General features: G+C 58.5%; 6 protein-coding genes across 10 annotated transcripts; 5 read left to right on the top strand and 1 right to left on the bottom strand.

Moving 5' to 3' along the window:
- Positions 1–5,410: 5,410 nt before the first annotated feature.
- Positions 5,411–12,716, bottom strand: SHROOM4 (shroom family member 4). 4 transcript variants are annotated; one of them, XM_082488147.1, is made up of 9 exons: positions 12,696–12,716; positions 11,412–11,543; positions 8,913–10,902; positions 8,650–8,711; positions 7,640–8,239; positions 6,959–7,381; positions 6,690–6,876; positions 5,844–6,116; positions 5,411–5,765 (listed from the first exon to the last, which is right to left on the bottom strand). In XM_082488147.1, the coding sequence occupies exons 1-9, from the start codon at positions 12,707–12,709 to the stop codon at positions 5,496–5,498; spliced, it is 3,951 nt and encodes a 1,316-aa protein (XP_082344273.1). In that variant the 5' UTR covers positions 12,710–12,716; the 3' UTR covers positions 5,411–5,495. The 4 variants fall into 4 exon arrangements, with proteins under 4 accessions (XP_082344273.1, XP_082344274.1, XP_082344275.1 ...); XM_082488148.1 differs by having other exon boundaries at positions 5,844–6,110; XM_082488149.1 differs by having other exon boundaries at positions 8,913–10,860.
- A 6,800-nt stretch (positions 12,717–19,516) lies between these two features.
- Positions 19,517–21,624, top strand: BMP15 (bone morphogenetic protein 15). Its single transcript, XM_082488366.1, has 2 exons — positions 19,517–20,048; positions 20,509–21,624. Exons 1-2 carry the CDS (start codon positions 19,730–19,732, stop codon positions 21,282–21,284), a joined length of 1,095 nt encoding a protein of 364 aa, XP_082344492.1. The 5' UTR covers positions 19,517–19,729; the 3' UTR covers positions 21,285–21,624.
- A 4,776-nt stretch (positions 21,625–26,400) lies between these two features.
- Positions 26,401–45,522, top strand: PHKA1 (phosphorylase kinase regulatory subunit alpha 1). Of its 2 annotated transcripts, none has more exons than XM_082488069.1 (33): positions 26,401–26,511; positions 26,685–26,843; positions 27,343–27,390; positions 27,944–28,112; positions 28,487–28,569; positions 28,778–28,858; positions 29,290–29,388; positions 29,503–29,649; positions 29,963–30,016; positions 31,609–31,731; positions 31,848–31,943; positions 32,602–32,709; positions 32,913–32,991; positions 33,444–33,578; positions 34,645–34,754; positions 35,421–35,565; positions 36,478–36,556; positions 36,974–37,053; positions 39,102–39,278; positions 39,684–39,778; positions 39,983–40,122; positions 40,270–40,426; positions 40,571–40,650; positions 40,848–40,926; positions 41,012–41,141; positions 41,513–41,614; positions 41,991–42,106; positions 42,458–42,496; positions 43,605–43,649; positions 43,896–44,066; positions 44,612–44,665; positions 44,799–44,999; positions 45,266–45,522. In XM_082488069.1, exons 1-33 carry the CDS (start codon positions 26,434–26,436, stop codon positions 45,437–45,439), a joined length of 3,633 nt encoding a protein of 1,210 aa, XP_082344195.1. In that variant the 5' UTR covers positions 26,401–26,433; the 3' UTR covers positions 45,440–45,522. The 2 variants fall into 2 exon arrangements, with proteins under 2 accessions (XP_082344195.1, XP_082344196.1); XM_082488070.1 differs by having other exon boundaries at positions 36,974–37,149.
- Positions 45,523–50,454: 4,932 nt separating this feature from the next.
- Positions 50,455–89,425, top strand: HDAC8 (histone deacetylase 8). Its single transcript, XM_082488071.1, has 11 exons — positions 50,455–50,560; positions 51,101–51,153; positions 52,556–52,686; positions 54,860–55,001; positions 57,989–58,101; positions 59,125–59,202; positions 59,627–59,735; positions 69,265–69,437; positions 71,049–71,143; positions 83,882–83,987; positions 88,866–89,425. The coding sequence occupies exons 1-11, from the start codon at positions 50,474–50,476 to the stop codon at positions 88,886–88,888; spliced, it is 1,110 nt and encodes a 369-aa protein (XP_082344197.1). The 5' UTR covers positions 50,455–50,473; the 3' UTR covers positions 88,889–89,425.
- A 1,285-nt stretch (positions 89,426–90,710) lies between these two features.
- On the top strand, positions 90,711–91,475 carry CITED1 (Cbp/p300 interacting transactivator with Glu/Asp rich carboxy-terminal domain 1). The gene is made up of 2 exons (XM_082488128.1): positions 90,711–90,742; positions 90,874–91,475. Exon 2 carries the CDS (start codon positions 90,886–90,888, stop codon positions 91,336–91,338), a length of 453 nt encoding a protein of 150 aa, XP_082344254.1. The 5' UTR covers positions 90,711–90,742; positions 90,874–90,885; the 3' UTR covers positions 91,339–91,475.
- A 1,136-nt stretch (positions 91,476–92,611) lies between these two features.
- Positions 92,612–96,141, top strand: RPS4X (ribosomal protein S4 X-linked). The gene is made up of 7 exons (XM_082488079.1): positions 92,612–92,635; positions 92,865–92,942; positions 93,501–93,681; positions 94,012–94,109; positions 94,599–94,770; positions 95,265–95,422; positions 95,979–96,141. The coding sequence occupies exons 1-7, from the start codon at positions 92,633–92,635 to the stop codon at positions 96,078–96,080; spliced, it is 792 nt and encodes a 263-aa protein (XP_082344205.1). The 5' UTR covers positions 92,612–92,632; the 3' UTR covers positions 96,081–96,141.
- The last annotated feature ends 23,429 nt before the right edge of the window (positions 96,142–119,570 follow it).

The following is a 119,570-nucleotide window of genomic DNA, read 5'->3' as shown; positions in this document are numbered from 1 at the left end:
GGTCGCCAGTCCCAAGCAGGTGGTTGCGGGTGGGGTGGGATGGAGGGGGGGCCGCGGGCTGCCCGCACGCGGGGGGAGCCATCTCCCCACGGCATCGCTGCCCGCCCCGGGGGCTGCGGGTGGGCGGGGGGAGGGGGGGAGAGGGGGGCACCTACCTGGGCGAGCGAGCCTGGCCGGCTGCGGGGCTGCCGTGCCCGGGCCGGGGACGGCGGGGGGGGGCACCCCACGGCCCCACGCGGCTCCCACGGGCCGGCTCCGCCGCCCCCCTTCCACCCCCCCGCGGCTGCCGGCAAACGTGGTGCCGTCTCCCCGCGCAGCAACAAGCGTTTCGGGGAGGGGGAAGGGGGGGGGGGGGGGCGGGGGAGGGGGACGAGGGCACCGCAGCGCTGCCGTCCCCCTCCTCCCGAGCGCAACCCCCCCCACCCCCCCACTACGGGCCCGGCCCGCCCGCTCCAGCCCCGGGGCTGCCGGGTGCCGGGTCTCCGCCGAGCATCCCGCGGCACGGCCGGGAGGGGGGAGGCGGAGCGGTGTCCCCCGTCGTCCCCCCCCCCGCGCACACACCTTGCACACCCCGAGCCGCCGCCGCCGCCGCTTGTGCAAGGTCGCTCCTCCCGCAGCCCCCCCCCGGCCCCGCCGGGATGTGCCTCTGCAGGCGGCCCCGGCCCTGCCCCTGCGCCGCAAGCCCCGGCCTGCTCCGGCGCGGCGGGCGCTGCGGCGGCACCGGCGGCCCACGCACGGCCCCGAGCACGCGGGCACGGACGGGCACCCGCACCGCCGCCGCGCACGGGCGTGTGCAGCGCCCACGCGGGCACGGGCGCGGGCACGGGCAGGGGAGGGCACCCGCGTCGCGGCCGCCGCCGCCGCGCACACACGCGTGCACGTGCCCACGCGCCCACGGGCAGGGGCGAGCGCACGCACCGCTGCCCTGCACGGCCGCGTGCATACGGCCACGCACGCACGGGCGGGCACATGCACCACCGCCGTGCGCATACATGTGCATCGCCCGCGGGGGCAAGGGCACGCACATGGGCGGCAGGGGCGAGCACGCACGCTGTGGCCAAGCACATATGTGTGCACACGCCCGTGCGCGCATCGGCACGCACAGCTCAGGTGCGGCGAACACATGCACCACCTCCGTGCATATGTGCATATGGCCACACATGCATGGGCACGCACAGGCACGGGTGAGCACACACACTGGTGCCTCCACACACTTGTACACACACTCACACGTGCACACACGCTATAGGAGTCGACAACATGCCGGCAGCCCAGAAACCAACCATGTCCTGGGCTGCATCCCCAGCATCCAGCAGCGTGGCCAGCAGGGCGAGGGAGGGGATTGTGCCCCTCTGCTCTGCGCGGGGGAGACGCCCCCGCAGTGCTGCCTCCAGCTCGGGGGGTCCCCACAGCAGAAGGACACGGAGCTGTTGGAGCGGGGTCAGAGGAGGCCGCGGAGATGCTGGGAGGGCTGGAGCCCCTCTGCTGGGAGGATGGGCTGGGAGAGGTGGGGGGGGATCAGCCTGGAGAAGAGAAGGCTCTAAGGAGAACTTATAATGGCATTTCTATATATAAAGGGGGCTTAAGGAAAAAATGGTTTTTGATGAGGGCAGTGAGCCCCTGGCGCAGGGTGCCCCGAGGAGCTGTGGCTGCCCCATCCCTGGAGGTGTTCAAGGCCGGGTTGGACGGGGCTGGGAGCAACCTGGGCTGGGGGGGGGTGGCCCTGCCCAGGGCAGGGGGGTGGACTCGATGGTCTTCAAAGGTCCCTCCCAACCCAAACCCGTCTGTGATTCTGTGGTGCACATGCATGCAAACGCCCCCCAAAGGCGTATTTGTACAGGAACACGCTCTGGTGTGTGCATACGGAGCTCACACACACGTGCTCACATGGGATGTGCCCCCAGACACAGCACTTGGAAGGAGAGAGGGTCTGTCCCGCTGTCCACCCTGTGGTGTGCTCAGGTCCCCAGCCCCGCAGTGTGGGGTGCCGTGGTCCCTGGTGCCCACCCCTCACCTGCTGCTGCCCTGGAACCCCCATGCCGGCAGCCAGCCAGGCCCAGACCCCCAAACTGCTGCCCACCCCCCCGGATGGCCCATGCCCAGGGCCAGCGGGCCTGGGGCTCCCGTGTCCCCACCTTGTGTGTGTCTTTGCCCTTTGGGCTGTAATAAGCAGGCGGGGGGGGGGGGCTGTGCTGTCTGGACCGCCACATTTTAGGAGTCCTCATTTCCCATGTGGGGCGGGGGGGCTTGGCTCACACTGAAGCATCGCTATGCACCATGTCTTCATCCTCCCCCAGCTCCTGGTCCCTCAGGATCGGTTGTGCGGGATACGAGGGGATGGACTGGGGATCTGTAAAATCGAGAGATTATAGTGATGGGGAGATAGACAGCAGGGCCAGGGGCCACCCCAGCGTGTTTGGGTCCTGTCCGCACCTCTGGGAGACCCAGGGGCCCTGCATGCCACAACGAGCCCGCTGGCCCGCAGCTCCCCAGGGGTCCCACACAGGGATCCCCAGGACCCCCCACTCCATGGCCATATCCAGCGCAGGCACTGAGGGCCGTGGTGCCCAGCAGCTCGGATGTGCCCCCCGTGCCCTGGCTCCATGGTCCTGCCTGGCAGCAGTGGGGCACATGACTCTCGAACGGGCCGTGGGGCACAGACACGCACCTGCGTGCGTCCCCCTCCCCGTGTGCCTGCAGCTATTGGTACGCATGGGCTTGCACAAGTGGCCTGCCCACACACAAGTACACACACTCACACATGAGCACGCATTCACCCGTGTGCACTTACCTCCCTGTGCATTTGCTCACCTGCGTGTGCACACATTTGTGTGTACATTCACATGTGCATGTCACACATACGTGGACACGTTCACCCATGTGTGTGTTCACCTGCATGTGCAGTCACTCGCCGCTGGTGCTTGTGCTCCCCGGCATGGGGCTCTGCTCCTCCCTCCGCACACGTGCTCACGCACACGGCGTGTACTCACCTGTGTTTGCACGTGTGCTCACACACGTGCATGCATTCACCTGTGTGTATGTTGATCCCTGTGCACTCACACATGTACACGTGTATTCACCTGTCTGTGTGTACTGACACGTGTGTGCGTGCATTCACATCTGTGTGTGCGTTCACCTGTGCGCACTGACACGCGTGTGCCTCTATTCCCCCGTGCAGCCCGGTGCTTTCAGCCATTCATCTACACGCTCCCACGTGCGTGCATGCATTTACCCCCGTGTGCACTCGCGTGCGTTCACACCCGCCCACCCCTGTGCATGTGTGCTCACCCGCACACGCGTGGGCTCACGCGCCAGCATCCTCCCGTGTTTCCATGCCGACCTGCGTGTGCATACGCTCCAGCACAGGTGTCCACCCACTCGCGTGTGTGCTCACACCCCCCTGCACTGGTGCGCCCACAGCTGTGCGCGTGTGCTCACACGCGTGTGCGGGGGCCACCCAGCGGCCGGCGCCGCCCTTGCACCGCGGCTCCCCCCGCCCTGCCCACGGCCGGGGGGCTGCCGGGCGCGGGCCGGGCACGGGGAGGGGGTGCCGGGACTCCCTCCGTGGTGCCCGGCTGGCACGCAGAGGCCCTCGGGAAGGGCATGTGACCAGCAAGGGGACAGTGGCCGTGCCCACCCGCGCCACCTGGGGTGAACCGGGGCAACCCCGAGCCAGCTCAGCACCGCGCCGCCCCCCGGGCACTGCCACCCCCGCTGGGCCGACCCCTCCCCGGTGCCACCCCAAACGTCCCGTCAGCGATGCCGCGGCTGTGAGCGCCAGGTACAACGCCACAACGGTCACCCAAGCGCTGTGCCCCCCCGATGTGCCCCTGGGGAGGGGCCCAGGCACTGCCCCCTGCCCAGACCCAGCTTGGTGGCATTGGGTGCAGAGGACCTCCTGCCCACAGCTGCACCCTGGGTGCCTGAGGTGCCAGGGGGACATTTGGGTCCCAAGAGCTCGCCAGGGCTTGGCTCACCCCAGCTGGAGCACCCCCCCCACAGCAGGCACCCACTAGCCGCAGTGCCACTGGCTGAGGACACAGGGACAAACCACACGCGACACGACGCAGGCAGTTGTGCAGCTGCTGCTGCTCCTTTAGTGTGAGAGAGGCACAACGGCACAAGGCAAGGCATAGGCACCAGCGCTGGCGCGCTCCCGCAGAGCTAGGGAGGGCTGCCAGTCGTCGTCGTGTTGTGTCCCCCCCCCCCCCCGAGAGCATCATGTCCCCCAGCCCCCAGCGGATGCAGTCTTTGGTCCTAACAGTGTCCCTGGGCAGGGACAGGGGGCAGCTGAGATGGGGGGCATGCGGGTGACCCCGCTCCTGCCACGCATTGTCCCAGTGTAGGGCCAGGGAGTTGTGGGGTGTAGTGTTCAAGAGGCTGGGGGGCCACAGGGGGAGCAGCCAGGCAGGGGGGCTGCTGCGGTGCCGAGGGGGCAGGCATGGGTGCTGCCTGCAGCCAGGCTGCCTGGCAGTGCCCTCCCCCCCCAAAGGGGCTGGGGCCCACCCTGCATCCCCAAAAATGCTTCCTCGCCCCAAGCTGCTGCCGGTTGCATGAAACCCCTGTGCAAAAGCAGCATCGAAGCACCTGCCCATCCCATTGGGACAGACAGACAGCGGGGGGGCCGCAGCATGACCCAGGGTGAGGTCTAAGTGCAATTTGGGGCTGCTGTGGCACAGAGGAGGGGGACAGGTGCCCCATTCATTCCGTCCTTAGCATGGCTTTTCCCCTGTTAATCCCCCGCAGTGCTGGGGCAGAGGCTGGAGGAGGCTGGGTGGTCCCCGTGCCCACAGCACTGGTGGCAGAGGGTGCCTGCAGTCCCCAGTCTACTGCTGCCAGCACCCCATCCCCCGCAAGGCACCACCCCAGCGTCCCCCCTGAGAGGGGCGCACAGCACCCACCAGCACCCACCTCGGCCCCCCACGGTGGCTCAGGGCAGAGGGGAAGGGGTTAAGGACCCACGGGCCAAGGCCATTGTTTTGGACACAATGGAGAGGAAGAGGATGCCGGGGGCAGAAATTCCTCCAGCTCCCACCGGACAGATGGACAGAGCTGGACAAACAGACATGATGGAGGATGAGGATGGTTTAACCCTTCCAGGCGCTGTGTGGGGATGTGCCAGGGCAGATGGGGGAATGTTTAAGGCACATGGTGCAGCACAAGCTGCAGGACAGGCACTGGTGTCCAGGACAAGGTGGAGGGACCCTTGCGGGCACAGAAAGACGTGATGGGGGGTGGCAGGATCCATCCATCAGGTCCCGCTGGGCCACAGGGTGCTGGGCAGCTGCAGAGCCCAGGGCAGTTCCGTGCATAACCCCCCCCCCGCCAGCGCCTGGACTGGCACCCCCTCCCCTGCTCAGTAAACCAGAAAAAATAAATAAAAGGCAGGGGCTGGACAGACGGACGGATGCAAGGAGAGCCCCCAAGGGGCTGGATCCACTTTGGCAGCAAGCTGGGGCCACGGCCGGGGTCTCGGGGGGAGGCTGGGCAGGGGGCTAGCAGCCCTTAGGGGCCTGGCCAAGGCTCTCACGCAGGCAGCGGAGCTGCTCCTGGCCCAGCTTGATCTTCTCCTCCAGCTCCCGCTGCTCAGCGATGAGGGCTGACTTCATCTTGACGAAATGCTGGTAGTCCTGAAGGTGCTCGGCGGGCAGATACCGCGCCACCATGGCGCCCACCGCCTCCTCCCGCCGCCCCACGTGCTCCTTCAGCTCCTTGGCGTCCTCCAGCTGCGCCGCCAGCAGCCGCTGCTTCTCCCGCAGGGCCACCTGCGGGCGAGACGGGTGGCATTGGTGGGGGGGTCTCACATCCCGACGCCCCGCAGGTGCCCCCCGGCCTGTGCTCACCTTGTCCTCAGCGGGGGCGTGCGGCCCCAGGCTGTCCAGGGCGGTCTCCACCCGGGCCAGGCGCCCCGAGAGAGAGAGCAGGAGGTTGACCACCTTGTCCAGGTCACCCACGAAGAGGCGGTACTTGTCAAACTCCCCCGGGGTGCAGAGGGCTTGCAGGCGGGCAGCCACGTCCTCGCCCAGTGCCCCGTTGGCACTGATGTCCTCCTGCAGCCCCCGCTGCGCCTCCCGCAGCACCGCCAGCTTGCGGCTCAGGCTCTCGATCAGCTGCAGCTGCCGGAGGGAAGGGGTCAGGGGCGTCTGGGGCCACCCCCCGGTGGGACTGGAAGACTGGCACACGGGTGCAGGCGTGCCACACTGCACTGGGCCCCACAGACCACAAGCATCTGGAGATGCCCCTGGTTCCCATGAGCTACCAGCAATCCTCCCCGCCCCCCCAAGCATCTGGCAATGTCTCAGACCCTGTGAGCACCCAGCGATGCCCCGGGTCCCCACGATCAACCAGCAATGCCCCAGTCCCTGCAAGCATCCGGCAATGCCCCTGGTTCCCGCAAACACCTGGTGATGCCCCCGGTCCCCATGAGCATCTGGTGACACTCCAGGCCCCACAAGCATCTGACAGTGCCCCAGGTCCTCACAGGCATCTGGCAATGTCCCAGTAGCCCCTGTGAGCATGCAGCAATGCCCTTGGTCCCTGTGAGCACTCAGCAATGTCCCTGGTCTCCATGAGCATCTGGCGATGTCCCTAGTTCCCACGAGCAACCAATGATGCCCCAGTCCCCGCAAGCACCCGGTGATAGCAGCGGGGAACCCCAAGGGCATCTTCCTCAGCAGTGCCCGCTTTACCTTCTTCTCCACCAGCTCGCGGTCCACCTCCTCCTCCTCATCCTCCGAGCTCCCCTCCACCACCTCCGGCAGCTCCTTCACCTTGCCGAGCGGCTCGGCTTTGCCCACTGCCACGCCGTAGTACGCCGGGTAGGAGGTGGAACTGGCCGTGCTCCCGGGGGGTGGCGAGATGGGCTCGAAGCCCTGCCTGCGGGGACAGGGGCTCAGCGCCGGGGCCAGGGGGGTGCAGCCTGTCCTCAGCACGGTGCCCGATGCTTTGCCAGCCCTACCTGTCCTGCGCCAGGGCCTCCAGGCGCCAGTCCTGCTGGAAACGCTCCCGCCAAGCCTGCTGCTCCCCTGCCACCAGCAGCTCGCCCATCACCTCGGTGGTGGTGCCGAGGGGGGCCGAGGGGGCCAGGATGCCGGCCAGGGAGTGGTCCCTGCCTGCCACGTCCCACAGCAGCTCCTCAGAGTCCATGCGGCGGGGCTGGGGTTGCCCCCCCTGGCAGCTCACCTCCTCCGCTGCTCCAGGGATGGGCTTGGGTGCCTCCGGGGTGGCGGGGCCGGGGCTGCCACGCAGGGGCAGGGAGCACTCGCCCACCCCGCGGGGGCCAGCCCAGACCCGCTCCTGGTTCCGGCCGAGCCTTTGGGGCTGCTCCTCCATCTCCCAGGGGTGCTTTGCCTTCAGCCGCTCCTCCCTGGCCCCTGCCGCCCTGTTGACACCCGCCCAGAGGCACCCATGTCAGCTCCCCTGCCCACCCGTGGAGGACAGGGACACTCCGCACCATGCCCGCCCCAGGGAAAGAGGTCAGGGACACCCCTCACCCCGAGAAAACCCCACAGCCCGTCACAAGGGGTGGATTAGGATGCTCGGACACAGGGTTCAAAGGGCCACATGGTGCCAAAAGCCACCTGGTGCCCGGGCTGCGCCCACATCCCCACTCCCACCCCCACAACACAGCGGCACTTGCCTGCAAATCTCAGCGCTGCCGGCATCGGGCTCGGGCATCCTGCGGAGCGATCTGGGGGGCTCAGGTCGGGGCCAGGCACCCGGCGGGGCAGGGGGGCGAGCGGCATGCCCCCGGGACCGGCCCCCCTGCTCCCCCGTGAGGCTCTGCGACCGCTCACGCACGGCCTCAGCGATGCTGCGGGTCGGCACAGGGGTGGCGGTGAAGGCAGAGCCGTGCCCAGATCCATCTGACAAGCGCTGGGACGTCCGACGCTGCCTGTACTTCTCCCAGTTGGGGGGAGGTGGCCGGGGAGGAGGGGGGCCCTTCTTTTTCGGGACACCAGGGGGGTCCAGCTTGGCACGGAGCAGGTCCCTCCGGTCGCGGCCCCTGGGGCTGGCAGGCTCCAGGTTGAGGTGGCTCTCAGAGAAGGCTCTGCCCCGTAGCGGGCGGTGCAAGGGGTCCGGGGGGCTCTCGGGGGAGCGGGCCAGGCGGTCGCCATCCCACGAGAGGTCATGTGTGGACGTGGCCCGGTAGCAGGGCGGCCACTCCGTCTCTGCACTCTCAAAGCAGGGGCGGAAGGGGCCGAGCCTCGGGAAGCCCAGTGGGTAGCGGGAGAGCTCGCTGCGGAGAGAAGGGGGCACCCATCCCCCCCAGACAGTCACCCCCCCAGCATTTCATGCACACCCCTGGAGTCACAGCATTTCCCCACTTGGAGTCACCCAGCCCCGCTGGTGGGGGAAGCCCAGGCTCTCCCAGTGGCCCCGTGCTGGGCACAGCCCTCCAGAGATGCCCCCAGCCCCCTGGGGATGGGTAAGGGGGGACCCACCCCCACCGTGGGCACCTCCTCGCACTCCCGAGCCCTACTTGCCCAAGGTGTCACATGCCCCCACTTCGCGGGGCACAATGCGGCTGAGCCCAGGACATTAAGGGAGGCACTTTGTACATCACCAAAGCGACAGCGGTCCCCACACCTCACTGGCAGAGGTCCTTGCCGAGTGGCAGGCACAGCCCGGCACCCGGCGTGGGCTCACCTGATGGACTGGCTGGCCTTCCTGGTTATCGCCGGTGGTTCCCACTCGTCCAGAGGAAATTCCTGCGCCAGGTAGGAGAGAGTGAAAGCGGGGTCAGCATCCCCCTCCCCAGCACCCCCTGACCCATCCCCATCCAGGCACAGGGGCATGCAGAGGGTCTGCAGGGCCCCCTGTGGGCACAGGACCCCCCATCCCCACCCAGGGTCATGCTCTGGGGGTGCAGGGTGCTGCCTCCCAGCACAGTGCCGGGAAGGCTCACTCACCGGAGTGAAAGCTCTCCGAGGGGGCCAGGCGTCGCTCTCCTCCCGCCCGGGGCGGGGGGCCGGGCAGCAGCAGTCAGGGCAGCGCGCCCAGGGCTGGGGGTGGCAGCGGCAGGCATGGCTGCGGGGCAGCGGCGGGGGGCACATGTCCCCCCCGCAGTAGCGGCAGGGCTCGAGGCGCAGGGGACCCCCGTAGGGGTAGGAGAAGCCCCGCAGATACTCCAGCTCCCCAGGCCTCCCCAGCAGCTTGTAGCAGGAGGGCTGCTCCCGGCAGCACTCAGCGTAGGGGCTGGCGGGGCCAGGGCGGCCGGGTGAGGGGGAGCTGTATGGCTGGTCCACGGAGAGGCGACGGGCATCGCGGCGCTCGGGGCCGGGGGGCTGGAAGGCACCAGGATCACCCGCCGGGGGCTTGCTGTGCTGGGGTGGCACTGGCCGGCTGCTCTCCTCGAAGAACCGGCGGCGGTCAGCGAAGGGCAGGAGGACGGCCTCGTCACCGCTCCGTGCCGGGGAGCTGGGGGCCACTGTCCCCTGGCTGTAGCCCTCCAGCTCACCGGGGCTGGGCGAGCGCTGCCGCTGCAGCTTGCGCTCTGGGGACCAGCGCCAGCGGCCCCGGCCCGTCAGCACTGCCCGCTCGGGTGATGGGGGTCCTTTGGGGACTGGCAGCGGGTCAGGGGTGGGGATGCCCCGGTCCCCTGAGCAGCCGGGGTTCCTGCCATCCTCGCTCGGCGCAGGGCTGAGACGCTCGGCCGAGGCGCGGGGTCCCTCCGCCGGCACGCTGCCTTCAGGGGGCTCATCCGCCTCCTCCACCGGCTCCTCACTAGGCGGTGGGGCCCCAGGACCCCGGCTCTTCTGCAGCTGGGCCTTGCGCCGCTGGATCTCGTTGCGCAGGCTGGTGGCAAAGCGGTCGCTGCGGCGGCGCATCTGAGCGGAGCGGTGGGGAGGACCCCCAGCCCGCCGGCCCCCTGCCCGGCTCTCCTCCTCCGCCGGCCCCTCGGTGCTGCGTGCCGGGCTGGCCCCTGGCCCATCCTGCCCACAGGCTCGCTGCGGCTCGGGGCAGCAGCGGCAGGGTGGCAGGCGGCGGCACGGCTCCGGGCAGAGAGGGGGGTCCTGGGCAGCCCCCACGGCCCCTGGCCGGCTGCCCTCAGGGTGCAGCGGGGAAAGGGTCCAGCGGTGCCCGTCGGGGGCCGGCGAGGCTCGCCCGCTGCCGGTGCCCACCTGGAGGGAGCGGAGCTGGGAGGCCAGCAGCTGCTCGGGAGCACTGTGCCGGTGCGGCGTGTGGCTCTTCAGTGGGGAGAGCAGTAGGTTGTCACCCGCTGCGGTGGCATCCGGCACTCGGTGCACACTGCCGTCTGGGTAGAGCCGGTCACCAGGCTCTGCGCTCTCCCCCAGGAGCGGCTCGCCTGGGCACTGGTCTGGGTGGGAGCTCAGCATGTAATACTGGTCGGCAGAGAGTCGGTCCTTTGTGGGGTACGGTGCCGGCGTCCTCCCGCCTGCTGCCTCCGCCTCCCCGTCCCGCTGGCAGAGGAAGGTGTCAGAGATCCACCGGCCCTTGGCGTGCAGCATGTCTGCCGACACCGATGCCCGGCGCCTGTCCCCTCCACCGGATGGGGCTGCCCGCAGGCTGTCCCTCCTGACGGGAGGCTGCGGGGGCACGGGCACCCGCCAGGCCTCGGGGTGCCGGTTGGTGGGCGGCTCAGCCCCCGTGGTCAGGTAGCGCCCGTCGGGGGGCTTGCAGGGGCCTTGGAGGCTGGAGTCGACGGAGGTGGCCTCCTCGGGGCGGAGGGAGAGGGCGCAGTCGGAGGCGATGGAGCTGGCGGAGAAGGAGCTGTAGGCCGAGTCCCGCTTGCTGTGGTACATGACCTGGTCAACGGGCGAGGGGTCCCCTTCATAGTAGGCCTGGCCGGGCTGGTCCAGGCTCTCCATGCTCCCGATGGAGCTGCTCCGGTCGGTGCTGCAGTGCCGGGACAGCGGGTTCCACTGCAGGGACAGCTCGCTGCCGGCCGGCCCCACACCGGCGTTAGGGGCGCCTGCCACCCCCACCCAGCTCCCCGCCAGCCCCTCCAATGGGCACGAGATCCCGGGCAGCCAAAACCCCCACACACATACACACACACCTCCAGAGAGGGGGGCACAGCCCCAACCCGCCCTTCACCCCTGGGTTTGGGGACAGCACCAAGGCTGCCCCAGCGATGGCAGGGGGAACGGGCACGGGGGACGCAGGGCGTGCATGTCTCCAGCCACTTGGGACCTGCTGGATCTGGCGGGGGGGGCCCTGGGACTCGGCAGCTCCCGGCCGGCTCGGTGGAGCCACCGCCTCTTCCTGCTGGGAGCCGGCAAGTAAACAGCCAGGGGAAAGGGCAGTGCGGCGGCAGGACGCGGGGGGATGCCCAACAGCGGCGTGGGGCAAGCGAGCGAGCACCCACCCTGCACCCCCCTGCCCCGACCCAAGAGGGTGTCCCGTCCGACCTTGCACGGTCCCCGAGGTGGGTCTGGGGGTCTCACCTGACATCACAGCCCGAGGGCCAGGAGAGGCTGAAGGCGTCCGCAGGGCAGTGCATGGCGGGGGCGTCGGGGCGGCTTTCGGCAAGCTTGGCCACGTGCCAGGAATGGGGCCGGAGGACGGGCACGCTCCTCCTGCCAAGAGCAACAGCGGGAGAGGACAAGAATGGGGAGGAAGCCGGGCCGAGGAACCGGGGCTGAAGTCACTTCCTACGGGGCTTCCTGTCCCCCCCAGGCCAGCGCCCGCCCGAGGGGGACGGCGGCGAGGAGGGTCCAGCCCTGCCCGGCCCCGGGCAGGGGGATCCCACCGTTCCCCCCTGTGCCGGGTCTCCCCTGCCGGCTGCGTCCCCACTGCCAGCATCGACAGGGGACCGAGGACACGGCCCCAGCGCAGCCCATGGGCAATGCCCCGGCAGGGCGAGGGTCCCTGCCAGGAATGGACTGGCTCCGCAAGCACCCCAAGGGACCCTGGGGCCACAGCTGTGTCCCTACCGCAAGCCTGACCTTCCCCCCTCGTTCCTTAGTCCCTCGGCATCTGCAGCAAGCACCAGCCGCATCACGTCCCCGGGGAGGGGTCCTGTGCCAGGCCGTGTCCCACCCCCTGTGCTGGGCAGCTGTGAGGGTCTCCAGTCCCCTCAGTGCACGCCGAAAGCAATGTCCAGTGCCACCACACAGATATGTAGACAGATGCCACCTCCTGCACCCCCTAAGTGCCTGACCCTGCCTCGACCTCCACCGGTTGGGAGGGTGGCAGAGACGAGCTGCAGGGTCAGCACAGGGGTTCCTCCCCCCCAGAGCCCCCAGACTCACCATGGGTGATGCTGAGCCCCGGCACAGCCCCACGGCAGCCCCTGCCCCCTGGGCAGTGCCCCGTGCCGCCCCAGCCCCTCGGTGCCGCCGGTCAGTCGGGATGCAGCCGGGGAGTGGATGTGGGTCCGGGGGAAGGGGGGGCGGACTGCAGGGCCTGGCCCTGCCTCCCCTTCCTCTCCCAGGCAGGCAGCAGGCAGGCAGGAAGGGAGAGGAGCGGCCACGCTCCAGGATACCACCCAGCAAGGGGGTGGCGAGCCCTCCACACTGCCCGGCTCTGCTGGCGGCACACTGGGCTGGGGAACCCCCCCGCCCCCACCATGGGCTGCTGGTAGCCACTGTGGGGCTGCCCCCCACCCCGTCCCAGCACAGGACACCTCCAGGATGGAGACAGGGGCACCACCAGACTCCCGACAGTCCCCCAGGCAGGTGATGCTTCCCCGGCCTTGGCACCCCCCCTGCTCCCCCCCTGCTGCCAACCTGCGGACGATCATCTTCAGGGTGCGGTACGAGCCCTTGATGAGGATCAGGGCTTCCTGGCGGGACCCATACAGCGGCGTCCCGCTGATGTTCACCAGCTCATCACCCGGCTGCAGCTGGCGGGACAGCGCGGCCTTGCCTCCGTCCTCCACCTGGGCGACAGAGCGGGGTGTCAGGGGGGGGCACAGCCCCCCAGAACACCCCGGGGGTGTGCCGCTGCTGGGGAGAAAGAGGCTTTGGAAAGGGGGTGCCTGCACCCTGGGCACCGTGGAGTGATCTGCGGCACTGGGCTCCCCCTCTGCCCCGGTCACATGAATTTCTGAGCAAGGAAAGGGCATTGGGGGGGGGAGAAGAAAAATGTCCCGTCCCAGCAGATTCCCCCGCGGGCGCGGGCAGCACAAGGGCCCTTTGTGCGGCACGGATGCCAGCCCCCCACCGCTGCTCCCACCCCATGTCAGCCCCGCCCAGGCACCCGCGGTTACTTCGATGCCCGAAGGATGCCATCACCCCGTGTGCACCCAGGGGAGCCAGTGGCAGGGGGAGCACCCAGCTGTGCCCGGCCCTGGCACGCGCCTACCCCATCCTGGCACGCACAGCCAAAACAAGCCTGGTACCCGTACTGCTGCGGCTTGGAGGACACAGAGCCACGGTGCTGCCGGCACGGAGGGGCCCCGTCCCATCCCCTGTGCCCCAGCAGGTAGGTGCAGCGCAGGCAGCCCTGAGATGGGCAGTGCCCACCCGGGGCAGGCAGAGTGCCCGGTGCTGGCGCTCATTTCTGCACATCCTGCTGCTCCCGACGGCTGGGGATCGCCATGCCCAGCCCCTCACACCGCAGGGCTGGCAAGCGAGCCCAGCTGCCGGGCTGCGTGGTGGCAGTGGCACGGGGCATGCAGGCATATGGGGCAGGACCTGGGGTGCCCTGTGTCCCCGTGCTCAGCATGGATGTGGACTCTGACCCAGGCAGACCCTACAGCTGCCCACAGGGTGACGGGCAGAGCTGGCCTGGCCAGCTCCTGTGCCCACCCTGCCCATGGGCTCCTCATCCTGCCCTGCCACTCCCGGCCTGGCAGAAAAATGAGCTCTGCCCGCAGCACCGTCTCCGAAGCCCAGCCTGGGCGGCAGCCAGGCCCCGATGCCGGGGGGCACCTGCGGCTCCCCAGCCAGCTGGCCACCGCGCATGTGCCCCCGGGCACCCCTTCCCAGCCCTGCTGCCGGGCAGGGCTCAGGGGGCATCTCCCTGCCTGCAGGCAACATGGCACCTGTGGAGCCAGGCAGGGGCAGCCAGGCCTCCTGCCCGGCCCGGCACTGCCCCACGGCTCTGCCTGGCATGGCACTGCCCAGCGCCCCACAGCTCTCCCGTTTTTTGAGGGACCTGGAGATTGCAATGCCACGATGCGCCTGCCTCTGCAGGCAGGCTGCCCTCCCACCGGGGAGTCAGCCATAAAAGGGGGGGCTGCCCTCCTGGCAGGGGGTCCCAGATGCCCACAAGGGCTCCCAGTCCCACGGTGCACTCTTGCACTCGCTGGAGCACCCAGGTTTAACCCCTGCCACGCTGCTGCCCACCACTGGGCAGCTCTGGCAGAGTGGGTAGGCTGCATCTTCACACCCATGTGCCCACCCCGTCCTGTCTGCCACAGCCACGGGGCTGAGTCAGTGACGGGTGTCTGTCCTGTCCAGCCCCGAGGCTGCACCCGCGTCTGGGCCACCCCATGCGCCGGGACGGACACTGCTCAGTCCTGGCATCGCTCACCAGGAGCTAAATCTGGCACAAGCAGCCCCTTGTTCTGCCTTCGCCACCAGTGAACTCAGCGCTGGCAGCCAAACCCCAGCGCCTGCTGCCCTGCCTGGCCAGGCCGGCCCCAGGCACTTCCCTGACACCACCCCTGGTGTTCACTCTGGGCCCTAATGGTGGGCGCCAGCTGGCTCACAGGAATATCTATCTGCCTGCCCCAGGGCAGGCTTGTCTTAGAAGAAGTCACAGCCACGGCAGTGCCCGAGCTGTGCCCACCCTGCCCCATATGCAGACCGCCCTCCCTGCCCCCGACATGCTGGGGGGAGGCTGGGGGACACTCAGCAGCCCCACGGAGCCCACAGCAGCCCCACTGCAAGACTCTGCCACAGGAGTGGATCCCGCCCGGAGCGGGCTCAGAGGCCAAACCGTCTCACCGAGCAGAGCGACGGGACCCCCTTCCCCTTTCCGGCGCAGGGCCCGGGGCCCCCCGTGCCGCAGGCGGGGGCTGCCCCCTCCCCGCACACACCTCGGCCGGCCGCGGCGGCGGAGCGGACGCCCCGGGGGACCCTCCCCTGAATGCACAGAGCGCCGAACAAGCCCCCTTTGTCTGCAGAGCACACGCGGCGGCGGCGGCCCGGCCGGGGGAGCGCGGGGGACGGCACCCCCCGGCCCGGGAGGACTTCCCCCTTCGTTCTCAGCCGCGACGGGGAACGTCCCCTGCCGCCCCCATCGCCCCCTCCGGACCCACCGCCCGACGCCCGGCAGCGAGTCGGGGGGCGGGCAGCGGACCCCCCGGCAGGGCGCCGGCTCTCGCCCGCCGGCGGTGCCGCCCCGGGGCGCAGGGCAGGGAGCGGAGCCGCTTTTCCAGCTCCCCCAGCCAGACCACGCTGCCCGCGTCCCGGCGCGGGGCGTGGAGGGCCCCGGGGGGGCGGCCAGCCCGGCTCGGGGCAGGGAGGCAGCCCCGGGGGGACGGCCAGCCCGGCCCGCCAGCACCGGGCCCCCGGCAGGACGGTGGCACCGGGCGCGCCGGCAGCCGGACCGCCCGGTGACAGGGGCTCGGCCGGGCTCCGCCGGGGGTGCGGGGGGACGGGGCACCCCCGGGTGCTGCCCGGCTCCCAGCGGGTTTCCCAGGAGGGCGAAGCCCCGGCGGGGCGGCGGGAAGCGGTGACCCCCTGCGCGGCGGGACGTCGCGGCCGTGGGGCCCCCACCCGCGCTCTCCCCGCTGCCGGCGGCGGGAGGGACCCGGGCGGACGGTCCCCGCGCCCCGACACCAGAGCCCTGTCCCGGGCACGGCCCTGCCCACGCGTGTCGGGGGTGCCGGGACGGGGCGCGCTCCGGTTCCCCCCACCGTGGCCCCACAACGGCCCCGCAGAGCCCGATCCCGGGGGTGCCCGCGGGGCCCACGGGTGGGCACACCAGGGGGTGCGGCCCTCCCCCACCCCGGCTACGCTCCGCGGGACGGGACCGGGCGTGGGGGGGCCGCCCCCGCCGCCAGCCCAACGGATGTGCCGGAGGAATTTCTTCCTGCCGCCGGGCCTGGGCTGTCCCCCCGCCCCCTCGGCCCCACGGCCCCCGCTCTGCCCCGCGGCTCGGGGCGGCGGGTCGCGGGGGGACGTGGGTGCGGGAGACCGCCACGGCCTGTGCCGGCCCCGCCGCCCCGGGACGCGCGACCCCACGGCCGGGGCTCCCCGCGCCGCCGCCGCGCTCCGGCCGTCCCGTCCCGTTCCCCGCAGCCCGCCACGGGTGGGGGGCCCCCGGCGGGGGGATGCCGCGGAGCCCACGCGGGACCGCGCCCGGCGGCGCCTACCTTGGAGACGATGAGGGGCTCGCCGTGCTCCAGCCCGCCGCGCAGCGTGAAGCCCCAGGGCGCGCCCCCCTGCAGCTGCACATGCACGTACTGGGGGGGGGCGCCGGGCCGGCCCTCGGCCCGCTCCATGGCCGCTACCGCCCCATCCCGCCCGGCCCGGCGCGGCCCCGCACCGCCGAGGAAATGACACCCCCGCCCGCCCGGGCGGAGCGGCGCGGGGCTGAGCGGCGGGGCGGGGCCGGGACGGCACCGGGGCTGCTCCGCCGCCGCCAATGGGGCGCGGGGGGGCGGCGGCGAGCGGATCGGATCGGCACGGACCGGACCGGGTCGGTACGGCACTGCACGGGTTGGCACGGCACAGCCTGGCATGGCACAGTACAGCCTGGCATGGCACGGCACTGCTTGGCATGGCACTGCTCGGCATGGCATAGCCTGGCATGGCTCAGCTTGGTTTGACTGGGCACAGCACGGCTCGGCTCAGCACAGCACAGCACAGCATGGCACAGCCTGGCTGTGGCACAGCTTGGCTCGGCACGATTCAGCTCAGCTCATGGCACAGCTCCACACACAATGGCGCAGCATTGCTCTGCGCTACTCAGCTCGGCTTGGCTTGGCACGGCATAGCTCAGCTCGGCCCAGGGACCTGCACTGAGCTGCTTGGCTCGGCTTGGCACGGCCAAGCCAGCACGGTTCCACTCAGTCCGGCTCAGCCCAGCATGGCATGACATGGGGGGCTGGCACAGTTCAGCACAGCATGGCACAGCACAGCTCAGCCCTGCACAATTTGGGATGGCCCTTGGGTTGGCTGGCCCAGCACAGCTCAGCCCGGCATGGTTCAGTGCAACTCAGCCAGGCTGGCACTGGCTTGGCTTGGCTCAGCTCAGCATGGTACGACATGGGGCTGGCATGGTTCAGTTTGGTACAGCATGGCACGGGCAGGGGCCTGACCTGGTTTGGCTCCACTTGGCTGAGTGCAGTTCAGCTCAGGTTGACACGGACAGGCAGAGCTGGCAAGGTTTGGCTTGGCACAGCATGGCCTGGCCTGGCACGGTTCAGTACAGCACGACCCGGTTTGGCCCAGCACAGTATGGTGCCACCAGGGACCAGCACCATTAGGGCCAGCTCGGCACAGCTCAGCCTGGCATGGCTCGGCTCGGCTTGCCACAGCTCGGCCCAGCATGGCGATGCGCTGTGGCTGGCAGTTTGGCAGCGCTCACATGGGTGCAAGGGGGTGCCTGCTCCGGTGGCAGTGGGGTGATGCAGCAGAAGGCTCCCCGCGGCACCCCACCCCGGCAATCACTCTGGCGCCCTGATCCCCGCTGCCTGCGGGCGAGCACGCGCTGCCGGCTCCTGTCTGGCCTGCCCGTTCCGGCCCCCACCCTGTCCTGCCGAGCACCCTGGGGCGTGCATAGCAGTATGGTTGTGCTTCCCCTCTGCCTTTCCCTCACCAGGCCCAGGAGGGGCTGCTGTGCCCCTTTCGGGAAACTGAGGCAGGGGACGGAGGCAGCGGGCGGCAGCTGGGGGCGGTGGGAGTAGATGGGCGCGGGTTCCCAGGGGAGCCCCGGTGTCCCGCTCCTCCCCTTCCCGCCCGGGGCCCCGGCTCTTACTCATCTCCTTCCCAGACGGCGCAGCCAGCCCGGAAAGCTCTGCCCTGCCAGCAACGCCCGCGGCCCCGGCTGCCTGCAGGCTGGGCGGGCGCAGCGCTGCGGCCAGGAGGGTGGGCTTGCTGTGCCGGGCTGGTGAGCGACTCCCAGCCTTGCTCAGCCCCGGTGCAGGAAGGGTCCCTCAAGTTTTCCTCTGCGCCCCCCCCTCCACCGGTGCCTGCCCCAAACCCTGCCTGTGCCCTGCGCAGCCCGGCTGCAGGCAGCCCAGGACATGTGCCCTGTCCTTGTGCTGGGGGGTCCCGGGCATGGGGACGGGGCAGTCCCCCCTGGGCTGTTTGTGGTGCTGGAGCCTACCCAGCAGCGATGCACAGCCCCCCTCGCACAGCCTCCACATGTCCACGCCTGGACCAACTCTCCTGCTCTCCCCTGTGGCCTTGCTGCCCCCCTTGCTGTGCCCCCCCACTCATGGCCGGCTCCTGCCATGCCCGGACTTTTCCCATCCTCCACCAGGCTCGGCTGCCCCCATGCCCTTTCCCAAATGAGTAACCAGGGCTGCCCGGCCAGGCGTGAGGGCTCTGCTCCCTGGCTCGTCACGTGGCCCCACACCCCATTAAACACCGCATCCCCCCCTGCCCTGGCATCCCCCCAAATGGCCCTCCCAGCCCTCACCACTGTGCCCTGCCGGCACCGGGAAGGGTGGGCAGCGCCCAGGGCAAGGCAGGCACCCACACCCCCCCCAGCTCCTCCCAATGTTCCTGTGCCTGCACCAGTGGTTCCCAAACAGAGTGTGTGTCCCTCCCAGCCCCGTCCATCCCAGCAGGACAGCAGCAGCGTCCCATGGGGCTGGGCACCGCACCATGCGCTCTGCTGGGGACATGGGCTGCCCGCACCCCGCTCTGCGGTGCACCCACGGGGACTGCCTCGGGCAAGTACGGCTGAGCCACAGCGCGGCACCGGGGCCAGAGGGCAATGTCCCCTGTAAGGGCAATGCCTCAAATGACCTGTGCCAGCGAGAGGGTGGGCATCACCCTCATAACCCCTCGGCCTCGGGCAGGTGCTGGCAGAAAGACCTCAGAGCTGGGGTGCCCAAGCCCGGTGAAGCTGCGGGCATGGTGATGCCTGCGGCATGAGTACCACCGGCTGAGCCGGCTGCCCTCAGCGCCGCTGGGCTCCGGGTGGGTCTGCCCACCCATGTGGCTCAGTGCCGCGGCGCCGGGGCTCGGTGCCCACCTCTCAGCTGGGCGAAGCGAGGCACTGGGCAGCCTGGCAGTGGGCGCAGACCCCCGGGCTCTTGCAGCAACGGGCACGAAGGTGCCGAGCCCGCCGCCGGAGGGGGCGGGGGGGGATGCTGGAGGGGCTCCCACCGCAGCGGAGCCCCCCGCCGGGCTCCAGCCCCCCTGCCCCGGCACCCGGGAGCTGCTGGCCCTTTAAACCCTGATTGGGGCCATGCCTTTAAAAGGGCGCCGGGGCCGGTGCTTCCCGCCCTGCAGGAGGAGGCTGCCCGGGAGCAGGTGGGCTGAGCGAGCTCGTCCTCCCCACCCACCCCCTTCACCCCTTCCAGCCCACTCCCTCGCCCCGGCACTTTTACAGGCCCCGTAGCCAGGCTCCTGGCCGGCTGGCTTTGCCCCTGCTCCGGGTTTTAGTCTGGAATTTGCACCCCTTTTTGCGTACAGAGCCCCCCTCCTCCACCTTTCTGTTCCTGTGCCAAGCTGAAGCAGCCGGCATGGCTGTCCTGGCTTGACAGCAGCTGGCAGCACCCTGGGGTCTCCTTTTGCTGGTGCCCGGGACCAGCTCTGACTCTCCGCGGGGAGAGAAGCATGACCGTAGGCTCCCCCTAACCCTGCTGCCGGCCAGCCCCACCTCGCCCCGCTCACCCACCCACACACCCGTCATGGCTTTGCTCCATTCCTTCACCAGCCTCCTCCTCCTCCTCGCAGTGCCCCTTTCCCGGGCTGCAAACCAGTCCCTGCTGCCACCCGTCTCCCTGCCCGCTGTCCCCCCCCTGCCCCTCCTGCAGGCCCTGCAACTGCGGGCACCCGGCAGCCGGGGCTGGCCAGCGGGACCAGCGAGCAGGCAGCCCCTGCGCTACATGCTGAACCTGTACCGGCGTGCTGCTGACCACGAAGGGCGACCCCGCCATGGTCGCAGCCTGGGCACCAACACCATCCGCCTGGTCCGGGCCAGTTCCCACGGGGGTCAGCCCTGGGCAGGTAAGGAGCAGGGGGGCACCAAGGGCAGTGCGGGGGCTTAGTGGAGGCGGCGGGGTGGGCTTGAGCCCTGGGAGGGGTCTGCCTGCTTCCTTCCCCTTCTTTACAGTGTCCTGGCCGGGGCTGCCCTTGGCCATGGGGTCCCTCTTGGCAGGGGGTCCAGGCTCTTCTGGCCACAGGGATAAGGTGGGCAAGGGCATTGCTGGCCCCATGTGCCCCTCTCCCCTTTCCATCCTGCCTGAACCTGTGCCGGGCCAGTGGTGTTGGTGCAGGGGATGGGAATTGTCCCAGCCGCTCTTTGCCCTTCACCCTGCCAGCACCTGGCTGTTATGGGCTTTGAGGGTGGTGATGCCACAGGCTCCACCGCGCCGTGCGGGGCCGTGGCAGCACCCTGGGAGAAGGCTGTGCTGGTGTGATGCCCGCTGTGCCATACCAGGGGGCACTGACTGCTGCTTCTCTGCAGGTCGCTGGTACATGCAGCCCCTCACCTACCGCCTGGAGGGTCAGCCCGAGGCCGAGCACCTCCTCCGAGCCACCATGGTCTACCTGCCCAGCCTGCCACTGGCCCACGGCCGCCTCCTCTGCGCCCTGGAGCTGGTGGCCACCAGCGAGGCACCTGGGGCGCTGCTCAGCCCTGCTGCCCACCCCCGCCACGGCTGGGCCGAAGTGGATGTCACCTCTTACGTGGTGCCAGGGAACAGCAGTGTGGGGAGCCTGGCGCTGCGACACATCTGTGTGCGTGCTGGCCGGGCAGGGGGCAACGATTCCCCAGTGGCCCCCAGCCACCCCTTCCTCCTCCTCTACCTCAATGACACCCAGGCTGGGCTGGCACCTCCGGCAGCAGAGCCCCGCCGGCACCGGCGTGACGCAGGGATGCTGGCCCACGACCTGCCTGGCTACCTGCGGGAGCAGGGAGGGGAGAAAAGCGACTGCTCCCTGCGCCCCTTCCCGGTCAGCTTTGCCCAGCTGGGCTGGGACCACTGGATCATCGCTCCCCACCGATACAACCCGCGCTACTGCAAGGGCGCCTGTCCCCGCCTGCTCCGCTACGACTACCATGCGCCCAACCACGCCGTGGTGCAGAGTTTTGTCCATCAGCTGGTGGATGCCAACGTGCCCCGGCCCTCCTGCGTCCCCTACCGCTACAGCCCCATCAGCGTCCTCATGATCGAGCGTGACGGCGGCATCCTCTACAAAGAGTACGAGAACATGATCGCAGAGTCCTGCACCTGCCGGTAATGCCCGCTGCCCCGGCACGTCACCCCCAGGCTCTGCCTGTCCCTGCTGGACCCGGACTTTAGGGTTTGTCTTGCTCTGCCTGGGGTGGGTTCATCCCCCCCTCCTCGCACGGCACTGCTCTGCGGGAAGGTTTTACAATGGCAGTTTTATGTAAATTGTAGGTTTTTAAAGGCAGGAGCCTGTGCTGGGGCAGTTGCCCCGTGGCATCTGTCCTTCCTGCAGCCCCACAGCTGCTGCCTGTTTTTGGGGGGCGGGGGGGCTCGCCCTTATGCTCCCAGGGAAGAGCTGGGTCCCTGGACTGGAGCACAAAGCTCTTAGGGGGTAGCTGGGGGTCTCCTGGTGGAGCCAGGGCAGGGACGGCGAGCAGTCCAGGTGTCCCCGTGCGTGGCGCCAAGCTGGTGCCATCAGCATCTGGCGCAGCCCTGCCCATGGGACTCCTTCCCAGCTCACATGCACCCCATCCCGTCTAGTCCCAGCTGCGGTGGCATCTCACCGGGCTGGGAATTGGGCTTGGGGGGGGGAGGGGGGGAAGCCCCTCTCCTCCCCTGCAGTTCTGTTCTGGGGGGCTGTGAAAACCGGAGGGACCTGAGCTGCCAGCTCTGCTCCCAGTGCCGGGGGCCAGGCAGCTGCCTGCGCTGGGCTCTGCCCACTGCTTCCTCTGCCACCCCTGTCCTTCACCTCCTTGGTTTGCCCTCTAGCAGGGCTCGGGTCTCGCCCTATCCCAGGGGTTGGACCCCTGTTGTGGTGTCCCTCTGCCTTCTCGCACCCTTGCTGTCCCACGGGGCTCGGGCTCTGCTGGACTCCCGGCCTGTCCCCGTTCCTGGAGCGGTCGGTCCCTCTCCCAGCACCCCTGCCGCCTGGCTTTTCTCTATTTATTGCTGACTGTGTAAGTAAATAAATTGATGGATTTTGCTAAAGACCATCTTAGCCTGTTCTTGCTCTGGCCCTGGGGTGCAGAGGGTGTGCCCCCCCTCCCCCCGACAGGCTGGCATAGACTTTGTCACCGTGCAGCCACCCTTGTGCTGGCACTGGAGAGGGTGGGTGCCGCTCCTGCTGCGTGCAGGGGGTAAATCCTGGCTGGTTCAAGCAGGAACTAGGAGAAGAGGCTCCCCCAGAGCACAGATCCTCCCTGGGGCAGGGGGGACCATGTGTGGCTGCAGGTAGCTGCCTTGGTGGGGCTGGTGACAAGAGATGCCCCACATCCCCAGGGGACCACGGTGGGGCAATGGGCTTGGTTGCCCTGGGCTGTCTGTCACGGTGGCCAAAGCATTTATTTGGCTGCCAGGGCTATTTTGGGAAGGTGTCTGCAGGCAAACCTGCCTGTTCCTGGGTGCGATGCCCTGCGTTTGCAAGGCTGGAGCAAAGTTCCCCTTCTCTGAGCAGCGAGGCATGGGCTGGCAGCTGTAATCCTTGTCCCCAGTGCTCGGTGGCACTGCCAGCTGCGTACTGCCTCTGCATCCTCGGCTCACGGGTCTTGCGTCTCGCTTGGCCTTCAGCCCCATCTGTTCTTGCTGGCCCAAGCTCCGTGGGGATGTTTCAGCACTTCTTTCCTGCTGTGGGCGTTTGCTGTGGGGTGGGGTGCTGCCAGTCCCCATCCCTTCCCCTACCCTCCAGCCCCAAAGTTTCTCCGCCATCCTGGCAGAGTGAGAAGCTGCACAGCTCCTCTCCTGCCCCTCGCCCCCTTTTGGCCACACCTTGGCCACATCCTGGCCACCTCCAGCTGGGAGGCTGTGGGGAGGGGAACGTCTCCTGCTTTTTTCGAAGCTCAGGGACTTGACCCCAGGGGGAAGATTTTCCCTTGTCAATCATTAAGCGTGTGGTGTTGACTCACCCGGGGAAGTGATGATGAAAGGCATGGGAGCTGGGCACGCACCCAGCCCTGGGCGCTGCTGGATGCCAGTGCTGCCCCTGGCAGGGACCCGCACCTCAGCCCGCTGTGGGCACCCCTCGGCCCTGCTGGGTGCCTGGAGATGGGTGGGCACTGGGGTTTGTCTGTCCCAGCCCTGTGTCCTCGTGTGCACTGTGCCGGTGGGCTTTTGTGCCTGGTGGGCTGGACCCCTTCCTGGGGTAGCCCCAGGCGCCGAGGGGCTGCCCCAGCAGCGTGATCTCCTCTGCACTGGTGACGGGGCAGGTCCTGCCAAAGCGACAGAGGAGCAGCAGTTCAGGGAAAGAGCTGCTGTCCCCGGCTGACCCCGGCACTGTGCCTGCGTCAGCGCCGGGGCTGCCAGGGCAGAGCTGGCTGGAGGGTGTAGGGCCCCCAGCCACTTCAGGGGTGGCTCTTCCTGCGGGTCCCACAACTGTGTGAACCCCTCGGGCACTGCCTGGCACCCCTTCAGCGCCTGCCCTGTGGGGACCACCAGGAGCCCCAACTTTGGGGACATGCCCCCACCCTGCGCTCTGGCAGGGGTCTTGCCTGTGGGGCTGCTGCCTGAGCTGGGGGCTGCACCGCTCCCCCGCTCTCCCCCAAGCCAGACAGCGCATCCTTGCCCCCTCGTGCCCTGCTCCCAGCCCCTTCTCCTGCCCCAAACCCCGCTCTGGGGCTTTGGTCTCTCTACACCGGTCCCCATTCCTGCCCCTCCTGTTGCCCATCCCAAGCGGGCGCTGCCACCTCTCATGTCCCATCCTCTGGGGTGACACCAGGCAGGGAGGGGATGACCTGCCTCACATGCCCCAGCAGCGTCGGGGTAAATTGGGGGCAGGCACGGCACGGGGGCACCGGGTGTGGAGCTCACCCAGCTGTGGGGCACAGCTGCCCCCCGGGCACCCTGCCAGGGGCTGTAGCTGGAGGCAGACGGTGATGCCCTGGCGCCGGGTGCCTTGTGGATGCCCCGTGGATGCCCTGCAGAGGCGCTGGCAGCCCCCAGCCAGGGTGTGTGGGGGTGACATGGGGCTGTCCCGCTGCCTGGGGCCACTCAAATATTTGTGCAGGGCTATGACCGGGGAGGAGCAGTGCCCAGCAGAGGCACCGGACGGCTGGAGTCGGCAGCACCATGGCAGCCTCAGCCCCTGTCGCGCCGGGTACCAGCCGAGCTGGCAGGGCCAGCGGGGTCCTCCCTGCCCCCCCTGGCACTGCCACCAGCCTGGCGCTGTTCCTCTCCCTCCTCTTGCTTCTCCCCAGCTCCCTCCAGGTGGGTCCGGGCACGGGGGACAGGCGCCGGGGGCTGGGGGGCTCGGGAACCCCCTCCCTGCCCCGTCCGCCCCTCTGGGTGCTGCAGGAACCCCGGGGGGCGGGGGGGCAGGCGGCCCCCCGGCTGCCCCGCATGACACCCTTCTGGAGGATGGTGGGCAGCAGACCCCCGGGTGCCCACTGCCGGCACAGCCTCGAGTGCATCACCAGGGCCTGCAGGTGAGCGGGGAACCCTGCCCGTCTCCCGCAGCACCCCCTGCCCAGCCCAGCCTGCGTCCCTGGAACCCCACGCCTATCTCCATCCCCACAGTGTCTCCAGCCCTGGGACCCCCCCCAGTGTACCCCAGTGTCCCCAGCCACGGGGCCCTACAAGCACCCCAAGCCCACCAGCCTCCTCGGCTTTGGGAGTGTTCCACCCTGGGACCCCCCACCTCTACACCACTCCCCACTGCCCTCAGCCCCGGGGTCTCCTGGGCACCCCAGTCCTGCTGTCCCCCAGCCCCAGTGCCCCCAGCCTAGGCACCCCCCCGTGGCCTGGCCCCAGCAGATCCCAGCTTTGCCCCCCGCCCCGGGTGCCCCCAGCCCGGGGATGCCCCCCCCGCCCCAGGGACCCTCGCCCAGTGCTCATGGCTGCTCTGCCCCGCAGGGCCGGGCGCTGTGCCCCACCGCCGTATGAGTGCTGACAGCCACACGCCACCCCAGGAAAGCCCACCCTGCGCTGGGACCACTGGAGCCGGGGCTGTGCCCTGCGCTCACTGCCACGATTGGACTCCTCAGGGAAGGACTGTGTCCCCGAGACCCCTGGGGCAACACTGTGCTCAGCTGCTCTGTGCAGGCAATAAACCTGCTGCCCCCTGCCTGCGTCCAGCAGCTCCCTGCCCCTGGGCGAGGACAGGGCACACGGATGCCAGGGCCACCCGCACTCTCGTCCCACGGGTGCTGAGTCCCCCACGGCACCCGCTTGGCCCAAACAGGTCCCCAGGGTGAGGGGGTCCCTGGGAGCCCACTGCACCTGCGCACTGCCGGGGAGGGGGTTGTGTGTGCAAGCGTTTGTGCACATGCACATGTCTGCCTGCGTCTATGCATGTGGGTATATGTGTATATATGTGCCTATGCATGTGCGCACGTGTGCGTGAATATGGTAATGTATGTGCATGGGAAGTGTATGTGCGTGCGTGTGTGTGTGTCTGTGCACGTATGGGTGCGCAGGTGAGTGTAGGTGTGGGTATCTATATGTGTGTACTCGTGTGAATGTACATATGTGTGCACATGCATGTATTCCGGTCTCTGTATGTCTATACTCTGTAGGTACATGTGTCTGTGTGTCTGTCTGTAGGTGCACACTGGTACACGTGTTTGTCCCTACACCTACACGTATGTCTGTGTGTCCGTCCATAGGTGCAAATCCGGTATGCGTGTCTGTGTGTCTGACTGTAGGTGCACACCAGTACGCGTGTCTGTCATTACACCCGCATGCCAGTCCATGTGTCCGTCCATAGGTGCACACTGGCACACATGTCCGTCCCTGCACTTGCACGCGTGTCCGTGTATCTGCCCGCACGTGCACTTCGGTATGCGTGTCCATCCTTGCACCCACACGCGTGTCCGTGTGTCTGCCCACAGATGCACATCGGTACGCGTGTCCGTCCCTGCATCCGCACGCGCGTCCGTGTGTCCGCCCGCAGCGCTGCGCGGCCGCCACCCGCCAGGGGGCGTTGCCCGCCGCCCCTCCCCCGCCCGTGGCCGCCATGGCGGCGGGTCCTGGCCGCTTGGTAGTGAGCGCCCCGCGGGCCGCCGCCGCCGCCGCGGTCGGAGATCGCGGGGCAGCGTGGACAGGGAGGCCGCTCCGGAGGTATCGCGGTGCTCGAGGCAGCGCTGCGGGCGGCGGCGAGCGGGCGGCGCCGCGGGGGGGGGAGGGGCTGGGGCCCTGGCAGGACCCGGGGCGGGGCGGTCCCCTCCCCTCCCCTCCCCTCCGTGCCGGCGCCCGCCGTGTCGGTGCCGGTGTTGTTCTCTGCCGCCGCCATGCGCAGCCGGAGCAATTCGGGTGTGCGGCTGGACGGCTACGGGCGGCTGGTGCAGCAGACCATCCTCCGGCACCAGGTGCGGGGCCTGCCCGCGGGGCTGGGGGGGGTCGGGATCCGCTTCACGGCGGGCCCCGGTGCGCCCCGCCGGGCCCTGGGCCTGGGGAGCCGCCGGGCGGCCCTGCGCGCCGCGTCAGGCGGAGTTAACGGGGGAAGGGGGCCGCGGCCCCTCGGTGTGTCCCCCCTGCGCAGGACGCGGTGACGGGGCTGCTCCCCGCCAGCGACGACCACCGGGATGCCTGGGTCCGGGACAACGTCTACAGCATCCTGGCCGTCTGGGGGCTCGGCCTGGCCTACCGCAAGAACGCCGACCGCGACGAGGACAAGGCCAAGGCCTACGAGCTGGAGCAGGTAGGAGGCAGCGGGCGGGAGGGAGGGCCTGCGCCTGTCCGGTGGTACCGGGGAGCCGGCCGTCGCCTCCCGGGTGGTTTGCTTTTGGCACGGCCCAGCTGCGGGGCCGAAAGGCGATGGGAGGCTGTGCAGCGAGGACGGGGACAGGGCTGTCCCCAGGCGCGGGGGGCAATAGGAAGGGATGTCGGAGCCTTCTCTTCCCAGAGCCCAGGCGGAGGGTGATGTGGGGACGCAGCCCTTCTCCCGGGGGCTGGGGAGCTGCATGCTGCAGCCGTGCCCTCCCTCCCCTTGCACAGCACAGCAGCTTGGCCTTGCTGGCAGGCCAAGAAATCTCCTTCCCTCTGCTGTCACCTAGGGAGTAGGGGCCATGGAAATGTGAGCAGGGGCTCCGGTTACAGATGCCGGAGCCCTGCAAAGGTCAGTGGCCAGCTGATATCCTGAGTCAGGGCTTCTCCTGGCTGCTTGGGGATTAACAAGGCTGTTTTCCTTGTTCCTGCAGAGTGTGGTGAAGCTGATGCGGGGACTGCTTCAGTGCATGATGAGACAGGTAGGGTCTGGGGAGTGCCTCTGAGAATCGAGTGATCTCCTCAAAGCCCAGCTCTGCCACAAAGACTGTCGGTCCCAGTTGTGCCAGCTCTCCCCAGCCTTCCCTGAAGAGCAGAGCGAAGGCCCCCTTCCACTGAGTCTTGAAATAAGCTCTGACTTGGCATCTGTCCCTGGTGTCATGGAAGTCCCACTGCTGCGGGCTCGTGGCCAGTGGAGCCTTTGCCAGCTGCTCCCTGTCTTGTGGTCTGGCTGACACTGGGACTCCACAGCTCTTTTCCCTGAGGGTATTTGTGTTGACCCTTTTCTCTCCGCACAGTTCAACTGTGGCTGTGGGCCCTACACAGCTGCAGCTTTGCGGTAGGGTGGCACGTGAGCCTGCGCTCACTGCCTTGCTGCATGGAGAGGCTCAGCCAGGGGGCTGTAGGTTTTTTGCCCTGCCAGGCACGGCTCCATGTGCTGGGCTAAAAGCATGGGGCAGCCCTTGGCTCTGGGGCTGCCAGACCTCTCTGGAGACAGGGTTTGATGAACTCCTGCATCTCCTTGTCCTTCTCAAGGTGGACAAAGTGGAGGCATTCAAGTACAGCCAGAGCACCAGGGACTGCCTGCATGCCAAGTACAACACCCGCACCTGTGCCACCGTGGTGGGGGACCATGAGTGGGGTCACCTACAGATGGATGCCACCTCCCTCTACCTGCTCATGCTGGCACAAATGACAGCCTCAGGTGACGCTGTTGGGGAATGCCATTTCAGCTTTGAGTGTGCTGATCTCCAGGGCTCTCTACGTTTTCAGTTTGGGTCCAGCTTCCTGGGTGCCAGGCTGCTGCGATGGCCTCCCTCACCTCTCTGTTTTTTATGCTCACGGCACCCAAAGTGGATTTGCACCCCTTGATGTCTGTCTCTCTAAGGGCACCCGTTTGCCTGAAGCCCCAGAGCTGCCGTAGGGGGATGGGATTGGGGATGGGAGCCAGCCAGGACACGGCTCCCGTGGGGCAGGCGTGCAGTGAGGAGGAGGGGTCTGGGCTGGGTTACTGCAGCCCCTTCCTAGGGCTGCCTGTGGGCTTGGAGCGACTAATGTGAATTCCTCCCCCTGCTGCAGGCCTCCACATAATTCACAGCCTGGATGAAGTCAACTTTATCCAGAACCTAGTGTTCTACATTGAAGCAGCCTACAAAACCGCGGTGGGTAGCCCGTGCTAGGGAAGGGGAGAGTGCCCTGGGGGTGCAGGTGGTGGGCTGGTGTCTAGGGGCAGCTGTGGGCCTCTCCTGAGTGCTGGTGGGCAGAGCCCCATGCCAGCTGCTGGAAGCACCACCAATGGGTGGGATTTGAAGGCTTTATGGGTGTGCTATGAACCACTCCCAGCTCCAACGTGCCGCTGCCTCTGTGCAGGACTTCGGGATATGGGAACGTGGGGACAAGACGAACCAGGGCATCACCGAGTTGAATGCTAGCTCTGTCGGCATGGCCAAGGTGAGCTGGGAAGAGGTGCTGGGCAGGTGCTGGGGAGCACCAGTGGCCCGTGCTGCTTTTTTACAGGGGTGGCTGGGCATGTTGAACTACTGAGACTCGGTGCCCCATGCAGTGATAGGTTCCTGGGGAGGAAGACCTTTCTCCTTGTGTGCTGGGATAAAATTGTGCCCCTCTTGCCTGAGTTTTGCCTGAACTGGGAGAGAGAAATTAATTGGGGCATGTGGCAGAAATGTCTAGGGCCCTGTTGATGTCTGGCTACCTGTGGCTTTGGAAATATGGTCACATCCTGACCGGGGTGCTCTGCAGCCACAGTTTAAATTTATTTAAATTCGGGCAACGTGTTACACAGACGGACTGGCACAGGGTGAGAGCTCTTAGAGATGAGCAGTGTGGTGGAGGACTTGCTGCTTTGGGTCTCGCCCTGCTTGCAGGCTGCCCTGGAGGCACTGGATGAGTTGGATCTCTTTGGAGCAAAGGGAGGCCCGCAGTCGGTGATACGGGTGTTGTCGGATGAGGTGCAGCACTGCCAGGTGAGACCCCCACGGGTTTTGCACCATTGCAGGATGAACTGTGATCTGCTGGGGTTGCAGTGTGAATGATGCCCAGCCTGGCAACCTAACCACCCCTCCTTCCACTTCGCACAGTCCATCCTCCACTCGATGCTGCCCAGGGCCTCCACATCCAAGGAGGTGGATGCCAGTGTGCTCTCTGTCATCTCCTACCCAGCGTTTGCTGTGGAGGACAGTGAGCTGGTGGAAATCACCAAGCAAGAGATCATCACAAAGCTGCAGGTGAGCGGCTCTGCCCTTGTCTCGCCCTTCCCGGGAGACAGCTGCAGTCCAAACTGTTGTAGCCCTTTTCTCCCCAAAAACTTATTCGGGGACGGGGTGCTGGGGCATGCCCTCCAGTCTCTGCGACCTGTGGCAGGGGTGTACAAAGAAACAGTCCTCTGTGCTGCGGCCTTAGGCTGTGATCATGGTGCCTGAGCAGGTGAGCAAGTGAGAGGGTATTTGGCTGGAGGAGACACCCCCCTATGCTTCTGCATTGAAGGTATAAAGTATCTCACACTGACTCCTGCTCAGCACCTCTTTCCCTCCCTTCCAGGGGCGCTACGGCTGCTGCCGCTTCCTCCGGGATGGATACAGGACCCCCAAAGAGGTAAGTGTCCCCAGCTCAGCCACCTGCCAGAACTTGAGTGCCAAGTGGCAGCTGCCCTGGGTTGCATTTGCAGCTTCCCAGGTGCAGTGCAAAGGCTGAGGTGGGGAGCACTGGGAAGATGAGAGCCCTGAGTAGCCCCAGGCATTGTCACGGGTCTGGGCAAGGCTTCCAAAGATGCCAGAGCCTATTGCAGAGGTGGTATGTCCCACCCATGCCCATAGCAGATGGACAGAGGCTGGCTCTGCCTGCATCTTGGGACCTGGTAGTGGTGTGTATCTCTTACGCTGGGGGAAGATGGTACCGCTGCCCCATGTGGGAGCCCTGCCAAGGTGGGCACTTTTACTGGCTTACTGGCCTGAGTGAGGGCTGGAGGCCTGTGGAGGTGACTGTGCGGTGCTTCTCCCTGACAGCCTCGGCTCTGCAGCAACACTGGAAGTCACAAAGCTGCTTCTGCCTCTCGCAGGAGAGCAGGCAGCTTGTGTACTACCACACTTTGCTCTCAGTGGAGCAAGGGGAGACTTTCCTCTGCTGCTTTGGGGAGGGAAAACAGGAAAATTTTATAAGCAGTAGTCACATTTGATCAGCACAGAACCAGGAAATAGTACTTGGAGGCTCTTAAATCGTGGGGCTGTTGGGCCCATAACTTGGTGGGGCTCCTTTGGGCATGATTGCCTCTAAATGCTTCTCCTCTGCTGTGCCTCTTCAGACCTGACCATAATAGGCAGAGTGTGTGGCTGCCTCTCTCCAGAGCCAGAGAAGAGCAGCAGCATCTTCAGTCTGACTTTCCCAGTGCTCATGAGTTTTGCCAGCGTGCAAAGCCAGGGATTACTTCTGAGGAGCTGCAAGGCATGGGAAGGGCAGTGTTGCCTGCAGAGGCACTGCAGCTGGCTGCAGTCAAATGGGAGTTTGGGAGCTTGTGGCTGGTGTACAGGCACTGTAGAAAACATCTGCTCCCTGCTGTCCTCTCTGCCTGAGAGTCTGCTAAGGCCAGCTCTCTCCCTTCTCTGTAGCAAACAGAGTTAAAGCAGTTAGCAGGGAGGGTCGAGCATAGGTCCCTTGGGGCACTAGACCATGTACATCTGGGATGGGAGGATTCAGCGAAGGCAGCTCTCCATCCTGGCCACATCCCTCGTGTCAGGCTCGCAGTTGCACCAAATGGCAGGAGGGACCCTGCTCTCTGGCCCTGTGGCCCAAGCCCTTGCACTCAGCTGGGCCAGCCTGGCGATGCTTGAGGAGGCAGGCGCTGAGGGGCTGGGGCAGAGCAGGCAAGGTGATGGGGACGCAGGTGTCCCCAGTGCAGCAAGGGGGACTTGTACAAGGCTCTGGGGTGCTCTCCTGGGGACTGGGTAGACTCCTTTTGCACAGAAAGGGTGAATCCCTTCAGCTTCAGTGCAGGGGGCTTGGGAGGGGATGTCTGATGGAAAGGACACAGACTGGAAGTGAAACTGCTTTTTGGCTCTGTCTCAGCCACCATCTGCAGAGGAGGACTGGGAGGGGATTTGAGGCTGGGGTCTTGGGGGGAGGAGGAGCCCTGTCAGTTTGAGGGGATCCTGCCACCCACCACCTGCCTTGCTGTCACACCCTCCCTGCAGGACCCCAACCGCCTCTACTACGAACCTGCTGAGCTGAAGCTGTTTGAGAACATCGAGTGCGAGTGGCCACTCTTCTGGGCATACTTGATCATTGATGGGATTTTCAGCGGAAACATGGAGCAGGTAAGGGAGGCAGGACCTGCCAGGCTGGTGGAAAGGAGTCCCTGGCAAGGGAGGTGTCGGGGGGAAGGATGCAGGGAGCCATGACCAGGGTCACATCCTGTCTCATCTCTTCTCAGGTGCAGGAGTACCGGGAAGCTCTTGAGGGGGTTCTCATCAAGGGGAAGAATGGGGTGCACCTGGTGCCAGAGCTGTACAGCGTCCCGCCGGATAAGGTGAGTGGTCCCGGGCTATGGTGGGAGTGGGAATGTCTCATTACCAGATGTTTTAACTGCTCATTAACCCAAATCGTTAATAAAGCAGCATATGTAGTGCATGGAAACCCTGTTTAGAAAAAAAAAAAGCGTGGATTGGAGCTGTTATAAAACCACGTTGGGTAAATAAACTGCTTTTTTTACCCAAAGCATTTCCTGCCCCCATACACAAGGGTGCTTTGCTGACAGTCTGCTGGCCTGGAGTTAGAATCCTCTGAGAGCTCAGGACACGTGGACCTGGGCTGAGGAGGTTGTGCTGAGCTCCCATTCAGTGGTCAGGGTGTTTGTGTGGGCCTGGGCTGAGAGCAATGACTCCTGGTGCCCAGGTGGTACAGGAGAGATGCTCTCCCCACCAGCATCCAAGAGCATCTCCCCTGTGCTCCTGGGGCATGTCAGTCGTTCCTGTGGGACAGCCTATGTTGGGAGCACAAACACGGTCTGAGCAGCTGATCTATTGTCTAAGGAGGAATGTAGCCAGGATGTTTTGGACACTGTGGCAAATGCTTTTGTAGCTCTTGTTTTAAGCCTTAAACTGCTGGACTTCAAAATGCAATGATGATGCTTCCTTTAGCATCTTGTGTCTGTGCATCCCTCCCTGACCTCCTGGCTTGTATTCCAGGTGGATGAGGAATACAGGAACCCCCACACTGTGGACAGGATACCCATGGGCAAGCTGCCGCTCATGTGGGGGCAGTCCCTCTACATCCTGGGCTGCCTGATGGCTGAGGTATGGTCACCCCTGGTGATGGGGAGGGTTGTGGGGCCAGGCTCTGAGCTCTGAAAGAGCAAATGCTGCCACCCTGCGCCACCTACCATGGGGAAGTTGTTACCTCCATCCCCCAGGACCTCTTAAAGGGGCGTTGTTCATAGGCATCACCCATTCTACCCTGCCCATGAAACATTCATCTCCTCATACCTCTTTTTCCTCAGGGGTTTCTAGCTCCTGGTGAAATAGATCCCCTCAACCGCCGGTTTGCGACCGTCCCCAAGCCTGATGTGGTGGTCCAAGGTGAGGGAGAGGGACCAGTCTCAAACACTTGTGCCTGGCAGGTCTGAGGACTCTGCCCATGTGGAATTCATGGGGGTGGCTCGGGGGTGGCTCTGCTTGCTGGTTGACTGCTGGTGCAGCCAGATCTCAGCCCTGGCAAAGTGGGTATAAGATGGGGTGCAAGTCCTTCCACTCCACCCTGTGTTACCCCAGAGGAATATCATCTGCTACAGCCTTCTCCACAGAGAGCTTGAAAACTGTCCTGTCCTCCTGCTGCTCAGCAGGGAAGACTTGGGTGTAGACAGTGTTTGAAGGAGCAAGGCAGACCTTTGTAGTGGGAACTGGTTCCCAGAGGGACCCCAGACAGCTGCCTCTGCATGATGTGGCACCTTGTATGTGTCCACAAAGGCCAGGGGCGGTGCTGTTACACCCTTGTGTCCCTGTGTACTGAGCCTGCCCTCCTCTCTCCACAGTGTGCATCCTAGCAGAGACAGAAGGGATCAAGGCTGTCCTGAAGAAGGAGGACATCGATGTGGAGACTGTAGCAGAGGTCTACCCCATCAGAGTGCAGCCTGCTCGCATCCTCAGCCACATCTATGCCCGGCTGGGTGAGCTGGGTTCCATGCTTCTGCAGCAAAGGGGATGCAGAAGGGTGTGTCCTGTCTCCTGGCAATCCTCCTCAGAGATGCTGATGTCCTGCCCCACTACTGTCTGCCTGGCTGATGAGGGCTCTGCCACCCATTCCTGGGCCTGGTAAAGCTACTCCTGCACAAGGGGAACTGAGGTGGCAGGCAGTGCTCTTCAGGGTGATTCTGAAAAGGATAAAGCTTTGGCACTGCAGTTTCACAGTCGCCCTAGGGACAGGCAGAGGCTCTGATCCATATAGCGCGGACCTGGTGTGGGCAGGAGCCAGCTTTTATTCCTGTACCCAGATTTCAGTGGGGGAGGCAACCCAGACCCCAGTCTGGCACTCCCTGGCTGAGAGAGCCTGTAGCTCAGGTGGGGTGGCTGTTGTTGGAAGGTTGGCAGGGCTGAGTGTGAGGGGAGGGCGTGCTCCAGAGCTCTGCACACTCTTTCTCTGACGCTGCAACCCCTTGGGCATGGGGCTTGTTGTGCAGGAGCTGGAGACCCAGCCCGGGCCAAAGGAGAAACCTGATCCACCGTAGGCTGCACGCGCTGGCTAATTTAAGCCACCAAAAGGCCAAGTGCGATATGGGCAAAGGGAGCAGGGGAGTAGCCTGGCAGCTACCAGGGCTGACATGACCAAGGGACAATGCTGCTTCTGCTGCACCATCCTGGGCTCTGGGAGTAATCCAGGAGCAATGGGAGCGCTGATAAGGCTGTCATCTTTGGGGGGCCAGCCCTGTGCAGGGGTGAGTCACTGGCCCTGCCCCATCCCTAGAGACCTGGAGGTGTGGCATACTGCAGAGGTCAGGACAGGCTGTATGTCCCTGTTTCAGCAAGAGTCCCTGGGGACAGCCTGGGTGTCCCTAGCCCCCTGGGCAGGGCTGGGGGACAGATTATCACTGGGTACAGACACAGGGTTCTGGGGTACCCCGACCATAAACCAGCCTTTCCCTGCTGCCTGGTAGCACAGGGGCCTGTCTCTGTCTGTTGCTGCATCCCTTTCTGTAAGAAGGCTTGCACTAAAACCTCCTCTTCCTGCCCCTGTAGGCCGCAACAAGCAGATGTGCCTGACAGGTCGGCCCTACCGGCACATGGGCGTCCTTGGGACATCCAAGCTCTACAAAATCAGGAAGAACATCTTTACCTTTACCCCACAGGTAAGTGGCATTGCATGGGCCCATTCCCAGCTGTCATACAATCTGGAACCGGGCAGGACGTTTCTCCACTGGCTGAATGCTCAAGTTATTCTTAGGGGTGGCTCAAGACCCTCTGAACAGCCTGGGAGGGCAGGGCAGCCCCAGCTCCGTGGCATGAAGCAGCAAAGTTGGTGGTCCTGGCTGTGTGTGTGCTGGGAGGAGATAGTTTCAGCCTTCTGATGATCAGTGTTGGGTGAAGATGTCTTTGCTTACCATGACAAAGACACCAGGAGGAGGCTGATGGCAGGACAGGGATCCCTCTGTCCAGCATGGCGCAGGGACGAGCAGGGTTGTGAGCCTGGCACTGTGGGAAGTGGGGAAGTGCGTGTTTTCTTGGAATAGGCACAGCATGGACCAGCTGTGCGGGTCCTGAGTGGTGCTGCTGCTGTAGTGTTATCTCCTTGTAGTTGTTGGTGGCTGGTACCTGCCCTGGGGGCTGAGGGTCCCTTGCTAGACTGTACTGGTGCATACCAGGTGAGATGGGATGAGCTGTCGGTGGAAAGGAGCGTCTCCCCTTGGCGCACCGTGTGGCTGGCCTCACTGAGCGCCTGTGGGAAGATGTGGGTGGCACCAAAGGGACCTGGTGGTTGTGGGAAGGGCCACTCAAGTCTCCTGCTGTCCTCACAGTTCATAGACCAGCAGCAGTTCTACCTGGCTCTCGACAACAAGATGATTGTGGAGATGCTGAGGACGGACCTCTCGTACCTCTGCAGCCGCTGGAGGATGACTGGGCGGCCAACTATCACCTTCCCTGTCTCCCACACCATGCTTGGTATGGATCCTCCGGCCTCACAAGGCATTTGGCTAGAGCAGCCCTGGAAAGCAGCCTCTGAGGGAGGAAGGGGGTGGGCAGATGTGGAACTGTACTGTTAATGGGGACATGGCGGGGCTGGAACAGCCAGTACCGTCCTGTAAAGACCTTACCACTCAAAGGAGCCGCACTGAGTTGGCGGCTAGTGGGGCTGCCTGCCAAGCACTAGTGCTTGCAGCTCAAGGGATGTTTGCTGGCATGGAGGTGGTTCAGTCTCCAGGCAGCTAGGCTTGTTGGGAGGCCTTTTGGGAGCAGGACTGAAAGAAAAATCCCCCTGTAAAAGTGTTCCTGGGGCTCTTTCTGCATCTTGACTCTTCACAAAGACTACCCACCTGCTAAAGGATTTCCTAGACAACAGAGAGGGAAGAACAGCAAACCAGAAGGAGCAGAGAGCTGTGCAATGCACAGAGCAAAACCAGCTTCTCTGGAGCTGCACAGAGTTTCCCTATGAGCCTGGTGCAGGGAAGGGACTCTGTTGCTTTCAGGCCTGTTTGGGTCTCCTTGTGCACTTGAAAACCCCTTAGTGTCTTAAGTGTGCCCTTTGCTGTGGTGTCTTCTGCCCCTGACAGCAGCACTGCTCCACTGCCTCGCGTGAAAGCCAAGGACAGAGCAGGGAGCTGTTTGGGTCCTGCTGTCTGGTACTGTCAGCTTCAGCCCAAGGTGAAATCCCGGGAGCCTGGGGTGCATCTTGGCCTAGCTTTAATGGAATTCAGCCTGCACAGTCCTGAATTTCCTTTTTAGGGTGGTGGTTTTGGTGCCACAGCCTGGCTGTGCACCCCAAAGCAGGGGTCTGGCTGACGCCATAGTGCTTTACCTTTTGGGAGTCTGTTTGAGCAGGAGAGCCTGACTGCCTGTGTCTCTGTTCCCCACCAGATGAAACTGGCAGCAGTGTGCACCCCACGGTGCTGGCAACGCTGCGGAAGCTGCAGGATGGATATTTTGGTGGCGCAAGGTGAGTGCAGCTTCCTGGGGTGTAGGAGGAGAGAGGGCTGGTGGCCTCTGAGAGCCTGGTTGTGAGGGTACCTGCTGGTCCTGAGCATCAGCTGTTGGGGAACAAGCTGTGGAGGATACATTGGGGTGTGCTAGGCTGTAAGCACACCCTGGGGCTACAGTCCCAACAGAGGAGATGCAAGAGAGGCTATATCTCTTCATGCCATTAAACTTATGGCTGCAGGATCCCTCTAATAGCTTTTGGACAGCCCTTCCACGCCCACCTGTGGCTGGAGGAGCTGCAGGCAGCTAAAGCAGGCACTGGGGCATGTGTACACTCCTTGGCGAGTGCGTCTCAGCCTGCCTTGGATCCAGGAGGCAAAGCCAACTGTATTGCCTCCCCCTTCCTCTCTGTGTGACCTCCCCTCCTCTCGCCCAGGATCCAGACGGGTAAGTTGTCGGAGTTCCTGACAACGTCGTGCCGAACGCACCTCAGCTTTATGGACCCTGGGCCAGAGGGTAAGGTCTTTACCAAGAGTTACGAGCTCAGCATTGACAGCTTTGAGGAGCTAGACGCCGAGGAGTGGCTGCATGGCTTGCAGATAGCAGAGGATGGTAAGGGGGAACAGGCCAGTTGCTTCTGTGGCGTGGCAAATGCCAAACTCACCCATAAACCTGTAACATCCAACCTCCCTGCCAGTGTCCGCCACTGGGTTCTTCACACACTTGGGTTTTCACCATGTTTCTGTTCCCATCTGACCCTCCATCAATTAACCTTGTCTGGGTGACACTCATGGTGACATCAGTGGGGTGGGACAGGGGCAAATGATGCAGCTGTTGTAACCTCCTCGCAGGAGGGGTTTCCCCGCCAGACAGGGCTGAGGCCGGTGGACATGGCCATGGAGAGCACGGAGGACGCTCTGGAATGAGCTGCTCTGACCTTCGTAGGCTGTTGTGTGGGGAAGAGACAAAGGCTCGGCAACCTGCTTCCACTTGGGAGATTTGGCTGAGGATCTTTGGTGCACAAGTGTTGGTGCAGAGAGTGATGGTACAGTGCCTGAGATGGTGGGGAAGAGCTACCATGTCCCCAAGCAATCTCCAAGTGTTGTTTTCGTGAAGTCTTTCACCGTCCCTGGGCAAAGCTGCTCCAGTGGGTGCCAAATTGAGACCTTCCTGCTGTGGATAGGGTGCCTGAGAGGGCCTTGGCCCATAACAGCGTGACAGACCCACCTTGTCCTGAGACCATGGTGGGGTGCAAGTTTTGCTGCTCCCCTTGCAAGAAGGTCTGGGTATGTTTTCCTTCAGCATGACCTAGTGTTGGTCATCTTCCCAGCCTTCCCATCGGTCTGCTCTGCCTCTGCTGCTGTAGCCAATGTTTGCACTACTGTGACTCTGAATACTTATTTCTCTTGCCCTCCTCTTGCTTTGCCTGCAGTCTCCTTGCAGGCTGCATCTGGGCTTCCTCAAGGTGTCTGCTTCCCCCTGGCCCTAATGGGAGACAGGGTCTGCCTGGCCTCTCTACAGCAGCTAGAAAATGCCAAATTTTAAGTTTTACCTTTGGTCAGCTGCTGCAGCCAGGCAGGAAGATGTTCTCAAGCCTGATGTCTGGAGGACTCCTCCAGCGAAGCCTTCAGATACTGGCACAAGACATCCCCACCAGGTATGGAAGGGGATGCCATGCTGTCGGCCTCAGCTGCGGTCTGCAGCTCACCTCCTGGGGCCAACACCACAGGGCTTGTCTGCCAGCTGGAGAGCAGCAAGGCTTTGCCCTGGCAAACTGGCTGGAAGTGCATCAACAGCTCTGTGTTGTATTGCCTTGCCACAGGGCATCTCCTGCCCGGGGCATCCCCCTCACTGCTGAGCAGTGCTGTTATCTCCCAGGTGGGCAGAGATGTCTCTGACCACCATCCCCCGTGAGCAGTTAACGAGTGGTGGCTCTGGCACTCCTGATGTAGCTTTGGGAGCAATGGGAGCTGCTGGAGGCTGGGCAAAGAGCAAGGAAGGAGCTATAACTCCTCCTCTAACTACTCATTAAAAACAACTGGTAATTTCTAATTAGAAATAACTGTTGCAGAACCCACCCTGCCTTGCTCCCATGCTGGACTCCTGCTTGGATGGGGCCCTTACTGTGCTGGGGTGCTCCTAAGTGGTGTCTGCTTGGACAGGCTGCCCCTGGCTGTGCCTTCCCTACCCCAGAGGGACAGAGTACTGTGGGGTTTGAGCAGACCCCACTGTCCTTGCGCAGGCTTGGAACAGACACGCTACAGCCCCATTGCTTCCTTTGTCCAGGTGGGACTTGCAGGGAGCCCTAGTTTGGCCCCAGCTTGCAACCAGTGTCCCAGGCAGTGGAGTAGTGCAGGAACAGGGGTGCCGCAGCTGCCATGCTTTGTGAGCCCAGCTGCTGGCTCTGTCTGTCCATCTGGCTGCCGGCAGTAGCCCCACATTGTTGCTTTGTGCAGCCAGCAAAGCTTTGCCCTTGCCAAGGCACAGCTGGGGGGGCTCTCCAGGGTCTGGGGGTGCCCTGGATCAAAGCAGCTGAACCCCTCCGCTTCTGCCTCCCCTTCCAGCGGACACCTACGACGAGGTTGCTCAGTACTTGGACCACCTGCTGCAGCACACAGCTCCCCAGTCGAACCTCCCTCCCACCACCCAGCGGGGAGGGCTGAGCCGTTTCCGGGCTGCAGTCCACACCACCCGCGACCTCATGTCCCTGGCGTCCAAGGCCAAGGACCTTCATGTCCAGAGTGAGTAACTCCAGCACCCTCAGCACCTTCGCTCAAGCCTGGGGGTGAGGCTGAGGTGCTTTGGGAGGTCTCCCAGCTGTGCGATGCTGGGGGCCCCAGGGGAGTGTGCCATGGACTGCAGAGCACCCCAGCCTTTGCCTGGGCAAAGGCACATTATGTCCGTCATGTTAGTCCTGGCCAAGGAATATCTTGGAGTTGGTGCCTGAGCAGTCATCATGGAAACTGCTGGACAATAAGGGATGTCAACTCCCCATGACGTTCCTCTAACTGGGGGGCAGATGCTGCTTCTCCTACAGCCGTCTTTGCAGGGATTGCTGGGGGAGCAGTGTCAGATGTGAGGTCATTTGGGGCACAGAAGTGGTGGTTGGCGTTAAGAATTGTGCACCAGCCTTGGCTTTCTTTTAGATGTTGGGATGTATGTCCCCAGCAAGATCTTCCAGGCATCCCAGCAGTCAGTTAAGCTGTTGAGTTCACCCCACCAGCACGATGTGGATGGCAAGGTGAGCCCTATCCCTCCCACATTGGCCAAGCAGTGCCATCCTTTAAGCTGGAGCCAGAGGGTCCTTGCAGGGATGCATGGAGAAGGCTTGGTGTTTGGTGAGGGGGAATATCTACGGGTGAATGGCCCTGGCTCCATAACCAGACCGCACTTGGTGCACAGTGTTGGTGACGCTAACCAGGAGCACGGGTCTCCCTTCCCCCAGAGCCACACACTCTATGCAGAGATGAACCTGCCCCGTGATGAGTATGGCAATGTGGACTGCAAGGCACTGGTGGACCAGCTGCGCCTCTGCCCCACGCTCCAGGAGCAAGCAGACATCCTCTACATGCTCCACATCCTCAAGTACGATGACCTCCAAGTCCTGCTGGCTCACTGAGCAGAGAGAGACGGTGCAGCTGTGCATGCGTCCCAACCCACAAATCCTGGGGGCTGCCAGGGAGCTGCCGCGGGGCAAATTGCTGGCTAGAACCAGCATCTCCTTTACTGCAGGGGGCCCGATTGGCACACGGGGCTTGATAGCGAGCCTGGCCCCACTGTCAAGGAACTCCTCACTGAGCTGTATGTGCGTGTGGGGGACACACGCCAGTGGGCGCTGATCCGCTACATCTCTGGCATCCTCAAGAAGAAGGTGGAAGCTCTGGACGAGGTAACAACTGTGCGCCCGGCCTCTAGCAGGCTGAGAGAGGCAGTGGAGTGGGCAGCCAAACTGTAGCTGCATCAGCACTGCTTTGTCTGAGGCCCCAAACCCTGAGCTGTTGCTGATGACTGGGGTGACCCTTCCTGTCCTCAGGCCTGCACTGACCTCCTGTCTCACCAGAAGCACTTGACAGTGGGGCTGCCCCCAGAGCCACGTGAGAAGACAATCTCTGCGTGAGTATGGCACCTCTCCCTCCCCACACATGCTGTGCTGGGGCTGGATGTGAGCCCGCTCCTTTGGAGTCCGTGGGCAGGAGCAGCTCTGGGTGGCTGTCCCCAGGCTGTATCTCTCCTCTCTGGGCTGTACAGACAAAGAGGGATGCAGGGCTGGCTCTGCCTCTCACCTTCTCTGCCATTCATTCCCTCCCCAGCCCAATTCCCTATGAGGAGCTCGTTCGCCTCATTGATGAAGCCAGTGAGAAGAACCTCAGTGTGTCCATCCTCACCCAGGTGAGGGACTAGGGTGGCAGGGACCCCACAGCTGGGTGTATGCCTTGCCGAGCAGCAGTGGGGTGATCTGCCTCTTTCCCTGCAGGAGATCATGGTGTACTTGGCCATGTACATGCGCACACAGCCTGCACTCTTTGCTGAGATGTTCCGCATCCGCATTGGGCTCATCATCCAGGTGATGGCAACGGAGCTGGCGCACTCCTTGCGCTGCTCAGGTACATGCAGCGGGGACGGTACCCTGGCTGGGGTGGGTGCTTGGGGCCCTGTCAGCCAGGAAGGAGAAGTGGTGTTAAAAATGGGCAGCTCAGCGCCAGGATGAGACCCCGCATGAAAGTGCAGGGGTCTGCAGCTGGGACTGTTCTTGGGCAGCACAGGCAGGTGATTTCACTGCAGTCTCTATTCAGGCACGTGTTGGGCTGTTACGGGGAAGAGTCCCTGTTGTAGGCAGCACCTGGATTTAGCATATGTCCTTGGAGGCTGAGCTCCTGTACCAGTGCTTCCCCTGCTAACAGAGTGGGGTGCAGGGTAGAAATGTCCCAGGCGGACTGTGAAGTGGGATACAACATCCCAATTCTGTTCTCTCCAGCTGGAGAAGCCACCGAGAACCTGATGAATCTCAGCCCATCAGACATGAAGAGCCTCCTTTACCACATTCTCTCCGGCAAGGAGTTTGGGGTGGAAAGGAGCGGTGAGTCTCAGCAGGGTTGTGAGAGCATCTCTGGGCAAAGCTGGGTCCTGGTGCAGAGCGTGGCAAGCTCCAGGTGTTCCCACCTGTGGGGGTTGTCCCTGTCCTCCTGCGTGTTCAGCACAGCTGCTTCTGCAGTGGTCCAGCGAGAAGCGGTGCTCTTCAGCAGGGTGGTGCTGAGCCAATTTCCAGGGATCGAGCCCAAGTCCTGTGGCTACTGGGGCTTTGCTTATTTCGGCGCTTGGCCCAAACTCATGGATGGCTGGTGCTGGTTGGGATAGAGGGCAAGGGTGTGCAGAGGTACCAGTGCCCGAGCAGGGACAAGGGGCATCTATGCCCTGAGCCACGGTACCCACTCTAGACCTCTCTTCCCCTCCAGTGCGATCGGTCGATTCATCGCTCACCACCGCTGTCTCCATCTGTGAGGTTGGGGCTGTCGGGGCCACCAAGCCTGAGCGTGCTGGCATTGTCAGGCTGAAAAGTGAGATCAAACAGGTGAGGGCAGGTGGTGCAGGCTTCTCCTGCCAGGTTTTGTGGGTGACAAGCAGCTACAGGACAGGCAGGATTGATGGGACAGCAGGAGGGAGCTCGCTCCTGGGCTTTAGAGAGCTTACAGTTGCTTCCAGAAGCTCCTTTGGGTTCCAGTCCTGCCTTGGGGGGAGAATTGGGCTAAATCTGTTAGTGGGGGTGGGGGTTGCTCTGGAAGTGTGATATGGGCGGGGAGGAGCACAGGGGTGCTTGAGATGGTGCAGGGGTGGGGAGGACCACACAGTGTCCCAGGTATGGCTGGTGTCCTGGTGAGCCTCTTCCAGCAGCAGAAACTTCCATTTCCTTCTTCTCTTGCAGCAATTGGATAAACGTAGGCAGTCTCTGACTGGGAGTAAGGTGAAGCAACTCTGGTCCTCCTGCAGCCTTAGCTTTTATCCCTCACGCCACACACCAGGGCAGCTTCCAAGCATGCATGAGTTCATGAGCTTTCCTAAGCAAACCTGCTGAGCGAGCTGCTGCAGCAATTAGCTGGCTTCCCCTCTCTGCAGGCTCAGGGTTGCTCTGTTCAGGATGGGGGAAGGAGGCTGGCTCCATGGAAAGAGGTTGGCATTGCCTAACATGCTGTGATGGCCCAGGACTGGCACTGCCCCACAGCCTTCAGGGAGCCCCCCTCTGAGTAGGACCAGCCATGTTTGAACTGGTTGGGAGGAAGGCTTTTCTAAGCTGTGGGGTGTATTGGCATTACAGGCAGCTGGGAGCTGTGCTCTGTAGCTGCTATGGCTGAATAGATCCCATTATACCCACAAAAACTTGCAGAGTGGGATGGCATGATGTTTCCAGTGCCATGACCAGCAGTAGCCCTGTCGGGCAGTTCACTGGTAATTGCTGGATCCTGCCTGTAACCTCTCCAGCTATTTCTTCTGTGGGGGAAGAGGTTCCTGCCCAGCTACAAATGACAAGGACCTCCTCTGGTGCTTGGTGTGTGTCCAGGAGGAGTCCTGAGCTCTAGGAGGGGTCCTGTCCTCAAAGAGATGGAGCCTGTGGAGACCAGGCTGATGCAGCAGGTTTGGCCAACCTGCTGCAGTGTGAAACCTAGCATCACAGAGGGACCACGTATGTGGTGAGGAGGTTGTCCACAGGCCATGACCTTGCTGCTGGCCCTCCAGTCTGCCTGAGACTAAATCCCTGCCTGTGCTAGCAGCCAACAGAGCAATAGCAGCCCTGCTCCTGTGTGCTGACTGGCACGAGCCCGCTGCTGCTGCAGCACTGGCATGTGGGGGCCCCACAGCTGCTCCGTGCCCTGGCACAGTCCTTCCCCTCTGATGCGAATGTGAGAATTTCCACAGCTTGCCTTTCAAAACTATCTCTCAATCTCCAGCTAACTGCAGCCCCTGGGATAACTGCCCTGTGACCTGAGCTTGGTCTGTGCTGCTGTTGCTCTGCTTGCCGTGGCAGCTGCCCTGCTCTGGCACAGTCTGATTTTGTCTCTCCCTTTTTCCTTCAGCCCCTCAGTTTACAGTCCGGGGATGCTGACCTGAAGTCCTTTCTGGTAACCTGTGTTTGTTGGCTGCATGAAAGGGGTCTGTCCTGTTTGTGGCTGCAGAAAGGAGCTGTGCTCCGGGGGGTGCTGCAGTGAGCTGGGGCTGTAGGGTGGGCTTTGCCTGGGGCAGGGGGTGGCAGGTCTGTCCTGGGAGCCAGGCTGGGTGAGCACAAACACTTGGGCAGCAGCAGGCTGTGTTCTTGTGGGGTATTTAACTTTGCAGACATCTCTGTTGTCCTTGTTTTGTCTGCCCAGTCTGCTGGGCACTCAGAGCTGCTGGGCAAGGGCTCCTTTTCAAGCATGCTGGAAGATCAGGGCAGTAAGGACAGCCGTCAGGGCCAGTGGCAGCGGAGACGGCGGCTGGATGGGGCCCTCAACCGTGTCCCTGTGGGCTTCTACCAGAAGGTCTGGAAGGTCCTGCAGAAGGTGAGCTGGACGGCCTGTTGGCTCCTCTCCGTGCATGTGAGCCTGTGGTCCCAGGCACCAGCCTTGCCAGGGGGACTTGGGCATCTGGGGCTGGTCCCAGACATTGTGTAGATACAGGCTTCATGGACAAGGCCTGCAACTGGCCCTGGAAAGCTGGGGAAGAACTGGAGCTGCCTTGTAGGCACATAGGACCTACCTCATACTGTGCTGACCATTGCAGAGCGGGGCGAGGTCTGCTCAGGCGCTTTATGCATTAGCCAGGCAGGGGCAGGGCTGGAGCCAGAGCTGAAGCAACTCTGGGCACAGCTCATCCTTGGTGTGGTAAGGCAAGGAGCAGAGCCCTGTGCTGTGTGCAGGAGGGCTCTGGCTGATGCCAAACTGGCGGGAAAGGAGTGATGCTGTGCAACGAGTCAGGAGGTGGAGCTGGGGGGTGCAGGCAGTATGCATCAGTGCTCAAGTGGGAGTGAGCTGATAGGATGGACCTATGTGTCTTAGCACAGTGCTTCTCCAGGCCATAACCACGGTTGCCCCTTCTTGTTCTGCAGTGCCATGGCCTCTCCGTGGAGGGCTTTGTTCTCCCCTCTTCAACGACCAGAGAGGTAGGAGGTTTATGTGAAGGGGAAACAGGGCAGGTGGGTTGGTGTTGGGTTGCCCTGGGTGAGTGCCCAGCATAGCTCAGGACTTGTGCTGGCAATATGGCTCTCTAGTGCGTTTCTTTCTCCCACCTCACAGATGACTCCAGGAGAAATCAAGTTTGCTGTGCACGTGGAGTCAGTCCTCAACCGCGTGCCCCAGCCAGAGTACAGGCAGCTGCTGGTGGAGGCTATCTTAGTGCTCACCATGCTGGTGGACATGGAGGTGCACACCATCGGCAGCATCATAGCTGTGGAAAAGATCTTGCAGATAGCCAACGACCTCTTCTATGAGGAGCAGGTAGGGGCCAGGCCTCACGTAGGGGCCACAGTCTGCACCCAGGGCTGCTGGCTGCGTTCCCCACAGCTACACAGGGTCCACCCACCTGGAGCATCCTGCCTGTTGTCCCCATCGTGTTCATTGGGCACAGCAAAGATGTAGTGTCCTCCTCCCACTGGTCACACACCCATGTGTCACACTGCAAGTCCAACGGAGGATGCTTGGGGTAGAAGCTGGTGAGGGGGCTGCCCTTATTCCTAATGCTGCCTTTCTCCTTCCCTGTCCAGAAAGCCCTGGGTGCTGACGAGCAGATGCTGGAGAGGGATCCTGCAACAGGCATCTGCAGCCTGCTGTACGACAGTGCACCGAGTGGTCGGTTCGGCACCATGACCTACCTGTCCAAGTCGGTGGCCATGTATGTGTACGACTTTCTGCCCACCGACGGCTGCTCCATGCAGTAGCTCTCACAGCTCCTCTCCCCAGCTCACAGATGCTGCAGGAGGATTGTTTCACACAGCTTTTAAAGATGGGCATTAGGCTAGTTTGCAGGCAGCCTGCGTGGCCATCTCTCTTCCCAGTCCTGGCCTCTTGGTGGGTGAGCGGTTCTCCTGAGAAGCTCCGCAGGAGGCACTGCATGCAGCCTGTGGAGCAAGGGCTGGAGCAAGGGCTGGCAGGGAAAGGCTGAGCTTTGAAGCCCGCTTGTGTTAGAAGTGTCTGCCTGCATGGTTCCTGCTGGGCCATCACCCCCGGGGAGCCTTTGAGGGAGATGGAAAGGGCCCACCTCACCAGGTGTGTGTGCTTGCCACTGCAGCGCTCCCTGGCCAGCTCATGCTCTCCCTGCCTCCAGCAGATTTGAGGTTTTTAACCTGTTCTGTGCTGCTTTTTATTCCAAATCCACAGGGTTTATGCTAATGTAGGCTGGAGCTCTTGCTCTTCCTGCTGCTAATGGAAAAGCTTTTTAGAGGAATAGGGAATGCTGCCTGCACCTCTCCCCCAGCACTCCCAAAATCGAAACAGTCCAACCCAACCACAGCTGTGCTGCTTGGAAGTAGGCAGCCCAATCATGCCTCCTTCAGGGGTCCTGTGTGCACAGCTGGTGCAGCTGTGGGAGCCAGGAGCATCCCAAGGTGGTAACAGATAACAGTTACCACCAAGCTGTGAGGACAGGGCTTCTGGCTGGCTGAGGGATGCCAGTGGCCAGCCCCTGTGTGCCATCTGCTCTGTCCCTGGCAGTGTTGCTAATGGTTAAATCGCAGGTTCCCAAGTTGATACCTGCCCTGTGAAGCAGCTCTGAGCTGGCTGCTTGTCTCGGAGTTAGCTGTGCCATCACAGATGTGCTCTTAACACTCAGCTCTGGTTTCTGCCCCAGCTCCCACAGCCTTACACAGGAGAGGGGGGGTGACTTCAGAGTGGGTCCTAGGTCTGCTCTGTCCTGCAGGCCAAACCCCACGTAGGATAATGCGGTTGGACTGATGGGGATCAGGCACACCCATCACAGCATGGTGGGGGGAGTGGGGTTATAGGATTATAGGCTAGTTTGGGTTGGAAGGGACTGTAAAAGGCCATCAAGTCCAACCCCCCTGCACTTACAAGGGACACCTTCCACTCCACTGGACCACTTTGCTCAGAGCCCTGTTCAACCTGGCCTTGAATGTTTCCAGGGATGGGGCATCTACCACCTCTCTGAGCAACCTGGGCCTGTGTCTCACCACCCTCAGTGTAAAATATTTCTTCCTATTTAGTCTAAATCTACCCTCTTTCAGTTTAAAACATTAGCCTTTGTCCTACCACAACGGTCCCTGCTAAAAAGCTTGTCCCCATCTTTCCTGTAGCCCCTTTAGGTACTGGAAGGCCACAATAAGATCTGCCTGGAGCCTTCTCCAAGCTGAACCTCCCCACCTCTCTCAGCCTGTTTTCCCAGCAGAGGGGCTCCAGCCCTCGCAGCATCTCCAGGGCCTCCTCTGGCCCCACTCCAACAGGTCCCCCGAGCTGGAAGCAGCACTGCAGGGGGGTCTCCCCAGAGTGGAGCAGAGGGGCAGAATCCTCTCCCTTGCCCTGCTGGCCACGCTGCTGGGGATGCAGCCCAGGATGCTGGTGGCTTTCTGGGCTGCAAGCACACATTGACGGCTCATGGCCAGCTTTTCACCCGCTGGTACCCTGAAGTGCTTCTCAGCAGGGCTGCTCTCCATCCATTCATTCCCCCAGCCTGTGCTGATACTGGGGGTTGCCCAGACCCAGGTGCAGGACCCTGCACTTGGCCTTGTTGAACTGCATGAGGTTCACACAGGCCCACTCCTCCAGCCTGTCCGAGTCTCTATGGATGGCACCCTGTCCCTCAGATGTCTCAGCAGCATCACTCAGCTTGATGTTGTCCGCAAACTTGTTGAGGGTGCCCTTGACTCCACTGTCTGTGTCACTGATGAGGATCTTGAACAGTACTGGTCCCAATAAGGACCCCTGAGGGACACCACTTGTCACCTACCTCCATCTGGACATTGAGCCGTTGACTACTACCCTCTGGATGTGACCATCCAGCCAACTCCTTATCCACTGAACAGTTCACCCATCAGATCCATATTTCCCCAATTAAGAGAGAAGAATGTTGTGGGGGACTATGTCAAAGGCCTTACAGAAGTCCAGATAGACAACATCTGTAGCTCTTCCCTTGTCCACTGATGTAGTCACTCCATCATAGAAGGCCACTAGGTCGGTCAGGCAGGAGTTGCCCTTGGTGGTGCCATGCTTGCTGTCTCAAATCACCTCCCTGTCCTCCTTGTGCCTTAGCATAGCTTCTAGGAAGATCTGTTCCATGATCTTTCTAGGCACAGAGATGAGGCTGACAGGTCGGTAGTTCCCACGGTCCTCCTTTCTATCCTGGTTAAAAATGGGTGCAATGTTTCCCTTTTTCCAGTCACTGGGGACTCCACCTGACTACCATGACTCTTCAAATATCGAGGAGAGTGGCTTGGCAACTACATCAGCCAATTCCCTTGGGACTCTGGGATGCACCTCCTCAGGTCCCATAGATTTCTGTATGTTGAGGTTCCTCAGGTGGGCACGAACCTGATCTCTTACAGTGGGAGGGACTTTGCTCCCCCAGTCCCTGCCTTGCTGTCCATCCACTCAAGAGATGTGGGGAGAGAGGTGGCCAGTGAAGACTGAGGCAAAAAAGTTGCTGAGTCCCTCAGCCTTCTCCTCATCCATTGTTACCAGTTTGCCAGTCTTGCTTATTGGGGAGGTGCGCTTTCTTTGACCTTCCTTTTCTGGCTGACCTGTAGAAGCCCTTCCTGTTATTCTTTGTGGCCCTTGCTAAATTCAGCTTCAGCTGCACCTTGGTCTTCCCAACTGCATCCCTACACAACTGGGCAGCATCCCTGTACTCTTTCCAGGATACCTGTCCCTATGTCCACTGCCTGCATATCTTTTTCTTGCCCTTTAGTTTGACCAGCAGGTGTTGACTCAGCCATGCTGGTCTCTTGCCTTCCTCTCCTGATTTCTTACACCTGGGGGTTAAGAGTTCTTGTGCTCTATGGAAAGCGTCCTTAAAGATCTGCCGGCTCTGTTCTGCTCCCTTGCCCCCAAGGGCAGTTTCCCAGGGGTCCTATTGACTGATCCTTGAAGAGCTGGAATTTTGCTTTCCTAAAATTCAGTTTAAAGCTCTGTCAGTGAGCCCCGCTAGCTTGTGAGCAAAGATCCTCTTACCCCTTTCAGAAAGGTGAAGTCCATCTGATGCCAGCAAGCCTGGTGCCATGTAAGCGATCCCATTATTGAAAAATCCAAAATTGCAGTGGTAACACCAGCAATGGACCCACGTATTAATAGACTGGGTCTGTTTCTTCCAATGTTGCTGCCCACAACTGCAAGGAGAGTTAAAAATAACCTGTGCTCCAGACTCCCATACTAACTGTCCCAAAGCCCTGAAGTCTCTTTTGATTCCCCCTTGGACTACACATTGTGGCTTCATCGCCACCCACATGGAAGAGCAGTGAGTAACAGTCCGAGAGCTGTACCAGGCTGGGAAGTTTCCTAGTGATGTCCTTAACCCAGGGCCCAGGGAGACAGCAGACTTCCCTGAGAGGAGGGTCTGGCCAGCATATTGGACCCTCCGGTCCTCTCAGAAGGGAGTCGCCTACAACTATAACCTGTCTTTTCTTCCTTGTGGAGGTGGTTGTGATATGGGGGTTGGCCTTTCTGACCTTGGGAGCACCTCTGGTGAAGATGGGCCATCATCAATATCCATTGACTGGCCTTCCACATCCAGAGCCTCATACCTGTTGTACAGAGGCACCTGGGAAGGTGAATGAGCAAGGAGGGGGTTTGCCTGCTGCCCCAAGTGTGGACTTGCCTCCATTCACTCATCTCCTTTAAGCTACTGCCTTCAGCCTGGCAGGGGGAGGATACAGGATCCCCTTGATCTTGGGTTTTTCCTGGTGGCTGTTCCTATTTCTGTCTCGGGGATGGTAGAGCATGGTTCCCCCACTCTATCTCTTTCTTGGACTCCCTGATGCTCCTCAGCCTTTCTACTTCCTCCCATAGCTCTGCCACCAGGCTGAGCAGATTGTCCTCCTGCTCACACCTCGCCCCACTGTTCTCACAGCTGCCATCCGTTACCAGCGAAAGGCTCTGGCACTCTCCAGCCTGAGACCTGGACGGCTGCATGTTTTCATGAGAGCTCTGGGTTGCCACATCCGTTCTGGCTGCTGTGTGTGTACCACCTGCCTTCAGGGGGGGTGATGGCCACCGACTGAGTTCACCCCTGGAGCTGGCAGCATCACTGCGCCCTTCCCGCACGCTCTGCCTTCTCTGGTCGCCACACTCCTGCTTGCTTGTGCTCCCTGGGCTGCTGTTTACAGGTGTGGGGGCGGCCACGGCCCTGCGGGCCGAGACCTGCCACTCCCCTGTGGATGGGGTGGCTCCAGAGCAGCTTCCCTCGGCTTGGTTTCTGATCTCCGTTTGTTTGGCCTTAAAGCTGGGTTAAGTTCCTGGCTTGTCTCTCAGGGCCGCTCCCTGCGGTAGCCGCTGTGCTGTAATTGTTGCCCACTGATCCTTCCAGGCCTGGTGAGCCCTGCCCCAGGCAGAGGGGCTGCAGGCTCCCGCACCGCATCTCTCTCCCTCCCAGGACGACCGTGAGGAACCTGCGCGTGGCAGTCGGCGGGGCTGCGGCCCAGCAGACAGCGTTTGCTCCTGTGGGGAGGGGGCACGGGGCCGCTCCCTCTCGGGCGGTGCGGGCGGTGCGGGCAGGCCTCGGGCCTTTTTCAATGACTGTTATTACGTTCTTAAAGATAATCCACCACCTCGAGCAGCGGGCGGTGGGGACCCCCAATAAAATGTTTCGTACGGCGAGTGTGCGGCCTGCTCTCCCCGCCGGGACGGGGGGGGGGACCGGGGGGGGGACACGGACTACAGCTCCCGGCATGCCTCGGGGCGGGGCGGTGCCTCCCGGCGTGCCCCGCAGCCGGAAGTGCCCGCCCGGGCGGCCCGGCGTGGCGGCCCTGATGGCGGCGGCGGCGGCCCCGCCGGTCTATGTGTACAGCCCGGAGTACGTGGCCCTCTGCGACTCCCTCTGCAAAGTGCCCAAGCGGGTCAGTGCCGCGCCCGGGGGCTGTTAACGGGCCCTGTGGGACCCCGGCGGGGTGGCGTTGGAAGCGCGGTGGCGAGGCCTGCGGGCGGAGGGGAGCCGTCCTGGGTCGTCCCGGGGCTTTGGGGCGGCTGCCGGCACCGGGGACAGCGGAAGGGTGTGGGGAGCTTAGGGGAGGGGGCGGCGGTTGGGCCCTGGGTGGGAGGAGCGGGGACCGGAGCGGGGAGAGCCTGTCCCTCCCCTCGCACCGCCGCTGGGGGCAGGGACACAGAAGCGGCGCTTCTCGGTGCCCCCCCCTTCCCGAGCAGCCGTACGCTGCCGTGCCTGTGCCTGACGGAGCGGGAAGGGCCCCTGCAGCCTGCTGTGCTGCGCCTCTCCGGGGTGAGCCCCGCTCCGAGGACCCAGCTCAGGCTGCTGCCAGTTTAGCTGTGCTGCTGGGAGGGGTCACCCCTGCACCTTCCCTGCAAGTCATTTAGCCCCTGGCGGCTGTGCTTCTGTCACCAGCGCTAGAGCTGCTCTCACGGTCATCGTCTTCTTTTTTTAGGCCAGTATGGTACATTCGTTGATTGAAGCGTATTCCTTACTTGACCAGATGAAGTAAGTGCTCCCATTTTCTGTGAAGAGAGTATCTTCTCTGCTGAGGTTTGGAAGTTACTCAGTAACTGCAGGTCTTGTACTGTCCCTGCTGGCCACGTGGTTGTAGGAGCCCATGCAGCGTGTATTTTTAGGATTTAAGGAAAGTCTGCTTGTTTTGCTAAATGGACAAGATTATGGTAATTATGGCAGGTGTAATTTATGGTTACCCTTCCAGGTCCGATGGAGCACAAATTGCCATGTGCTTTCTCCACAGAGAAACACAGTCACACTATCACCTGCTGCTCTAATGCCTCTGAGCAGAAGTGATGGTGTAGAAACCATCCCTGTTGGTGCTGCTCCAAATCCACTGGCCAGTGCTGATGCTGAGAGGGACCATATTGTTTTGCCGTGTTGTGACTGATTTGTGAGACTTTTTGTGAGGTCTTGGTGCTGTTCAGGAGAGAAGACAAGATGAGGTGTGAGGTGGAAGAGTGAGAACCCTCCTGCCCTAATTAGGCTTTTGACACTGGGGGATATGAAGGGAAAGAAAAGGTTTAGCTCAGTTTCTTTTATGTAACAACTCATAAAATCTTAAAAAAATCCCACGCTCCAGTTCAGCAGGGCCGGAAAGTCCTATTGGGCCTTTTTTTAAAGGATTTTTTTCTTTCTGGTCGTTTTGGTGAATGTGCTTGGGAAATGGCTGCAGGTGTCATTCCTGAGGCAGACCCAGAGGGCTGTTTGCCCTGGCATGGGGTGAGAAGTGCTCAGCACCTGGGCTAGCCTAGAGCTGGGAGCTTCTTCCATTCTTCCTGTAGCAGTGGAGCTGTACTGTATTGTCTGCATCACCCCCAGAGTCTGAGGTTTGGAGAGGGCTTCAACATGCCACAAGATTTATTCAGGCAGATTGCAAAGCGCCCAAACCCTGGAAAGGTGATGTGCGAGTTGCTGAGGACAGAGACGGTCTCTGCTTTGAATGCTGTTGGAGTTAAGAGTGTATAAGAAGTGCTGCTCAGCTCTCCACCCAGCAGGCTGGCATCCTGCCACAGCGCTGGGCTGGGCTTGCAAGTTTTCACTCTGTGTGTAACCAGAATGTTGATCGCCCAAATTGGGAGAACATACAGAAAATGGAAAAAAAAAATTGAAGCAAAGTGGAAAAATTAACGTTGGCAGCACCTGCAGGTGTTCCTCGTGGGGTGGACACAGCAGACAGTGCCAAGCTGGCGGAAGGGCCTACTCCAGCTCAGCTGAGCGGCTTTCTCACTCAAAGTGACAGTCTGGTGTGAGAGGAGGAGGGGGTTTTGTTTGTTTCTTCAACAGTAACTGCAAAAAGGAGGCTCCTAGTCTGAGGAGGTTAAAGCTGAGCGTTCCAGCCAAACCCTGGAGCCTCTTGTCCTGACATGCTCCCTTCCTCCTCTCTGCCTAGGATAGTCAAGCCAAAAGTGGCCTCCATGGAGGAGATGGCGAGCTTCCACACGGACGCCTACCTGCAGCACCTGCAGAAGGTCAGTGAGGAGGGGGATGATGACCATCCGGAGTCCGTGGAGTATGGACTGGGTAAGGACGCGCGTCCTCGGCGAGAGATTAACTGAGTATCAGGTCCAGGATGCTTTTTGCTGGAGCTGAGGTTAGACAGAGGGGTGAGCTCAGGTGGGCTGCTGGGCTGTTTGTGGAGAGAAGCACTCTGTGATGGGGTGTTGTTGGACTCTGTCAGCCAGTGGTCACCTCTCAGGCTGGTGTTTTCGCTCTTGCCAGCAGAGGGTACCATCAGCCTCATGCCGCTGCTCCCTGCAGCTCAGCCTGTCCCTTGTGTATCGGGAGCCGATGCCTTTTGCTGCTGCTTTGAGGATCTCGGGCAGGTCAGAAGGCCGTGATATGCCACCCTTGGAACAGAGCTGAGACTGGCTGCTGCAAGCCTGCTGTGGTGGAGAGCACACGTGAACTATGGCCTGAAGCTACAGCCAGGGACCAGAGCAGCTTCTGTTTCATGACTTTGCTTGCATCTTGAGCAGAGGGCTCTTGCCTGCCTGGAGTTAAGACAGCCTGAGCAATGCGATAATTAAAGCAGGGGAGGTGGCTGTTCCTGTCTTAGTCTCAGGAACATGAGGAATGACCCAGCACTGAAGCAGTGGTGCAGATTCTGTGCTGATCTCGAGTCTCCCCTAGACCTGCCCTTTACATTTCTGGAGGTGATCTGTCTGCAGGCGCAGGAGTAGCCCTGGGGTCAGGCCTTGCTGGGGGAACGGCTTCAAGGAGACTGCTCTAGGAATAGGTGAATGTCATATTCTAGCTATAGACCTGCAGCATACGTAGGCCTGTCTCCTTTGTGGATGTCTGTTTTCGGTGGGGAGATACATTGGTGACTGTGTCAGGGCTTTCCTGGTAGAGCAGCCAGAGAACTGAGAGTGGTTTTGCAAGACTGCTATGAGGGACCAGTAGGTCAGGCTAGCCAGGCACATGGATCAGAAGTTGGTTCAAGACCCATCTGTGAATGATCCAAGTGCAAGGAAACATTTTGATTGGGTTTTTTTTTTGTGGTGGATTAACCTTGGCTGGCTGCTAGGTGCCCACCAAGATGCTCGCTCTCTTCCTCTCCTCAATGGGGTAGGGGAGAAAATACGATGGAAAAGATTGTGTGTCAAGATAAGGACAGGGAGATCACTCACCGGTTACCATCACAGACAAAACAGACTCAACTTAGGAAAATTAATTCAATTTATTGCCAATTAATAACAGGGTAGGACATCGAGAACTGAAAACAAAACTAAAATCCGCTTTCCCCTCATCCACCTTTCTTCCCAGACTCACTTTCACTCTCAGCTATTCTTTGCTCCCCCCCGAGCAGTGCAGGGGAATGGGGGTTGCGGTCAGTTCATCACACGTTGTCTCTGCTACTCCTTCCTCCTCATACTCTTCCCCTGCTCCAGCGTGGGGTCCCTCCCACAGGAGACAGTCCTCCACCAACTTTTCCAATGTGAGACCTTCTCATGGGCTGCAGTCCTTCAGGAACAGCCTGCTCCAGCATTAGGGGGGGTCACAAGTCCTACCAGAAACCTGCTCCAGCACAGGCTCTCCATGGGGTCACAGCCTCCTTTGGGCACCCACCTGCTCCATTGTGGACCTCCTCAGGCTGCAGGTGGATATTTGTTCCACCATGGACCTTCGTAGGCTGCAGGTGGACAGCCTGCCTCACCATGGTCTTCACCACAGGCTGTAGGGGAATCTCTGCTCCAGCACCTGGAGCACTTACTCCCCCTCCTTCTTCACTGACCTTGGCCTCTGCAGCGCTGTTCCTCTCACACATTCCCGCTTCTCTTTCCTAGCTGCTGCACAGCAGTTTTTTACCCTTCAGTGTGTTATCACAGAGGCACCACCAGCATTGCTGATGGGCTTCGCCTTGGCCAGCAGTGGGTCTGTCTTGGAGCCATCTCTGTCCGACATGGGTGCAGCTCCCGGTCTTCTCACAGAAGCCACCCCTGCAGCTCCCCCTGCTACAAAAACTTTGCCACACAACTCAATACAATTTTTTTCTGACTTACACCCCCTAAATATGCTGTATGAGTCCAAATCTGATACCTGTTGTGACAGTTTTGTGCCATGGCTCTTTGATTGTTCCTGGAACAGAAAGCTAGAGCAGTGGTTAAAGAGGGAGAAAGGTCAAAACAAAGAGAATGTGCTTCCGCTGCAGGAAAAGGCCTGTTGTGTCTGACACACGGAATCTTGCCCACAGGTTATGACTGTCCAGCTACTGAAGGGATCTTTGAGTATGCGGCAGCCGTGGGAGGAGCCACCATCACCGCAGCCCAGTGCCTGCTGGATGGCAAGTGCAAGGTAGCAATTAACTGGCCTGGAGGGTGGCATCATGCAAAGAAGTAAGAAAACAATCTGTTCCCTTGTGTTTTCTCACCCGTGTCTGAACCCCACCTCCTAGCTCCCAGCTTCCCTGCGAACTGTCAGGGTGCGGCGATCCGGCTGGAGGAGAGAGCAAGGTGTGAGAGGGGTGAGGGAGGGCAGGAGGTAGATAGGAAAGAAGCAGAGTGTAGGGCAGAGGCCTGAGAGTAGGCTGGTTACCGCCCAGTCCTGGTGCTATCATGGGCTGCAGTGCAGGTCTGGGGCAGATGTTTTGAGGGGTGTCCCACCATCCGTTGATACTCAGTTATCTCTGGGAGTTCAACTGAGAATTGATTTTGCAAAGACCATAGAGAAGGGCTGAGGAGAGGCAAACAGTTGGTGTTGCTCCCAACTTAGAAGAGAATGGGAACATGGCAACATGTTGTCCAAATTGTTTTGTGTGGATTTTTTGGTTGCTTAATAAGAGGTTTGAAACGGTTCAAGTTTCCCCCATGGTCTCTGGGTGGCTGTTTGCTCTGAGCTGTAGTGTCAGGTATGATCTTCCAGAACAACAGGAGAGGAAGTAAAAATTTCATCCCTGAATCCTGTGATTCTGGAGTGGTAAAATAATTTGTTTCCATGGCTTCCCCATTTTCCATGGATGTATGTTTTATTTTAACTTGTGTTCCCCCATCTCCCAAAACATGAGGCCTCTCTGCAAATGCAGGCAAGACAGCACCCTTCCTTGTCCCCAGCTAATTGGCCTTTGCAGTGCTGTTCTGTTTCCCTGGAGAACCCCAGAAATTAGCATGAACTGCGTGTCTGACCCTAACAGCTTGTACATGAGTGCACAGGTTTCTTTTCTTGCTCCAGTGACTTTTTCTGACCTGGCAGAGAAACTCTGGAGGTGTAACAGTGGTATGCAAACTCCAGCGATGACACTTTCTCATCAGGAACCTTTTCCTGGTCAGCACTTTGCTGAGTATGGGTTCAGCTATGGCTTGCTGAGAAAGGAGAGAGTTTAGCTTGGCTGAGCTGAGCCCTCTTGCTCTTCTCAGGAGGGATAGCTTTTTAAAAATCTTCTGTTCTCTTTTTATCTTGGTTGCATGGTTTATAAAATGCCTGTAACAGAAGAAACAGCAGTGTTGCTGCCACTGAGCTGTGCTATTAGCACTGTTCTGGAAAGCAAACGGTCTGTTTAAAAAAGGCATTTAATACTTATTGATCCCAAAGGAGCTTTCCCAGTCACCCCAGTGAGGTGGCGTGGGATGCCGCGGGGTAGGCAGCACACCTACACTGTGGTAGGTGCCAGTCCAGTGTGAAGGTCTAACCAGGCTGACACCCAACCACAGGTGCCTGGTGCTCAGACCTGTGTCCTAGCAAAATACACATCCTTTTGTCAAAAAAGACCTGCTCTCTGGTGTCTTGGTTACTTTCCAAGGTCGTAAAGGTAGGAATTGTAACCACTGTTGCCTGGGGCTTTTGAAGCTCCCAGTGTGCAGGTATGCCTTTGGGGCAGAGGGCAAGATGGTGAGTTGGTGCCTTTTCTTGACCCAGCCCTGCCCTCCCTTCCGGCAGTGACAGTCTGAGCTCTGCTGTGTGGATCTGGGGCGGGGGGAAATCCCAAGTACTGGCCCTGAGCTGCAGCTCTGATGCTGGTCAACCTCTGTCCGAGCTGGTGTCGTGCTCTGCTTGGCCTCGAGTTTGAAAGAGATCGTGTGTTACGGCATGGAGAGAGTCCCTGAGACATGACAGTTCACTTTGCTTCCTTGCAGGCTGGGAAGGAGGGGAGGAGTACAGTGTGTAATCACAGATAAGGAAGATTCCCAGGATACCTGCTAACATCCCAGTTCTCAGCATCACTGTAAATGAACAGAGTCACTGGGAAGCATCTGTACTCCATGACATTTGCAGGGAGCGAGAGCGAGTGCAGTTCTGCCGCCCCATGCTTGCTCCTCATCGTTTCCAGCTGTTTGCTGAGCAGGGGAGTGTTGGGGAAAATGAGCTGAATGCTGTGGCTGAAAGGCAAGAAGCATTTCCAAGAGGCACATCTTAGATCCTGGAGTCATTTGAGCCTGGGGAAGAGGGGTTTGGACACTCTTGTTGCAAAGAATGAGGCTTTGGTTTAAATCAGCTGTCTGGGGATGACTTAAGAGTACATGTGGGCTAGTGCCAAGTGATGATGGGGACTTGACTTCGAAGCAAGTCTGAAGTAGGGAATAAGAAACTTTCTTGTTCCTTTGATGCCAGCGATGTGGAAGCTGTACCCTGATGTATGTCAGGTGTAAATCTTTCCATGCAACATCTGTCCTCTGTTCAGCTACTGGAGCTGTCTTCTGGCTGAGCCCAGGAGCTGTATTGTGAGGGACTGTGTGTGGGGCATCCTGTTTGCGTTTTTCTGGGGAGGACAAGAGAATGTTGCTTTGGGGAGAGGCTTAATCTTCATAACCCGGGATTTTGGAACACAGCAGTAGAGTGTTGCAACTGCCTTTCACTGTCACGCCTTTCCGGGAGCTGTGACATCCAGCAGGGATGGAGTGGCTGCCTGCCTGTACCTGTCCAGGACTTGCAGGAAAACGGCCAAGCGGGACTGTCCAGGGGCCCATCCTCTTGCCACAGAGGGAGAGGAGGTACAGTGGAGAGTGAGTTTCAGTCGAGTGGCTCTGAACGTCTTTAAACTATTTCAGGTGCAGAAAGCTAACGTTTTGTTTGTGCAACAGTGAAACGGTCAGAGGTACCCTGTCAAGCCCACCATGGGTCAGGGCCTCCCTGCAGCGGAGCCAGCTGATGCTTTGCCAACTGCCAGCAAGCCCAGGGTTGTGAAGTGATTGGCACAAGCAGGCTGTGCTTCTCAGCCATGCTTTGAGCTGCTCCTGATCCATCCCTTGGTTGCTGCTGGGCCTTGGCCATGCTCTTCTCCTTCCTCTGCCCCCCTGCAAGGTGGAGGCTTGCAAAGTAAAAGTGACAATGCTGAGATCAGTGGCGATTGCATTGGTCATGTTTAACCTTACGGACATTGTTTTCACAGAGATGAAGCTTCTGGCTTCTGTTACCTGAACGACGCTGTCTTGGGCATCCTGCGGCTGCGCCAGAAATTTGACCGTGTCCTTTATGTTGATTTGGATTTGCATCATGGAGATGGTAAGGTGCAGGGCAGGCTGCACACAGCACAGACGCACAGACTCAGGGGGAGGAATGGGAGAAGTCAAGGCTTGTCAGGGCAGTAGGGCTTTACCTGCTGCAACAGCCATGGCTTTACCTCCTTTCAGTACAAGTTCCCTCAATCCATTTCTGCCTTGTCCTGCTTTATGGATTTGCCCTGTGCTGCTCATCAGACCCCTCTTGAGGGTCTGGGCAGCAGCCTTGTACCTAAAGCAAGAAACAGTATGTTCCTGTTCCAGTAATCCCCTCTGCCAGGGGCTCTCCAGCAAGGACTTCCCCGGTCCCTTGTCTCCCATCCCGGCAGAACAGCTGCTGACAGTGTTTAATTGTTTAATGCCACCACTGCAAGAGGGAAGCCATCAGTAGTAAACGGTGCTTTTAAAAGAAGGCTTGACACTATAAAATTAGAGCCAGAGCTGGCCATGCTGAAGCTGCTCTTTCCTTCAGGGACATAATTTCAACACCATTTAACATGTTTCATTTTGCTCCATTTTCTTGCTGCATTTGTTTTCTGTTGAGTTTCCTGTTACTTCTTTTTCCCTTCCCACCCCCACTATTTTAATACGTCTTTAAGGAAAAGAAAAAACGTGTTGAACCGCAGCAGTGCTGAGAAAAAGCAAGAGAGCCGGGTAGCTCTGGTTCTAATCATAGGCAAGCTCTGGCGAGGCATCCCTGCGCAGCTCCCTCCCACAGCCGTGCAGGCCAGGCAGTGCAGGCGAGTGCTGCTAACGTGGGCGCTGACCTGAGGGATTGAGATCCATTCAGTGCTGATTAGCATGAAACCTGCCAAATTCATTTCAGTTGTGACCTTTGCTGCAGTTTGATTCAGGTCTCCATTGATTAAGGATGGATTTATTGAGCCACATCCGGTTTTCTGCTTTGTTCATTCTGTTCCTGCTCTGATTGCTGCCCCGTGTTTATCGGGTGGCTCGTTTGTGTGTTTAGACTCTGTTGTATATATGGATGATGCATGAAAGCTTTTTTCTCTTCCCTTTCCACTAGGAGTTGAAGATGCCTTTAGTTTCACCTCGAAAGTCATGACTGTTTCTCTGCACAAGTTTTCGCCAGGATTTTTCCCAGGCAAGTTGAACTTGGGAGGTTTGTGCTAATTCAGTTCATGCATCACTGATGAGGCCCCAGCAAAGGGAAGTCCCGAGTCCCATCCCTTCTGTCCAGCAGAGCTTTTTTGCTGACTTTCCTGTTGACCTGGGAGAAGGGGAGTGAACTACGTTTGGCGTTTGCCCCTTTCTGGTTTTGGCTAAGCTCTGGGCAGAGTCACTACTGGGCAGCCGCCTGCAGCCTTTGAAAGCTGTGTAACAGAATTGGTCAGAGGACAAGAACCAGGTCCATCTAACCCTTCCTTTATTGGTGGTGGCAAGTGGACTTCTCCATAAGCATGCCAAAGGTCCTGGCTCTCTGCTCTCACCTGAGGCACCCCACACATTTCTCTTGCAGCTGATCCCCTTTCCCTTGTAGTTAACCATGGGGTGTTTCTGTTTTTCAGGCACTGGTGATGTGACAGATGTTGGCCTGGGGAAAGGCCGCTATTACAGCGTGAATGTACCTATTCAAGATGGCATTCAGGATGAGAAATATTACCAGATCTGTGAAACGTAAGCCCTCTTGCTCTGATACAGTTTACTTGCATGGAATTCTAGAGAACAGAGACTGCACAGTTTTTCTTTACTTACTGTTTTATTTACAGTCCTTCCTTAAGTTTTGCCTCTTACAGTTTTTGATTACAACACAGATCTTAAGAGGTCTGAGAGGTCTTGTCCAAATCCTTAGGCATCCTGAATATACAGAGGCATTTGTGGGTGTCTAGAAGGTCTCTTTGCCATGGGTCTGCCTTGTGTGTTTAAGGAGAGATTGAGAAGGGACTTAGGGCTAGATGCTTTTTCTTAAAATAAGCGCTCTGAACCCTGACCATCTGTGGGAGATATGCTTGGGGCTGAGCTAAAAGTGTTTTCACAACTGGGCTTGTTCGTTCCGAGGGGAGAGGAGCCTCAGTGCAGCGCTGCAGGACACAGCACATCCACCTCTTAGCTCTAATACTCGGGGGCTGAAACCTTTCCAGACACGTAGCCCATTAGGGCAATCACACCGCAGCCATGCTGCCTGCTAGCTTGTTGGTGCTTGTCACTGCTGGTGGTAGAGCAGCCCTCATCCTGCCAGAGCGTGTTTCCAAAGGGCTGGGCAGCTTTAGGGGCTGAGTAGGGGTTAGCAGCCCAGTCAGGAGTAGCTCATTGCATGCATTCCCCGTTGAAGGACATCAAAACCTGCCACAGGTCCCAAGCTGCATATAAACAAAGCATCTAAAAAGAAATTTTGAGAACTCGTGCAAAGACAAAGATTTCTGTCCTGGCTGGGAGACACTCTTGTGCATGACTGTGGGTGTCTCGTCCAGCTGATGTCTGAGGATGGTTGCCTGTGCCTCCCTAACCCATGGTGGAACTGGAGCGCGTGACTCCTTCCGACTACAGTTTGTAGTAACTGTGGGGCTACTACACCCTGTGCAGAGCCTTTCCTATTATTCTCCTGTGTCCCCTGCTGGTGAGAGGAGAGGAGACCTGCTCCCTGGCAGCCCTCTGCTCCTTGCCGAGGCGCTGCCAGATCAGACACTCCCCGAGCAAAAAGCCAGGGAGATGCTGTGCAGAACGGCCTCTCCTCCCTCGGTGCCGGGGACAACTGCCTCCCCGGTGTCGGTGGAAGATGATCTGCTGCAGCACAGCAATATAAATAAACAGGGAGGAAGTTTGCTCTTGGCGTCTCGGAGCATGTGCATTTTGAACTTGCCTCTCTATAAATTACAGTGCTTGTTTGATCGCTTTTCTTTTGGTAGATATACTCCTATCCTACTTTCGAGGTGGTGGGGCACATGGGTAATTGCCTATTGTTCTGGAAGTTGAATGGCACAGCCTTCAATTAAAGTACATCGTTACTAATAGCTGCTGTGTGGAAAGGGGGCCAAAGTGTGACATTATTTATTTATTTTCTGGAAAGTCTGATGTCTTTAAAATTTCAAAGACAAAGGCAGCCAGGGATGAAAGGCTTCAGAGCTGCCGTGAGAGTGGCAGCACCGGAGCTGGATGCTGAGTTTCTGTGGTGTGCTCTTCTGCAGAGATGTGCCCAAGGCGTGTTCCCACTAAGAGCCTTCTGGGAGCCTACCTGCTTGCGTAGTATCTCCATCAAAAGAGAAAGTTATGATGGCTCTGGCTAACTGTAAGCATCTAGAATAGCTGCTTTGCTTGATCAACTTCCAAAAGTGCCCAATTTAATAAATGAAATTGGTTCTGAAAAGATGTCAGTAATTTTACCTGGAGTTTAAATATTAGCCTTTTGAAGAAAAAAAAAAAAAGCAATATATGAGAAACATTGCAAGTGCAGAAAAGTAAACTTAGAAATAATCCAGAGACGTTCAAAAGCATTATCTTTGCTCCAAACCCAAAGAGAAATCTGAGTTATTTTAAATGGCTGTAGTAGTTTGCTTGATAAACTCACAATTAATTACAGCTGGAAGAGATAACTAATCAGCTATTTGTCCTCTAGTATTGTACAGAATGGAGGAAAAAAGAATAAAAAACGAACAAACCCACCCCAAATTCTGAATGCTGTTTGGCCTGTCTACATGATGCAAGGGAGCTGTGTTAGGGGTGTGTAGGGAAGGATCTAGTGAAATTCTGCTTTAGCCAGTGCAGGCTGGACCGTGCCAAAGATCCGCTCGGGTGGAAGTTGTGATGTGTCCGTTAGGTTGGTGGAGAAATCAGTTAGTAACATGGATCACGTACAAAAGCACGCGAGACCTTTATGGCACCAAAGGCTTGCCTGCTATTTAGAAAGAAGATACTATTTCTCTGTTTACAGTGCCTTAGTAAGGGAAAACAGGATGACTGTGGTGGATGTGTTGCATCCAGCAGCCAGCTGTCTCGGTCCACTTGGACTCAGCCGCCGTAGGTGATGTACCTCATGTGATGCTGCCTGGTGGTGGGACCATGGGCTGAGTCTCGTCACCTGCCCGCAGTAGCACAGACAGTGAGGCTGATTGTTCTTGGGGCACGATAAAGGAGCAGCAAGGCCTTTTTCCTATTCTGCAGGCTTTTGGTGAGACTGAAAATAATACTTTTTTTTTTTTTTTTTTTTTAATCCTTCTAAGTGAGAGTTTTCAACCTGTGTCTGTATGTGGGCACCTACAGTGAGTGTCTCAGGTGGCAGCATGGCTCTCTGTAGATCCAATTGTAGCCTCCTGATGGCTGGCTGTCTTTATTTGGTGCTTCTTGTGAATCCCTTAAAAAAGCCTCAGATGGGAAAACCCAGACTAGATTCTTCTTTTTTTTCTTTTTTTTGAGGCAAAAGTTTCCCACTTGCAAGAATAAGACTAAAAGCAGAGACTGCTGTTTTTTGGGAGGCTGCAGCATTGCTTTCACAGTACGTCCAGCTGTCCCTGTTCCTAGCTATGATGGGTTGAGGGTATCTACTGATGCATCCTTCCAACCTAAACACAGAATCACACAGAATGATAGGGGTTGGAAAGGTCCTCTGGAGATTGTCTAGTCCAATCCCCCTGCCAGAGCAGGGACACCTACAGGACAGCATCCAGGCAGGTTTGGAATGTCTCCGGAGTGGGAGACTCTCCCACCTCTCTGGGCAGCCTGTGCCAGTGCTCTGCCACCCTCACAGGAAAGAAGTCCCTCCTCATGTTTAGATGGAACTTCTTATGTTGAAGTTTGTGCCTGTAACCTCTTGTCCTATCAATGGGCAACACTGAAAAAAGACTGTGCCCATTCCCCCGGCACCCTCCCCTTAGTATTTATCAGCATTGATAAGATTCCCACCTCAGTCTTCTCTTCTCCAGACTAAAAAGCCCCAAGTCCCTCAGCCTTTCCTTGTAAGAAAGATGCTCCAGTCCCCTCATCATCTCTGTAGACCTTTGCTGGATCCTCTCCAGCAGTTCCCTGTCCTTCTTGAACTGGGGAGCCCAGAACTGGACACAGTAACGATTCTATGAACACTGAAACAGGAGGAGAAGACCCTTAAGATCATCAAGTCCAACAGTTGACCTAGCACTGACAAGTCCACCACTAACCCATGTCCCTCAGCGCCACGTCTGCCCATCTTTTAAATACCCCCAGGGCTGGCGACTCCACCACTTCCCTGGGCAGCCTGTTCCAGTGCTTCACAACCCTTTTGGTGAAGAAATTTTTCCTAACATCCGATCTAAACCTCCCCTGGTGCAACTTGAGGCCGTTTCCTCTTGTCCTGTTACATGTTACTTGGGAGAAGAGACTGACCCCTCCTCGCTCCAACCTGCTTTCAGGGAGCTGTAGAGAGCGATAAGGTTTCCCCTCAGTCTCCTCCTCTCCAGGCTGAACGCCCTCAGTTCCCTCAGTCATTCCTCATCACACTTGTGCTCCAGACCCCTCACCAGCTCCGTTGCCCTTCTCCGGACACGCTCCAGCATCTCAATGTCTGCCTTCCAGTGAAGGGCCCAAAACTGAACACAGTATTTGAGGTGCAGCCTCACCAATGCCGAGTACAGGGGGATTATCGCTGCCCAGTCCTGCTGGCCACACTGTTCCTCTTGGGCAGGAGGCCAGCAGAGAGGTGAGCAGCCTCTTCCCAGTGGAATGCCAGTCTAAAGCAGACAGCAGTGGGGGAAAATGAGGTCAAAAACTGGAGCGCATGATAAAAAGCAATTAATGCATGACTGCCAGTGTCTAGCAGGGCTTTTTCATGTCCTGCAGGTATAGATGGAGACTCCTGGGGAGAGGGTGCCTGCTCCCTCTAGATGTTGGGTGTGTGTGGCGGGAAAAGCACCACATGGCCTGGAAATCCTGCAGTAATATGAGGCCAGTTCTGAATCCGGTCCTCATATGTAGGCACTGAACAGACCCCGGAGTGACCATGTTGTTGGGACGCTCTGGAGATTAGGGATGTGGTTGACATCTGGATTTGGGATCTGCTTGGAAGGAATTGGTCTTCCGCTTCCTATTGCTGTGAGGGTTGAATACAGCACAGGGCAGGCAGTGAATGCAGGAGACCTAGCCCGCCATCTGGACTTCATTGGTTCCTTTTCATCCCACAGCAGAGCACAATTCCAAAATGTTCTTCCAGATTCTAAAAGTTTAAAATACACCCGTAAGTCCCTTTTGCAGAAATTTCATCTTCTGAGCTTTTCATGGTTTGGGAAGAAATTTTGAAACTTGGGCTGAAATTCCAGACCCCTGCTTCCTTTTGCAAGGTCCCAAGTTTTAACCTGGGGAAAAGGCGCAATTTAACCCGGTGGATCATAGAGCTTTCCGAGTGCCTGTGCTGGCAGGCATTACGCGTGCGCTGCGTTGGGTACGACCCCCAGCTCAAACCTACTTTCCAGTTGACAAAATTCGCCTGGCTGCTTTCTTTAGCGTACGACCAGGGCTCGTGGTGTTTGCTGGTGCAGCTGTCACCTTGGCATATCGTGGGTCTCACCGGGTCGTGTACAGCGTGGGGCAGTCAGCAGCAGGGTGGTGGACCCACGGGAGCCAGGAGGCGAGCTGGCGTGGGAAGCGTTCGTCGGCGCTGAGAGCAGCAGGGCCCTGGTCGGCTCGGGGTCTTGTCTGCCTGCAATGTGGGCAGAAGGAGGAGCAGGCAGGCCCACATGTTCCTGCTAAGAGACAGCAGATGTGATTTGGTTGCTTGGTGGGTTTTGGTTGCAGATTTTGGAGGTCAGAGCTGTAAGTCACAGTCTCGCCTCTGTATCCAGGTAACGGAAAGCCTTCCAATTCGGGGAGCTCCTTCCCGTGCTGCTGGCCATCTCCTGACACCGATGGGAGGAAACATCGTGTCTCACTGATCCTCTTCCAGTAGCAATCTCACCAAGACTGTGAAATTTTGACTGCTGTTCTTGCTTGAGGAATTGCAGAAGCTCATTTTCTTCCATCCTCCCTGTCAGCCTCTGACTGTTTTAGCTGGTCTTCTGACTTCTCTGGGGATAACAAAAGGTGACTTCTCTGTCAGCCACTTCCTTTGGGGGCTGGCAGGGGGGGCAGTGGATTGAATACTGCTGAAAGAAAGAGCTTGGAGAACTCTGAAAACTGGCAACATCTGTTCATCTCCGCCACAGGGGCAGGCGGTGCAGCCCTGCCTTGGTGCGCTGCTCTGCCAGAGCCAGAAGGGAACCACTGGAGTCACCTTGTCTTCGTGGCCCTATGGTGCTCACAAGACTTCCCTGAATTTGTTCATTATTTCAGGAGCAGGAAGGCGACAGAACATTCCCTTTGCACATGTGCCAAAGGAGCACACAGCCCAGACCACACAGCCCTCGCTGGCCACAGCGGTGGGGGTACCATCCCACTGGAGCCAGCTGTTCTGTGCCCGCAGCTGTGGGGTGGTCAGAGGTCTTTGCCATGCTCGTGATGCATCTCGATGCAAAGTCAGTTTTCTGGCTGGGATTAGTCTGCCGTTGCAGGGAGGTGTATTGGGAGTTCCCAGACAGGCTCAGAGCTCTGACAAGTGTGACTGAGCTGAGCTCCCTGAGGGATGCTGCCAGAAGGGAAGGGGAGTCCTGTTCTCACTGCCTTATCCTTGGCTGCCCACACCTTTCCCCCCTCTTCCTTGCCGTGAACCAGTTCAGGGAGTTAACCTAGCAGAAAACAAACCCAGCTAAGCAAATTTCTACTAGTTCAGCTCTCTGAAACTCCACGCTGTGGGATCAGAGCAGCTCCCTCATAAGGAAAAGAAAGGGGCTGGGACGGATGGGTGGCAGGGACTACCTGCCTCTGTATGGTCAGGTTGGCTTTATCGTCAGCCCAAGCTCGTAGCCTGCATGTGTGTGAGGGTCTGTCAACATCTGGATGGGTCTGAGGCTGCAGAGCAGTCCTTCTGCTGATTTCCTAAAATACCAAAAAGAATTACTCTGTTCCTGAGCACAGCATAGGGTAAGAAGAGGGCTAAGCTACCCCTATGCATTAACAGAGATCCCAGCAGGTACAGACAAATGCTGTCACGTCAATGAGATGTTTATCATGGCTGGATGGTTGCACTCAAAGAGTTGCGGTCAACGGTTCGATGTCCAAGTGGAGACAAGTGATGAGCAGCGTTCCTCAGGGGTCGGTACGGGGACCTGTACTGTTCAACATCTTTGTCGGCGACATGGACAGTGGGGTCAAGTGCACCCTCAGCAAGTTTGCCCATGACACCAAGCTGTTTGGCGAGGCAGACACGCTGGAGGGGAGGGATGCCATCCAGAGGGACCTGGACAGGCTGGAGAGGTGGGCCCAAGCCAACTTCATGCAGTCCAACAAGGCCAAGTGCAAGGTCCTACATCTGGGTGGGGGCAATCCCAAGCACAACTCCAGGCTGGGCGGGGAATGGCTGGAGCACAGCCCTGAGGAGAAGGACCTGGGGGTGCTGACTGACGAGAAGCTCAACATGAGCCGGCAGTGTGCGATCGCAGCCCAGAAGGCCAACCGTATCCTGGGCTGCATCAGAAGAAGTGTGGCCAGCAGGTCAAAGGAGGGGATTCTGTCCCTCTACTCCACTCTCATGAGATGCCACCTGGAGTACTGCATCCAGCTCTGGAGTCCCCAGCATAAGAAGGACATGGACCTGCTGGAGCATGTCCAGAGGAGAGCCACGAGGGTGATCTGAGGGCTGGAGCACCTCTCCTATGAGGAGAGGCCGAAAGAGTTGGGGCTGTTCAGCCTGGAGAAGAGAAGGCTCCGAGGAGATCTTATTGCGGCCTTCCAGTCCCTATAGGGGGCCTACAGGAGAGCTGGGGAAGGACTTTTTACTGGGGCATGTAGTGATAGGACGAGGGGGAATGGCTTCAAACTGGAAGAGGGCAGGTTCAGATTGAACATTAGGAAGAAGTTTTTTTTCCTTGCGAGGGTGGTGCGGCACTGGAACAGGTTGCCCAGAGAGGCTGTTGAGGCCCCATCACTGGAGGTGTTCAAGGCCAGGCTGGACGTGGCTTTGGGCAACCTGGGCTGGTGGGAGGTGTCCCTGCCCGTGGCAGGGGGGTTGGAACTCGATGATCTTCAAGGTCCTTTCCAACCTGAGCCATTCTATGATCATTTAGGTAATGTCTGCAATGTGCTTTGAAAATGAGAAGCCCAGGGAGAGAATGAACTCTGTTTAAAACTCCTCATGCAGCCGGCAAAAACCTACAGGGATGGGCTAAAAGACTCTTTTCCATCCTCGCTGGGAGACCTTGCTGAGAAGTAGTAGGAAGCCTTGGCCTGAAGTGAGTTTCACTGGGGAAATAATAGAAGGACTCGTGGTAGTGATTGCATTTTGGTGGAAGTGGCTGTCCTTGCACAGTGAGACCGGTGAGGCAGCAGGGGACCCCGGTATTTGCTAGTGAGAGGTAAACCTTCCTCTGTCTATGTTATTTCACATGCATCTGCCCATTTCTGGTGGATCCGTGAAGAATGCAAAGCTTCCTAGGGAGAAAGTGAGCTGCTCGAACTGCCCAGTGTCAGCTGCCTGTCTAGAAAAAGTAGAGAAGCGTGTCCAAGGGAGATGGGGGAAGGGGGACCCAGAGACAGCTCACAGGAGCTAGATGTGCTTGCAGAGGTCTAAGCACAGGCAGCAAAAGCCCTCACCAGCAGCAGACTGTCAAGAAGCCCTACAGTGTTTGAACAAAGACGGTTCAGTCCTCCTTACTTCAGGGAAGGGTAGCACAACGTGGGCCTTGGGCAGAGGTGGAAGCCCCTCTCATCCATCCCATCCTTGATATCTGCAGAAGAGAGGGTGACTTTGGGTCCACTTCAAGAAGGAAACTTATGCCGATTTGACGGCTCTCTGATTTTCAGCACTGTAATTTTCACCATCTGCCCCAGTTTGTGTAGCGTGGTGGGGCTGTGTGGGCGACACGGCCTGGCAGCTGTCCACGCGTGAGTGGCGTGAGTAGCTGTTGGCTGCCTGGCCCTGCCGGGTACCGGGGGTGCTGGGGCCAGGCGCACGGCACGTTCGGGCTGTGTTGCCCGACCCAGGGTGAATACTCATACCGAATGGAAATCCTGTTTTCCCTCAGGCTCACATATTTGGCCTTGGGGGGGTTGAGTTTTTTCCCAGAGTTTTTCTCATCACCTGTCGAGTTTTTTCCCAGCAGTGCCTGTATTTCAGTAGTGAATTTGTGGTGCTTGTAGAGCTGATGGCCTCAGCCCTGCGGGCACCTGCCTTGGCAGACCGCACCGAGCTCAGTGGAGCACCGTGTCTGGGTGCGGAGACCGGCTAAGTTTCTCGGGGGGGAGTGCTGGTCATTGCAAGCTCTTTGTCATGGGGAAGCAGCACTCTCTCTCATTTGGCACTGCAGTGGTTCCTAATTGCATATCAAACATGAACTAGTGATGCCTGGGTTCTCTTAACCAAGGCAAAAGCATGTATTTGAGGGATCACATCTGTTTCTACTTTAGCAAAATAAAAACACTGTTGTGAAAGAACGTGTTTTTCTTCATTATTTGCCTTGTATTTTGGGCTTTGGAGCACAGCGGAGAACAGCATTATTCCCTTTGTGGCGTTCGTAATACTAAAAATCTCCTGGAGCAAAGCCAAACGTCTGACATGCTCAGTTGCCTTCTGCAAGAGAGAATACTTCTAATAAACTGTCTCAAGGGCACTGGCCCTGCTGCACCCCAGCATCCACTAGAGATGGGGTAAATGTATTTCTGTCTCATATGGGAGAGACGAGAGTAAGAACCTGTGCAGAGCCTTCCTCTGTTCGACCTGTCCTGTCCTGGTGAGATGTGTCTGAGAGTTTAGGATTGTTGTCTCATAGACCCTGCTCTTCACCGTGACTTTTACAGGAGAGAAAAGCCCCTGGATTTGGCTTGCAGCCCTTCTGCGCAGGGCAGCCAATGTAAACATGTGCTTTGATGCTACCGCTAAGCTGATCAGAACTGGTGTCGTGTCGTCCCCCCCCCCGTGTTCTCAGTGATGCTTTTGCCTTGGGAGGAGCACTTTGAGAGCTAAACTTACTGCAGGAGAGTAGCAGAGGCAGAAGGCTAACTGGGAGCAGAGGGCACATAACTGGTGTGAGGGGGATGGGAGCAGAGAATACAGAAACCTTGAGATGCATCGATGGATCTGAGGGACCAGGGCTATGCCACCAGCATCCCTCTGAGCTGTGTTTGCAGTAACCCCCTCCGCTTCTCCTCTCCACAGCGTGCTGAAGGAGGTATACGCAGCGTTCAACCCAGATGCGGTTGTGCTGCAGCTGGGGGCAGACACCATCGCCGGGGATCCCATGTGCTCTTTCAACATGACGCCCGAGGGAGTGGGCAAGTGCCTGAAGTACGTCCTGCAGTGGCAGCTAGCAACTCTCATCCTGGGAGGAGGTGAGCACGCGCGTGTCCTGCTGTTCACAAGGAAGAAGGTTTGTCCTCCTGCGACCCTTCTTCGAGTGTATGCCCTTGGGCTCAGGGCAGTGTCAGCGGGATGCTCTGTGGCACTGTACTGTTTTCACATAGACCTGAAATCCTTGATACTGACAGATGCAAGTCTCAATCCTGACCCTAAAATCTTGAGTTAAAGGCTGCTTGGTTCCTCCGGAGGAGAGCAGAGGCTGTTAACCCCAATGAACTGATCCTAGCTTCTCATTGGGACCTCTGATTCACATCTCTGCTGATCAGCCCTTCAGCACTTCTCTTTAAAAGCAAGCGCTGTGTTCCCAAACCTACCTCGGGCATCTGGCAATGAATGAATTTGCTTGGCTTCAAGCAGAGGCTTCAAAAAAGGACGGATACCCAGTGAAAGCTAAGGTTGACTTAGCTCTGCCATGCTGCATAACCAGCTGTTTGTCCGGTGGGGAGAGCACAGGACAAGCTCTATGCCACAGAGCATTTCAGAACAACAAATGCCACTGTGTGCCAGGGAGATCCCCCAAGCTCTGTGCCTGGAGCCCTATCAGGTCTAGCTGTTGTCCTTTTTGAGATGGTGGAGATCAGGTAGCGCATGTTAAGCCTACAATTTGATGTGCCAATGCACTTTGCTTTAGAAAGGTTATGAGTGTTCAGTCTGCCGTGGCATGTCTGTGGGTATGCTGGGGACAGCATCTTTCAGGCAAAAAGAAACCCCAAAACTTTTGTATAAAAATTAGGGTCAACTGGTTGTCAGTTGTGAAAATACCAAAGGAGCATCCCACCACTGCAGCTTGTGGAATCATTTTGAAGTGGAAATTGAGGAAGGAGTCAATACTTGAAAAAAAAAAAAAAAAAACCCAAACAAACAAACAAACGAAGAGAAGGGAATGTTGAAAAATACAGTTTCCCTCTCTTTTCAAAGTGGTTTTCTCTCTTACTATTTTAGTCATCTTTGCTGGAAAAAATGCCACTTCTGAGTCTCTTGCAGGATTACATTCAGCTAAGGGTTCTCCTCGTGAGCTCATGTACCATTACCATGGAGGTGACCATTACCATACTAATGGTAATTAGTTGTTGTACTAAAGAGCTTCTTATTTGTCCTCTCGAACATGACAGTGCTGAAGAGCTCACCAGCGAATGGCTGGGCACGTGCGTTATGCTTTATGGGTTGAAGGCTGGCATTAAAAAGCGGGAGTTCCCCGTCTCCACAGCTGCCCTTGTGTTTCTCTCCCTGTTGCCTTTGAGCACCTCTCCTTGTGGCCAGGAGAGAGCCCAGCGCGTGGGCCCGGGAGCTCGTGCTGGGTCTGAGATGGTGTCTGGAGGAGCCTGGCCAGTCCCATGCTGGATGTAACTGGGGTTCAGTTTGGGAGGTCTGCCCTTGCACACAGTGTCATTCGGACCTGGCCTCAAGTAGCCAGCAGGTGCAAAATGCAGGTTTTGGGCACAGCTTGAGTGGATGAAATAAGCTGAGTTCATGTGAACTGCGCGTGTTGCCTCCGTGGTTTGTTCCTTCCACTAAAATCTGTCACTCTCTCTTCCCTTTCCCCACTCTTCCCCCTCCAAAATCACAATTCTTGCTGGAGACAGGAGGCTACAACCTTGCCAACACAGCTCGCTGCTGGACATACCTCACTGGGGTCATCCTGGGGAGAACGCTGTCCTCCGAGATCCCCGATCACGAGGTAAAGCTTTGACAAACCCTTCCTTCTCCTTGTGCGAGAGCTGAGTCGTTCTACCTAATCCAAACGGCATCCTTGCCGCTCAATACTGTTTTGTTGAGACACTCCTGTAACAATAATGCACTGTCCTAGCAGCATAGTGGGTGCTTGTTCCCAAAACCCAAGGCTGTCCACATCTTTTTGCAAGGATCTCAGGCGCCAATAAACTCCCGTCTCAGATAATTACAGAGGGGCTGGGGAGGGGGAGTCACCTGTTTGCTCAAAGAGCTCTTCAGGATGTGCGCGTGCTTTTGCCAGGAGAGAGCCGGGCCTTTCTCAGGGCTTTAAATTTTAGCCTTGCTTTCATCGACTTACAGAAAGTACCAGGTACAACTTTGGCGCTTTTCTGACCAGCAGTCTTGCAGCGGGGCATGGGGCCGGGTGCTGTTCGTGATCGCGTATGTGCTGTCTCGGTTCCAGTGCTGGTGCTTTTAAAGCCTTGAGCGGGGCTGGACAGCTGGTTGGAGGGACACAGTCTACATCCCCAGTAGCAGACCGCTGTTACTGACCCTACGGAAACACACCTGCATGTGCAAAGCAGTTCAAGCCGACAGTGACTACAGAGGAGAATTACGGTTTTGCCTTTGTCCAAGGATCCCATGGACCAGTATGCATGAGAAAGTAAAGCGTTTGTGTGGGTTGGAACTGGAAATTAATCATTATAGAAACTGGTGATGACAGATACAAGATGCTTCTGGAGAGGTGTCATGCTTAAATATGATCCTTTAACCAGGTTTCTGCAGAAATGGATTTTAAACAAGACGGGATCTTTCATATATGTGAAAAGGGTGGGTCCCTCTGTAGGAATTGACTGCTGAAGGTTTTGCCTGTTTGTTATTGCTCTGAACAGTTTATCTGTTGTGTTAATGATTCCTGCAGCAGGTGCCCTGAAGGATAAGAGCCGTGTGGGAATGAGTCGACTGCAGGATGTCACAAGGTGCGCAGTGGGGCCCTGCCTGCTCTGGCTGCTCCTTCTCAAAGGAATTTGTATCCCCTCCTGGGCTGGCTGGCGCTTGGGCTACAGAGCGGAGCTGGCTGCGAGCTGTGGTGCTGCTGGTGGCCAGCCTGTTTGGGTTCCCCTTGCAGGCAAACAGTGCTTGTGGTGGTGTTTCCAGAGATGAGGTGAGCTTCTCAGGGATCACCCTGCAGGAACGAGCTCACAGAGATTGCCCATCCTGTCTCTTGGAGCTGTGGTGCAGCACTCGAAGAGGAATGAGCTGGAGGGAGGGGAGACATGGGCTGCCTCGGATGAAGCAGTCACCAAGTGCTGCTGTTCCCACTTGGGCACCGATAGGAGAATTTTTATGGCAGGCTTGTAAAACTCGGTGTCTGCCATGAGCAAGCGTATCTCGACCCCTGCACCACGGAGAGGGTTTGGTAAGAATTATCTCTGGGGTGACGTTAGCCAGCAAAGTAGCTAGTGAGGACCAGGAGCCTCGCTTACTGAATGCCAGGTGAAGTGGCTGGAGCGGTGGGCCATCATAGCCAGAGAGCTCTTGGGGGAAGAGTTCGTTGGAGTTGAATCAGGAATGAGTCCGAAATCCACGGTGCTCTGCCTGAATATACATCAGGTCTACAAAGAATGCATGGAGACACCAGCGTATGTTAAGCTGTTTGATTATTTTAAAGCCTGTGGCCACGTGCTTCATCAAAGGTAATAAAGTAGCCTTGATGATAAAGTGGCCTTAGTAATAAGAAATAGCCTTGGGACACGAGTTGAGTGGTTCTGGATCAGATACCAGCTAAAAGATGGTGTTGTTTATGTCAGTAAGGAGGGAGCAGCAGTCTGCTTCAGGGAATCTGCATCTCTTTTGGGACCTGGACAAAGTGGGTAAGCGAACTGCAGCAGGGTACAGATCCCCAGGGACGAGGCCCCTCCGTTACCAGCTGGAAGCGGTGAAGTTGTGTTTGAGCAGCAGGAGGCAAAGTACCCCAAGGCACAGCCCTTAGGTTGGTGTACAGACCTCTCCTTACAGCTCTGCTCCTAAGTAGTGTAACAAATGGATGTGTGCTCCCTGGCTGTGAGTCGTTGAGGAACTGCTAATTAAAAGGCATTGGGAGGAGTGTTCCCTGTCAACAGGTTTATCCCATTATTATTTGCTACAGAGCCTGCTAGTGGTTGGGACTGCCTTGCAGCTGAAGGTGAGATTTGGGGCTGTAGCGTGTTACCCATGTGCATGCAGTGCCCTGCGCTGTGTAGGGCTTGCACTGAACCAAGGCACGAGCCGGCTGCCACGCTTGTGGTTTTCCCCGCAAGCGGCCACTGCGGGCTGCTTCACAGTCAGGAAGGTGTGTGTCCGGTCAGGGGTGAAGTTTTTGCCTCTCCTAGAGGGGTGCAAGATCACATCCTCTGGCGGGTGATCAAGAGCTTAATTTCTAGCCTCACTAATGGCACCAGATTCTATTTTTCATTTATATTTATAATCCTATTCTGAAATGCATTAAGCAGTTTGTATCAAGTACCCTGAAAGCCAGGACCACAGGCTGATGCTTACAGTTTTTCAAAGGGTTTCCTTTATCAGTTTTAAATGTTTTCTTGCTTCTTAGTCCAGCGAAGGGCAACTAAGATGATGAAGGGCTTGGAGCATCTCCCGTATGAGGAAAGGCTGAGAGAGCTGGGACTCTTTAGCCTGGAGAAGAGAAGGCTGAGGGGAGACCTTATTATGGCATACAGGTATCTAAAGGGTGGGTTGAAGGAGGATGGAGCCAGGCTCTTTTCAGTGGTTCCCAGTGACAGGACAAGGGGCAATGGGCACAAGTTAGAACACAGGAAGTTCCGTTCAAATACACGGAAACACTTCTTTACGGTGAGGGTGACAGAGCACGGGCACAGGCTGCCCAGGGAGGTTGTGGAGTCCCCTTCGCTGGAGGTTTTCAAGACCCGCCTGGATGCAGTCCTGAGTAATGTGCTCTGGGCAATCCTGCTTTAGCAGGGGAGTTGGACTGGATGATCTCTAGAGGTCCCTTCCAACTCTGAAAATTCTGTGATTCTTCCCAGCAGCGTTGGTCCGTAATCTTAGCTCTTGAACCGCAACCAAGATCAACAGTTTCTGAAAGCAACTGTCTTGGCAAGAACGTTGAAGGATCATCTTTGTTTTCTCTAATATAACTCTGATGCAGTTAACTGCCTCCTCCCTCCTCCTAAACTGGATTATTTCGTAATGCTGAGCATAGATAGCATTTACTTGCCCAGCAGTAAGGGTCCCTCTCATGTTTTCATATTGGACGCGGTGAGGCCGTTTGCATTGAAACAGAGATGTCCAAACTTTGCCCACTGAAGGGTTAGGCTAGCAGCTCGCCCCGAGCCTGGGAAGCTGTGCCCGGCAGCCACGGGGTGCATCGCCCCACATTTGCTCTCACACGGCTACACACAGCGTAACACTAAAGGCGGTGCAGCGCAGCGTGCGGTGCTGAATCAGCACCTGAACGTCCGCACTCCAAATCAGATGGCGTGCTTGCTTTGAAGGGCTTTGCTGATCCATGGTGCTTGCGTGCAGTCATGTTCTGTCTTCTTGGGCATGCTAAATGAGTCTCGGCGGCCTTGTTTAGTCCCCTCAAAAATGCTCACAAACCAGAGAAGGTAACATTAACAGATTTGAGCAGGAATGGTGGAAGGGGGGGGGGGGCAGGGAGAGAAGGAACACAGAGCACAAGACTGATGTCCCTGGGCATCTTAGTGGACCGTGGGCGTCCATAAGACTTAGGAGGAGCAGCAGGGGTCACTTGGTTTGTTCAGCTTGGAGAAGAGAAGGCTGAGGGGGGACCTCATCACCATCTGCACCTTCCTCAAGGCGGGGTGCTGATCTCCTCTCTCTGGTGACTAGCAACAGGACATGAGGGAAATGGGATGAAGCATCAGTAAACTTGCGTGAAACGCCTTCATAAACGACGTTGAGATCTTTTTGTGAGGTGTGATTTTTGTGGGATTTACAAAATGGGGCAGGCCAAGGCAGCAGAGGGTCCTCGTGTGCGGTGCCTGAAGGTGGCCTGATGGCCCCCAGCTCAGTGTGGTGTCCCCTCAGCCCCAGCCCTCCGGCTGCCGCTCGCTGCAGGGTTGAACCGCATCACTCTGTTTTGCACCCAGCTGGGGAGATCTTGCCTCTCTGCGATCGTGTGCTCTGGCTGTGCTTGCAGGAACCAACCGTTTTGCCTGAGACACCGACGGCACGTGCCGCAGTGAGCTGGCGGCAGCTTCGGTGTTGTGGCCCCAGAGCGGTGCTTTCAGGGCGCTTTGTGAGCGTGATGTGTTGGGGAGGGAGGTGTTGGCTGCTAAATGAAAGGGACGGAGAGACGACCAGTGACCAGCGCAGGGGGTGGTGATAATACAGGGCACTGCTGCTGTGGGAGGAGGTCCTGGGGCAGACAGAGTCCCCGTACGTCAGTTTGTAAAGATCTTCATTCGTGAATTCAATCTTTTATGTGCTTTTCATGGCCAGGGATGAAAGAGGCAAGCTGTGGCCCTGCTAAGATACAGCAAACTGAAGACGGTCACGTTCCTGAACTGCCCCTGCCCCTTCTCCGGGGACCCCAGGAGTGTTAGGAGCAGGAGAAGCGGCATCTCAGCCCTGTCAAGGGAACAAAAAGCACTTTGTACCTGCTGAACAACCTCTGTTCCACTCCCCGCTCCACCAACGGCCACCACTGCTCCCAGCAGTGAGCGAACAGGAGGCCAGGCTTTTCTGGGGGGCTGCGAGGGGCTTGGGGCAGGGAATGGGACAGTTTGCAGTGGGGGGAGGGGAGGGGGGGGCTGTCACAAAGCCCTGGTTGTAAGTGAAGCTGTTTTGTTGTTTCTCGGCTGTGCACTGGGGCATGTCCCAGTGCCTGCTGGCCGCGCAGCTGGTGTCGAGCTGGGTGCCTGGCCCGGCAGACGCCAGTTCCCAAAAGGCAACAGCTGTTCTACAGCGCTGAAGAGAATTGGGAAGTGGAGTTGAGCCCTCCATAGCAAAAGCCGTTTCCCCTTCCCAGCCCACAAGACCTTTCTTCCCAAACCAAGCATCTGGATTTGTTTTCCCCACGTGCTGCAAGAACCAGTTGTGTCATGGCTATGTCCACTGCAAGTATCTGTCTTTCTCCCCGGCCTGGACACCAGACTTTGCTCACTTGACGTGTTGCAATGGTCTTAAATAGTATGGGAATGTACAGTCTGGAGGATGTCAAGTGAGCAGTATCGTCCAGGAAGCTGTCAGTCTGTCTGTCTGTCTCCTCTCTGCCGCAGTAGCTGGCAGCAGATGCAGGGGGACGAGTATAAAGAATAGTGCGAACACAGATTTTCTCTGGGTGCTCTTGCAGTTTTCTGTAATGTATGGCCAAGAAGTATCCTGCTGTCTCTGTATTTGCCGGTTGGTAAGTTGTAAGGCTTGGTTTGCGAGAGGATTCGGCATTATTATGGTACTTAGATGTTTAAGCTGGTCCTGGGGGCAGCTGTGGGTGTTCAGCACTTCTCCAAACCTGTCCCAGTTAAGCGAGACCCAGGTAAAAAGAAGAATGCAAGGCTGGTGACTGGCTGTGCACAGTGTGCTCCATGGGACTTGCCGAGCGCACGCAGGAAAGGGGGTGGCTGCCTCTCCAGGGTGGCGCGTTTTGGGCCATCCTTTTGGTTTCCATAATTCCTTGCTCTCCATCCAGAACGTGACAAGGATAAATTGGCTGAGGCTCTGGTTTGGAGCGAGGCAGGGATGCCTGGCTGTATGCCAAGATGTGATCCAATATGCACCTTGCATGGGATAATGCTAAAGGTAGGGGCTTTAATCCCACCATTCTTCACTAAAATCTTGCCTACCGTAAACGAGGCAGGGGCATTACACCTGGGAGCCCGCTCTGCCACCTCGGCTTGAGTTACCTGGAGCAATTTCATCTGCCTCGTTGAGCGAGGATGACAGGTCCAGTGTCCGTAGCACTGAGGTTTCAGGTGATGCAAAGGTCTGTACCCTTGTAACAGATAGCATTCACATGCGTGCAGCAGCCTCTGTCTGCACCATCCGAGTTTTCTGTCTTCTGGACAGTCTTTGACAGTCGGGGAGTCGTGGGTAGGTTATCCTTGCCCGTTACCCCCTGGCCTGTGTATTACAGTGTGTAGGTCTTACTGCGCACAGAAAATGCTGTGGGGTTTCTCTGTGTGAGAAGATTGCTAAGAGACCTGTGAGCGGGTATATCAGGCTAGTAACAGTTACCAGGACTTTTGTTTTTTAAAAAAAATAAATGAATTGGAAAATTGCCTCGTTTGTGAAAACTGGACACGGAAAAAAATAATTACTTTTAGGTATCAAAACTCCCCTTTCAAAGTAAACTGGCACCCAGTACAGGAACATTCCCTTTTGTTTATGCTCAAGGGCTTTATCTGGTTTGAGATAATGGAAGCAGTTGGGCTTCCACCACTTCCTTTAGGAAAATTTCCACTTTCGAAAAGATTTCCGTCGCAGGAAATGCTCAGATTTTCTGGTTGGTTCCCTCAGGTTGGTTTTGTCCCAGTATCCCCAGTATTACCAGGCTGTTCTTACCCAACTCTCAGGGCTTAGACCTCCTAGATGGAGACTCCAGCAGCTCCTCTTGCAGTGTAAAAAGTTGGTTCTTCCCATCCTTTCTTCCTTGGTAAGGCCTTTCTGGCTGACTCATTCTCACTGGAAACTGCATCTTTGGGTTTATAGCTTAAGTCTTTTTCATACTTTGGAATAAAATGGGAAGCAGTGCAAATGTGCAGCAAACCCGGGAGTGATTTCTCCAGCTGATTTGCACTTGGTTGCTTGACAGTGGTTTGGGTCAGTGTCTGAACGTCTCTTGGAAGAGAAGAAAGTTGGGTTTGGGGCTGCTGTTATGCTGTCTCTGAGACAGAGACAAATGCAACAGTTTCTGGTTACTTGGTCCCATGTTTGGCTGAGGGTGTCTGACAGAATGGCGCTGTAATAAGACTACAGCAGCAATAAACACCTTCTTTGATGCGATTTCTGAAGACCACTCTGGCTTGGAGAGGAGAAGAATGGCTTTCTGAGAGTGGAAAGCTCTGTTGAAGCTCATCTACAAAATCCCCTCTTGATCCAGTCTAGATTTGGGTACTTAATTAAATGCAAGTTCCTTTTAACACGGTGACACTGCCGTGTCGGAAGTCGGAACCGTGCCGCAGTCAGACACCTGCAGGCAAACCACGACATGCGGCGAAGCTGACATCCTTCTTATTGTTTGTCCTGTTTTCCATGAGATCAGAAGCCACGGCAGATCCCGAGCAGTTGTAGGCTTGTCTTCGCTGCAGCTAACGTTGCCCTTTAATTTGGATTCTGTCCCCAAGCTGGCTCCTCTCCGCACAGACCAAACTGCCTGATGCTGCTCTTGGGGGCTTTCAGCTGAGGCTGCAGCCTGGTGGCTGCTTTACTCAAACCAGTAACTCTTCCTTATGTCTGTGGTCCTCCAAACTTTTGTCACTCATGGAAGAACAGTCAGCTGGAAGCATTGCCAGTTTCTCTGGCAGTCTGTTTACTCATCAGCAGGAAGTTAATAGCTGAAGCTGATAAACCAGTGAAGCTGTGAAAAGGCCCGTCTTTGTGTCGGATGTGACAGTTAGAGCCTGGGACCAGGAGGGGCCGGCTGGGAAAACGGTGTTACTTGCTCATTTGCACAGGGCTTCTGCAGCCTGAGCATGTGAGGGCCAGTGCGTGTCGTCTTCCCAACTCTTGTCTGAGCGACTCCAGTCTCCCCCTCTGTTATGTCCCAGCCTTTGTGTGTATTAACCTGTGCCTGGAGAATCTATTCCCCTTGACGTGGGAATCCCAGTTGGTTGATGAAACTCATGGGAGAGCTCCTGTCAGGTACCTGCATAGCCCCCACGTTGGGGGATCCTGTGGTTCAGCTGTTCAGCACATTGCTCTGTCTTCTGGTGAGGGATGGCACGGGCTTTGGCATGCATGAGAGCAGGAGTTTGAGATGTGCTAGCCTCTCGCCCGCGAGTGGATGTGCAAGCCCTGCCCACAGCCCAGTGTGGGACTGCTTGTACTGGATTGCGTTGTGCTTCTTCCCCAGGAAAGAGCGTTCCTCCAGGGCTGGGAACTGCCTGCTTCTCTGGAGTGCTGAAACAAGTCTGATTGCTGACGAAAGCTGCGAGGTACGTACAGGTACCAGTCTCTCCTGGAAGCCTGCTGCTGAACCTTGCCTGTGGGGGACAGCACAGTCAGAAACACCCACGTCCAACAGCACGTGCACATTGGTCCTTAGCAGAGGGAGGTGCCTCTGCAATAAGGCAACTACAAGAGATGCTGGTGCTTGAGGTCTGGGGAGAGGCCACTGCGGAGAGTGCAGTGGGGGTGTGCTGATGCAGCTCCCTGTGCAGGTGCTGATGGGGAGAGAAATCTCAGGCCTGGAGACCTCTCTGCTGTTTAAGGGCATGAAAACTTGGCTGCTTGTGCCACTGCTTGCCAGCCCCTTTGCGATGAAGAGCTGCGTATGAGTGTGGCAGCACATGGCCCCACACACTTAACGTCCAGGCGAGGATGGTGGAGGTTTGTTTTGGGACTTTGAACTCTGAGATGCCATGGGAGCGCTTGTGTGGGTGGCTACATGGAGAATGCAAACTCCGTCAAGCAATTCAGTGCCCAGGATGCAGGTGTCCACCTTCCCTCAAGGGTGTCCGTGTGTTGTGCAGTGTATCTGGGGCTCTCCTCCTGCCCGGCTGCCTTTCAGCTTGGACGTGGGGATGGCTGCGCGTCCTCTGGCTTCCTCTGAAGTATGGAGAGGGGCATGTTAAGACTTGTCTTTGTTTTAAAAGCCACAGAGTTAACCAAAAAAGCCTTGTGTAAACAAAAGCAAGCTTTATCCCACTCCACATCCATAAGGTGAGCTGTTGCCTTGCGGAGGGCTTGGACAAAGTTGGGATGAAGCTTCTGTGCTCCACCTTTGCCAAGGGAGGAGGCTCGCAGCCAGCTGGCAGGTTTGCTGATGGATGTGGGCAGGGTGTGCAGTTCAGCGCAGCGGCTGCCAGCTGCCCTGGGTACGGATGGGGGTGCACGTGTCGGCCCACTGAGTGCTCCGGGAAGCAACTTGCTGCTCTTGTACTCCTGCGCTTTCTGTGAGGGGACCTGAGTCTGTTGAAGTCAGACGGCTCTCTGCAAGCTGCCTGTGGAAGGGGTGAGCCAGCTTGGGAGTTGACATCCAAACCCATCTTTTTTGCTGTCTGGCTTCTCTTCAAGGCTGTGCTTTACAACAAAGCTGTCTGGAAGCCCAGTCTTTGCTGGTCACGGTTGTCAGAGCAGAAGACAGTAGGACGGTTGATGGCAAATATGGAGTTTGGAAGACACGGTTTGGAGTAATACTTGTACACCATCCTTGAGAGGTTGAGAAACAATCCTGTTTCTCTGTGATTAAAGATGAGACATCCTCATCTTGCATTAATCCTGCAGAGCTTCCTAACAGAAACTCCCAGAGCTACAGCTGTGACTGGTTTTGCTTATTTTTAGAGTCCTTCTCATCAGTATAATTTACCCTCTGTAATCTTTCCATGAGATGCTCCAGGCTGCCTGCGTTGTGCTGTTGGGGTGGGTTGGCATACTTGAGGTAAACTAGGGGAAGCAGATTTGGCAGCGCAAAAAGTCGTGAAGGAGAACTGGTTTGGAGGTTACTGGGTATGAAATACTTACACAGCTATGAGATAAGGGGAAAGGACGTGTGCTTTCTGTGTATGTGTACCTATTTATTTGTGCGCACACGGGGCTGATGTCTTTTTGTCAGATTCCCAGGGTTCTTTCTGCTGCTTCTGGCAAAGAACCACTAATGGTTTAATAGCTTATCAGTGCCTGTGCGCAGAAACAAAGGCTGGTACTTCCTGATTTTGTATTTTCTTTGCTTTAAATAGGAATTCCCATTCTGATTAACATGAAACCTGGAAACTGAGCTGTCAGACCAGTCAGCTTTTTGAGATCAGTGCAGAATTCCTGACTGAGCAGCTGGAAGGCAGTCCAGGCACTGCTTTCCTGCTGTACAGCCCCAGGGCTCTGCTCCCCTCCTGAAGCAAACTCGTGAGAGTGCGTGGCCTGGCACAGATCGTGGCTGAAGCACCGTGCTGTGAAGTAGCTAGGTTGTGCTGCTCTTGATGTCTTTCAGCCAGGTTTGACATGCTTTCTCAGTGATGACGGGCCAAATTCTACCCAGTTATATTCAGCGCTTTGCTGCTTTTCCAGCATTGAGAGGTTTAGGGGTGTTCTTTGCAGCTCCAGGTCTTGGAATCGAGTTACTATGAAAGGAAGTCAATATTCAGAAACATGGAGGTCTTTTGGTGGTTCTTTTTTGTTCATGAGTTTGTAGAGGAGGGCTTGAAAACAAGACGGCTGTGGTCTTGAGATCCAGAAAGCATTTGGCTGAGCAGCAGTGGACTGGTGTTTAAATAGTCTTAGGATACCTAGAAGGACCGACATAGAACTTCTTTGAACATCCCGTGCTGATGGTGCCGTGGGGCATCAATGAACTGTTTGGACTAAAATCAGGAACAAAATTTAGACTTCTATAAAACACCTATTTTTTTGCTATTGGCAAAAAAATAGCTATTTGTTATTTTTACTTGTTGTCAGATCTGGTATTATTCAGTAGAAAATAGCCTTTCCCTTTAAGAACATTGGTTTTTTAGCCTTTTTATTTCTCTTTGCCTTTTCCTTTCTCTATTTCTCACCCTTTTTCCTGGTCTCTATGCCTACTCTTTTCTTCCTCCAGCACTTCTTTCCCTGCAGTCATTCCACATTCCCATCTCCGAACCATTAACTCCCACCCTCTCTCAGGCCACCAAAGCACTCTGCAGTCGTGCTACGACACTGGGCACCGCTCCTTTCTCTGGGATATGCCGCTGGTGGGAGGGAAAGCGTTTGCAGTCCCGGGTATGCCTCCTTCTGGTTTAAACTTCAGCTCCTTTTGGCCTGCTCGGGGCTTTAGGATTGCGCATCGGACATTTGTGATTCTCGCAGTTTTGGCATGCCTGAGTTTTAAAAGGGAGTGGTCATGAGTTTCCACGTGAGCTGCTGATTAAGGAGAGGATTTTTAGCTTTCCTTGTGAGTCTCGGTTCTCAACACTTTTTTTTACCCCTGAAAATGACAGGGTTTTTTCAGGGATGAAAAAGATAGGTTTTCCCCTGCTACAAATAAATGGGTAAGTGAGTAGTGCAGGCGTTTTGTTGTTGCTGAAGCCCGAGCTTGCCTGCTTGTAACATCCTCCTTGTTCTGGAAAGTGAGGAAACAGAACGAGTCTTTTCTGAAGCACTGAAAACCACCTCCTGAATCCCCTCCAGGCTGCCAGAGAGTGGATACAAGGTGCTTGTACAAATGGCTCTTTTGTACTATCTTCGGAAATATTAAGGCGTAAGCCTCCCACCTCAAGGAGACCATTATTGGTTTGTTTTGGTGGATTTGCCTCTCTGGGTCCCTGTGGTGGGTCAAAACTCAGCTGATTCCCAGGTGCTGCCTGTTGCTTTTGTCAAGTGATGAGTGGTTGAAGGAGTTCCTTTTGTTAGTGCTTCCTAGTGTTGGAAACCTTGGAGAAATCCAGGTAGACAATGTCCGCTGCTCGCCCCACATCAACTGAGCAGGTTACTTTGTCATAGAAGGCAATCAGGTTCAGCACGATTTGCCCTTGGTGAATCTGTGCCGGCTTTTCCCAATCACATGCTTCATTTGACTTGTGGTAGCCCCCAGGAGGATTCGTTCCATAACTTTCCTGGGGGCTGAAGTAGGACTGATGGGCCTATAATTTCCTGGATCTTCCTTTAAGCTCTTCTTGTAGATGGAGGTGACATTAGCCTTCTTCCAGTCTTCTGGGATGTCCCTTGATCTCCACAACTTCTCAAAGATTATGGAGAGTAGACTCACCATGATGTCAGCCAGCTCTCTTAACACCCTTGGGTGGATAGCGTCAGGGGTAGATGTTGGTCTTGGGTTGCCAGATATGCCACCTCCAATCTCACCCTTAAAGAAAACCTCAGCCCTGTGCATCATGTATCACTTGGGAGACGATAATGCTGTGAATTTCTCTATTTTTGATACAATAGCCTGTAAGTCTGGACTACCTTTCCATGGGGTGAGGCTCTCCAGGGGTAACAACAGGACCAACTGCAACTTCATTGCTGAATTTTTAACCCTGGTGTGTCTGCTTCTTTGCTCAGTGCTGCGTGCTTGTGCAATAAAACTGCTGGCAATAATTTGTGATTCTGCATTGTCACGTAGAGCCCACATGCTGCAGATTTTCTCATTCAGGCTCTGTTGCACACTATTGGAGCACTCAGCCAGGAAAGACACATTATTAACCTTGAAACACGCTGATTTTTCTCCTTCCAGGTGTTGACAGTCATGTCAACGCAGCACTGTGCAAGGGCAGCAGAGAGCTGAAAGGGAGGATATTTGATAGGCAGCACTTGAATTTTGTTCATAAAAAAATCAGGTTTGCAGGTAACCGTGTGTAAAATGAGTGTCAACAGCTTTCCCAAATAAAGCATTGGCATAGACATGAGACTGCTTTTGGGTGCACCACTGAGCTCTGCTTCCCAAACCCTTGAATTGGTAGCGGTTGCAAACTTGAGGTGGACACAGACACTGCAGAAGCACCTCTTTGGTGTGGTTAAGCTACATGCGCCCCTCAGAGAAAATGTTTTTGCCTTTTTACAAACAGGTACCCACGAGGAGCCCCCCTCCCGCCTCAGCCAGCCAGAGACCTCTCTGCTGACTCTCCTCTCCTCTTCCCTGCAGTTCTTCACAGAATACGGTCCTGATTACGTGCTGGAGATCACACCGAGCTGTAGACCAGACCGCAATGAGCCACAGAGAATTCAAGAAATTCTTAACTCTATCAAAGGTGAGTTGTCCAAGCCAACACTCCTGCTTCGGGCTTACAAGTCTTTTTAGAGAGGACTTCAGGAAAGCTCATTAGGGTCTTTCTTGCTCATGAGAAGGATGAACCACATTACTTGACTGCTCATCGTGTACAACGTCATCCCTCTCCTGCTTCACTTGGGATTCTCAGTTAGTAGCACATCAGCTCAGGGCCGTGGGTCCCTGTTAGCAAAAATTGCCGTTGCCTTTCCTCTGGCTGGGCAGAGGAGCACGGGGTCTTGTCCTTATTAGCTTCATAGCACAGCCTCGGTTGTAAGGGACTTCAAAGATCCTCCGGTCCAACCTTTCCTGGGAAAGGGAGCCTAGATGAGATTGCCTAGCACCCTGTCCTGTCGCATCTTGAAAACTAGCAGTGGGGACTCTGCCACGTCCCTGGAGAGGTTGTTCCAGTGGTTGATTGTTAGACTGTCTGGAGCCAGGGGTTAATGTTTAGATGCAGGAGGACCTGCAGGCTGTGTAGGTCTGAATGAGCAGCAGATGCTCATCCAGGGGGTCTGTTCCAGCTGCTGGTGGTGTGTAGTTTTCATTGCCTTTCGTACCACAGTGTCTGAGTTCAGGAGCTGAGAGCTCATGTGTTTAGCCCTTCCCCTGCACCACGGTTTGCTTTTCAGTTCCCCAGCCTCGTTTCATAGAATCATAGGGTTGGAAGGGACCTCTGGAGATCATCTAGTTCAACCCCCCTGCCAGAGCAGGGACATCTTAGAGCAGGTTGCACAGGAACGCGTCCAGGCGGGTTTTGAATGTCACCAGAGATGGAGACTCCACCACCTCCCTGGGCAGCCTGTTCCAGTGCTCTGCCACCCTCAAGGTAAAGAAGTTCCTCCTCATGTTTAGGTGGAACTTCCTATACTCAAGTTTGTGCCCGTTACCTCTTGTCCTGTCACTGGGCACCACCGAAAAGAGCCTGGCCCCATCCTCCTGGCACCCACCCTTTAAGTATTTATAAGCATGGATCAGGTCCCCCCTCAACCGTCTTTTTTCCAGACTAAAGAGACCCAATTCCCTCAGTCTTTCTTCGTAAGAGAGGTGTTCCAGTCCCCTAATCATCTTGGTAGCCCTATGCTGCACCCTCTCCAGCAGTTCCCTCTCCTTCTTGAACTGGGGAGCCCAGAACTGGACACAGTACTCCAGATGTGGCCTCACCAAGGCAGAGTAGAGGGGGAGGATGACCTCCCTTGACCTGCTGGCTACACTCTTCTTGATGCACCCCAGGATGCCATTGGCCTTCTTGGCCACAAGGGCACATTGCTGGCTCATGGTCATCCTGTTGTCCACCAGGACTCCCAGGTCTCTTTCTACAGAGCTGTTTCACCAGGAGGTCAGCCCCCAACCTGTACTGCTGCACGGGGTTATTCCTCCCCAGGCGCAGCACCCTACACTTGCCCTTATTGAATTTCATAAGATTCCTCTCCACCCAACTCTCCAGCCTGTTCAGGTCTCTCTGTATGGCAGCACAGCCTTCTGGTGTGTCAGCCACCCCTCCCAGCTTTGTATCATCAGCAAACTTGCTGAGGGTGCACTCTGTCCCCTCATCCAAGTCGTTGATGAATATATTGAACAGGACTGGACGCAGTACTGACCCCTGGGGAACACCACTTGTCACTGACCTCCAACTAGACTCTGCGCCCCTAACCACAACCCTCTGAGCTCTGTCTTGCAACCAGTTTTCTATCCACCTTACTGTCCATTCATCTAACCCACTCTTCCTAAGCTTGCCTATGAGGATGCTGTGGGAGACTGTGTCGAACGCCTTGCTGAAGTCAAGGTAGACCTCATCTACTGCTCTTCCCTCATCTATCCATCCAGTCACACCATCATAGAAGGCTATCAGATTAGTCAGGCATGATTTCCCCTTGGTGAATCCATGCTGAGTACTTCTGATAGCCTTCTCTTCCTCCACGTGCCTTGAGATGACGCCCAGAACAAGCTGTTCCATCATCTTTCCAGGGATGGAGGTGAGGCTGACCGGCCTGTAGTTCCCCGGGTCCTCCTTCTTGCCCTTTTTGAAGACCGGAGTGACATTGGCTTTCCTCCAGTCCTCAGGCACCTCACCTGTTCTCCAGGACCTTTCAAAGATGGTGGAGAGTGGCCCAGCAATGACCTCTGCCAGCTCCCTCAGCACTCTCGGGTGCATCCCATCAGGGCCCATGGACTTGTGAATATCTAATTGACCTAACTGGTCCCTCACTTGATCTTCCTGAACCCAGGGGAAGTCTTCTTCTTTCCCCATTACTTTCTCCAAGGCCTGGGATCCTGAGGGCTCGGCCGGGTAGTAAAGACCGATGCAAAGGCGGCATTCAATAACTCCGCCTTCTCCACATCCTCCGTCACCATGGCTCCTGTCTCATTCAACAGTGGGCCCACAGCTTCTCTGGTCATCCTTTTGCCTCCAATATACCTGAAGAAGCCCTTCCTGTTGAGCCTGACATCCCTTGCCAGGTTTAGTTCCAAGGCAGCATTAGCTTTCCTTGTTTCATCCCTGCACACTCTGGCAGCATTCTTGTAATCTTCCCAAGGGGTTAGGCCATTCTTCCACTGAGTGTAAACTTCCTTCTTCCACTTGAGCTTGTTCAGAAGCTCCCTGCTCAACCAGGCAGGCCTCCTGCGTCCCTTGGACGATTTCTTGCTCTTCGGGATGCACCGATCCTGAGCTTGGAGAAAGTGGTCTTTGAATACCAACCAGCTTTCCTGAGCCCCTTTGCCTTCCAGAGCTCTAGTTCATGGGATCTCCCCAAGCAGTTTCTTGAAGAGATCAAAGTTAGCCCTCCTGAAGTCTAAGGTTGTGATTTTGCTTCTTGTTGTTTTGTGTGTAGTGCCCATGATCCTGAACTCTATCTTTTCATGATCGCTACAGCCTAGGGTGCCCCCAACCTTAATGTCCTCCACCAGTCCCTCTGTGTTGATTAATACTAGGTCCAGGAGTGCACCTCTCCTTGTTGGCTCCTGCACCACCTGTGTTAAAAAGTTATCATCAGTACACTGGAGGAGCCTCCTGGACTGCGTGTGACAGGCCGTGTGGTTCTCCCCAGCCTCTCCAGTCCCTGGCCCAGTTTTGTCCTTCTAGACACACTTCACAGTTGCTGATGGTCCGATTACCACGGCTCGGTGAGCTACCACTTCCCACACATACGCTTGTCACCCGTTACAGGCCTGACATAGAGTATTTTACCTTCCTGTGCTTCTTTGGTTTAAATCTCCATTGGTTTGATCAAAAGTCCAAGTTCTGCATGTTTATGCCATAAGCTCACATCCTCCTCCTGTATGCAAGTTTGGTTGGAGCTTGTCGGTTAGAGAGTCAACCCTGCAACACAAAAATATCCCTGGCACACAGTTGGCCCTGGCACAAGTGTTTTCTCCAAGGGATGGATCTATGCTGTGCACTCCTGGCTCCTCCGTCAGGCTGAAATATCAGTGGAAATATCACAGAATCACGGAATCTTCAGAGTTGGAAGGGACCTCTAGAGATCATCTAGTCCAACTCCCCTGCTAAAGCAGGATTGCCCGGAGCACATTACTCAGGACTGCATCCAGGCGGGTCTTGAAAATCTCCAGCGAAGGGGACTCCACAACCTCCCTGGGCAGCCTGTGCCCGTGCTCTGTCACCCTCACCGTAAAGAAGTGTTTCCGTGTATTTGAACGGAACTTCCTATGTTCTAACTTGTGCCCATTGCCCCTCGTCCTGTCCCTGGGAACCATTGAAAAGAGCCTGGCTCCATCCTCCTTCAACCCACCCTTGAGATACTTGTAAGCATTAATAAGGTCTCCCCTCAGCCTTCTCTTCTCCAGGCTAACTGGACTCGCTCCAGCAGTTCCCTGTCCCTCTTGAACTGGGGAGCCCAAAACTGGACACAGTATTCCAGTTGTGGCCTCACCAGTGCAGAGTAGAGGGGGAGAATGACCTCCCTTGACCTACTGGCCACACTCTTCCCTATGCAGCCCAGGATTCCATTGGCCTTTTTGGCGACAAGGGCACATTGCTGGGTCATGGATAATTTACTGTCTACCAAGACCCCCAGATCCTTCTCCTCAGAGCTACTTCCCAGCAGGTCCGCCCCTAACCTGTACTGGTGCCTAGCATTCTTCCTCCCCAGGTGCAGGACCTTGCACTTGGTTTTGTTGAACCTCATTAGGTTCTTCTCTGCCCAGCTCTCCAGCCTGTCCAGGTCACGCTGGATGGCAGCACGGCCCTCTGGGGTGTCAGCCACCCCACCCAGTTTGGTATCATCAGCAAACTTGCTGAGGATACACTCTGTCCCCTCATCCAGGTCATTAATGAATATATTAAACAAAATTGGACCGAGTATTGACCCCTGGGGGACACCACTGGTTACAGGCCTCCAACTAGACTCTGTGCCGCTGATCACAACCCTCTGAGTTCTGTCCCGCAGCCAACACTCAATCCACCTCACTGTCACCTCATCTAGCCCATACTTCCTCAGCTTCCTAATGAGGATGTCATGGGAGACAGTGTCAAAAGCCTTGCTAAAGTCAAGGTAGATGACATCTACGACTCTCCCCGCATCCAGCCAACCAGTTATAACATCATAGAAAGCTATCAGATTGGTCAAGCACGATTTACCCTTGGTAAATCCATGTTGACCACTTCCAATAACTTCCTGTTCCTCAACGTGTTTGGAGATGACATCCAGAATGAGTCGCTCCATTACCTTCCCAGGGACAGAGGTGAGACTAACTGGTCTGTAGTTCCCCTTTTTTGAAGATCGGAGTGATGTCAGCCTTCCTCCAGTCCTCAGGCACCTCTCCTGTTCTCCATGACCGTTCAAAGACGATGGAGAGTGGTCTAGCAATAATATCCTTTTCTGCCTCCTTTTATTTGCAGGGAATCTGAAGCATGTTGTTTAGCAGAGAAGGAAGGCTCAGGTTTCCGCAAGAGCATTTCCCATGGCGAAGACGGCATATTTGTGTGAGCAGCTGGAGAAATTTGTGGCTGCAGGGGAAATTTGAAAGAAATTACTGTTGGTTGATTGATTGCTTTCACTTTAAAGAAGAGAAGCTGCTGCACACCACGGGCGCCATGGCTCTCCCCAGGCAGGAGTGTGGGACCTCCAGCCACAGCCCTCAGTGCTGGCAGAGCCTTCCTTGCTCCTTTCTCTTTCCTTTTTTAACACCAGAGTTTATTCTCACAACTGGTTTTAAACGTTTTTTAAGAGAGCGGCTGCTCAGAGCTGTGAACCCTCCCCAGCTGGAGCCCCGCGCCGCATTGCCCTCTTGGCAGGAGCACGGCCTCTGAGCTGCCCACCCGGGGTGTGGTGCCAGGGGCCAGCCGGGAGACGGGGCAGGGGCTGTGCCTCTTACCCACGGAAAGGCACAGCCTGTGTGGTTTTCACTGGGAATTTTTTTTTTAAATAAAGTATTTGAAATACTCCTCCAGCCCTTTTCTTTCTTCCTGTGCCCACCCTGCCTTGCCACTGCTCTTTTCCACAGCAGTTCATGTGTTCAGTGAAAGTCCAGCCAGTGTTGGAAAGCAAAGATCTGCAGGTTCGTATATGCCCGTTCCTTCCAGCCCCATCACGCAAGGCAGCACAGACCCCCCCCATGGGCGATGGGTGGGCTCCTGGAACGCTGCGTGGAGGGGCCAGACCCCGGGGATGCTTTCCAGAGTGTCGAGGGAAGTGCAGGGCAGGGTGGCAGCTCCTGTCCTGGGAGATCTTGGGTGAACCTCCAGGTGTCCCAGCGCCCCATGAGAGCTGCCACTCAGCATCTTGGCAAGGGGACAGGTATCTGGGGCAGATCCCTCCCAGTGCCTCCGGCCATGGAGCCTGGCCACTCTGCCCTTGTCCCCTCCTTCACCTGGCCCGTGGAGCTTTTATTTGTGCTGTTTCTTTTTAAAGACGTTCAGTCGCTGTGGGAAAGCATATATCCTGTTGCTTTAATTAGATTACACTGGAATAAATAGCAAGACGAAGGGAGTCCCAGCCCGCCCTGGCTTTGTTTTGATCTCTTGTTTTTCACTGGCAATCCAAACAACAGGAAATCCAGCGTGGAGGGAGTTCAGCTGGACGTGGCTCCCGTGTCCCCGTGGAGTGACTCCTGACCCCCTCCCTCCTCTCCTACAGAGACACAATTGGAGCTCGGCTCGGTGCAAAGCAAGAAAAGGGCAAAGGCCCGGGGGGTACCCCCAGTGCCCCCTCAACAGACCCCCTCACACCCAAATCCCCCTCCAGCCCACATCGCTCTCACCAGCCCTGGCACCAACTGAACCCCTTCTTGCACCCCACCCTGCATAGGCGTTACCAGTGTGCCCCAACCTGGACAGGGGGAGGCATGGGCGTCCCCGCCTGGATGGGGGGGACTACATGGGGGTTCCCACCCAAGAGGTTGAGAGGCAGGTGAGAGAACGGGGAGGGGGGAGGGGGCGCCGGGGGTGTCCAGGCTGGATGGGGAAGAGTGGGAGGTACCAGCCTGGATGGGGTGACATGGCAGGTCCCAGCCTGAACGGGGAGGACACGGAGGGACCCAGCCTGGAAGGCGGGGGGGCACGGGGGTCCGGCCGGGGGCAGGCGGTGCCGGTGCCGCCCCCGGGGGCCGTCCCGCTCCGTCCGGGCCCTCCCAGCCTGCCCCGTCCGCCCGCCGGCCCCGCTCCGCTTCGCCGTTCCCCGCGGCCCGGCCGCACCGGGGCCGCTATAAATGCAGCGGCGGCGGCAGTTGCCGGGGCCGTGCGGGGAGCGGAGCCCAGCGGGGAGCGGGGCCGCCCAGGTAAGCGCGGAGGGAGCTGGGGCGCCGCTCCCCGACCCTCACCCTGCCCGGCTGGGGGCCCCGCCGGACCCCATCGGCCCGGGGGGGTTGGGCAGCCCCGCGCCCCGCTGAGCGCCGCCGTGTCCCCGCAGGCCCCGGACGAGATGAGCTCGCTACGGTCCCCCCCGCGGGGCACGAAGGACCGCGAGGGGGCGGCGACCCTGCGCTACCCCGCCGGGGCCGGGAAGCTGCCGGCCTCCGCGGGGGGGGCTCCGCCGGCCCCCGCCGCCCCCTTGGCCCTGCGGGCGGGTCCCAACCTCTTGGCCAGCGTGCACCTCCAGAAGCTCAACAGCCGGCACCGCGCCGCCGGGGGGGTCCGGCGGCCCCCGGAGCCCGGCTCGCCGCCCGGCTGGGGCTTGGGAACGCAGCCGCGGGGCGCGGGGAGCCGCCCCCCCCCGGCCGCCGGCCCCGGCATCATCGACTCGGACCCGGTGGACGAGGAGGTGCTCCGGGCGCTGGTGCTGGAGCTCGGCCTCGACGTGGCGGACGAGTTGCCGGAGCTCTGGCTCGGCCACCACGAGTTCGACTTCCCCGCGGACCTGCCGGCCGGCTGCTGAGGCGGGAGGGGCGGGAGGGGGTCTCACGAGCCGCCCCCACCGCCGTCCGGTGCCGCTGGGCGCGGGGAGCGCCCCGGCTGCCCCACGGAGGGGGGCCGAGGGCCGGAGCTGCGGGCGGGGTGGGGGCGCAGGGAGCGCTCGGAGCCCGGCCGGGGGTGGGAGGGGGCTGGAGGGGGGACACCGGGGCCGCGGACACTCTCCCATCCCCAATGAAGATCCGCCTCGCTGCGCCAGGCAGGCGGAGGTCTCCAGCTGCTGGCTAATAAAATCTGGAAGGACCCTTGTCCCCCCCGGTTGTGCCCCGTTCCCTGTCCATCTCAGCGCCGCGGCGGGGGGGACGACGAGGGAGTCCATCTCCGCGGCGTAGCCCGTGGGAAGCGGCCCGGGGTGGGAGGAGGGTCTGTTCCCCGCAGCTCCCGTGCCTCCTCCCGGCTTTACGGTGGCGCCAGCGGTTCCACCTGCGCGGTGTCCCCGTCGCGTCAGCCCCGAGGATGGGACCTCTGTCCCGCCCGCGTCCCGCTGCGGGAGCGATGCTGCGGGGACCCGCCGGGGGCCGCCCGGTGCGGTGCCGCTTCGCTCGGCTGCCTGGCGGGAGCGCGGGGGACTGAGGGTGCCCGGGGACCCCGGGACCCCGGGGGGGACACAGCAGCCTCCCCCGGGAGCCCAGACGGGGACCGCTGGACCCCGAGATGCCTCCGGGAGCGGGCGCTCAGGCCCGGAGTCGGGTTCGGGGGAGCTGCGTGGAGTCCCAGCTCCACCGCGGGAGCGGCCGTGGGCGAGGGGAGGGCGGTGGCGCGACACGCGTGTCCCCCCCGACTCGGCTCTCGGTGCAGCCGGGGTTACCCGGAGTCCCCGGGCGGGGTGGGGGGCGGGATGTGCCACCTCTCACACCCTCTCCCAAACCGCAGGGACACAACGTGGGGGGCTGACCCACGCACCGGCGAGGGCCGGTAAGGATCCGGTCACCCTCCCCACGCCCACCCCCCCGGGTTTTCCTCCGGCACGGACACAGCGGATGCCGCCGCCGGGGCCGCTTGCGGCGGGGAGGAGACGGGGCACGTCACCTCGCTGGCGGGGGCTGCCCAGATCCCCCCCATTCCCCCTCCCGTGGGCAGCACGTCAGCGGGGCACGGTCCCGGGGGGGGGGGCCGGGACACACACGCACCCCGTCTGCCCCGGCAGCGGCCGGCGCTGGACCTCCGGGCCGGCAGGGGGCGCCCCGCGGCGCAGCCCCCACTCCGCGGATATCAGCGGCGGGCCGGAAGCGGCGGCCCTTTCCCGGCGCAGCGCAGCCATGGTGAGAGCTCGGCGCGGCCGCTCCCCGCCGCCATCCGCCGCCATCCGCCGCCCGCCGCGGGCTGCCGCCGCCCCCGCCGCCTCGAGGGGCGTGGGGGGGAGCCCGCCACCGGGGCCGGGGGGGAGGCGGGAGCTCGGGGGGGGCGGGGAGGGACGGCTGGGGGGGCCGGGCCGGGCCGGGCCGGGCCTGGCGGCGGCCCCCCCCTCACGCGTCCCATCCCGTCCCGTAGGCCCGTGGCCCCAAGAAGCACCTGAAGCGCGTGGCGGCGCCCAAGCACTGGATGCTGGACAAGCTGACGGGCGTCTTCGTGAGTGCGGGACGGGGACGGGGACGGGGACGGGGACGGGGACGGGGACGGGCTGCCCGCGGCAGCGGCCTTTCCCGCTCTCTGCGGGCCCAGGCGGCTGCGCAGTCTCGCCAGGGGGCTGCTCGGGCGCGCTGCCGGGGGGGTGGCGGTGAGCTGAGGCGGTTGGGTAGCGCAGAGGAGAGCGGGGTGCGTGATCTTGGGGGCTTCGCCAACAGCTTTCGTGCTTCTCCCGTTTGCAGGGGATATGGCAGTGGGGTAGTTGGCTGCTCTCTCTTAACCTGCTCGTTGTTGTGTTTTTCCTTTGCTGGGGCGGGTCGGTAGATGGTTGTGCTGCATCGGGGGGAGTGTTCTGTGAGGCTGGCAAGACTTGGGGGGAAAAGCACTGTGAATACCAAGAAAAGATGTCTGCAGCCTGATGCTGCCTGCTTAGCAGTTAGGCTCCACGCAACTGTTCTCAGGTGCTGCTGCGAGAGCTGTCAGGGCGGTAACAGTCTTCTTCTGGGGACAGGCCACGCTGCTGTTGTGCTTGAGCACCCAGTAGAAAGCTTCTGTTTGCAGGCACCCCGTCCCTCAACAGGCCCTCACAAGCTGAGGGAGTGCCTTCCGCTCATCATCTTCCTGCGGAACAGGCTGAAGTATGCCCTGACAGGAGATGAGGTCAAGAAGATCTGCATGCAGAGGTTCATCAAGATAGATGGCAAAGTCCGCACAGACATCACTTACCCTGCAGGCTTCATGGGTGAGCGGGGAGGGCTGGGGCACGTTCGTCAGGCAGCTCTGCTGCGCTGGGGGGGAGATGTTTTGTGAGGCTGGCGTGATCTGGGGGGAAAGATGCTTTCCTGATGGAGTTGAAGAAAAGATAAGTATAAGCAGTTGCTACTTAGTTTGGAGTCATGCCTTTGGCAGTTTTTGGTAATTTGCACTGTAAAATATGCAAGCCTGTGGTCAACGAGCAATACTGACATCGTTATTCAGCAGTCTCTAGTGCTTTTTAAACATGAGCTTTGTGCTGAGTTACAGTGTTGGATAATGTACCTGATAACAACTGTTATTCCCTCTCTGAAATCAGATGTCATCAGCATTGAGAAGACAGGCGAGCATTTCCGCTTGGTGTACGATACCAAGGGTCGGTTTGCTGTTCACCGCATCACAGCTGAAGAGGCCAAGGTGAGGGGCTTCAGCTTGGCATAAGCGTGGGCCCAGTTGGGTTTGGTCAGGGTGGTGTTTCCTCATTGGCATCTCCTGAACGGGAGCTGTGCGCTCTCTTCCCTGAGAGCTGAGTCCACGCCACCCTTGAGAAGAAGATCAGGGCCTTCAGGGTTGGGATACAAAGCCTTTGTTGGGGGGGGGGGGGATCTTTTGGTGACATGAGAGTGACTCAGGTCATTGCAGGTGCAGTGCATTGCAGGACAATGCAGTTGCATTGTCTGGTGCTTGAAATTACCTCTTTTGGGATGGGATGGGTTATCTTCACAGGGAGCTTTGGGGTTGGGATGGCTCTGCTGTGATGTGGTAAGCCTTCGTGTGGGGCTCCACAAGCTAACAGTGATCAGAAACATGCTACTGCATGTGGCTGGCAGCTCTCTGGGGAACAAGAGTCCCCTGGTCCATGGTGCTGCACTGCCTCAGCTAAGCAGCGTTGGGTTTTGTTTGCAGTACAAGCTGTGCAAGGTGAGGAAGATCTTTGTGGGCACCAAAGGAATCCCTCATCTGGTCACCCACGATGCCCGCACCATCCGCTATCCAGACCCCCTCATCAAGGTGAATGATACGGTCCAGATTGACCTGGAGACAGGCAAGATCACAGATTTCATCAAGTTTGACACAGGTGGGTCTTGCATCCCATGTAAAATGCGGTACAGTTCCCCACTGTGGAGAGCAGTACAGAAGTTAAATACAAATGCCAGACATCTTTGCTCTAAAATAGAGAAACAGTGGTGGCAGTCTTGGGAAAGGGGTGGTTTCCCTGGGGCATCCTCCACCTGGAGCTGGAGCAGGGTTTCCTCCCGTGTACTGGCAGTGGGAGGCGTTTGGCATAGGGACTTGGAGGGATTCCAAAAGCAAGCAGGCACCAGGTAGAAGCAGTGAGCTGGTGGAGGGGTTGCTTGAGTCTTGGGACCAGACAGCTCTTTGGCTCCTTGAAGTGTGCCAGTGTTCCTGTGGGACATGCAGGTGTCCCCAGGTACTCTGGTGGGTGCTCCATGGGCCAGTGTGGCCCTGTTGCTGCCCTTCTCCAGTGGTGCTCCTCAAGGAGCCAAGTGGAAGGCCTTCACCATGGCTCCTGGTGCCAGCTCTTCTCACACCTGTATTCCGTCACCCCAGGTAACCTGTGCATGGTGACTGGTGGTGCTAACTTGGGCCGTATTGGAGTGATCACCAACCGGGAGAGACACCCTGGGTCATTCGACGTGGTTCACGTGAAGGATGCCAATGGCAATAGCTTTGCTACCAGGCTCTCCAACATCTTCGTTATTGGCAAAGTAAGGCTGCGCGGGCACAAGGAGGGTGGGTGCTCTCCTACTGTTGGGGGCTGCCGCCTTGCCACACAGGGAAGCTCCAGTGCGGGCACCAGCTGTGGCTCTGCTGCCTGTGGCGCTGCCCGCTCTGGGAAGGGGAAGCATGCGTACATTTAGGAATGGGGACGTGTTCAGGACGCAGCCCTGTGGCTTTTGAAACCTGAGAGTACCGGGAGCCGAGCAGTGCTGAGCGCCCAGATCTGGGTGGGCCCTGGGAAGCTGCTTTGACTGCGGGTGCCCTCCCCGCAGTGCCCCTGCGGTCTGGCCGTCCCCGATGGGCTCTTTGGTCCCGGGTGTTTGGGTTTTGGCTGAAGAGCATTCTTCATGGCCATGAGCACAAAAGGCAGAGGTAGGCCTGTGCACCTTCGGCACCTTTGGAAGGGGCTTCTGCGGGGCCATGCCGGGGCCATGTGTAACTGGCCCAGCCTGGGCAGGGTCTGGCTTCTGCTGCTTTTTGCCGCTGAGGGGGAGAGCTCTGCCCCTGTCTGGGTTTCATGATGCTGCTTTGCCCTTGCTGCAGGGCAACAAGCCGTGGATCTCCCTGCCCCGTGGAAAGGGCATCCGCCTGACCATTGCTGAGGAGAGAGACAAGAGGCTGGCGGCCAAGCAGAGCAGCGGGTGAACTCCAGTGTGGGCAAGCAGTGATCCTCTCAGTGTATTAATTAAACTGTTTACCAAATGTGTGTGTGACTGTTTTGGGAGTGTCCCAGGGCTTTGGGGAGCCGTGCCGTGCCAGTGTGAGGCCATGCTCTGCTCTTGGGAAGGACCTGCTGATCTGGGGTGAGCCCTGTAGATCTGAGCAGCTGCCAGAACCATCTTCCCGAAAGGCAAGGAGGATGGATGGGACACTCTGGGCTGCTACATACTCGGGAAGGTGTTGGCACCAATCCTTCCAGAGGTCGTTCCCAGGCAGCAGCAGGGGACTGGGGAGGCCCCTGGGCTGGGGGTGACGGCAGCGGTGTTGGAGGCTAGTCAGCTCTTGGGAGGGACATGGTTGGGGCAGAGGAATGGGGTGCCTGCGACCTCAAGAAGTCCAGTGGAGGCAAGTGCCAAGCACTGTCCTGGGTACAGGCAGACATGGGCACTGTGGAGCAAGGCCAGAGGAGGCCCCAGCTGGTCAGAGCTGGAGCACCAGAGGCAGGGGCAGAGGGTGTGGGCTCTGCTTATCGTGGGGAAAAGGGATCACAGGGTGTCGTGGTTTAGGCCAAATCCACCACTGGGGACCCGAGGGACCCCAGACGGGACCGACAGATGCTCCCCTCTACCCCTCTACAAAGAGAGAGGCAGAGGAGGAAAAAGACTCATGAGTTTAGAAGAAACTAAACTACTTTAATGAAATATTAATAATAAAATAAAAAGAAATAATGAAAAATATATACAAAACCGGATCAAGCTCCCGAGATGACAATCACGTCACCGGCTGGCACTGGGGCAGTCCCAGGCTGGACTCAGTGGCGGACGGGAACTGGATTCCGGATCTGGAGTCAGGATTGGGATCACAGGCAGACAGAGTCTTCCTCAGATGTCGGCCATTGAAGGAAGAGCCCGTGACCCTTTGGTCCCTCAGCTTTTATACTGAGCATGAGGCAGATGGGATGGAATACCCTGTTGGTCAGTTTTGGGTCACCTGTCCTGTCCGCTCCTCCCTCCAGGTGGGACCCCACTATGCTTTTCCGCTTCCGACCCTCCAACGTGGCAAATAACAAAGTTGGTTGGCCTTGGCTGTTATGGCAATAAATATAAGCAGGAGCCTCTCTGCATGCCATGCCCGGGCATCAGCTATAAACATTGGTCTTACCGCTGTGAGAGAGTGAACACTGTCTGCACAATATGCAGTTAATTTCAGTTGTTAGAAGAGGCCCCGCTAAGAAGCGAAGTTACTGAACAAAATTGGTTCTGTTTTACCTCAAACCAGGACACAGGGGAAGAATGGTAAGGGACCTGCTATACCACTTAGACCCGCACAAGTCTATGGGACTGGATGGGATCCCCCCAAGGGTACTTACTGAGGGAGCTGGCAGAAGTGCTCACCCAGCCACTTTCCATCATTTATCGGCACTCTTGGCTAACCTGGGAGGTCCTGGTTGACTGGAAGTTAGCAAATGTGACACCCATCCAGAAGAGGGGCTGCAAGTAGCATCCAGGGAGCTACAGGCCTGTCGGTCTGACCTTGGTGCCAGGGAAGGTTATGGGGCAGATCCTCTTGAGTGCCACCATGAGGCACGTGCAGGACAACCAGGCGATTGGGCCCAGTCAGCATGGGTTTATGGAAAGGCAGTTCCTGCTTGATTAACCTGATCTTCTATGACAGGGTGACTCACTTAGTGGATGAGGTGAATGAAGGCTGTGGATGTTGTCTGTCTAGACTAGCAAAGCCTTTGACAGGGTTTCCCACGGTATTCTCCTGGAGAAAATGGCTGCTCATGGCTTGGATGGGCGTACGCTTGGCTGGGTGAAAATTTGGCTGCGTGGCCGGTCCTAAACGGTCCTAACTCGTGAACGGAGTTCGATGCGTTTGGTGACTGGCGACAAGTGGCATTCCCCAAATGTTCTGTTTAATGTCTTTCTCAACGATGTGGAGGAGGGGACCGAGGGCACCCTCGCTGAGGTTTCCGAGCACACCGAGTATGGTGGGAGTGCTGATCTGGTGGAGGGAAGGCAGGCTCTGCAGAGGGATCTGGAGAGGGTGGTCTGCGGTGGTGGGCTGAGGCCAACGGCATGAGTTTCACCAGGGCCAAGTGCCGGGTCCTGCATTTGGGTGACAGGAACGCCAGGCAGCGCTACAGGCTTGGGTCAGAGTGGCCGGAAAGCTGCCTGGCAGAAAGGGACCTGGGGGTGTTGGGCAATAGCCATTCTTCTCCTGCGATGGGCCAGGCACGGACGAGCATTGGGGGAAAACTATCATCTTTTATTGGTCTCAGAAAGCACGATGTCCTCAGGGCAGCTGAATGCCCGGGGCGCCGTCCATGCACCATCCCTCGGGTTGCCTGCATGTGCTGCTCCGTCCGGACGCTGCACGGGCTCAGGGCCAGATGCCGTCTGCGGGGATCCGCCTGTCACTGGCAGCGGGACACTACTGCTCTTTCTGTCCCGCTATGCAGGTGCAGCGGAAAGCCCTGCGCAGAGCCCTGAGCGCCCTCCTGAAGAAGGAGGGCCGTCGCTGTGGTTCCGGGGTGTGTGCGAGGGCAGGGTGCCAAGGCATGGGAGAGGCCACCGTGTCTCCTTCATTGTCCGCTGCCGGGGCGAGAGGAGCTGTGCTGGGCTCTCGGTGAGTCTCTGCAGCCGGGGGAGACGCAGTGTTGTGAGGTGCTGGTGGTTCTCTTGCTTCTGTCTCCTCAGCTGTGCTTTGTGCCTGTTGCTTCTGGATCACAAGCAGAGCCTCGGCCACAACATCCCTCACAATGCACCAGGCTCTTTCCTGCAGTGCTGCCTCGTAGGCTGTGGGGCTGTGTGGGGCAGGAGCCCCGCTCTCTGCCTGTTCTGCTGGGGCCTGCTTGCTGAAGACAGGAGAAGCTGGTGCCTTTGCCTCCTCTTGTGCCACAGCAGCGAGAGGCGTGTGTTCCCCCTCTTCCTCGGGAGCACTGGCCAAGCCAGAAGCTGCTGGCTGTGCTTCTGTAGGATCAGACAGGGCAGGAGACGCGTTCTGCAGGTCATCGGCTGCACCTCCTGTCCCCTCTGTGCCCGTGCTGCTGGGCCAGCCGGGACGCTCCTGTGGGCCAGTGTTGGTATCGTAGAAGAGCTCCGGGACCGAGGGGTTGACCCAGATGTTGTAGATGGAGACTTGCTCTTGGGACGGCTCTTTGTTGCTCTCATCTTCCCGGAACTCCTCCTCCTCAGTCAGTGGGCCAGTGTTGGTACCGTGGAAGAGCTCTGGGACCGAGGGGTTGACCCAGGTGTTGTAGGTGGAGACTTGCCCTTGGGACGGCTCTTTGTTGCTCTCATCTTCCTGGAACTCCTCCTCCTCAGCCAGTGGGCCAGTGTTGGTACCGTGGAAGAGCTCTGGGACCGAGGGGTTGACCCAGATGTTGTAGATGGAGACTTGCTCTTGGGACAGCTCTTTGTTGCTCTCATCTTCCCGGAACTCCTCCTCCTCAGTCAGTGGGCCAGTGTTGGTACCGTGGAAGAGCTCTGGGACCGAGGGGTTGACCCAGGTGTTGTAGATGGAGACTTGCCCTTGGGACGGCTCTTTGTTGCTCTCATCTTCCTGGAACTCCTCAGCCAGTGGGCCAGTGTTGGTACCCTGGAAGAGCTCCGGTACCAAGGGGTTGACCCAGATGTTGTAGATGGAGACTTGCCCTTGGGACGGCTCTTTGTTGCTTTCATCTTCCCGGAACTCCTCCTCCTCAGCCAAGGCCCCTGGCTCATCCTCTGGCACTTGCAGGACTGTCCTTCCTGCTGCCCCTGCCCGCCGGTTGCGGGGGCCATGGCCTTCAGGCTGCTCCGCCTTCTCCTGCTTGCTTGTGGCATCCTTCAGGAGCTGCCCGTGTGTCAGAGGGACAGCCCTGCTGTATGTCCAGTTCCGCAGTGAGGCCGGCTGCTGGCTGTGTCCCCGGCTCCCAAGGAAAACCTTGGCCAGCACCTCACTCGTGAGGCACCGAGCTGTGTCCTTCACAGCTGGGGTGTAGGCTGCAGGGCTCTGCGTGGCGGGCCTGAATGTCCTGACCCTCGCAGGTCTGCCCCGCTCACCGCAGGTGCCCCGAGGAGGTGGGACCGGCTGTCGGTGCCTGATGGCTGCAGTGCTGCTGGCCGTGTCCCATGCCCCGGCAGAAGGTGCAGCGGGTGCTGCTGGCAGAGCAGGCAGGCTGCAGCGGGTGCTGTCAGCTGCTGGTAGCCGAGCGGCGGGTGCGTGCGCGGGTGCTGGTGCCTGCCTGGGCAGCGTCTCCTCCAGGTTCTCCATGATGCTGGGCAGTACCACCTGGTTGCAGGGCAGTGCCTCCATGCGTGCCAAGCTGTCCGTCTGCTGCAAAAGAGAAGCCGAGGCTGTGAGACGGAGGCCCTTACCCCATGTCCCGGCGGGAAGAGGTCCTGTGGCCGGGCTCCCCCGCCAACCCCCAGGGCAGCGCTGAGCCCCGCAGGCGGCTGTCGCCCTGCTCCCAGAGCCGGCTGGGAGAGGGCTGGTCCCCCATGGCCCCCGAGGGGCCCAGCTTGCTCCGGGGGCTGAATACAGCTGTCCCCTCCTGCTCCTCCCGCCTGCCCATTGGCAGCTCCTGGGGTTGGGAAGGTGTTCGACCCCGTCTCCCACAGGTTCCTGACCTGTGCACGGTGGCTCGCAGTGGTCTGTGAGCTCTCTGGGCAGGGCAGCTCTGGCAGCCTGACCCCGTGGAGGGACGAGGCCGGGCTCTCCCTGCCCTGCGGCGCTGGCGTTGGTGGCCTGTGGCCTACCTGCGGGCAGAAGAAGGAGAAGGCATGGGATGGAGGTGGCTGCCTTGGCACAGTGGCCCCCAGAGGGTTATCCAGCCCGGCCCCGGCACCAAGGCAGCTCGGTGCGGCCCCGTCCCACCAGCGGCCTCTGCGTCCTGCCCCATCCCTCACCTGGCGCCTCCTCTGCACGCTCGGCAGCCCCTTGTTGGGCTGAGATGGCGTGTTCGCCTCTCTGTCCATGGCCTTCTTCGGTGCGCTGTGCTGTAGCGCTCTCGTGGGCACCCAGGGGAGATGCTGCCTCCTGAGGCAGGTGCTCTCCTGGGAGTGGGCACCCCAGGGCTCTGGCCCCTTATATACCCCACGGTCACCGTGGCCACCCGTGTCACAATGGCCGCTGGGCATGATGCGGTGCCCCCATCACAAAGCGCCAGTGGTCGCTGTGGAGATGCCCATGCCCGTGACCGGCTGGGACCGGCTGGCACTGGTTGTGCCATGGCTCCGAGGTGGCTGTGCCCGGCCATACCCGGCACGGGGCGGCCCCTGCTCTTCCCTCGCAGAGGCCCTGGGAGGCCCGAGCCAACGCCTCCTGCACAGCCTGGAGCCAGTGGCCTCTGCAGAGCTCAGTCCTGGGTACCTTCAGCAGCTCGGAGTGCCACCGCCCGGGGCCTTGTCCCTTGGCATTCCTCCTGTCCGGCTCCTGGAGGTGTGTCAGCATTCCTGCGGGACATGTAGGTTGAGCCTGGTGGCTCTATTCATGGTCTCCATCCCTCTCCCGGTGCTGTCAGGGGTCTTTGCCATGAAAAATTGGGATGAAAACTATGGGAATTAATGAGCTGCCTCCAAAACCTGTGGCAATGGTTTGAAGTGCCTCCTCTCCAACTGGCGCATCCTTCTCCTGGGTGCCATCCAGACTCCTTTTGAAAGTGTTATCTACATCTTCATCTTCCTCTGGACCCCTGTCCTGGATCCCCATGGCACTCCCTTGAGCATCAGCTTCCCACTGTATCACCTGGCCATCTCCCAGATGTACCACCTCCAGCCTGTCTACCTCCTCTCCCTTGCCAGCCTCCTGGTCTTCTGCCTTTTCGTGCTTGCCTTCTCCACCAAGCCCAGCCAGGAGCCCTGCTGAGTCCTTCCTCAACTTCCTCCTTATTGAACTCTACTGCGTGCTCTACTTTGTGGCCATGGGTTTGCTCTGATGGAAAGTGGTGCCTGAGAAGGATGACCTGGGGGTGATGAACTGGTTTCGCCTCCCCCTGAACTTACTGGCCTGTCTGGATCTACTGGCTCTTCATGACAGCAACCATCAGACAGGCACCAGGAGCATGTTCGGTGTCTGCGCAGCTGTCGCACTGCTGGCTGTTGGACGCCTCTTCGCCCTCAGCTGCCACAGTGCTGAGCTCTGCACTGCCGGACAGGCTAATGCCGACACCACACGTGAGCTGTGATGGGGTCCTGCGATATGGGTGTCACCCCCCTGAGGGACCGGGAAAGGGTCATGGGGACACTCTGACCCGCTGCTACAGGATGAGTGGCCCCCCCTGGGTGGCTGGTGACCCCCAAAGCATCCTTGTCCCCAGTGCCTCTGGTGGCAGGGGGGGTTGGAAGCACGCGGGGAGGTGTATTCTCCCTATTTAAAAAAAAAAAAAAAAAAGGTGTTTCTGCAGATCCCCACCCTTCCTCTGCACGTTTTTTGTTTGGGGGGAACCTACTCCAGATCTGCCCCCTGCCCAGCACGGGGCTCTGTGCACGTGCGAGTTGCACGGTGGAACCGCGTTGTCCCACGCAGCGGTGCCGGAGTCAGGCTCACACGAGTGTTCCTGGTGCACGGGGCGTCTCTGTGCACACCCGCCGTTGTGTTGCACAATCGCCCCTGGTGCAGGGTGGGGTTTCCGTGAGCACCAATGCTTCTGTTGCACAATGGTCCCTGGTGCACGGGGGAGTTTCTGCGTCCACAGACACCACACGAACACGCGCCGGCACCACGCTCCACCCGTTCTGCTCCCGAGCCCTAGCGGCTCTGCCCCGGGCAGCGCAGTACAGCGGGGACGGCGTGAGGCGTCGTGCGGATGCGCACCCCAAGGGAATGGCACGGGGACTACAACTCCCGGCGTGCCCCGCGCCGCCAGCCGGCGGAAACCGCGCGCTAATTGGCTGCGAGGAATCTTTAAATAGGGCGCGCGGGAGAGCCCGCAGCTGGCGGGGGCTCGCGAGGCGGGAGGGCGCCGCTCCAGGCCCCGGCGGGTCTGTGGGCGTCGGGGTGAGCGGGCCCTTGCGGGCCGGGCCGGGCCGGGCCTGTGGGCCCCGGGGCTGCCGCAGAGTGGGGCTCTGTGTGTGTCAGTGTGGGCGATGGTGTCATTTGGGGCAGCCCAAGGTCACCGTGTGTGTGTGTGTGTGTGTGTGCGCTGTGGTGGAGGAGCAGGTGAGTGGGGGATGGGGAGGGTCACGCGGGGGTCGCCCCAAAAGAGGTGGGTCACAGCCCCAAAATGTCTGGAAATTCATGGGGGGGATTAAATACCATTAAAACCTGTGAATGTGGGTGTGAGGCACTGAAATAGAGAAAAAGCTCCTATTTTAATCTATGTTGATAAATGAGTATTCATTTATGTATATCGAAGGAGTTCAAAATAAAAACCTACTCTATAAAAAAATATCTACTCTATTATATAAAGTATTTTAGAATATAAAAAGATGTGTCCCATAGCCCATTTTTGCCTTTATCATTCTCTCTGTGTCTGGCCTGCTGTCCCTTTTCTTTATTCGCGGTCTCTCTCTCCTTCAGGTTGTTGAGGTTTTTTGGTACTTCTCAGGTTTATCTTTCCCCTAAATATATACCTATCGTAATAGATATGTAAGTGAAATCTCTATGCTCTATAAAGTTTTTGAAAGGCTTTCTTTGCATGTTCGTAGAAAGCATTTAAAAACTCGAGCCGCCCCCCCGTCCCCCTAATCTCTAGGGGAGATGTAAAAGCGCGTTCAAAAGCTGCTGTCCCGGCCCCGCCTCCCGCGTGCCTGTGCCCCGCCTCCTGCCCCTCCCCACCCACGTCTCCCAGCCCTCCCCGGCCCCGCCTCCTGCCTGTCTCGGCTCCGCCTCTTGCCCTTACAGGTTCCACCTCCCCCTCTCTCGGCCCCGCCTCTCACCCTCACCGATTCCACCTCCCCTTCATCTTAGCCCCGCCTCCCCGGCCGCTCTGGCCCCGCCTCCCGCTCGTCTCCATCCACGTCTCCCAGTCCTTCCTGGCCCCACCCCCCCGTCTCGGCTCCGCCTTTCGCCCCTCTCGATTCCACCTGTCCTTCGTCTTAGCCCCGCCTCCCACTTGTCCTGCACCCACTTCCCGCCCACCTAGGCCACGCCCCAGTCCACCCGGCCACGCCTCCCAGCACTTCTCGACCACGCCTCTCGCCCGCCTCGGCCCCGCCTCCAGTCTCCCCTCGGCTCCGCCTCCCGCCCCCCTCGGCTGCTCCTTCCCGCCCCGCCTCGTTCTCGCTGCTGCTGCCCCCGCGTGGCCGAAGTGCGGTACTGCAGCGCCGGCCCCGCATGGGCTGTTGCCGGGCGCCGGGAAGCGGCGGGGGAGGGCCGGGACCACCGGTAAGCCGAGAGACCCCCTTCGCCGGGGGCGGAGGTGTCTCCTGCGCGCTGGCCGCCGGGAGGTGGCGAGGCGGGAAGCCTGAAACTGCCCGCTGTCGCAGGCTGCCGGTCTGCCGGAGGCGAGCCGGGTCCAGGCTACCCCCGGGCGTTACCCGAGAGCTGACGGAAGGCGAGAGGGGAAGAAGGCGGGCGCCCCCGCCAGGCGCAGACGCCGAGCGCCTCCCCAGCCCGCCACAGCCCCCCGGAGTCTCCCCCGTCACCCCCACCGCCGTGTCCCCCCCCTCCGAAGTTGCTGGCCCACGCGCCGGTGCCTCCCGAGCTGCGGGAGCCCCGTACCCCCTCGAAGTGCCTGACCCCGGGGAGTGCTGCGGAGAGGGGCGGGCTTCGGTTTATCTTGTGTCGGTGCACACAAACCTATACAGTTTTTAAGAAGCAAAAGCCATGTTTTGGTGAATTTCCCCCCGGTCAGGCACGGCCACACCTCCCCGTCGCCTCGGCAACGGTCCGGCGCCGCCGCCTGTGCCTCTTCCCCGGGCGGATGGGCGGGAAGATGGACCAATCACAGCGCGGGCGCCGTGCTCCGATTAGTCGGATCTCCTCGTCGGGGTGTGGCGCAGCGGGGATTGACGGCGACTACAGGCCAATGGAGCGGGGCTCCAAGGAGAGGTTACGGGCGGCGGCCATTGGAAGGGGGCGCTCCGGAAGCGGAGGGAGTCGGGGTAAAATGGCGCCCAGCTCGAGCTCAGAACGGCGTGGCCCGAGGAGAAAACGGTGCCTGGCGAGCGGGTCTTGGACCGCGCCGCGCCGGCGGTGTCTCCGCGAGCACATTGTGAGGCACCTGGACCGCATCAAGGTGAGCGGGGGGGTTGAGGGAGCCTGGGGGAACGGGGGGCCTGAGGGAATGGGGGCTTGTAGGGTCGGAGCGGGCGTCGCTGAGCCCGGCTCCCCGCGGTAAATAGCAAATAGCGAGTTCACCCCAAATGGCGTGTGTGTCAAACCTGTCAAAGTTGTATTGCCAAATGTTGTTTGGCAGTACGTTCCAAGTGGCTCTTTTTGGTAAACGTAACTTTTCAGGAGGTTCAGGGTTGTGTGTGGCAAAACGCGTCCCTCTGTCTGCGTGCCCCGCTCCACAAACGTCCGTCGGCGGGGCGGTCGGTCCCCGCTCTGGGTATTGGCACGGTGGTGCTGCGATATTGTCCTGCTTTGAGCGACACGGGACTAATTTCTCTTCTAATACTTGGGGAAGATTGCGCTTCTAGAAGACTCTAGTGTCTGAGCTTGTGAAAATATTTACTTTCTAGCCAGCTCTGGTGTTGTGGGTTTCAAGAGCTCAGTGTTTTTGAGCTTTCCAGGTGTGAGGATGAGGAGGAACGAGAGCTGGGCACTTGACCCAAGCCGGCCAACAGGATGATGTCGTACCATCAGTGTCACATTCCCTATAAATTAGAAAGTTTGCTGGGAAGTTCTCTCTCTCCCTTGATGGCTGCCATCCGGAGAGCAGCGTATTCTGTATGGGTATTGGGATCAATATTGGTTCTTTAGCGCTATTAACGTTATTTATTGAATCCTACTCTGTTAAATCTGTTTATACTTCACCTCCCGGGTTTCCTTGTTTTTTCCCCGATTCCCTTTCCTGGGTGGGGAGGGGTCATGGGGTGATAGAACGATTGTCTAAACGGCAAGACGTTGTTACGGGTCTCTCAAAACATAACAGATGTCTAGACCTAACAGAGGGGTTCCAGAAGGGAAGGAAAAAGTGTTCTCAGCCCTGACAGAAAACAGGCAGACCCTCTTCTCTGTCTGCGGCTTTCCTGTGTGCGCGAGATGAAGCTGTTTTATTTTTCTCCCTTGTTCCTGGTCTAAATGTCTCTGAAGCTGCTGCTGCGGGTTTGCATTTTGCGTTGCTGCGGGTTTGTGGAATTCTCATTATGGATGACTCCTGCTGTGGCCGAGTGTCAGGAGGCGGTTTTCGGTTTAAAGCTTCAGCAATGGCATCCGCTGAAACCAGCATAGGTGAAGCTGATCCTGCGCGTGCGGCTGCGCTCGCAAGGATGCTCGCAAGGATGCTCGGGCGCTCCTCACGCAAAGAGCGAGGTGCGCGTGGGCACTGGCAGGGTTGCGCTGGGGTCTGGGCGCGTGCCGTACTCCTGCTTTTGGGAGACAGCAGAGAGCGTGTGCCCGGTAAGGCGGAGGGCAGTCGAAAGCTGGCAGGGACCCTGCGCAGGTTTGGTGGCGCAATGGCAGTTTTAAAAGCTCGTGACAGTCTGGAGAAAAAGCCTGGAAAAAATCATTACCTTCTTGGCAGGAGGCAGTTCAGCAGGCCGGTGCGTTGCTGTACCCTTTAACAAAAATGTTCACTTTGGGCCGTCTACGGTGAGGAAACCTTGGCTGTACGTAGGCTTGAGAAAACGCGCCTGTCCGTGTCTGTCACCTGCGTGCAGCCGGGAAGGTGGCTCTAGTGCAACTGAAGCTGCCGGTGAGTCAACGAAAGGCAGGGTGGTCTGAAAAATGCAAGAGCTCTCGTGGCCTGTCGCAAGAAGCGTCCCAAAGGCGATGCCAAGTACTTTTTCCTCCACTCAGCTGTCGTCTGGGCAAACCTTCAGGGAAGAAGGCAGCTTGAGATTCCTACCTGGCTTTGCGTTCACGGGTTTTTTTCCTCTCTCGGCAGGTTGTCAACGGCCAGCCTTTCTCCGCGGTCACCCTTTCTTCTGCCGTGACGGTACGGGACACACGGAAAGGATCCAGAGTGCTCTGCCAGGACCAGGTACGTCTCCCATGTGCGTCTGCGTTTTTCCTAAGGTCCTTGTCGTGGGGGCTTTGAAGTGGAAGCAAAGGATGTGCTGACTCTCCTCCCGTAGTTTTTCGATGAAATATTTGAACGCGAATACTAAAAATAAGGTGTGTTCCGGAGCACGTTGCGCCCATGCAAAGCTTGCTTCGCTCCGCTTATTTTCTCCGCCCGAAAGCATCATCTCTTTCTGTGTGCTTACCGTTAACTAGCACTGTGAGAATAATGTTGCACTAAAAGAGGCAAGAAAGGGTTCGCAAGGGTTCAGATGTTCCGAAGAAAGAGACTTTGTTTTCATGGTAAAAGCTTTATGCTTTTTCAGTCCACAGGTTTTTAAAATAGCTTCCAGTAGTCCTGGATAACCTTACTGAGATACTAGCCTCTGTACGCAAAGCAGTCGAGGTCAGAGAAGAGACAGGGACAAAGTGGGACAAAGCAGGGTGGCTTCTGCATGTTTTCCGGGCTTTGCCAGGAAGCACTGGCAGCCTTGTAAGTGGTGACAGCGGGTCCCGATGTGTTTTTGGTGAGCTACTGCTTCCCTAATGGCCTTATTTGGCAACGAGACTTTGCACTCTTTCTCTTTCTCTTTTTTTTTTTTTTTTTCCCGTTTGTTTGGGGTTGGTTTTGGTTTTTTGTTTGTTTGTTTGTTTGTTTTAAGAAAACCAAAGTCCACAGCCCGTCTTCTGAATTTGTTGGGTTCTCAGTCGTACCAGGCGAGGTATCATAAACACGCGTTCCTCTGCGCACTCAGCACAGCCGAAAGCATCAGTTCATCTGCCGGTCCTTTTTGGTGGCCTTATGGATTGCGGGAGCGGGGATTTGATCCCCTCCCCTCCCCTCCCCCCCCCCCCCCCCCTTCCCCGGTAAAAGCCTATGGGGGCTTTTTCATCTTGCTGATTTTTCTATCCTAAATTAAACTTTAAAAATGGTTAAAATTGTAGAATTTACAAACGTCCTTGCGTTGTTTAAACTGCAGCTGCCAAATGGCTGTAGCATACAATGTATTCGGTGTACTTTGGCAATGAGGTATTTGTTCTAAAGCTTTAAAAACAGGGCCGTTTTTTAAAAAAGTTACATTTAAACGTTTAAGAAAGGAAATGTTTAAAACCAAATGTTTAAACAAAGGATACGTTTCAAAAGGGACAGTTGAATGTTAGCGGTTTTTTATTGCCAATCTTCAGAGGGAGCGCTCTGGAGTTCTTGGTTTCTGTCTGGCTGTCAGCAGCGCGTTTCCCCGGCGGTCCAGCAGCATCTCTCCTGGGCAGGGCAGCCGGCCAGACGTCCCCGCTAATCGTGCGGCACCCAACTCCCCCCTCCCCCGAGTCAAATTATAGCTGTGTATTTTGGAGATGGATGGTTTAATGGTATGGATTGACAGCTGGGCAAGTTCATTTAGTGCCAAAGGAAAGTCAAATACTTTTATACTATAAGTATTCTTATTGCAGAGAGAGAGCGAGCGAGAGATCTCTAAGCATACGTGCACCTCTTCAGCGTAGAGTGAAGGACTGAGCTTTGTTCGTTCTTGTTCATTGCACTCTTTGGAGTTTTACCCTTCCCTTTCGGCTGTACTGACCCAGCAAGGTGTGCAGCAGCAGCAGCAGCAGCAGCGGCATGAGGGCTGTAGCTGTTTGAGGGGGTCCGTCGCGTCGATTCTGGTCACGGCCCAGCCCTGTGCGGCAGCCTGGCAGGGGGAGGTCCCCGCGGCAGCACCGTGAGGAAGGCAGGAGGGGTTTCCCAGAGCCAGCCCGAGGGTTTACTGCCGTGCTCAGAATGGCAGCAGGCGGCACTTAGTCTTAATACTGACCGGAAGAGTTCCAGTCGCTCTGGCTTTGAAAGGCCACGCTGTATTTGGCGCTGAGCTGTTTCCCTACAGGAGTCCTCCTGTCGCTGCGCTGCCGCCCCGTGCCTCGGTGTGAGGGAATTCCTCTGCTTTCTTCTGTGCTCTTTGTTAATCTGCTGAAATATAATTGGGGCTTTTGGTGTTTCAGGTGTCTCGCCGTACGGGTCTGGCGACGCTCAGTAGACCTCCCCCTGCCCAGGTGTTGTGTTAAAGGGCAAAGTAATTTGGCAGACAAGAAAGCCCTTTGCGTTCCAGGCTGTCTCAGAGGGGCTGGGGGCGGCGAGGCTTAGGTTCTGAGCGATGCCCGATTTGGCATTAAAAGTCCGGTGGCGTTCAATATGTACTATTGAACTATCACGATTACGGAGGCATTAATAGCACCACACGCAATCGGATCAAGCGGCGTCCTGTGAACCAGCACGGCCACACGTAAGGATTTGGGTGGCGTTCACTAGGAACTCTCACGGCTAGATTGGTGAAAAGTGTCGTTTATTGAAGCGAGAGAGGCACAAGAGAGTGCCGGTGATAGTGACCGTCTGCAAAGCCCGTGCGAATACTAAAGATGTTAGTGATACAGCCTGGCTACAAATGCGCTAAGTTCTAAAACAACTCTATAGAGATTTCTAAGTTTCCCGGGGAAGCACTTGGCATAGCCGAGCGTTCGAATCTTCCCCACGAGCGTCCTTGTGGGGGGCGAGGAGAGGCTCAGCCCGTCGACGGACGCCAGCAGTCACAGGTGGTCGGCCATGGCATTTCCCTGCCCGCGTTGGTATCTTCCCTGACATCCCTCCTCTCTGACGCTATTTTCATACCTCTCTTTTTTTTTTTTTTTTTTTTTTTAACCTTTCAGGTGGAGCCTGAGGGACTCTAGTCATACCTACTTGTGTTACGATTGGTGTAAAATTCTCTCGCTTGGCTTTTAAAGGTATAGACTACGAAAAATTCAGAGCGAGGACTCCGTGAGGAGCGGTCGCACCTCGGAGGCGGGTAGCTTTTGGGATGGAGGTGTGTATTGGTATTATAATGACATTATAATGAGCAAAGTTCACCCAAAGGATAGCATTTTGTCCAAAATGACAGATGGTTGGCTCAGGGTAACAATTGGGCAGCTTATCAGTTCCATAAGGCCTTCAGGGGTTCCATTTGACTCTCAAGTTCCCATTTGATCGCAGAGTTTGGCCGTGGCATCTCCACTCCGCTCCATCCGCCGCGCTGTTTTTCCTTCGAGTTGGCGCACCGGACTCCCCCAATGTCGTCAACATCTAAGGTTGCCTCGGGGACCTTTGTGAAACGCATCCTTTGCACACCAGCTGCACTCTGCCCTGGAGAGTTTCCTCCACGCTGCACTTTTCTTCAAAATGGGGCATTACCTTAATTTCTAAGTCACCTCCAGTAATGATCCCACACCAGGTTTGCCTGCCGGTGGCTGAGCGGCCCGAGGGGACGGGGCCAGCCCTGGGTCCGCTGGCTTTGTGCCTTTTTTTTGGGGGGGAATAAAAAGGGGGTGGGTGTGTGTGGGTGATGATGTCATTTGGGGCAGCCCAGGGGCCCTGAGGGAGCGCGGGCAGTGATGCTGCAGAGGAGCAGGTGAGTGGGGGATGGGGGGGTCACACGGGGGTCGCCTGAAAAGAGGCGGATCACAGCCCCCAAATGTCTGAAAATTCGGGGGGGGGGGGGGGGGATTAGCAAACTTTAAAACCTGTAAATATGGGCGTGAGGCATTGAAATAAAGAAAAATCTCACATTTTAGTCTCTTAATAAATGAATATTCATTGCTTTACATAGGAGGAGTTTGGAATAAACCCCTAGATCTACTCTGTTACGTAAAGGATTTTAGACTATAAAAAGGTGTGTCCCAGAGCCCATTTTTGGCTCTGTCATTCTCTGTCTGCCGGGCTGCCCGCCCTTTTCTTTACCTGCTCTGTCTCTCCCCTTCAGCTCCTCGAGGTTTTCCGGTATTCCTCAGGCTTATATTGACCCTAAATATATCTATGTCTGTGTGTAAATGGATACCTAGGGGACATGTCTATTCTCGGTAAGGTTTTTGAAATGCAAGGAAAGCCTATTTATGGAAAGCCCTTAAAACCCCGCCACACCGCCCTGCACCCTTCCCCATTTTTTTTTTTTTTTTTTAAGATGTAAAAGCGCTTTTAAAAACTACCCCTTCCCCTTCTCCCCCTTTTCCCATCCCAATTTGGGGCCGCTTTCCCCTGCCGGGCCGTGCACGCAAAGCGGGAGTTGCCACCACAGCACAAAAGTACCCCAAAGCCCTACTTCTGGGTCTGCGGGGGGGGGAGGGGGGAACCCCAATTTCTGTTTTGGGGGAAAAAAAAAAAAAAAAAAAAAGAAGAAGAAGAAAAACTTTCCCAACTTGGGTCTCCCGGGCAAGCCCCATCCACCTGGCTTGGTGCAGCTGTAAAGCAAAAAACCCCTTTTCCACGCTCAGAAGCAAAAATCACCACTGGTTGCGTGGTGGATAAGCGTTAAAAAGCCCCAAAGCTGAGCATTGTGGAAAAGTGAAGAAACGCCCACCCCGACGTGAGGAAAAGGTGGGTGCAGCGGCGGCGGTTTGGTGGCTCCAGCGTGGGCGAGTTGCGGAGAGTGGGGCGCCCCCCGTGAGTCCCCCGCTGTGGGTTCCCCCGGCCGGCTCCCCTGGGGGCGGTCCGTCCCCGTCCCGTCCCGTCCCCCCCCCGCGCAGGGGGGTTGTAGCCCTCCTCGGCCACGCCCCCCTCCCCGCCCCCGGTTGCCATAGGCCCCGCCTCCCCGCGCTGCCCCACCTGCCACCCCTCCTCGGCCCCGCCTCCCACGCTTGGCTGACCTCTGCCGGAGCCCCGCCTCCCGCCCCGGCCCCGCCTCGCTGGCCCCGCCCAGCCCTGCTCGGCCCCAGGCTCCCCCGCCCCTGCAGCGGGGATGCGCGCATGCGCGGTACGGCGCGCGTCTGCGCTCGCGTCTGCGCTCGCTTCTGCCACCAGGCGACCAAAAGCCGGTACTGCACCCGGGGAGCCGCTCATGCGCAGTACGGCGCGATGGTGCGAGGGGCGCGCGTGCGCAGGACAGCGAACTGCCGCGCGCTCGCTGCCGCCACCGTGCGACCGAACGCCGGTACTGCGGCCGGGGATCGGCGCATGCGCGCTACGGCGCGATGGTCGGCGCTCGCATCTGCCGCCTGGCGGCCGCAAGTCGGTACTGCAGCCGGGCGGCCGCGCCCGCGCAGTACAGCGCTCTCGTGGGTCCTGCCTCCTTCCCGGCCTCTGCCGCGCCTCCCGCCCTCCTCGGCCCCGCCTCCCCGCTCGTCCCGGCCCCGCCTCGCCACTAGCCCTCGGCCCCGGCTGCCTGCCGTCTTCCCCCCCGCCTCCCCGTCTCGGCCCCTCTTCCCCGCCCGCCTCGGCCCCGCCCTGCAGCGCCGGTCCCGCACGGGCCGTTGCCGGGCGCCGCCCCCGGCGGCGGGGGAGGGCCAGGACCACCGGGGAGACGAGCGGGCTCCTTCGGCGCGTGCGGGGGTGTCTCCCGCCCGCCGGCCGCCCGGCGCTGGCGGGGCGGGGGCTTCAAGCCGCCGCCTGCGGCAGGCTGCCGCTCCGCTGGAGCCGAGCCGGCTCCGGGTAGCCCCCGGGCGTTACCCGAGAGCTGACGGAAGGCAAGAGGGGAAGAAGGCGCGACGGTTTTATTTTGTGCCGTCGCACACAAACCGATCCGGTTTTGAAGAAGAAAAAGCCGCGGGTTTGGTAAATCCGCCCCCCACTCCGCGCCGCGCAGGCGCGGCCGCACCTGCCCGTCGCCCCGGCAACGGCCCCGCGCCGCCGCCGCCGCCGCGTCACCATGGCAACCGCTCCCGGGCTGATGGGCGGGAGTGCAGGCCAATCACAGCGCGGGACCCACGCTCCGATTGGCCGAATTGCCTCGCCGAGGTGGGGCGCGGCGGGGACTGACGGCAACGCCGAGCCAATGGAGCGGGGCCTCCCAAAGAGGGGTGCGGGCGACGGCCAATGGGCGCGCGGCGAGGGCGGGCCGGGACGCTCCGGAAGCCGAGGGGGCCGGGGGAAAATGGCGCCCAGTTCGAAAGCGGAGCGGAGCGGCGCGGGGGGAAAGCGCAGCCCGGCGTGCGGGTCCAGTGCCGGCCCGGCCCGCGGGCTCGCCGCGAGGCAGCCGTGAGACAGCCGTTGAGGCAGCTGGAGCGCGTCAAGGTGAGCGGGGGGCGGTGGGCAACGATGCGGGGGGCGGGGGGCCGAGGGAACATGGCGGGGGGGCTGTAGAGGGCCCTGAGGGGTGACGGGGGGGGGGGAAGGGGCGCTGAACGGGGGGCTTGAGGGGGGGGGCACTGTAGGCTCGGAGCGGGGCTGGCTGGGCCCGGCTCCCCGCGGGGTGCCTTGGGCCTGGGGAGTTTGGGGTGTGGGGCTGGCGGTGCCGGAGAAATAAAGGCCCAAAGGGCGATAGTGAAGCGGCGCCCGGGCCGTGCCGGCGCTTCCCCGCAGCGCGGTGGGGTCGGGCCCTCCGCACTTGCCCAGCGCTCCCCAAAAGTGTCTGTGGGCCCTGGGGGTGGCGGGCTGTGGGGTGGCTGCGCTCGGGCTGGCCCTCAGCGTGGCCCGCGGGGACTGCCGAGGGGGTGAGGAAGCAGAGGGGGTGAGCCGCTTCGGGGCCCGAAACAGAGAGCAGGTCTTCGGCCCCGAGGGCTGGAAAGCAGGCTCCCGGGGCTGGTTTTGGGGTGCAGAAACAGGCGGAGTTGTGTGGCTTTGGGCTGAGGAGCAGGGGTGCAGTCCTGCGTTTTTGGGGCTTGAGAAGGGGCCCAGCAGCTGAGGTTATGAGCTCAGAAAGGGGCACTAAACGAGCGGGTTTGGGGGTTAAGAGCAGACTCCAGCCTGGCTGGTTTTGCAGGGGCCGGGGGGGGGAGGCAGAGAGGAGTTGGGAGGCGTTGGGTGCTGCGGGGAAAAGCAGGGGGTGGGCAAGGTGCGTGGACCCTCCCCGCAGGTGGGGGTCTGGTGCCATGGGACCCCGAGTTCAGGAGGCTGGCACGCAGCTGACTGAACTCCATGTCTCTCGGGGGGAAAGGCGCTTTTCAGACCTGGCACGCCTCTCCTCTTTGAATCTAGCTCTTCTTTGGACATTGCTGAGCATAGATATTAAGCGATTAATCATAGCAACTTATTGATGTTTATACTGTGTAAAGCCACGGTGTTTAACCCTGACACTCAAGTCAGGACGCTGATTGGTTGACGACCCCGTCAACAGCCCAGGCTATTGCAAGTAGGTGGAGCTGGGAAGAAGGAGTTGAAACCAGCTGGAGCTTCAGTGCAGAGCCGGGGCTTCAATTAGCCAGAGCTTGGCAAGCAGGAGCTGGAGGGAGATGGGGTGTCCTCTGTCCGGAGCACGCATTAGCCAGAGGCAAGACTGCCGGCAGCGGTAACGAGCAGGAGCTGCAATTAGCCGGAGCGTGTGTTGGCTGGAGCAGCCGCCGGCCAAACTGCACTTCCCGCAGGGCTGTAGAGCGGCCGGGTGCAGGCTGGGCTGTCCCAAGCGAGGAGCTGCGAGCAGAGGGGAGGCGAGCGGTGCTTCTGCCGGCGGGGAGCCCGGCCTCTTGCCGGGGGGGTTAAATCCCCGCCAAGCACCTGTCTGGGCCCCGCTCCCGAGGGCAGAGGTGGGGTGGGGGTCCCCCGGCTTGTGCCCGTTGTCTGGCTGCGACAAAGAGGGTCATTTCTCGCCTCCTCTTTTCCCAGCGTCCCCTTGTGCGTCCCGGGAAGAAAATCCTGCGGGATTGATTCCGCCAGCTGCTCAGGTAATGGCAGGCGTGGGGCTGGGGGAGCGGGGAGACATGTTTGCAAGTTCAGGGGCGCTCCGGGTACTCCACGTCAAACGGGCAGAAAGGGCAAATTTGCTGCCAGCGCAGAAAAGCGGATGCAGGACTGCAGTGAACAGAGAGCGCCTCCCTTCCCGGACTGGTGCCTGGGTAGTTAGGAATGTCTTCCTTTGAGGTGAAAGAGCCACCTTTCCTCTCGCCTAAATTAAGAGCTGCCCAATACCTTCTTTAGGGTCCGGTGTTTCCCTTCTGTTTGTTCATGCTACTTTTATGGGCAAGTTGGAAATAGCCTTTTCTCCTTCCCTGCGTAACTGAATCGTTAGGAGTCTGTGGCGCGAGCGTGGTTAATTTTGGAGCACCTAGGTGCCAGTGGAAACGGAATGAATGAAATGCGATGGAAACTGATGTTTTGCTTGGTTTTTACTCAACTTTTTTTTATCTTTCAGTGTTGATGGCATGTTGTCCTGTGGCTCAACCCACCTTCTGTTGCGTGGAGCCTCCGATCTAGGGTTTTTAAGTCTGAGAAGCTTGTCCTTCCAGGAAAGGACTGGTTGTTGCGCAGATTGAGGGGTAGGCTCGGAGAGCCGCTGAAGTACACGGTCAGCGTTACGGCCGAATGTCACTTAACCGTGCGGTTCCCTTTCACTCCTTTCCCCCCAGCTCCCTCAGGGCTGGGAGTTTTTGGTTTGTTGTGTTTTTTTTTTTTTTTTCGCGGGGGTTGTGGGTTTGTGTGGGGCATGCGCGTGGTTTCCAAAGCAGAGCGCAGTGTTGCCTGGTGGCAGCCTGCAGAGCCCTTTCGCTGCCTGACCTCTCCTTTTGCACTTCACTCTCAGGGCTGTAACTTTCCTTTGGCTGATTTGAGCAGAGCAATGAAGTGACTTGCCTGTGTAAATGTGCTAGTGATACCAGGAAGGGAAGCGCTTGGACCGGTAGTGAAAAACTTGGCTCCGAGTAGGATTTCTGAAGGCAGAACAACAACAGCAGCAGGAAGCGTCCCAAAGGTGATGCCAAGAACTTTATCCTCCGCTCAGCTGTCGTCTGGGCAAACCTTCAGGGAAGAAGGCAGCTTGAGATTCCTACCTGGCTTTGCGTTCACGGGTTTTTTTCATCTCTCGGCAGGTTGTCAACGGCCAGCCTTTCTCCGCGGTCACCCTTTCTTCTGCCGTGACGGTACGGGACACACGGAAAGGATCCAGAGTGCTCTGCCAGGACCAGGTACGTCTCCCATGGGCGTCTGCGTTTTTCCTAAGGTCCTTGTCGTGGGGGCTTTGAAGTGAAAGCAAAGGATGTCCTGACTCTCCTCCCGTAGTTTTTCGATGAAATATTTGAACGCGAATACTAAAAATAAGGTGTGTTCCGGAGCACGTTGCGCCCATGCAAAGCTTGCTTCGCACCGCTTATTTTCTCCGCCCGAAAGCATCATCTCTTTCTGTGTGCTTACCGTTAACTAGCACTGTGAGAATAATGTTGCACTAAAAGAGGCAAGAAAGGGTTCGCAAGGGTTCAGATGTTCCGAAGAAAGAGACTTTGTTTTCATGGTAAAAGCTTTATGCTTTTTCAGTCCACAGGTTTTTAAAATAGCTTCCAGTAGTCCTGGATAACCTTACTGAGATACTAGCCTCTGTACGCAAAGCAGTCGAGGTCAGAGAAGAGACAGGGACAAAGTGGGACAAAGCAGGGTGGCTTCTGCGTGTTTTCCGGGCTTTGCCAGGAAGCACTGGCAGCCTTGTAAGTGGTGACAGCGGGTCCCGATGTGTTTTTGGTGAGCTACTGCTTCCCTAATGGCCTTATTTGGCAACGAGACTTTGCACTCTTTCTCTTTCTCTTTTTTTTTTTTTTCCCGTTTGTTTGGGGTTGGTTTTGGTTGTTTGTTTGTTTGTTTGTTTGTTTTAAGAAAACCAAAGTCCACAGCCCGTCTTCTGAATTTGTTGGGTTCTCAGTCGTACCAGGCGAGGTATCATAAACACGCGTTCCTCTGCGCACTCAGCACAGCCGAAAGCATCAGTCCATCTGCCGGTCCTTTTTGGTGGCCTTATGGATTGCGGGAGCGGGGATTTGATCCCCTCCCCTCCCTCCCCCCCCCGGTAAAAGCCTATGGGGGCTTTTTCATCTTGCTGATTTTTCTATCCTAAATTAAACTTTAAAAATGGTTAAAATTGTAGAATTTACAAACGTCCTTGCGTTGTTTAAACTGCAGCTGCCAAATGGCTGTAGCATACAATGTATTCGGTGTACTTTGGCAATGAGGTATTTGTTCTAAAGCTTTAAAAACAGGGCCGTTTTTTAAAAAAGTTACATTTAAACGTTTAAGAAAGGAAATGTTTAAAACCAAATGTTTAAACAAAGGATACGTTTCAAAAGGGACAGTTGAATGTTAGCGGTTTTTTATTGCCAATCTTCAGAGGGAGCGCTCTGGAGTTCTTGGTTTCTGTCTGGCTGTCAGCAGCGCGTTTCCCCGGCGGTCCAGCAGCATCTCTCCTGGGCAGGGCAGCCGGCCAGACGTCCCCGCTAATCGTGCGGCACCCAACTCCCCCCTCCCCCGAGTCAAATTATAGCTGTGTATTTTGGAGATGGATGGTTTAATGGTATGGATTGACAGCTGGGCAAGTTCATTTAGTGCCAAAGGAAAGTCAAATACTTTTATACTATAAGCATTCTTATTGCAGAGAGAGAGAGAGAGCGAGAGATCTCTAAGCATTCGTGCACCTCTTCAGCGTAGAGTGAAGGACTGAGCTTTGTTCGTTCTTGTTCATTGCACTCTTTGGAGTTTTACCCTTCCCTTTCGGCTGTACTGACCCAGCAAGGTGTGCAGCAGCAGCAGCAGCAGCAGCAGCGGCATGAGGGCTGTAGCTGTTTGAGGGGGTCCGTCGCGTCGATTCTGGTCACGGCCCAGCCCTGTGCGGCAGCCTGGCAGGGGGAGGTCCCCGCGGCAGCGCCGTGAGGAAGGCAGGAGGGGTTTCCCAGAGCCAGCCCGAGGGTTTACTGCCGTGCTCAGAATGGCAGCAGGCGGCACTTAGTCTTAATACTGACCGGAAGAGTTCCAGTCGCTCTGGCTTTGAAAGGCCACGCTGTATTTGGCGCTGAGCTGTTTCCCTACAGGAGTCCTCCTGTCGCTGCGCTGCCGCCCCGTGCCTCGGTGTGAGGGAATTCCTCTGCTTTCTTCTGTGCTCTTCGTTAATCTGCTGAAATATAATTGGGGCTTTTGGTGTTTCAGGTGTCTCGCCGTACGGGTCTGGCGACGCTCAGTAGACCTCCCCCTGCCCCGGTGTTGTGTTAAAGGGCAAAGTAATTTGGCAGACAAGAAAGCCCTTTGCGTTCCAGGCTGTCTCAGAGGGGCTGGGGGCGGCGAGGCTTAGGTTCTGAGCGATGCCCGATTTGGCATTAAAAGTCCGGTGGCGTTCAATATGTACTATTGAACTATCGCGATTATGGAGGCACTAATAGCACCACACGCAATCGGATCAAGCGGCGTCCCGTGAACCAGCACGGCCACACGTAAGGATTTGGGTGGCGTTCACTAGGAACTCTCACGGCTAGATTGGTGAAAAGTGTCGTTTATTGAAGCGAGAGAGGCACAAGAGAGTGCCGGTGATAGTGACCGTCTGCAAAGCCCGTGCGAATACTAAAGATGTTAGTGATACAGCCTGGCTACAAATGCGCTAAGTTCTAAAACAACTCTATAGAGATTTCTAAGTTTCCCGGGGAAGCACTTGGCATAGCCGAGCGTTCGAATCTTCCCCACGAGCGTCCTTGTGGGGGGCGAGGAGAGGCTCAGCCCGTCGACGGACGCCAGCAGTCACAGGTGGTCGGCCATGGCATTTCCCTGCCCGCGTTGGTATCTTCCCTGACATCCCTCCTCTCTGACGCTATTTTCATACCTCTCTTTTTTTTTTTTTTTTTTTTAACCTTTCAGGTGGAGCCTGAGGGACTCTAGTCATACCTACTTGTGTTACGATTGGTGTAAAATTCTCTCGCTTGGCTTTTAAAGGTATAGACTACGAAAAATTCAGAGCGAGGACTCCGTGAGGAGCGGTCGCACCTCGGAGGCGGGTAGCTTTTGGGATGGAGGTGTGTATTGGTATTATAATGACATTATAATGAGCAAAGTTCACCCAAAGGATAGCATTTTGTCCAAAATGACAGATGGTTGGCTCAGGGTAACAATTGGGCAGCTTATCAGTTCCATAAGGCCTTCAGGGGTTCCATTTGACTCTCAAGTTCCCATTTGATCGCAGAGTTTGGCCGTGGCATCTCCACTCCGCTCCATCCGCCGCGCTGTTTTTCCTTCGAGTTGGCGCACCGGACTCCCCCAATGTCGTCAACATCTAAGGTTGCCTCGGGGACCTTTGTGAAACGCATCCTTTGCACACCAGCTGCACTCTGCCCTGGAGAGTTTCCTCCACGCTGCACTTTTCTTCAAAATGGGGCATTACCTTAATTTCTAAGTCACCTCCAGTAATGATCCCACACCAGGTTTGCCTGCCGGTGGCTGAGCGGCCCGAGGGGACGGGGCCAGCCCTGGGTCCGCTGGCTTTGTGCCTTTTTTTTGGGGGGGAATAAAAAGGGGGTGGGTGTGTGTGGGTGATGATGTCATTTGGGGCAGCCCAGGGGCCCTGAGGGAGCGCGGGCAGTGATGCTGCAGAGGAGCAGGTGAGTGGGGGATGGGGGGGTCACACGGGGGTCGCCTGAAAAGAGGCGGATCACAGCCCCCAAATGTCTGAAAATTCGGGGGGGGGGGGGGGATTA

This window comes from Vanellus vanellus, assembly GCF_965231255.1.
Source record: "Vanellus vanellus genome assembly, chromosome: 10".
Lineage (NCBI taxonomy): Eukaryota > Metazoa > Chordata > Aves > Charadriiformes > Charadriidae > Vanellus > Vanellus vanellus.
Note: the sequence above shows the minus strand (reverse complement) of the source record. Positions and strands in the feature narration are given on the sequence as shown.

Coding starts and splice junctions, on each gene's coding strand:
- CITED1 (XM_082488128.1), top strand. CDS start 90,886: ATGAGCTCGCTACGGTCCCCCCCGCGGGGCACGAAGGACCGCGAGGGG.
- PHKA1 (XM_082488070.1), top strand. CDS start 26,434: ATGCGCAGCCGGAGCAATTCGGGTGTGCGGCTGGACGGCTACGGGCGG. Junction 35,566..36,477: donor TGTCTCCCACACCATGCTTG/GTATGGATCCTC, acceptor GTTCCCCACCAG/ATGAAACTGGCAGCAGTGTG. Junction 42,107..42,457: donor TGAAAAGTGAGATCAAACAG/GTGAGGGCAGGT, acceptor CTTCTCTTGCAG/CAATTGGATAAACGTAGGCA.
- HDAC8 (XM_082488071.1), top strand. CDS start 50,474: ATGGCGGCGGCGGCGGCCCCGCCGGTCTATGTGTACAGCCCGGAGTAC. Junction 55,002..57,988: donor GGGTGGCATCATGCAAAGAA/GTAAGAAAACAA, acceptor TTGTTTTCACAG/AGATGAAGCTTCTGGCTTCT. Junction 69,438..71,048: donor AACTCTCATCCTGGGAGGAG/GTGAGCACGCGC, acceptor TGCTGGAGACAG/GAGGCTACAACCTTGCCAAC.
- RPS4X (XM_082488079.1), top strand. Junction 92,943..93,500: donor ACAAGCTGACGGGCGTCTTC/GTGAGTGCGGGA, acceptor TTCTGTTTGCAG/GCACCCCGTCCCTCAACAGG. Junction 94,110..94,598: donor TCACAGCTGAAGAGGCCAAG/GTGAGGGGCTTC, acceptor TTTTGTTTGCAG/TACAAGCTGTGCAAGGTGAG.
- SHROOM4 (XM_082488147.1), bottom strand. Junction 8,712..8,912: donor CTCGGAGAGCTTTCACTCCG/GTGAGTGAGCCT, acceptor TACCTGGCGCAG/GAATTTCCTCTGGACGAGTG. Junction 8,240..8,649: donor AAGGCCAGCCAGTCCATCAG/GTGAGCCCACGC, acceptor TTCTCTCCGCAG/CGAGCTCTCCCGCTACCCAC.
- BMP15 (XM_082488366.1), top strand. CDS start 19,730: ATGGCTTTGCTCCATTCCTTCACCAGCCTCCTCCTCCTCCTCGCAGTG. Junction 20,049..20,508: donor CGGGGGTCAGCCCTGGGCAG/GTAAGGAGCAGG, acceptor GCTTCTCTGCAG/GTCGCTGGTACATGCAGCCC.